At 40.1% G+C, this 126818-nt stretch overlaps 3 protein-coding genes across 4 annotated transcripts; 2 read left to right on the forward strand and 1 right to left on the reverse strand.

Annotated features, from left to right (window-relative positions):
- Positions 1-701: 701 nt before the first annotated feature.
- LOC116740478 (cytochrome b-c1 complex subunit 2, mitochondrial) lies at positions 702-33590 on the forward strand. Its single transcript, XM_032606123.1, is given in 17 exon segments — positions 702-813; positions 3575-3658; positions 3756-3905; positions 4851-4915; positions 6275-6331; positions 6551-6675; positions 8855-8937; positions 18651-18708; positions 23570-23665; positions 23968-24167; positions 26943-27023; positions 29634-29679; positions 29682-29709; positions 31991-32144; positions 33323-33340; positions 33342-33372; positions 33375-33590. Coding segments are annotated over 17 exon segments (1341 nt in total). The 5' UTR covers positions 702-780; the 3' UTR covers positions 33407-33590.
- A 1288-nt stretch (positions 33591-34878) lies between these two features.
- On the reverse strand, positions 34879-48757 carry PDZD9 (PDZ domain containing 9). Of its 2 annotated transcripts, XM_032606934.1 has the most exons (4): positions 48658-48757; positions 46613-46792; positions 39926-40115; positions 34879-35275 (listed from the first exon to the last, which is right to left on the reverse strand). In XM_032606934.1, the coding sequence occupies exons 1-4, from the start codon at positions 48686-48688 to the stop codon at positions 34879-34881; spliced, it is 798 nt and encodes a 265-aa protein (XP_032462825.1). In that variant the 5' UTR covers positions 48689-48757. The 2 variants fall into 2 exon arrangements, with proteins under 2 accessions (XP_032462825.1, XP_032462826.1); XM_032606935.1 differs by lacking the exon at positions 46613-46792 and having other exon boundaries at positions 48658-48688.
- Positions 48758-54621: 5864 nt separating this feature from the next.
- Positions 54622-112504, forward strand: MOSMO (modulator of smoothened). The gene is made up of 3 exons (XM_032606634.1): positions 54622-54728; positions 106889-107101; positions 111687-112504. The coding sequence occupies exons 1-3, from the start codon at positions 54623-54625 to the stop codon at positions 111869-111871; spliced, it is 504 nt and encodes a 167-aa protein (XP_032462525.1). The 5' UTR covers position 54622; the 3' UTR covers positions 111872-112504.
- Positions 112505-126818: the final 14314 nt, after the last annotated feature.

Raw genomic sequence — 126818 nt, forward strand, 5'->3', positions numbered from 1 at the left:
ACTACTATTCAAAACATTTTAATTTTTCTAAGATAAAACTATATTTCAGTTTTTATTTTATACGTAATCTCAGCCTAGAATATAAACTCCATGAGACCAGAGACCTCAGTCGTAAGCATTTCCTAAGTTTCGGTCTCACCTATGTGTGTCCCAAGCCTGGTCTGCCAGTTAGAGCGGCGAATTCATTGGACAAGGGCTCTGCTCCTATGGAGCTAATGAGCTAGTGAGGACCTCACCAAGCAAGAGGCGATCACACCCGGCTTCAATGCCTATGTCTCTGTAGAGGGACAGATATGGAATAGTATCCTAAAGCCGCCGGCTTCCACAGTGCAGGAAGTCCTGAAGTTCAGAAGACTGGAGCCCAGAGGCCGTGGGTGGGATCCGGCGAACCGGGGCTCTTTCATTGGACAGCCCGGATCGGAAGAATCCAAAGTGGGGGGGGGTTGCGATGGGCTGTCGCAGGCGTAGTCAGAAGAGGATTAAAAAGCGGATATCCGGGCCAGGAAGAGAAATCAAAAAGCGGTAACTTAAATCATCTAAATTATCTTCTGAAAACTGCGTTACGAAATTATGCGTCTCCCTATCCTGCGTCTTGGAGGAGTTGGACTGTTCCAACCTCCACCAAGGAGCAGTAGAGTGCGGAGGGTCGTATAGAGAGTCCCCTCACGTAGGAGGCGTGGGAAAGAGTGCCGCGGGGCAGTCTGGGCCGCCCCCGCCGTCCGCCGCCATCTTGCTTTACTCTAAGGCGGCTGTGACCGCGGCTCGGAGCAATCTTGAGCCATGAGGCTAATAGCCAGAGCTGGGTCCCTCTCGGTGAGTACAGTTGGCGGGCTTGGGGGAGGGTGGGGGAGCAGATTGTCAGCAAGGTCATACGGACCGGAGGTGCCTGGTTTGGGCTCCCGGGGCCTTGGGTTTTGTTCTGCCCTTCAGGTGAATCCTGCCGGCCAAGTGGGCTGCAGGCTGGGTGGATTGGGCGTTGGATGGCCAGCTCTTTCTTTGAGCAAAGAAGACTTAATGCTGGAAAACCTGAAGGGAGGGGGAGGGCTTAAGAGCGGAGGTGAAGCGACTCGGGTGGAGACACCTTTGAAGGTCACTGCTGCACTTGGTGTGCAGAAGAGACCGCGAGATCTGGGCCGCAGGAGGCCGGCGTAGACCTAGTCCCCCATCCCTAACCTATCAATTGCGGCCTCTTCTTCTTGGCGTATCACGGAGCATCAGCTTCCCCAACGGTTAAGTGGGCTTATGAGTAAAATCAGAAAGAAAAAATGAGTTAATGCCTTTATAGCATTTTTCACTGTGCCTGGAACTTGATAGTTACTGTGGTGTCCTGGCTGTATAAAGTGTGCTTTTCTTGATCTCTTGTTAGAGTTTATCCAGGAGGGTTTCTTGGCGTGCCCTCTAGAGCTTCTTAAGACTCCTCCTTCAAGCCCGAGTGAAACACAGCTGTCGCTTGGGGAAAACTCCTCTGGGGTCAGTGTTATATCAGTGTGAACCGGTGGTTGTCAAGGAGGGACAGTCTCAGTCTCTGAGATTTAAAGTTCAGCGAAGGGCTTACCTGGTGGCGCAGTGGTTGGGAGTCCGCCTGCCGATGCAGGGAACACGGGTTCGTGCCCCGGTCCGGGAGGATCCCACATGCCGTGGAGCGGCTGGGCCCTTGAGCCATGGCCGCTGAGCCTGCGCGTCCGGAGCCTGTGCTCCGCAGCGGGAGAGGCCACAGCAGTGAGAGGCCCGCGTACCGCAAAAAAAAAAAAAGTTAAGGGAGGCCAATTTTGCCCCCCAGGGGACAGTTGGCAATGTATCTAGAGACATTTTTGGCGGTAACAGCCTGGGGGGAAGTGCTACTGCTGAACATCCTACGGTGCACAAAGCCACCCACTATAAAGAATTTTCCAGCCCAAAGTGTCAAGAGTACCTGGGTTACTGAGTAACCTAGTAACCTTCTAGAAGGAGGTGCAGAAGACCAGGGAATGGTGTTTCCCTGTGCTTAATGTTTAAATAGATAAAATATGAATTATACAAATAGCTGTAATTTAGGCTGTAATTCTCTTACCCTTCTTAGCACCCCTAGACTAACCAGTGATTAATAACCCTTAGAGAGAAGCCCGGTTAGACTGGCAAAAGGCCCCAAAAGCTCTTCCTCCATTGCATCCATCCCCACCTTCCAGTAGAAAAAAGAAGAAGATAACAGAGTTGAAGAGGACCAATGTAAACAAATTGCAATAAGCTTGAAAGCAATTGTTTCTACTTATAACACTTATTTTACATAAGAATAAATGTATACATCTTTTGTTATTTAAACAAAATAGTAGTTGTATGGACAATTACTAGGATAATATTTTGCAACAGATTTGAATGGGACAAATTATAGGAAGTACCTAACCAACAAAGTATCACTGTTCAGGCACATTTGAGAGGAGAGCACCTAAATGTACCTTAGCAATAGAACTATGGATTATTTGAACTGCTGTGCCCACAGCAGTTTTTTTACTTTCTGGAAAATCAAAAGCTAGAATCAATAGTAGGGTTAACTATACCACACCCAGGAAATGAAATTGATGATGATAAAGCAAAGCTAATTGGAATTTATAATTTAAAAGCACTAACAGCAAATGAAAACTAGGAACCAGCTTATCGATAGTATAGCACTGATGCTGAATGCACAACAAAAAACCGTCCTGGACAACACGGAGTAGAGGCATTGCAGCCTCTGAGGGGGGTCCTTGGGAAACTCTAGCAGCATGTTCATTTGATCCTGGGAGTACCAAGGATTAACTCTCAACATCTCCACTAGTAACCTTAAGATCCTTAGACATAATCAAAATGAATTATGTGGCATTATATATCATTTGCCAAAAAAAACTGAATAAAGTTATGCATTTTGGATCCATTATCTGACATTTAAGAGGACCCCTTTACCTTTCCAGTGGCTGCATATTATATATACTGAGAATCTACTATGGATGAAGCTATTGTTAGTCTCAGGGTATGTTAGTCAAAGAAGATAAAACCTTTGGTTGTGTAGTCTTAATGTAGCACACAAGAGAGTGAAGATACTATGGGAAATATCGGGGGCTAGAGGAAGTTTTCTTTGATATACTTTGTCTTTTTTAAAGATTACTAAACTGATTAAGGAAATGAAGTCATATTGGGAAATAGACTAAAAAGATGAGACTAAGGGCAGATAAGGGAAACAATAATGCTGAAATCTATAAAAGGGTATGAATGTGGCTATTCCACACTTTTTCAAAAAAATTCCAAAGCATTAGAGCTAGAAAGGACTACTTGAAGTTTTAATAAGGTAGTTAAAAGGTAAAAGAAAATACAGTAATTCTTTACACAGTACAAAATGAACATGTTCAACTCAGTATTCCTTCAGGCTCTACAAATCACAAATAACTAGAGATTTAAGAGTGGCATGGGTAAACTGGTGGGTAGTAATTTCATAGTAAAGTTAATCAGCTAAATCCCCCCATGGAGTTCTTTTACCACTGAACACCCTCTATTGCTTGGGCCCACTTGGATACAATGCACTGTTCTTTTGAAAAATGTGGTAACCTGTATTTTTTGTGTTTAGAGATTTTATTCCCTCAAAGTTGCTCCCAAAGCTAAAGCCACAACTGCCCCTGCAGGAGTGCCTCCACATCCTCAGGACCTTGAGGTTAGTCCCACTGAGTTGCTCACTGGACACATATGTGCCTTACTGTCCTTGGTAATATAAAGACATTAATCACATCCCTACTTTATTTTAAATACAGTTTACCAAATTACCAAATGGTTTAGTGATTGCTTCTCTCGAAAACTATGCTCCTGCATCAAGAATTGGTTTGTTCATTAAAGCAGGCAGCAGATATGAGGACTCCAGCAATTTAGGAACCTCTCATTTGCTTCGTCTTGCATCCAGTTTGGTAAGCATCTTTACTACCTCAATATGTTTAGAAATCTGTGGCACCTGGTCCTACAGAAAAGAAAAACTAAAAGCAACATCCCTATATTAGTTTCCTGGAGCTGCCATAACAAATTACTGCAAACAGGGTGGCTTAAACAACAAGAATTTATCCTCTCACAGTTCTAGAGGCTAGAAGTCAAAGTCAAGGTGTCAGTAGAGCCGTGCTCCCTCTAAAGGCTCTAGGAAGAATCTTGCCTTGTCTCTCCTAGCTTCTGGTGGTTGCTAGCAATCCTTGGCATTCCTTGGCTTGCAGCTGCATCATTCCAATATCTGCCCTTGTTCTCACATGGCCCCCTCTGTGTCCAAATATCCCTCTTATTGAATTTTCACAGTCATATTAGATTTAGGGCCCACTCTAATCCAGCATGACCTCATTTTAAATATTTATATCTGCAAAGGCTATTTCCAAATAAGGTCACATTTGTGGGTTCTGGGTGGACATGAATTTGGGGACACTTTCAACCCAGTATAGTCCCCTAATACATCATGAAAAACCACAGGATATTTACCATAGAGAAGCATTAAATTAGTGTCCATCCGAATGTTAGTGCTAGAGCATAAGAAATCAGTAAAAAACAGAATTTTTAATTTTAAAAAAGAAGTGCCAGAAACGAAAAGAAAATTACTCTTTCTCATATGCAAATCTGTTTCAGAATAAATGGATGAATCCAGTAAGCTTTTTTTGATAATGGAATTTTTACCTAAATGTACTTTGTATAAAAATCTATACTTGTGCTTTTTGGTCAACTTTGTTTTATAATTCTTAAACTAAAAAGGATTCACTATTCGGTTAGCGTTCCTTTTGAATTTAATGACAATTAGACTTTAGATTTTGACATAAAGTGATGTTTGGCAAGCTTAGCATTAAAAAACTACTAAAAACAATTGTTTTTTCATTTCTAAGACTACAAAAGGAGCTTCATCTTTCAAGATAACCCGTGGAATTGAAGCAGTTGGTGGAGAATTAAGGTTTGTTAAAAATAAGTAATCAGAAATAGTGAAAACACCAGAAGATAATCAATTGTAAAGGAACTTTTCTCTGTTATCAAGGTGGTTAACAATTTCTTAAGGCACAAGAAGGAAAAGACTGATGAATTTGACTGCATAAAATGTAAAATATCTTTATGCCTTACAGTAAAAATTTAAGTAACTAGGAATAGATATTTGCAACATATGTAACATGGAGAGGATTATTTGGAAAAATAAAGAACTACAAACTAGGAAAAAACAACCAAAGAGTAAATGGACAGACATAGGAGAGGAACAGGCTGTTCCCAGAAGAGGAAGCCAGAAACAATGATATTTACTTATAATCAACAGTGTGATACCATTTTATACTGCTGGTGGGAGAATAAATTGATACATCTACATAGGAAAGAATCAAGGACTATCTATTAATGTTGAAAATGAGCATATTCTACAACTTAACAGTTTTTAATCCACATGCACAAAGGGATTCTTTATCGTTATTGAGACTGGAAACAATCTAAATGCCTATCTTTAAAGACATGCATAAGTGAAGTATGATATAGTAATATGCTGGGACTACTACACAGCAGTTAAGAATGAACTCAATCTGTTTCAACATAGCAGGCTTTAAAACAAAATGTTTTGTGGAAAAACAAGTTTCAAGATTTTTTTAAGGTATGAGGTTTTTAACAAAATAATATGTAATGCCTATGATTATGTTTGTCTCTAGAGTGGGAGAAAGTGTGAGAGTTAGCCTGGGAATGGTACAAAGAGACCTTCAACTTTAAAATTGCCCTTTTTTTTTTAAGTAGTGGTAAAATATACTTAACGTAAAATTTACCATCTTCTATTGTATAAGTTCTATGGCAATAAGTGTCATTAAGCAACCATCACCACCACCCATGTCCAGAATGTTTTCATCTTCCCCAACTGAAACTCTGTAGCTATTAAACACTAACTCCCCATCCCCCTCTTCCCCTGGCCCCAGGCAACCGCCATTCTGTGTTCTCTTTCTATGATTTTGACTACTCTAGGTACCTCGTATTAGTGGAATCATACAGTATTTGTTGTCCTTTCATGACTGACTGACTTTACTTAGCAAAATGTCTTCAAGGTTTATCCATGTGTAACATGTCAGGATTTTCTTCTTTTTTTTAAGGTTGAAATATTTGCAGTTTTCTTAAGATTTTTTAAAATATTTTTTAAAATTTAGTTGAGTGTATTTTTGTTATACTATTATTTATACTTTATGTACTTCAAAATAATTTTTTCCAAAAGAATTGGTTGACTTAACAAAGATATAAGGGAAAGCTTGTTCTTCTGATTTAGATAATTCACTGTAATTTATTTTTGACTCAGTGTGATTTCAACAAGGGAAAACATGGCTTATACTGTGGAATGCCTGCGGGATGATGTGTAAGTACCTTTGTGTGTTTAGAACATCTGCTTTTAAAGAAATACTAAGTTGCTCAGTTGTAGTCTTTTTTTTAACGTGGCATTATGACCTCTGATGTTGGTTTTGGATTATTATTCACAAATTGCCTAAAGTTTAATAATGAGAGCAATACAGTTATGTAGAATGGATGTTGGTTTTAAATTTTTGACTGGTAACCCTTATCTTCATGTCTTCTGTAGTGATATTCTAATGGAGTTCCTGCTCAATGTCACCACAGCACCAGAATTTCATCGCTGGGAGGTAGCTGCCCTTCAGTCTCAGCTAAGGATTGACAAAGCTGTGGCTTTTCAGAATCCACAGGCTCGTAAGTACACTTTCATATTATATTCTGTTGTTTCTAAGATACTGGGTTTTTGAGAAGATCAATTTGTAGAAGAATAAAATTGCTATCGACATTCTTTTTCTCCTTGGGTTTGAAAATACCCTCTCCAAAAATTTGTCCACTTTTTAAAACATATTGTTCATTTCTAAACATTTGTATTGTTATTTTTCATCTTTGATAGCAAGTAAATTGACTATAGAATCCTAGGCCTTTTGCCTGTGTCGTCCGCCTCCCCCATCTCCCCACCCCTGGTGTTTTTTCAGTGGTTGTTTTGCTTACACTAAATCTGGCAGCAGTTTATTGTTGCTGCTGCTGCTATTATTGTTTAGCCAACTCACTTTTATTGTGTCTTTCCAAAGTAATCAACTTAATTTTTTTTTAAAAAAAACTTTTTTGTATTCATACTTGTGTTTATATAACGTTTAGTTATCTAATCTTGACAAGCACATCTGGCAAAACAAATCTTTAAAAAAAAGCACCACTGATTCTCAGAAGTCATAGCGCTTCTGGTAGGAGCGGAAGTGTGCAGGTAGACCACTGAGGTGTAAGCAGGTGACCAGCTGCAGGGGCTCAGAATGGGATGGACTTCTCAGATGCAGGCCTGTCGAGAGGGTCTCCTGTCAAGTGTCTGGAACATAATGAGTGCTTGGTTCCTGTTAGCTCATATTATTTCACGGAGATAACTTTGTTTCTCCACACCTCTACCAAAGAAATAGATAGAATGGTAAAATTGTACAAAAGATGATTTCAGTGTCCAGAGTAGCTTTCGTCCCCACTGGTAGCAGTGAGGCTCCAGCCCTTATCGTTTCTGCCTGGACAGTTATTGTAGTCTCCTGGCTTGTGTCTCTGCCCCCAGGTGTACATCTTCCACCAATGGCAATGTACATTTTACATTGCCATTACAGTGATCCTTCTGACATGAAAATCCAGTGAAAATCCTTTAAAGGCAAGCTCTTTAACTTAGCATATATGGTAACTCTAATGATCTGTCCCCTGCCTCCCTCCCTTGTTTCTTGCTCTCTTTCCCTCCTAGCTGCAATTCCCCTTTGAATCAGACTGTTGTCATACTTTATGCCTTTGTCTGTGTCCTCTGCCTCAAATGCTGTTCCCAGATTATTCACCTGGGAAACACCTACTCATTCTGTAAGACTCATCCCAGATTTTACTTTTATTACTCCTTTCCAATTCCCACTGCCCTTCCCTAGTGCTCCCGCTGCACTTTTGATATACTACTAACATCACACCCATAATACTTTATTTTACAGTTTTTCCCCCTCAACATTTTGAGGGCACACATGTGTCTTACTGTTCTCTGTGTTTCCAACACAATGCCTGGCATGGAGGGACACCCAAATAATAAGCAAATAAAAGAGACATACCGGGCTTCCCTGGTGGCGCAGTGGTTGAGAGTCCGCCTGCCGATGCAGGGGACACGGGTTCGTGCCCCGGTCTGGGAGGATCCCACATGCCGCGGAGCGGCTGGGCCCGTGAGCCATGGCCGCTGAGCCTGCGCGTCCGGAGCCTGTCCTCCGCAACGGGAGAGGCCACAACAGTGAGAGGCCCGCGTAACGCATTAAAAAAAAAAAAAAAAAAAAAAAAAAAAAAAAGAGACATACCTCAAGCAAAGGCACTGAACCAGGAAAGTAGGAACAGTGCCAGGGAGGTGTACAATTCGGCAGTAGCATTTGACCCCTGTAAGCTAGTAATATGACCTAACACTGATACTTTCATATCTCCTCTACCCTGACGACTCCCTTGTTACTTGAGAGGGAACCTAGAAGTAAGCAAAATTCAGATTAGATGACTTAATCAAGGTCACATGGCAAATCAGTGGCAGAACTGTAATTAGATTCAGACTTCTGAATCTAAAACCCATATATGGTTTCCAGATGATACCAGGTCGATTAAAGTTAGCGAAGAGTTTAGGTGGATTCTGACATTTAGAAACTGCTATCATAGAAAACTCTTATTTTTCCTCAGCACATTCGAGTGGCAGAATTTTAACAGTTGTTAGAGGTTAAATGAAATTATATTTTCAGTCCTCTTAATACTTGAATTTGATGACCAAAGTTGTGTAGTTTAGTTGCTTTCTAGGCTCTAAACGTCGTGTTGTCTTTATTTAAATCACACTTCTGTAACTGCTTCTTTACTTATTTTACAGACGTCATTGAAAATTGCATGCTGCAGCGTTACCGAAATGCCTTGGCGAATTCCTTATATTGTCCTGATTATAGGATTGGAAAGTGACACAGATGATGTACTGATAAAACACATTACATTTTTTTTTAATTTAATTTATTTATTTTTTATGCAGCAGGTTCTTATTAGTCATCAGTTTTATACACATCAGTGTATACATGTCAATCACAATCGCCCAATTCAGCTCACCACCACCACCACCACCACCGTGGCTTTCCCCCTTGGTGTCCATACGTTGTTCTCTACATCTGTGTCTCAATTTCTGCCCTGCAAAACTGGTTCATCTGTACCATTTTTTCTGGGTTCCACATATATGCATTAATATGTGATATTTGTTTTTCTCTTTCTGACTTACTGCACTCTGTATGACAGTCTCTAGATCCATCCGCATCTCAACAAATGACCCAGTTTCGTTCCTTTTTATGGCTGAGTGATATTCCATTGTATATATGTACCACAACTTCTTTATCCATTCTTCTGTTGATGGGCATTTAGGTTGCTTCCATGACCTGGCTATTGTAAATAGTGCTGCAGTGAACATTGGGGTGCATGTTTCTTTTAGAATTGTGGTTTTATCTGGGTATATGCCCAGTAGTGGGATTGCTGGATCATATGGTAATTCTGTTTTTAGTTTTTTAAGGAACCTTCATACTGTTCTCCATAGTGGCTGTATCAGTTTACATTCCCACCAACAGTGCAAGAGGGTTCCCTTTTCTCCACACCCTCTCCAGCATTTGTTGTTTGTAGATTTTCTGATGATGACCATTCTAACTGGTGTGAGGTGATAACCTCATTGTAGTTTTGATTTGCATTTCTCTAATAATTAGTGATGTTGAGCATCTTTTCATGTGCTTCTTGGCCATCTACATGTCTTCTTTGGAGAAATGTCTGTTTAGGTCTTCTGCCCATTTCTGGATTGGGTTGTTGTTTTTAATATTGAGCTGCATGAGCTGTTTGTATATTTTGGAGATTAATCCTTTGTCCGTTGATTCATTTGCAAATATTTTCTCCCATTCTGATGGTTGTCGTCTTGTTTATGGTTTCCTCTGCTGTGCAAGAGCTTTTAAGTTTCATTCGGTCCCACTTGTTTATTTTCGTTTTTATTCCCATTACTCTAGGAGGTAGATCAAAAAAAATCTTGCTGTGATTTATGTCAGAGTGTTCTGCCTATGTTTTCCCCTAAGAGTTTTATAGTGTCCGGTCTTACATTAGGTCTCTAATACATTTTGAGTTTCTTTTTGTGTATGGTGTTAGGGAGTGTTCTAATTTCATTCTTTTACATGTAGCTGTCCAGTTTTCCCAGGACCACTTATTGAAGAGACTGTCTTTTCTCCATTGTATATCCTTGCCTTTGTCATAGATTGGTTGACCATAGGTGTGTGAGTTTATCTCTGGGCTTTCTATCCTGTTCCATTGATCTATATTTCTGTTTTTTGTCAGGACCATATTGTCTTGATTGCTGTAGCTTTGTAGTATAGTCTGAAGTCAGGGAGTCTGATTCCTCCAGCTCCGTTTTTTTCCCTCAAGATTGCCTTTGCTATTCAGGGTCTTTTGTGTCTCCATTCAAATTTAAGATTTTTTGTTCTAGTGCTGTAAAAAATGCCATTGGTGGGCTTCCCTGGTGGTGCACTGGTTGAGAGTCCGCCTGCCGATGCAGGGGACACGGGTTCGTGCCCTGGTCCAGGAAGATCCCACATGCTGCGGAGTGGCTGGGCCCGTGAGCCATGGCCACTGAGCCTGTGCGTCCGGAGCCTGTGCTCTGCAACGGGAGAGGCCACAGCAGTGAGAGACCCGCATACCACAAAAAAAAAAAAAAAAAAAAAAATGCCATTGGTAATTTGATAAGGATTGCGTTGAATCTGTAGATTGCTTTGGGTAGTATCGTCATTTTCACAATGTTGATTCTTCCAATCCGAAGACATAGTATATCTCTCCGTCTGTTTGTGTTATCTTTGATTTCTTTCATCAGTGTTTTATAGTTTTCTGAGTAGAGGTCTTTCACCTCCTTAGGTAGGTTTATTCCTAGGTATTTTATTCTTTTTGTTGCAATGGTAAATGGGAGTGTTTCCTTAATTTCACTTTCAGATTTTTCATCATTAGTGTATAGGAATGCAAGAGATTTCTGTGCATTAATTTTGTATCCTGCAACTTTACTAAATTCATTGATTAGCTCTAGCAGTTTTCTGGTGAAATCTTCAGGATTCTCTATGTATAGTATCATATCATCTACAAAAAGTGACAGTTGTACTTTTCTTTACCAATTTGTATTCCTTTTATTTCTTTTTCTTCTCTGATTGCCTTGGCTAGGACTTCCAAAACTGTTGAATAATAGTGGCGAGAGTGGACATCCTTGCCTTGTTCCCGATCTTAGAGGAAATGCTTTCAGTTTTTCACCATTGAGAATGATGTTTGCTGTGGGTTTGTCATATATGGCCTTTATTATGTTGAGTTAGGTTCCCTCTATGCCCACTTTCTGGAGAGTTTTTATCATAACTGGGTGTTGAATTTAGTCAAAAGCTTTTATTGCGTCTATTGAGATGATACATGGTTTTTATTATTCAGTTTGTTAACATGGTGTATCACATTGATTGATTTGCGTATATTAAAGAATCCTTGCATCCCTAGGGTAAATCCCACTTGATCATGATGTATGATCCTTTTAATGTGTTGTTGGATTCTGTTTGCTAGTATTTTGCTGAGGATTTTTGCATCTATATTCATCAGTGATATTGGTCTGTAATTTTCTTTTTTTGTAGTGTCTTTGCCTGGTTTTGGTATCAGGGTGATGGTGGCCTCATAGAATGAGTTTGGGAGTGTTCCTTACTCTGCAATTTTTTGGAAGAGTTTGAGAAGGATGGGTGTTAGCTCTTCTCTAAATGTTTGATAGAATTCACCTGTGAAGCCATCTCGTCTTGGACTTCTGTTTGTTGGAAGATTTTTAATCACAGTTTCAATTTCATTACTTGTGATTGGTCTGTTCATATTTTCTGTTTCTTCCTAGTTCAGTGTTGGAAGGTTATACCTTTCTAAGAATTTGCCCATTTCTTCCAGGTTGTCCATTTTAATGGCATAGAGCTGGCTGTAGTAGTCTGTTAGGATGCTTTGTGTTTCTGTGGTGTCTGTTGTAACTTCTCCTTTTTCATTTCTAATTTTATTGATTTGAGTCCTCTCCCTCTTTTTCTCGATGAGTCTGGCTAATGGTTTATCAATTTTGTTTATCTTCTCGAAGAACCAGCTTTTAATCTTATTGATCTTTGCTATTGTTTTCTTTGTTTCTATTTCATTTATTTCTGCTCTGGTCTTTATGATTTGTTTCCTTCTGGTTACTTTGGATTTTCTTTGTTCTTCTTTCTCTAGTTCTTTTAGGTGTAAGGTTAGATTGTTTATTTGAGATTTTTCTTGTTTCTTGAGATAGGCTTGTATAGTATAAACTTCCCTCTTAGAACTGCTTTTGCTGCATCCCATAGGTTTTGGATTGTCATGTTTTCATTGTCATTTGTCTCTAGGTATTTTTTGATTTCCTCTTTGATTTCTTCATTGATCTCTTGGTTATTTAGTAACGTAGTGTTTAACCTCCATGTGTTTCTGTTTTTTACATTTTTTTCCCCAGTAATTCATTTCTGAACTCATAGCATTGTGGTCAAAAAAGACGCTTGATGTGATTTCAATTTTCTTAAGTTTACTGAAGCTTGATTTGTGACCCAAGATGTGATCTATCCTGGAGAGTGTTACGTGTGCACTTGAGAAGAAAGTGTAATCTGCTGTTTTTGGTTGGAATGTTCTATAAATATCGATTAAATCTATCTGGTCTACTGTGTCATTTAAAGCTTCTGTTTCCTTATTTATTTTCATTTTAAATGATTTGTCCATTGGTGTAAGTGAGGTGTTAAAGTCCTACACTATTATTGTGTTACTGTCGATTTCCTCTTTTACAGCTGTTAGCAGTTGCCTTATGTATTGAGGTGCTCCTCTGTTGGGTGCATATATATTTATAATTGTTTTATCTTCTTTTTGGATTGATCCCTTTATCATGTAGTGTCCTTCCTTGTGTCTTGTAACATTCTTTATTTTAAAGCCTATTTTATCTGATATGAATATTGCTACTCCAGCTTTCTTTTGATTTCCATTGGCATGAAATATCTTTTTCTATCCCCTCACTTTCAGTCTGTATGTGTCCTTAGGTCTGAAGTGGGTCTCTTGTAGACAGTGTATATATGGGTCTTGTTTTTGTATCCATTCTGCAAGCCTGTGTCTTTTGCTTGGAGCATTTAATCCATTCACATTTAAAGTAATTATCAATATGTATGTTCCTATGACCATTTTCTTAAATGTTTTGGGTTTGTTTTTGTAGGTCCTTTTCTTCTCTTGTGTTTCCCAGTTAGAGAAGTTCCTTTAGCATTTGTTTTAGAGCTGGTTTGGTGGTTCTGAATTCTCTTAGCTTTTGCTTCTCTGTAAAGCTTTTGATTTCTTCATCAAATCTGAATGAGATCCTTGCCGGGTAGAGTAATCTTCGTTGTAGGTTCTTCCCTTTCATCACTTTAAGTATATCATGCCACTCCCTTCTGGCTTGTAGAGTTTCTGCTGAGAAATCAGCTGTTAACCTTATGGGAGTTCCCTTGTATGTTATTTGTCGTTTTTCCCTTGCTGCTTTCAATAATTTGTCTTTAATTTTTGCCAACTTGATTACTATGTGTCTTGGTGTGTTTCTGCTTGGGTTTATCCTGTATGGTACTCTCTGCACTTCCTGGACTTGGGTGACTATTTCCTTTCCCATGTTAGGGTAGTTTTCAACTATAATCTCTGCAAATATTTTCTCTGGTCCTTTCTCTCTCTCTTCTCCTTCTGGGACCCCTATAATGCGAATGTTGTTGCGTTTAATGTTGTCCCAGAGGTCTCTTAGGCTGTCTTCATTGCTTTTCATTCTTTTTTCTGTATTCTGTTCTGCAGCAGTGAATTCCACCATTCTGTCTTCCAGGCCACTTATCCGTTCTTCTGCCTCAGTTATTCTGCTATTGTTTCCTTCTAGTGTATTTTTCTTTTCAGTTATTGTATTGTTCATCTCTGTTTGTTTGTTCTTTAAGTCTTCTAGGTCTTTGTTAAACATTTCTCGTATCTTCTCGATTTTTGCCTCCATTCTTTTTCCGAGGTCCTGTATCATCTTCACTATCATATTCTGAATTCTTTTTCTGGAAGATTGCCTATCTGCACTTCATTTAGTTGTTTTTCTTGGGTTTTATCTTGTTCCTTCATCTGGTACATAGCCCTCTGCCTTTTCATCTTGTCTTTCTTTCTGTGAATGTGGTTTTTGTTCCACAGGTTGCAGGATTGTAGTTCTTGCTTCTGCTGTCTGCCCTCTGGTGGATGAGGCTATCTAAGAGGCTTGTGCAGGTTTCCTGATGGGAGGGACTGGTGATAGGTAGAGCTGACTGTTGCTCTGGTGGGCAGAGCTCAGTAAAACTTTAATCCACTTGACTGCTGATGGGTGGGGCTGGGTTCCCTCCCTGTTGGTTGCTTGGCCTGAGGGAACCCAACAGTGGAGCCTACCTGGGCTCTTTGGTGGGGCTAATGGCAGACTCTGAGAGGGCTCACACCAAGGTGTACTTCCCAGAACTTCTGCTGCCAGTGTCCTTGTCCTCACTGTGAGCCACAGCTACACCCCACCTCTGCAGGAGACCCTCCAACACTACCATGCAGGTCTGGTTCAGTCTCCCCTGGTGTCACTGCTCCTTCCCCTGGGTCCCAATGCACACACTACTTTGTGTATGCCCTCCAAGAGTGGAGTCTCTGTTTCCCCCAGTCTTGTTCAAGTCCTGCAATCAAATCTCACTAGGCTTCAAAGTCTGATTCTCTAGGAATTCCTCCTCCTGTTGCCGGACCTCTAGTTTGGGAAGCCTGACGTGGGGCTCAGAACCTTTACTCCAGTGGGTGGACTTCTGTGGTATAAGTGTCCTCCAGTCTGAGTAACCCACCCAGCAGTTATGGGATTAGATTTTGCTGTGATTGCACCCCTCCTATCATCTCATTGTGGCTTCTCCTTTGTCTTTGGATGTGGGGTATATTTTTTGGTGAGTTCCAGTGTCTTCCTGTCGATGCTTGTCCAGCAGCTAGTTGTGATTCTGGTGTTTTCACAAGAGGGAGTGAGAGCACGTCCTTCTACTCTGCCATCTTGGTTTAGGCTCCAACACATTACCTTTTAAAATGTGCTTATTTTCACATTAAATTGAATGTTCATCTACCACTTCAGTTTCGTTTGCTAGTTTTTTGTATCTTCTAATTTTTTTTTTTTTTTTTTTTTTTTTTCTGGTATGCGGGCCTCTCACTGCTCTGGCCCCTCCCGTTGCGGAGCACAGGCTCCGGACGCGCAGGCCCAGCAGCCATGGCTCACGGGCCCAGCTGCTCTGCAGCATGTGGGACTGGGGCACGAACCCATGTCCCCTGCATTGGCAGGCAGACTCTCAACCACTGTACCACCAGGGAAGCCTGTATCTTCTAATTTAAGAAATTTTCTAGCTTGCTTTTTTTCCATCAGCTTGCTTTTTTTTTTTGTCCACGCCATGCAGCTTGTGGGGTCCTAGTTCCCCTACCAGTGACTAAACTGGTGCCCCCTGCAGTGGAAGAGCAGAGTTCTAAACACTGGACAGCCAGGGAATTTCCTATCCAGCAGCTTGCTTTTTTTTTTTTTTTTTTTTTTTTATTTAGTCTGCAATTAAAGATCGCAGCGATTTACTTATTTATTTTGTGGTACGCGGGCCTCTCACTGCTGTGGCCTCTCCCGTTGCGGAGCACAGGCTCCGGACGCGCAGGCCCAGCGGCCATGGCTCACGGGCCCAGCCGCTCCGCGGCACGTGGGATCCTCCCGGACCGGGGCACGAACCCGTGTCCCCTGCATCGGCAGGCGGACTCTCAACCACTGCGCCACCAGGGAAGTCCAGCAGCTTGCTTTTTAACTAAAATTCCATCTGAACAATTTTTGTGTATCTTTCAACTAAAAAAGTTTTTATTGCAAAATGGACATGTTCCTTACAGAAATTTTGGAAAATAAAGGGGGACAAAAGATATCTCACACACCTAAAGGCACTCATTGTTAGCACCTAGGTGTATTTTTCTTCTAGACCCTTGTCTATGTATATCTATCTTTTAAACAGTATGTAAGTGTTTAAATACCATAATCTTGTGACTAAAAGTGTTCCTTTAACCACTCTGAATACACAGGTAGGAATGAACCCCACTTTCTTGCCTCCCGTTCTGTCATCAGCCTGCTCACCAGCTCATTTACCTTCTCCAGCACACCTGCCTCACTTTGCTGGCAGTGCACATTTGTCATATGTCACAGCCATGTATATATCATAGAACTTTGTTTCCAAAATGTGAAACATTGAGCATTAAATTTGCAAGTGTAGGTATGTGTATACAATCTTAATTTCCTACTCCTACCCCTCACCCACCTCCAAAAAAACTTTTTACCAAGAGACATTAAGAGAAAAACTGAGAATTATCAACACTTTCAAAGTATATATGACTCAGAAATTAGGCTTTTATTCTCATTTCTGGTTATCCACTACAGAAAACTGAATTTTGTATCCCTTTCCTCTTTTGACTTATCTCCTGGTTAAGAAAACTCTCCAGTTATCAATTTAATGCCTACCATTCATATGGTACTGTTAAACAAAGTTATAACTGATATCATCCAACTTGGAACAGCCAACATGTTTCATAAGACTGGCCTCTAGTAAGTTTTTGAAGTTTTTCAGAAATCAGATTCACTCTTGTGAAGATATATTATTGAGGTAGCTAAAAGGATGCACATAACAAAACATTTACCTACAAGGATGTCTATTGTGGCATTGTTTGTAATTGTGAAAAATTAGAAGAAACAAATCAAATATCCAACATTAGAGAACTAGTTAAATAATATATTAAATATCTGTAGAATGGAATACTATTGAATCATTCAAAAATATTAATTGATAATGAAGTTTTCATAGCTTATTGTCAAGTAAAGGAAAGGTAATTTATGAATAGGATGTACCAAGGGGTCCCATTTTTAAAAAAATAAGGTGTGTGCATCATAGACAAATACCAAGATGTTAACCATGGTTATCTCAAAGTTATTAGCATTTTAAAAATGTATCCCTAGGCTAAAGGAAATTCTAAAGAAATGGTTGCTAGAATAATTTGAGCAAAGGCAGCATTCAATAGATAAACATCAACATTTAAAAAAAAAGAATATGACTTTCCAAGGTGGCTCCATAGATGGAGACACCATTGATTTTAGGGCACAAATTCTGATAAATTGAATAAAAGTTTAGTTTTATTACCTTAGCTTCACAGTTCTCAACATTAGCCAAGGAGCCTTTTCAGCCAATACCCACCCCTCGTGAATTTTTTTTTTTAACATCTTTATTGGAGTATAATTGCTTTACAATTGTGCGTTAGTTTCTGCTGTATAACAAAGTGAATCAGCTTTATGTATACATATATCCCCATATCTCCTCCCTCTTGCGTCTCCCTCCCACCCTCCCTATCCCACACCTCTAGGTGGTCACAAAGTACCGAGCTTATCTCCCTGTGCTATGCGGCTGCTTCCCACTAGCTATCTATTTTACGTTTGATAGTGTATATATGTCCAGTCCACTCTCTCAATTTGTCCCAGCTTACCCTTCCCCCTCCCCATATCTTCAAGTCCATTCTCTAGTAGGTCTGTGTCTTTATTCCCATCTTATCCCTAGGTTCTTCATGACCTTTTTTTTTTTTCTTAGATTCCGTATATGTGTGTTAGCATATGGTATTTGTTTTTCTTTTTCTGACTTACTTCTTACTTAATGCCATGGATATACTGTATATCTGTTTATGTACTGTATGTATATTTGTAGTTCATATATAAAGGAATAAGGTTTTTTCTTACCCCAAAGAACTAATTTTCAATCCTGTGGGAGCAATAGTGTGCCTGTTTAAAATGCATGTTTTAGCCCTACTTTTGAATATTAGGTCTAAAGTGATAGTATAAACCAGTGATTGTCAAATCTCGCTGATCCTCAGATCACCTGGGTGGTTGATTAGATGGGTGGGTGGTTTGTTTTAAATAAAGATTCCAAGATCTCACATTGAATCTACTATATCAGTCTATACAGTGGGCACAGGAATAGGATGGGGTGGGGAGACATTGTTTTTGTTTTTTAAGCTCCCCATATAATTCTGTAATCATCCAGGTTGGAAACCCTGGTGTAGACAGTAACCTCAGAGCAAAAAAACCTTCAAAGATGCGCAGTAGGGTTATAGTGATATAACTCTATTAGCCCTGCTATAGAATGTTAATAGCAGTGCTTTATTACTACCTGTATAAAGACAAAAGAAACCTGATGTACTACTTAAATCACATTATAATAAAAATCATACTTAGTCCCATATCTTCAAGTTCAAGCCAATGTGTGCTCTAATTTTTAATTCTATTTTTTTTCCATTAACAGCTTCATTGAGATGTAATTCACATACCATACAGTTCACGCATTTAAAATGCACAATTCAGTGGTTTTTATTATATTCATTGAGTTACATAACCATCAACACATTAAGTTCTAGTTCTTTTTAAGCAATGGTTTTTGAAAGCTCAGTTTAATTCAGTACTAAGTAGTCCTTTATAGTTCATTATAGCAGCTTTTAAGCCTGAGTATTTATCTTCTGCTGAACTGTGGTTTCACGTTTTTATAGCTTTTTATATTTATACCAATATAACCTAATAAATGTTTTTACTTCCTCAGTTACATGACTATGTACAGAATCATTTTACAAGTGCAAGAATGGCTTTGATTGGACTTGGTAAGTTGGGAATTGCCTGCATGTCAGTTTGCTTCTTTTAAGAGTAGTTTTTTAAGTCACAGACATAGAAAACAGACTTTTGGTTGCCAACAGGGAGGGCGACAGGGGAGGGTTGGATTGGGAGTTTGGGAATAGCAGATATAAACTGTTATATATAGAATGGATAAACAACAAGATCCTATTGTACAGGAAACTATATTCAATATCCTGTAATAAACCATAATGGAAAAGAATATTTATAACTGAATCACTTTGCTGTATACCAGAAACTAACACAACATTGTAAATCTTCAGTTAAAAAAAAAGAAGTATGAAAAAAAAAAAAGAAGTATGACTTGGCAGATAGTGAAACATGTGACTGACTTATTCAATGAGGAGGTAGAACTATCCTTGAAACTCTGAAAAATCAGGTACTATCATATGTAACTATGTATATATACATCTTTTATAGTTATATATAGAGCGATATTTAGATAATTTACAGTTCCATGGTTCTTGGCTCCCAGAGAAAGTGGTAGATAGTCAGAAAATTCACTGAGGCTGCTGACTTTTCCTTTATAATTTGGTGTGGTAGGGGATGGGACACCTTTCCAGTACATTGTAATTCTGTCACTATATAGGTAACCAGCCTCAATTTATAATATACTCACTTGGGTATTTTCTTAAATTTTGATTATACAATTCTCCATTATGTTGTTCTGTCTCATTCTAGAAAGTGGTTAATTGAAAAAAGAGAAACTCTAAGATGTGCTACTGTTAAATGTTGCACTTATAGTTATGAATAAAAGTATTTTTTCACTGTCTCAATGTGAGTCATTAAAAAAAAAAAGTAGTTCTTTAAGCTATAATTATGTGAACACAAAATTTCAGAACTCATCCTCTGTTTATGTCAGAAAGTCAGTATGTGGGGCTTTTCTGGTGGCGCAGTGGTTGAGAGTCCGCCTGCCGATGCAAGGGATGTGGGTTCGTGCCCCGGTCTGGGAAGATCCCACATGCCGCGGAGCGGCTGGGCCCGTGAGCCATGGCCACTGAGCCTGCACGTCCAGAGCCTGTGCTCCGCAATGGGAGAGGCCACAACAGTGAGAGGCCTGCGTACTGCAAAAGAAAAAGAAAAAAAAAAAAAGAAAGTCAGTATGTGGTAGGATTTTAATAGCTAGTCTTTCATGGAAACAACCTAAATGTCTATTGACAGATGAATGGATAAAGAAGGTGTGGTACATATATACAATAGACTATTACTCAGCCATTAAAAAGAATGCAATAATGCCATTTGCAGCAACATGGATGGACATAGAGATTATCATACTAAGCGAAGTAAGTCAGAAAGAGAAAGACAAATACCATATATCACTTATACATAGAATCTGAAATATGACACAAATGAACTTATCTAGAAAATAGAAACAGACTCACGCAGAGAACAGACTTGTGGTTGCCAAGGGGGAGGGGGCTGGGGGAGGGAAGTATTGGGAGTTTGGGATTAGTAGGTGCAAACTATTATATGTAGAATGGGTAAACAACAAGGTCCCACTGTATAGCACAGAGAACTATATTCAATATCCTGTGATAAACCATAATGGAAAAGAATATGAAAAAGAATATATATATGTATAACTGAGTCACTATAGCAGAAATTAACACAACACTGTAAATCAATTATACGTCAATAAAAAATAAAAAAAATACAACTTCCCCAACACAGTTTTATAGCATATAAATAAATCCTCCACAACTCTAAAAAAAAAAAATAGCTAGTCTATTTTATTTTTGAGCAGAATCCAGCATTTAACTTTTTAAAGCACTGGCTTTCAAATTCATTACAGTATTTGCAAAACCTATGACAAAGGGCAGATTTCTCTAAGCAAAGAGCTTTTACAAAGAGCTTTTGTTTTTGTTTTGCTTTGTTTTAAGTACAGTTTAGTAGAAAAATAGACAAAGGGCATGAACCAATTCGTGGGGAAAGTGTGTGTGTGTGTGTGTGTGTTGTGTGTGTGTGTGGCCAATTATTGTAAAAGATGTAATAGCTAAAAAAATTTTTAATCTGTGAAATTGACAAAAATTAAAAGATTGGCACTGCCCAGTATTAACCATGGTATGGAGAAATAGGCACTCAAAAATTATTGGTGGCAGTGTAAAATGGTACTTTTTTTTTGCGGTACGCAGGCCTCTCACTGTTGTGGCCTCTCCCGTTGCGGAGCACAGGCTCTGGACGCACAGGCCCAGTGGCCATGGCTCACGGGCCCAGCCGCTCCGCGGCATGTGGGATCCTCCCGGACTGGGGCACAAACCTGTGTCCCCCACATCGGCAGGTGGACTCCCAACCACTGCGCCACCAGGGAAGCCCCAAAATGGTACATTTTTGGAGGACTTTTTTTTTTTTTGGCTGCATTGAGTCTTTGTTGCTGCACGCGGGCTTTCTCTAGTTGTGGCGAGTGGGGGCTACTCTTCGTTGTGGTGCGCGGGCTTCTCATTGCGGTGGCTTCTCTCATTGTGGAGCACAGGCTCTAGGCGTGCGGGCTTCAGTAGTTGAAGCACGTGGCCTCAGTAGTTGTGGCTCACGGCCTCTAGAGTGCAGGCTCTTTTGTGGCGCACGGGCTTAGTAGTTGTTGCCCTGCATCATGTGGGATCTTCCCGGACCAGGGATTGAACCCGTGTCTCCTGCATCAGCAGGTGGATTCTTTTTGTCTGTTTGTTTTTGCGGTACGCGGGCCTCTCACTGTTGTGGCCTCTCCCGTTGCGGAGCACAGGCTCCGGACACACAGGCTCAACGGCAATGGCTCACGGTCCCAGCCACTCCGTGGCATGTGGGATCTTCCCGGACGGGGACACGAACCCACATCCCCTGCATTGGCAGGTGGACTGTCAACTTCTGTGCCACCAGGGAAGCCCAGCAGGTGGATTCTTAACCACTGTGCTACCAGGGAAGTTCCTGGAGGTTTATTTTAATATATTAAAATTGTAATTGTTTATACTCTTAGGCCCAGCATTTACTTTTAAGAATTTACCCTGCCAAAACATTTGGTCAAGTTTACAAAATAGTCGCATGAGAATATTATTTGCAATATTGGGTTTTTGTTCATTTGTTTTATAAATAACAGCCTAATTGAGGTATAATTCACATGCCATAAAATTCACCCTTTTAAAGTGTACAGTTTGTGGGTTTTAGTATACTCACAGAGTTGTGCAACTATTGCTACTATCTAATTCCAGAACATTTTCACCATCCCCAAAAGAAACCCCATACTCATTAGCAGTCACTCCTCGTTCCACCTCCTCCTTGCCTCTGGCAACCATTAATCTCCTTTCTGTCTGTATAGAGCTGACTATTCTGGACGTTTCATATAAAGGGAATTATACAACAATAGCCTTTGTAACTGGCTTCTTTCACTTAGTTACTTAGCATAATGTTTTCAAAGTCCATCCATATTGTAACATGTACCAATGTTCCATTCCCTTTTCTGGCTGAAAAATATATTTCATTACCACATTTTGTTATTCATTCATTAGCTGGACATTTGGGTTGTTCCTGAATGTTTTGGCTTTTATGAATATAAACATTCATATATAAGTTTTTTAACAAAACATCTTTTTCATTGTTTTGGGTGTATACCTAGGAGTAGAATTGCCAGGATAGGGTATCTCTCTGTTTATCCATTTGAAGAACTGCCAGACTGTTTTCCAAAGCAGTTGAACCATTTTACATTCCATCAGCAGTGCACAAGGGTTCCAATTTCTCCACATCCTTATCAACACTTATTATCTGTCTTTGATTATGGCCATCCTAATGGGTGTGAAGTAGTGTCTCATTGTGGTTTTGTTATGCATTTCCGTAGTGACTGATAACATTGAACATATTTTTTGTGCTTTTTGGCCATCTATATATCTTATTTGGAGAAATGCTTATTCAAGTTCCTTGCCCATTTTTTAATTGGGTTATTTGTTTTTTTTAATTGTTGAGTTATAAGAGTTCTTTATATATTCTGGATACTAATCCTTACCAGATTTTTTCCCATTTTGTGGATTATCTTTTCACTCTTTTGAAAATGTCTTTTGATGCACATTGCCATATTGTTTTTTTTTTTTGTTTTTTTTTTTTTAATTTATTTATTTTATTTATTTATTTTTGGCTGTGTTGGGTCCTCGCTGCTGTGCGCGGGCTCTCTCTAGTTGTGGCGAGCAGGGGCCACTCTTCATTGCGGTGCATGGGCCTCCCACTGCGGCAGCTTCTCCCGTTGTGGAGCACGGGCTCCAGGCACGCGGGCCTCAGCAGTCGCGGCACGCGGGCTCAGCAGTTGTGGCTCACGGGCACCAGAGCACAGGCTCAGTAGTTGTGGCACACGGGCCCAGCCGCTCCGCGGCACGTGGGATCTTCCCAGACCAGGGCTCGAACCCGCATCCTCTACACTGGTAGGCGGATCCGTAACCACTGCGCCACCAGGGAAGCCCCTGCCATATTGTTTTAATAGCCAACTATTAGAAGCATACTAATGTCCCTCAAGAAGAGATTGATTAAATAAATGATGGTATATCCATATAATAAAATTCTTTATAACCATTAAATGTTTGGTGTAGTCCATTCACTTAGATGTAAATTACAAAAAACAAGTTAGAAACAATATCAATAGAATGACACCATTTTAAAAATAAAAAGGATAATATTTGCATAGAAAAAGTTCTAGATGAATATATAGTAAAGCTGTAAATGCATATGTCTGGAAGAGTGGCATTATGGGAGGCTTATTTTCTTTACTGTTTATTTCTGTAATATTTGAATTGTATAATGATGTATTTTTAAAATAGTGTTTTACAATTGTGTTCTAGAAATTCTGGTTCTAGTTTGTTTTTGTTTCTTTTGAAATAGGTGTGAGTCATCCTGTTCTAAAGCAAGTTGCTGAACAGTTTCTCAACATGAGGGGTGGGCTTGGTTTATCTGGTGCAAAGACCAAGTACCGTGGAGGTAAGCGTTTTGTTCCATTAAGGTTAATTTACCAGGATGCCGCCTCTCCCCCCAGTAGCATATTGGAGTATAATAGGCCTGATTATTTACTACCAAATAGTATCAATGTGGAAAGAAAGAATTAGATTGCTTGAGTGTTATGTATTAAACATGTTTGTGTATGTGTTGGGGGAAGGGCAGGATAGCAAGGAGAGCCAGACTAGGGAAAAGCTTAATCTTAATGGGTTAATACTGTGTTGTAGAGAATATTGAAGAATAAAACCAAAAGCCACTTTCTTCGCTCTTGCCTTACCTGGCCCCAGGTGAAATTCGAGAACAGAATGGAGACAGTCTCGTCCATGCTGCTCTTGTAGCAGAAAGTGCTGCTGCAGGAAGTGCAGAAGCAAATGCGTTTAGTGTTCTCCAGCATGTCCTCGGTGCTGGACCACATGTTAAGAGGGGCAGCAATGCCACCAGCTCTCTATACCAAGCTGTTGCCAAGGGAATTCACCAGCCATTTGATGTGAGTCTGAACAGTCGATATCTCTCCTTTTGTTTTCACAGGCTCAGTGTTTACGATGTAGTCCTGATAACTTGCTCTTAATGTTAATCTGCTTTTAAAATTTAAGATGAGGGACTTCTCTGGTGGTCCAGTGGTTAAGACTCAGCACGCTTCCACTGCAGGTGGCACAGGTTCTATCCCTGGCCAGGGAACTAAGATCCCACATGCCACGCGGTGTGGCCAAAAAAAAAAAAAATTAAGATGAACACAAAGAAAATCTTTGTAAAATTGAAGAGACAGCCAGGCTTAATTTTAGTACCTTAGTGGGTCTATCAAAAACTTGCTGTTATTCTAATATAAAAGGAAGAATTGAATGCTTAAAGAGTCAGAAATTCACACTCCGTTCCCTTTAGAATAAAGTTTTAGATATTAAACATTCCCCTAGATTCTAATTAGTCGTTTTTTCTGATTTCTTCTGTCCCCTTCTATTCTTGTGGCTACTTCCTGAATTTCACTGCCCTTCATGTTTTCCAACCAGTGTACAAGATACACAGCAAGAAATTACTTACAGACCTGCTCCTCCAGGTTGAGATTAAGTTAAAAGAGAAAAATGACATTTAACCATAACTAAAAGTTATGTTGCCTTAGAAGACACCTTTTTATGACAGTGAGGAAAGTGCTAAAGCTTTCAAAATAACGATACTCAAATCAAGAATGTAAAATGTCAACTGACAAAATATTTGATGAGTGACGGTAGTTTGCCCAATGTAATGCCCCATGTGACCTTCAATTATATCTTTATAAAGTAACAAATGTGCTAAATTGTAGGATTAAGTATCGTTCATAATTTCAGCAATAGTACATGGCGCAGGTAGGTTTATGCCTCTGAGTCTTCGGCCATTTGACACTTAATGGTGAAAATTAAAATCAGTCATCTTCTCTTTTTGTTCCTCTGTTTAATACTTTAGTGGTAGTGTCAGACTTTTTTTTTTTTAGCAGAGGAGCCTTTTTCATCAGTGCCATTCCCCAACTGCAATGCCCAACACAAAAGTTCTTGCTTTTAAAGAAGTTTAGAAGGCTTACTTGACAGTGAAACCCTTGGAATCTTCTGTACATAACCTTAGAGTTCCCTGGAGCACAGTTTGAAAACCATTATCTTATATATTTTTTTAAGTTTATTTATTTTGGCTGCACTGGCTCTTAGTTGTGGCACGTGGGATCTTCATTGCAGCATGTTTAGTTGTAGCATGCGGGATCTTTTAGTTGCAGCATGTGGGCTTCTTAGTTGCAGCATGTGGGCTTCTTAGTTGCGGCATGCACATGGGGTCTAGTTCCCCGACCAGGGATCGAACCCAGGCTCCCTGCAGCTCAGAGTCTTACCCACTGGACCACCAGGGAACTCCCAAAACCATTATCTTAAATTAGTCCTAGTCCTTGATTAGATATCCTCCAGATTTTCTTTCTCCTCGTTCATGGTCTGCTCTGTTTTCTTTTCTTCATGCTTTACTCTTCACCATTGAATGTTAATGATGCTTTGGGTAGTTGGAGTTTAATCTAATCCAGTGACATAATATAATAGAAATTCCTGGGAATTCCCTGGTGGCGCAGTGGTTAACGATCCGCCTGCCAATGCAGGGGACATGGGTTCAAGCCCTGGTCCGGGAAGATCCCACATGCTGCGGAGCAACTAGGCCCATGCACCACAACTACTGAGCCTGCACACCACAGCTACTGAAGCCCATGCACCTAGAGCCCATGCTCCACAACAAGAGAAGCCACCGCTATTAGAAGCCCAGGCACTGCAACGAAGAGCAGCCCCTGCTCTCCGCAACTAGAGGAAACCCGTGTGCAGCAATGAAGACCCATTGCAGCCATAAATAAATAAATAAATAAATTTAAAAGATAAATCCACCAAAAAAAAAAATTAATATAAATTCCTACTTCAGAATTTGGCCAGAAATTTGGAGGATGACTAGTTAGTCTCAGAATTGTAATTAAACTTCAGGTGATTGAAGTGCATATCTTTGTATGCTTCGTATGGGCCAAACAAATGGTTTTCAAACTTCATCTGGAACACTAGTTTAAAATTCGGAATCCCAGACTGCATCTTTAGTGATCTGAGTGAGTAGATCTGTTGTAGGAACCTGAAAGTACATTTTTAATAACAACTCAAGTGATCCTTATGTAAACGGTCCACATAAACACTGAAAAGCACTTTACTAGGGTGTCATGTCCACCTTAAGGAACTTAACACTCTACTCAGACTACAGACAGAAATACCCATTTTTCAGAGGCTAAACTTCTTGCTCCCTTGGACATCTGAATAATAGATACTAAGCAGAAATTTTTTTCCTAACCCTTTAATTTTAGTCTATAGGAGAAGTGAAAGCGAATTGGTGAAAAGGAAGTCACCACCAACAGCAGAGGGAAGAAAGCAGGTTTATCTAATGCCAAAGCCCATGATTTATACCACTCAGCTGTACTGAATCTACAGTAGTAATGTTCACAAGTTAATGTTTGCATTAACTTTTAATCATCAAAAGGTTAAAAATACCAAGGAAAGTGAGCCGTCATTTAGAAAGAGTTAAATGAGAAAAGCTAAAACATTACAGTTGTGAAAGAGGTAACCTGTATATAGAACACTTCAGTCCTTAATAGAACCATTTAAGTGAAATATTAATCCATGTCTTTGCTTATACTGTGAAGGTATACGTTTTTGTGTAGACAGCCTTAGGGAAATTGTGCCCTGTTTTACCTGGTAGAATGACATACAGTAAAGTTTCATTATATTTTCAGGTTTCCGCTTTTAATGCCAGTTACTCAGATTCTGGACTCTTTGGGATTTACACTATCTCACAGGCTGCAGCTGCTGGAGATGTAAGTTACAAACTCATCAATTCTCACAAGATTTTTTCCCCCATTAACATATTTTTAGTAAGAACATGGATGTTTGAATGCCATGATTTATCAGAGTTCTGTATAAGTGTAATATCATTAAAAGTGTTATCTGCTGTGGAGGAAAGTTAGAAATGAAAAACGCATATACTGATGCTTCCAGAAAAGAGGGAGGAAATGTTTCCTTGGTATTTTCGTTCTGTGTGGGCATGTGGCATTGAGTTGTCTCTGGGATATCTAAATGAAGAACTCAGTTGAGGTCAAGGCCAAGATGTATACTGGGAGTCATCATTATAAAGAGTGTGTTGAAGTCAGGGTTACATGTGAAAGGTTGGAGGAGAAGAAAACTGAAGGTCAAGCTAAGGAAAATGGCCAAAAAGAAACAGAAAGAAAAAGAAGAGAAACTGGCACGTTTGGAGGCCAGAAAAGAGAGAATGGTTAACACTGTTTCGATATACTCTGGATTAACATCCGTTTAGTTACCACAGAGAGGTCTGGTAGTTTTAGCAAACTAGGATAATATTGGTGATACTATCAGTTTTTATCAGAGCATTGGAAGTGAACTAAAATTTGTAATATTAAGGAATGAATGGGAAGAAAGAAATACAAAGTTGGTGCAGGCAGGTGGAGCTTAGACTTGTAAGGAGGTGGGTGGTAGTTTTAGGAGAGTTTCCACTGAGAGATTAAGTAGGAAGAGACATTCACACTGAAAGGAAAGAAAATTGGAGCGAATATAGGAGATAAATTATAGGTGGATGAAGTCTGAAAAAGCAACAGTAAGCAGGATCCAAAGTACAATCGGACATTTTAGCCTTGGACACAAAGGCTGATGGGAGAAGAGGATGTCGGGAAGATGAGGAAGTACATCCCTGGTAAGGTAGGAGGCTAAGTCATGTTTTGAGAATAAGAGAAGGGAGGAGGGCCTTCCCTGGTGGCGCAGTGATTGAGAATCTGCCTTCTAATGCAGGGAACACGGGTTCGAGCCCTGGTCTGGGAGGATCCCACATGCCGCGGAGCAACTAGGCCCGTGAGCCACAACTACTGAGCCTGTGCATCTGGAGCCTGTGCTCCGCAACAGGAGAGGCCGTGACAGTGAGAGGCCCACGCACCGCGATGAAGAGTGGCCTCCGCTTGCCACAACTAGAGAAAGCCCTCGCACGGAAACGAAGACCCAACACAGCAAAAATTAATTCATTAATTAATAAACTCCTACCCGCAACATCCAAAAAAAAAAAGTCTTAAAAAAAAAAAAAAGAGAGAAGGGAGGAGAGTTTAAAGAAGGTAATGAGGTTTGGGACAGATGAGTGGCTAGATGCACACAGAATGAACATAACAGCAGTACAGATGTCTCCTTGAGATAAGTGACCACAAGTTCATAGTACAGCCAGACGTCTAGCCTAATGCAGAAATGGAGGAGGCAGGCAGTAGGGTTGATCCCAGGCTGGAATCCTGCAAAGTAGGCAGGTCAGAAGTATGAGCAGATGGCAGGAAGTTGGAAACACTGGCAAGAGTGATTGAAGAGATGATTCATGGATTTAGGCTAAAGAAGTGAAGCCAGGGGGACCTGATAGATTGAAAGTGGACAAATCAAGGACCTAGAGATGTTGATAAAATGGAAGATAAGGATAGCGTGATTAAAGACTTAGGCGGAGGTCTTGGAATTGAGGATTTCAGAGGTAGGTCAGATCTAGGTTATGTGCAGGTCTGGGGTATGGCTATGGAAATGGTGTAGCTCACCTGGAGGGGAAATGAAGGTCCTAGAGTTTAGGTGATTAGAAAGAACAGTAAGTAGCAGACCCAGAATGGTGCCAGGGTTGGGAGGGAGAAAATCATGGGCCAGGTTTATTATTAATTTATTTATTCAACATATATTTACAAGTACCCACCCATATCACTAGAAACTTGATTCCTTCATGACTCTAGCACTCCAGGTATGGACAGGCTTTACAGATTTGGCTGTGTATGGATTACTACTTTTTTCTTAGTGAATAGTAAGAGATAGCAGTATTAATTATATACTTTGAGAGTCTTGGGGAAATTTTGAGGTGCTTATTCTTTGTAGGCAATTATAAATCCCTGAGATTTCTTTTCCTAAACCCTACTGCCATCCTCTGCCCTCTGCCACTTAACGTTTTTTAAGAAACTTGGCCACTTGGATATTGTACAAACAGCTGCTTTATGGAACCTTGGAAAAGTAAACAGCACATAGTGACTTAAGAATTCCAAATGGACACTATACTGTTTCTCTGGAACTAACCTTCCATCTTTGTTTTTGCCTCAGTAGAGGAGCATTTGAATGCTGCAGCAGACTTTGTTTTTTGTTTGTTTGTTTTGTTTGTTTTTTTTTGCGGTACGCAGGCCTCTCACTGTTGTGCCCCTCCCGCTGTGGAGCACAGGCTCCGGACGCGCAGGCTCAGCGGCCACGGCTCACGGGCCCAGCCACTCCGCGGCATGTGGATCTTCCCGGACCAGGGCACGAACCCGTGTCCCCTGCATCGGCAGGCAGAGTCTCAACCACTGCGCCACCAGAGAAGCCCCTGCGGCAGACTTCGGCACTGATCAAAGATGACCAGCTTTACTTGTCTATCCTAGGTTATCAAGGCTGCCTATAACCAAGTAAAAACAGTTGCTCAAGGAAACCTTCTAATACAGATGTCCAAGTTGCCAAGTAAGTTTCAATATTAATGTTTCAATTATTTGAAAGTTGTATTTTTTCTAGTTACAACACTATTGTAATAAATACACAAAAAGGATTGAAAGGCACAGAAAAGTATTTAAAACGAAAGGGAAATATACTCCTACCCCTAAAGATATAATTGTTAACATTTTGATTATTTTCTTGACCATTTTTTTTTTTTTTTTTTTGTACACGGGCCTCTCACTGTTGTGGCCCCCCCCAACCGCGGAGCACAGGCTCCGGATGCGCAGGCCCAGCGGCCATGGCCCACGGGCCCAGCCGCTCCGCGGCATGTGGGATCCTCCCGGACCGGGGCACGAACCCGCGTCCCCTGCATCGGCAGGCGGACTCCCAACCACTGCGCCACCAGGGAAGCCCCCTTGACCATTTTTAAACATAATTGTTGATATTGTATATATACTTGTTAATAAATAATACTTATTACTGTTTATTGTAGAAATTGAAAGTTACAAAGACAAAAATTATTTTTCATTCCCTACCAATGATTCTTCTCTTTTTTTAACATTATAATGCTGTTTGCATTTATTCCATTTATTTTTATTACTAAAAATTTGTCATAAACAGTTTTAATTGGTGTATCAAAATGTACTTATTGGACATTTTCAACAAGTTGGCAGTTTGAAATTATAAACTATAAAGGCTATCTTCGGGTTTTAAAACATTTTTGTATTTCATATTACTTTCTTGGTATAGATTCTCAACTGGGCCAGGAGTTATAAACATTATAATGAAAAGGCTGTGCATTAAAATATACGTTTGTGTTTATGTATTATTTTTATATTTTGGAGTCACAATGTTGAAAGGTTTTACCAGTTGATAAGCACGTTGTCAGTATATATGAGAGTGCCTGTTGTACCATAACCATTGGCAACTTTTTCCTCTTTACTGATTTGATAGACCAAAAAATATATCTGATTAAAAGATTGCAATATCTGTCTCCTATTTGGTGATTTTTAAATTCGCACATTGAAAGTGCTAACAACTCCTCTTAACTCAGTAGCTCTGGGAGTTTCTCTAAAAGAGACAGATTTTGGACAGAGTTGGAAATCAGCTTGCATTTTCATACAGGAGTTCAAAACATTTAAATTTGACCCCATCCATTTAGGACAATTCAGAATGTGTGAATCCTAAAACTCCGGAGGCCTCTATGATCATTTAGTATTGCCCACAAAGGAAATATGACAGGGTGAATTACAACCCAGGAGGGAACAGTCTTTTACCATTTCTGTTCTCATTAGTATTATTACTTTTGTTATACTGAACACACTAAGAAGTGCATCTCTCAAATAAGTACAACACAATTTATTAAATATTGTATACATGGAACCAAGGATCGATAGGATGCAGCTCTGCATGATTGCATCAGAAACAAACCTTATAATAAATTGAAACAATGGATAAGCTTCGGAGAAATCTGTTTCAAATCTAATTTATTTAAGAAAATGTATTTTCTTAATAAGTGTGGCACAGTTCTTATCAGGTATAGCAACATTTAGAAAATGGAATTTTAGTTGTTAATGTCAAGATATATTTATTTTCTGCCATTTTGATGGAGTTGATACTTTTTTTGTAAGGTTCTTAATCCTCCTATAGTGAAAAAGAGAAGGTGAGGTGTCATTGCTGAAGGGACAAACTAATAATCACTTGGTAAAGTTTATTGCAGGTAAAATCTTTTTTCAATTAAGTGGACAGTGTGGTAAAATTGCTACATTAAATTGTAATTATGTTTAAATGGAAGTCTTGCTACAGAGTGCCAAGGAGATTAGTTTGAGTTAAATAACTCAAGTGCCTTATTGAACATAATTTCTTTCTGGGATAAGTATGAATTGGATTTTGTTTTATTTCAAATTGATGTTTTTCTGCCCATATTTAAGCTACAGGGACTTATAAGACCTATACTGTTCTTCCCCACTTGCCCTACCCTCAGTGAGACAAATCGCAGCACACAAATGGGCTAGGGGTGGGGTTAAGGGAAGTTATATTATCAGCACACAGCATTCTGCTAAAGAGACAGTGAGAAGAGCCCACATAGGGATGTTCTTTAATAGAGATACCTAAAACCATCACCAAAAATGTATCTAAAATAGTTGGTGAATTGAAGAAATAGAATGGAGACCTTTAGCACTGTAAGATTTCAAAGCTGTTAGTTAGTTTGTATATTTACCCAAACATGTTTAAGGGTGTGGGAACATACTTTGCCTTGCTCTGTAAAACTGGCGTCTGCCTTAGTTACACACCTTTTATTGGACAGGAACAAGCTGAAAGCTGGGTACCTAATGTCAGTGGAGTCTTCTGAGGGTTTCCTGGATGAAGTTGGGTCCCAGGCTCTAGTTGCTGGTTCATATGTGCCGCCATCCACAGTCCTTCAGCAGATTGACTCGGTAGCTGATGCTGATGTCATAAATGTAAGCAAATGAAAATTTATTTAACATCAAATAACTTGTCCTTAATGATCCAGTTTCAGAAGGAATGCATAACCTTCCTTGGGCTGTTTATGCTGTTCTCGTGGTGTTTGGTGCCTATGTACCTGGTGTGGAGGGAGAAGGGCTCATCCCCATATCTGCAGATAGCTTCCTTGTCAACTCAGGGTGATGTATCTTCCTCATGCAACTAAATTACCATTAGGTTAAACCATTTTAAATTCTTAAAGGTCAAGAAGAGTCAAATATTGGCAGTTTCATACGATTCAACCTAATTGTCAAGTTTGGTATTTTCCTCCTCACTCCTAAGAAATAAACTCTATCCTGCCAATCTTTCGCAATCTACCATCTCAAGATTTTCTTTAGTCTTCTCAACATAAGACCTTCTCCTGCCCCTGCTCTATTTTTTTTTCACATATATTGTTTCCTATAAAATTGAGTTGTTTTGAGGGCAAGGACTATGTCTTATACCTCTTTGTATTCCCTGCTATGCCTAACAAGTACATGAACTACAGAATGAACACAAAATCAGTCCTTTCTGTATTAAAAATGCCCAACTTCCCTTCCATGGTCGAGGTCTTAACCATCTTCTCACCAAGGGTCTCCCCGTGGGGATAGAAAAAAAGAAGCAGGCTATTTTAAGATAGTAGCCCTGACTTGATTTCACTTGAACCATAAGTTCATCATTACATACTCTTCCAAATGGCTGTGCTCATCTTATATACCATACTATCATGTGAGTCCAACCCAGCTGCCTGCAACACTGTCTCTTTATTAAAAAGCTGACCTGAGATAATGTGGGGACTGCTCCTCGTGGTATTGCACGTAACCTAAACAACCAGCTTTGGACTCAAAGTAGCGGCATAAGGAATACTAGGATATAAAGTGTAACTTTTAAGTTAACAATCAGTTTATTTTTATTGACTCAGACTATTTGCCATTGCAATACCAAAGCAGGGAAGTACAGCTCTGCTCAAGGAGACTCTGCCCCTGTTTTGCAAACGTCAGAAGGGTTTTTCTTTTCCCTCTTTAACAGCTACGCTCATATTTAGAGCACCACACTTGCTCAGTCACACGTAGGATGAAATACTCAAACGAACAGAAGTTTATCTACTTGCTTATTTCTATTAACTTTCTGTCTTATTTTGTTTGTTTACTTAAAGGCTGCAAAGAAGTTTGTTTTCTGGCCGGAAGTCAATGGCAGCAAGTGGAAATTTGGGCATACACCTTTCGTTGATGAGTTGTAGTACTGAAACACATATTGCAGGAAAGGCTGAACATTTCTCAACTAAGAGCAGCAAGTATGTGAAAGTGAAAAGTCTCTAATGTAACATTTACCTTTTTTTCCAATGAGATGAAATATCATAAAGCATAAATGCAGGTAATTGTTCCCAACTGACCTAAAGTCAATAAAACTTCTGTTTAAATGTTTTTCTTGCATTTTTCCTAATCAGTTAATCAACACGTATTTGATACATGCTGAGTTTTTGTTTTAGATGTTTTAAAGGAGAACAGGAATATAATAATAAAGTACAGAAGCATGAGAAACTATTAAAAATTAAGGCTAAGTGGCTATCAGAGTAACTATTTCCAGATTATTATTGGTGGCTTTTTAAGATAAACACAGTTAAAAGTCTGTCTTCTTGGGTAAGAATAATTAAATGGTCTGGGTTTTACCCCCTTTTTTGCCGTTTTTGCGAAAGAGTTATTTGTGAAAAATATAAATTCCCTGCCAGTCATATCCTGTATTCACACTGCTTCATTTTATGTTTATCTTCACTGTGGCAGAATTTTATGGGGTTTTTTCTTGCCTTCTCCCTCATCTGTTCTATCCTGTCTCTTTCAAGTAATTAACTATCAACCCAACATTCAAAGTAACAGTAGGGGGACTTCCCTGGTGGTCCAGTGGTTAAGAATCCACCTTCCAGTGCAGGGGACACGGGTTGGATCCCTGGTCGGGGAACTAAGATCCCACATGCTGTGCGGCAACTAAGCCCGAGCGCTCAAGGGCCCATGTGCCACAACTAGAGAGCCCTTGTGCCACAACTGCTGAGCCTGCACGCCACAATGAAAGATCCCACATGCCACAACTAAGACCCGGTGCAGCCAAATAAATAAATATTTTTTAAAAAAGGTAAAAGTGGGGCTGAAAAGGGGGGAAAAAACTAGTGTGAACAACTAGGCAAAATCTCATTTTAAGTAGGGCACTTGAAGTTTACAAACGAGAACTAAAGTAAAATGTGATACTTGAAGAGTAAAATTCTCTACTGTGTTTACACATTCTGATATTGGGTTCCTCTGCTGCATTTTCTAAATGATGAGACATTCTTCTCAGAAAGGAGGGTCCTAAGGATCTGAATAATTGTGAGGCCTGTGAAACCCCAAGGAAATCTTTGGATATCACACTGAAGAAGGTCTCTAATGGCTTTACAACACACTCGTGAAAGAGAAATGTTAAGTCTGTACATATTCCTGTAAGTATAGCAAACGTATACATGGCAGTGCACAAAAAATGGGTGTTTTCAAGACAAATGAAATGTGGCCATTTCAAGACACATGTTTTCAAGACAAATCTGTGGTCACAGATTTGCAAACTGCTGCCCAACCAATTTTTTTTTTTTTTTTTTTTTTTTTTTTTTTTGAACTTAAGCAAGCTTTATTGGGAACGCTCCCGGCAAGGTTCATTGGTCCGAGAGAAAGGGGCCAGGGAAGTCGCCTCCTAACCAACTTTTGATACAGGTTCACTCTTGCCCTTTTCAGCATGGGCATAGTCTTCGAGCCAAAATGCATCTGAGGTAGAGGAGGCCGAGGAGGAGGAGGAGCTTTTGTCGTCTTGCTTCACCATTGTCCAGTATGGAGAAGGGGCACTCACTTCTTTCTTGTGGTCTCTGTGAATCATCACATCACAGTTACTGTCTTTTCCTACACTAAAAGTACAGTTCTTCTTTTTATATCCATGCCATTCTCTGGAGATAGACATCGGTCTCCTGGCAGGGTAATGCCCAGTGGACCGTGGGTATTTATAGTACTTAAGTCTTTTATCTAAAACTGCATCTTCATCGTCATCACTGCTTGTGAAAGAGTCATCTTTTGCCTCCTCAGTTTTCTTTGTGGTGCTGAAATGAGAAGAATAGTGAATGAAATGGATTCTTAATGTCTACACATTCATTATCACCTAAGAGATTCTTACAACCTGCTTTGGTTCGTAAAAGAAAGAATACAATTTAGCTTTAAACACTACCTTTCTGTGTTATTGAAAATTTTCTCTTTTTAAAATTACCTGTAGGGAAATTCCCTGGCAGTCCAGTGGTTAGGGCTTGAGCTTTCACTGCCGAGGACACAGGTTCAATCCCTGGTAGGGGAACTAAGATCCCACAAGCCACGAGATGTGGCCAAAAAAAAAATTACCTTTAAATTTTCCATTCCTAAATGGAAATCAAATTCTGCCCTAAATTATATCACATTACTTTAAAAAGCTTTGCACAGACTTAAGCCAGACTATTGACCAGAATATTAGCAGGCCTTAACGGTGGGTTAATTTCACTTCACACAGAATGACAGGTCAATGTGGCCATCTCCTCCACAGAACTCAGTTTTCATGGGTCACGTGGGGTCAGCAATAACAGAATATTACTGATTTCCAAGGGGGCATCCAGAAATAATGGCCCTCAAAGATCTTCAACATGCTAATCTGAGTCTTTTTCTTTCCTCCCCTGAGCATCATTCTTTGCTTCTCATTTGGGTTTACATATGTGGATCTGTAGAATACCCTTCTATCCAGATGTCTCATCATTCACTATTCCACCTCGCTGTTGCCATCCAAAAACTTATAAAGACTTTTTTTTTGTAATTTGCCAACAGCAGGTTTCTTGAACTTTTCTAATGGCAGCACGTGTGCCTGCTATTATTTTTCTGAGCAAATGCTGTCTGTTACCTGCTACCTCTCATTCTGGTGTTGGATTTGCCAGCAGATCCAAAACCAGACCTTTGTAATTATGAACCTCGGTTACTTTCTCTGTTACTTTCTGTGCTGCTAATAGGAAATAGATTTCTTCCCTACACCAGTCCCTCCAAGCTATCAGACTTACTGGTGTTTTCACTAACATCCTTGGAGGCCTGCCTGTTTTATTTGCTCCTAAGCTTTTGAAGCTTTTCCTAAAGTTTATCTCTTCTGGAAGTGACAGTTGGTATGGAGTCAATTTTACAAAGGGCCCACTAGTTTTAATTGTACTATTTTCTTTTAATCCTTGATTTAGTGCTGTGCAAGGAGATTCAGATCTCAGGACTAGAACAGTTTGCCTTCAGAGTGCAAAGGACATCCTTTGTAACTGTGTTAGATAACCATCAAGGACAGGCGGCAGAGCCCGGTTCTTATTGAACTGCATTAGATAGTGACGCCACAAGCCAGCAGAGGTCAGGGTTAGCTGGAAGCAGTTTCTATACGACTAGGCCTGCCCAGAGCATCATATGGAGTATTCTCTCTGTTGTGCACACAGTGCTGTTTGCTCCTGAAGGAAGTCATACCAAATAAGCCTTTTCCTTCCACTTCTGCCCCTTCCCCGCCCTCTTCCACAGAAGATGCTAAAATGCCTTAGCTATAAGCACTTTGCTTAATTAAGAAAGGGATTCAGAACATGATTGATATTGTTCCTAAGTTTGTGGATTTTAGCCTCATACTTAAGTTGTGCTGTTCTGTGTTTGCTTTTGAATGGTCAATCTGCCATCCTTAGATTTTTAGTATTCTGAATCTCAAACTCTGCTTAGAATGTAGCTGTTCTATAAGCAAATGGTTAAGAGCTCAGGTTCGGGAGCTGAACTCCCCAATACAAGGTCTACCAGCTACGTGTGGCTGCTAAATTTAAACTGGTTAAACTTGAATAAAATTTAAAATTCCTCAGTTACAAATCTTCACATTTCAGGGGTTAGTAGCCACCTGTGGCTAGTGGCTACCACATGGGATAACGCAGATACAGAACATTTCCACTATCACAGAAAGTTCTTATTGGACATTGCTGCTCTGGAGACAGTCATATACCACTTAGCCCTGTGGCCTCTGGCAAGTTTATACACTCTATTGCCTTCAGTTTTCTTATCTATAAAATGAGGATAAATAAAAAGAATTGGCATGAGGATTAAATGGTATAATGCTTGTAAAGCAGTGCCCACCACATAGTAAGCAGTTATCACTATTATCATTAATGATTTTTAATCAAATCAGGATTGGCTTAGTTATTGCGAATTTTTTCCCCAATCTGTACCTCATCTGAAGGGGACAACTGCCCAGCTCTAGTCCACTGTCACCGTGTGGGAATGCAAGCCCATCTTCTAGTTTTTTCAGGAGAAACCAGAGATAAAGACTCTTTGCACGAAATCTTAGATTTGTAAATTTACCGATTCAAATATTTTTTCATTAAAAACTTTTTTGAGGGCTTCCCTGGTGGCGCAGTGGTTGAGAGTCCACCTGCCAATGCAGAGGACACGGGTTCATGCCCCGGTCCGGGAAGATCCCACATGCCACGGAGCGGCTGGGCCCGTGAGCCATGGCCGCTGAGCCTGCGCGTCCGGGGCCTGTGCTCCACAACGGGAGAGGCCACGGCAGTAAGAGGCCCGCGTACCACAAAAAAAAAAAAAAATTTTTTTGAAATACACAGAAAAATGCAAAAAAGTTGAATGAAAAAAATTATAAATACCTTGGTAGCTACTGCCCAGGTCAAGAAATAGCGTATTACTGCCCCCTGGAAAAGCACCCCCTATGTATCCTCCTTTCTCTCTACAGTGTTTAAAACACTGAGGAAGACAAGCAAAGCACATCTGCTGGCCATATCAGTTCCTAGGGCCACAAGTTGGACTCTAAAGTAATGTCTATGGAATATGGGCCATTTTTTAGTCTTAGTAAAGTCCCTAGCCATATTTCTTTGAGCCCATCCCAATAAGCAAAGGTGCACAGCTGTAGCAACTAGTGGTCAGTAATCTGGTCAGAATTAATAAGGACCACTCTTGCATCAGAGCACTGAATTTGTCACTTAAAGAAAAGGAGAGATGGAGAAATCAAGCACAACCCATAAATTTCTGACTTGTTTGACTATGGGAGTGTTCTTCCACTAGGACAGTGGCAAGCTGGCTTTTGATTTTAGGCATAATGAGTTTGAGGGGTTTATGATACATACAAATGCAGATATCAAGTGGATATTTATACAAGTTTGGAGACAATACAATTTGAAAATTATTAATTTATGGATACTAATAGAAACCACAGAAATCAAGTTTTTTTTAAACATCTTTATTGGAGTATAATTGCTTTACAATGTTGTGTTAGTTTCTGCTTTATAACAAAGTGAATCAGCTATACATATACATATATCCCCAGATCTCCTCCCTCTTGCATCTCCCTCCCACCCTCCCTATCCCACCCCTCTAGGTGGTCACAAAGCACCGAGATGATCTCCCTATGCCATGCGGCTGCTTCCCACTAGCTATCTGTTTTACATTTGGTAGTGTATATATGTCCATGCCACTCTCTCACTTCATTCCAGCTTACCCTTCCCCCTCCCCGTGTCCTCAAGTCCATTCTCTACATCTGCATCTTTATTCCTGTCCTGCCCCTAGGTTCTTCAGAACCAATTTTTTTTTAGATTCCATATATATGTGTTAGCATACGGTATTTGTTTTTCTCTTTCTGACTTATTCACTCTGTATGACAGTCTCTAGGTCCAGCCACCTCACTACAAATAACTCAATTTCGTTTCTTTTTATGGCTGAGTAATATTCCATTGTATACATGTGCCACATCTTCTCTATCCATTCATCTGTCGATGGACACTTAGGTTGCTGCAGTGAACATTGTGGTACATGTCTCGTTTTGAATTATGGTTTTTCAGGGTATATGCCCAGTAGTGGGATTGCTGGGTCATATGGTAGTTCTATTTTTAGAGAAATCAAGGAGTTTGCTTAGGAGATTGAGAGAAGAAAGCCAAAGATTAAACCTTGAGGAACTCCAAGGTTGGGTAAAAGGAGATCAAGAGGAAGTGACTAGAGGAAATAGGAACATCATGGGAGTATGGTATCCCAGAAGTCTGGGGAAAATGATGTTTCAACCAGAGTTGAGTGTACAGTGTCTAATGCTGTTCAGAAGCCAAGCAAAATAAAGACTGAGAAGAGCCCACTGAAATCAGCAGCATGAAGGTTGTAGGTGACCCTGGGAAAAAGGACTCAGCCAAGGCCTGCACTGAGGGGGGAAATGGTGTCTCCTGAGGAAATGGCAAAGTCTAATACAGCTCTTTCAATGGGTTTGGAGTCAAGGGACAGGGCAGTGGCTGGAAGGGAAAGGAGAGGAGAGTGGAATTAGGTGGGGTTTGCTAAGATGGTAGAGGTTTTAAAAGGGCTTAAATGTTATTGGGAAGGATCCAGAGAGAGAAGTTGAATATGCTGGAGACAAATGAGGAAATGGGATTCACAGCACATGTTTAAGGGCTAACTTTGGAAAAGGCAGAGTCACGTATGTAGGTTTGGAGGTGGAGTTGCCATTGGATAGTTTGGTCTTTTTTTAAACTCCATGTCCAAGGCTCTTGCCTTTATCATTCTGCCTCATATTAGGTCCTACAGATTGTACTTTGCAAAAGGACTTAGAAACCCACTAAATTGTGGCAGTGTCATCAATCCCTCCTACATGGTCCAACTGATAGTTCTCACATTAAACTAAGACTCTACTTCATAGACCCTGGGGAATTCTGTAGTATAACAAAGATTTCCTAAACTTAACTACTTACCGTGTAATTGGGAATTTGGTCTCAGGGATTAAATCATATATTTCTTGCCATTCTTGGGGTATGTCAATAAAATTTCGGTAAACCTTGATTTGTAGCACTGTTCCTACGGTGATATGTTGCAAAAGCTTTAAAAATTCTCGAAGAGTATATCCTAACACATTGGCATTGCCAACAGTAATCAAAACATCACCTGGAAAGGGAAAAAAAAATCAGTAAAATTAAGATAATGGTTTAAAAGGACATACCATTTCTGGCTTTATTGTGCGATGTTTTTCTTTTTTTTTTTTTTGGGGGTGAGGTATTTCATTTTATGGGTTCGTATTGTTGGTTCATTTTGAACCAAAGCCAGGCTTCAGCCTTTATTTAATAAAAATGACCCTCTTAGTGACATAAGTATCCTCTGAATAATGAAGAATACATGCAAGATGTTTTTTAATAGTGTGGTGGTAGATACTGTAGCACATTTTTACATTTCTAAAGTCCTTGGTGTGACAGAGGCTAAAAACCATTTATAATCTGAATCATCCTTTAAGATTCTAAAAATGTGTTTCAAGTAAAATAAACTGGCTGTTACTATTAAAGAAAAAACCACTTAACACTAAGTGAATAAATGACCTTTCTATTATACCTGCCTGGCCATTTCCAATGCCCTCCACGGTAAGCAGGTCATATTAAACATCAAGCCTTTCAGTTTAATGTTTGCCCTTACATAGTATTCGTTGAGCAAGTAATTCTACATGAAACACTGGACAATTAGCATGCTTTAATTAAGTTTAAGCTATGTATACAGAGAGTATGTCAGCTCAAAGGGATTTGACAGCTAGGTCCCCTACCATAGCACAGTGCTGAACAGACAGGGGAGGGTGATGGCCAACCATGGAGCTCCTGAGCCCCCAGCAGATAGGAAGAGAACCACATCTTGACAGCAAGCTCCTGGATCTCCAAACTGGATGTTTAAAAGACCAGTTATTCACTTGTACGCAGCAGCTAGGGCATGAACATGTAAACTAGGTCCAGTTATTTGTCAGTCTCCCTGGGTCACTGAACCTGGAGCAGGAGATGCAGAGATGTGACAGGAGCACCCAGTTTCCATGGCCCTTTGTTCTCTCACCATTTTCCAAACCTGGTTCTCCAGGCTTTCTGGCAATTCTGTCAGACTCAGTGTTCTAAATCCAATGCCTTAACAGAACTTTTCTATTACTTGCATTGAAGACCTCTGACTACTACAAGGGCATTCAGCAAGAGAGGAAGGAACAGGGAAATTGCTTTTTAAGGACAGACAGACTCACATTGGGTAAAATCTTAGTCATCAGCTCTTGCCAACATCCTGCCAAATGGTCATGGATACCTTATAGCTAACATCGGATAAAGTGACCCCAATGAGTCCCAAAGGATATGTTCACCTCTCTGTGCATGGGAAGCTAGAGACCCCTCAATCAACCTCAAAGACAGCTGAAGCCTAACCTCAGAGGAGAAAAGTCAAGATGAAGTACATTCTCTGATACTACTCCCCACTGTGCTATAATTGGGAATTATGCTGATCCCAAAGGAAGCCTCCAAGGAATGCCAAGGACAAATTTCCATAGTGCTAGATCCTATCAGAAACGAAAGTTCACAGTATTAAAGAATACTTAGAAGGGTGAAGAAAACCTTCTACTTTGGTCTTTAAAAATAGCTGGGGCTAACTTCAGAATGCAACAGGGCTTCTGCCGGCAACCTGCAGATTGTGTGATCTAAAACTGTTCACCCTATGGAGGTTAATTAAAATGGTGGGGGGAGGAAGAAAACCTCACTGGATGAGCTTACTTGCCTAATCTTAAAAGGAGTGTTTATGGGGGCCTTCCCTGGTGGTCCAGGGGTAAAGAATCTGCCTTACGATGGATGCGGGGGACGTGGGTTTGAGCCCTGGTCGGGGAACTAAGATCCCACATGTCGCAGGCAAATATAAATAATAAATCTTAAAAAAAAAAAAAAGAAAAAAAAAAAAGGAGTGTTTATGGCTTGTCATTCTGCTTATGTTGTTAAAGGGTGACTTTTATCATGAGGGCAGAAAATAAACAGCTTAATTCCCTGACCGTCCTGGCTGTAAACCAGACATATCTTTGTGTGAATGTGAGTACTCTGGCAATAGACATTAATGTTGCCTTTCATAAAGAAACACCAATTTAGTATTTATGAATATCAACATTATACATTTTCTTTCTGATTTAATGGGCTATAGGAGCTACATTATATAAACTGTCTTGATTACCTATATTTAATCAACTTTGCAGCAGCCAAGCCACTACCATCTCTACAAACTAGGCTGTAAATTCCATAAGCTCTGTGTGGTTAGAGACCATGTATGTCTGGCTCATCATTATACCACAGCGCCTAGCAGGATGCCTACACAGAGCAGGCATTCAGGAAAGGCTTATTGAATGAATGTGGCCTAGTAAGGGTGGTGACCAGTGCATGACTTGTATTTACCTTCAAAGCTATATTAATTTCTCCGAGAAAAGGGAGAAAAAGCTATATTAATTTCTTAAGACTCTGGATATCAGAGTTTGCTAAAGCTATACTAGCCAAAAGGATTTTAAAGTTTAGCCAGAATAAACTAATTAGGAAATCAAGATGAAGCCCTATTATTAAACACCAAAAAGAGAGAAATTCAAAGCACATGAATGAGAAATAATGGGGCTGGGAGGTAATGGGGTCAAAAAAACATCAGGTTCATCACCTCTCAGAATCTCATAATCATTGTCAAAAGGACTGAGTTACAGAGTCTTTGAAACCTAGACCTTGAAGAGAAGTGGCTGACTTGTCATGAAGAGATTTGGGGCCCTGGACTTATTCTCTATTGAAATCTCTTTTCTAGTCAAAGGTATGGACTTTCTAAGCAGATATGGTTTCAAGTCTCAGCTCTGACCACCCACTTAGCTCTGTATTGAACAAATTACTTCATCTCTCTAAGGCTCTATGTTTTGTTATCTACCTTCCAGGAGTGTTGCAAAGATTAAATGAGATAATAGATGTGGAAACACCTTGCAAAATGCCTAGGACAAATACTTACTTGCTATTCACTTATCAAACACAGACATAATTAATGTGCCAGTGCTGTAGGTAAGTTGTGGATTTAAAAGGTGATTTCAAGACTGCCTCTGACCTCCAGGAGCCCACTAACTGTAGCCCCACCAGGAGATCCTGTTTCATGTGCATGAAAGCATACTCCTGTCCCACTCTAGTGAGTGTGCACTCTGGTTATCAACCAGCATCTGTCCCCTGACCCCAGAGAAGCTAAGGAGAACAAGCAGAAAAGGCCCATGGGACCTGGCCTAGAGCTCTTTTGGTCTGGAGCGTCCAGAACTCTCTTTCTGTCAGTTTGTTCCCCAGCACCATTTTCTATGTGGAGAAAGTGCTTTGGATTTTAAGATGAGGTAAACTTTTGTAATAGCATCATTGATCTACTTAATTCTTTAATCCACTGCTTCTAACCCTAGCTGCAATTAGAATCACCTGAGGAGCTTTTAAACCATGAACTGCCCTATCCCCAAAGCCAAACCAATTGAATCAGAACCTCTGGGGACATGGGGCCAAGGCATTTTTGCTTTAAAAAGGTCTCCAGGCGATTCTAATAGGTAACCAGAGTTGCAAACCAGTGGTTTAATCCACTGGGGGCTCCTGTACCACAATCATTTGTGGTTAAAAACAACAACGAAAAAGATACCAATCTAAAGAATCTCTAAGTAAGAACAGCCTAAGAGAAATGACTGCCAGTATTTCCATAGCACTGTAGTCCTCAAAGCACTTTCATAAAGATTATCTCATCAAATCCTAGCAACTTCTGACAAAGGTGGTATTATCCCAATTTAGAGATGAGGTGACTAAGGCCAGAAAAGTTAATGGATTTTGTCCAAGGTCACAGAACTAGAAAGTGGCAGAGCCTGGGCCTGAATTCAGGCCAGCTCCCACTGAATGGTCTTTCCTTCCCACCACCTTACCATCCCATTGTGCATCCCTGACTCCTGAGCACAGCACCAGGCCCAGAGTAGGCACTGGGAAAATGTCTTGAATTGGATGGAAAATTCATTCACCCAAAGCCAAGAGAAGCAGGGCAGTACTGACAAAGAGTGTAACAGAGAGGGTTCAAATCCCCACTCCTTGGTGTGACAAGGTACAAGTTACTAAATATCTGATTCCTTCTCTGTAAGGTGGTTTAATGTAGAATCTAATCAAGGAATTTGGTAAGGTCGCAGGATACAAAATTAATGCACAGAAATCTCTGGCATTCCTATACACCAACAACGAAAAATCAGAAAGAGAAATTAAGGAAACACTCCCATTTACCACTGCAACAAAAAGAATAAAATACCTAAGAATAAACCTACCTAAGGAGGCAAAAGACCTGTACTCAGAAAACTATAAGACAATCATGAAACAAATCAAAGATGACATAGACAGATGGAGAAATATACCATGTTCTTGGATTGGACGAATCAATATTGTGAAAATGACTATACTACCCAAAGCAATCTACAGATTCCATGCAATCCCTATCAAACTATCAATGGCATTCTTCACAGAATTAGGACAAAAAATTCATATGGAATTTTACAATTCGTGTGGAAACACAAACGACCCCAAACAGCCAAAGCAATCTTGAAAAAGAAAAACAGAGTTGGAGGAATCGGGCTCCCTGACTTCAAACTATACGACAAAGCTACAGTAATCAAGACAGTATGGTACTGGCACAAAAACAGAAATCTAGATCAATGGTACAAGATAGAATGCCCAGAGATAAACCCATGCACATATGGGCACCTAATTTATGACAAAGGAGGCAAGAATATACAATGGAGAAAAGCCTCTTCAATAAGTGGTGCTGGGAAAACCGGACAGCTACATGTAAAAGAATAAAATTAGAACACTACCTAACACCATACATAAAAATAAACTCCAAATGGATTAAAGACTTAAATGTAAGACCAGACACGATAAAACTCTTAGAGGAAAACATAGGAAAAACACTCTCTGACATAAACCACAGCAAGATCTTTTTTGACCCACCTCCTAGAGTAATGGAAATAAAAACAAAAATAAACAAATGGGACTTAATTAAACTTAAAAGCTTTTGCACAGCAAAGGAAACCATAAGCAAGGCAAAAAGACAACCCTCAGAATGGGAGAAAATATTTGCAACTGAAACAACCGACAAAGGATTAATCTCCAAAATATACAAACAGCTCATGGAGCTCAATAGCAAAAAAACAAACAATCCAGTTAAAAAATGGTCAGAAGACCTAAATAGACATTTCACCAAGGAAGACATACAGATGGCCAAGAGGCACATGAAAAGATGGTCAACATCACTAATTATTAGAGAAATGCAAATCAAAACTATGATGAGGTATCACCTCATGCCGGTCAGAATGGCCATTATCAAAAAATCTAGAAACAATAAATGCTGGAAAGGGTGTGGTGAAAGGGGAACCCTCTTGCACTGTTGGTGGGAATGTAAATTGATACAACCACTATGGAGAACAGTATGGAGATTCCTTAGAAAACTAAAAAGAGAACTAATTACCATATGACCCAGCAATCCCAGTACGGGGCATATACCCTGAGAAAACCATAATTCAAAAAGAGACATATACCACAATGTTCATTGCAGCACTGTTTACAATAGCCAGGACATGGAACAGCCTAAATGTCCATCGACAGATGAATGCATAAGGAAGATGTGGCACATATATGCGGTGGAGTATCACTCAGCCATAAAAAGAAACAAAACTGAGTTATTTGCGGTGAGGTGGATGGACCTAGAGTCTGTCATACAGAGTGAAGTAAATCAGAAAGAGAAAAACAAATACCACATGCTAATGCGTATATATGAAATCTAAAAAAAAAAAAAAAAATGGTACTCATGAACCTAGTTGCAGGGCAGGAATAAAGAGATAGACATAGAAAATGGACTTGAGGACATGGGGTGGGAGGGCGAAGCTGGGGTGAAGTGAGAGTAGCATTGACATATAGGCACTACTGAATGTAAAATAGTTGGCTGGTGGGAAGCAGCAGCATAGCACAGGGAGACCGGCTCAGTGCTTTGCAATGACCTAGAGGGGTGGGAAATGGAGGATGGGAGGGAGACTCAAGAGGGAGTGGATATGGGGATATATGTATGCATATGGCTGATTCAACAGAAACTAACACAGTACTGTGAAGCAATTATACTCTAATAAAGGTCTATTAAAAAAAATTTTTTTTAATGTAGAATCTACCTCAGGGATTGCCAGAAAGGTGAAATAAGATCATGCTTCTAAATGTTAATGATGATTAATACTGCCTACAAGAGAAGAAAGCTTTATCCACAGAGAGCCATAAACGCTGGAGTGACGCTGTGCCTGTATATGAATCCCACCTGCTAGATGGGGGTGAACCTCGACAAGGAACTCGGTCTCACTGAGCCTCAGTTTCCTCACCTGTAAAAGGGCGATGATAATAGCTCCTACCTAGAGGGTTATTGTAAGAATTCAATGAATAAAAATGCCCAACGGCGAAGGTTATACAAGTAATACCAACTGGCCTGCCCATTGAAAGCTCTCAAACAATGTCATCATCATTGTTACAGTGAAACCTGAGTCTCCCTGAAGGCAGATGGGAGAGAGAAAGCGGTGGAGTGTTTGGGAGGCATGGGGAAAGCACAGTCACCTGGCTGGAGTTTTCCATCCCTGGCTGCAGACCCCTTCTTAATGAGGTGGGTGATCTGAAGGTAGGGCCCATGCTGGATGATGATCAGGCCTAATCCCAGGCTGCCCACAGTGAGTCTGGTCTGCTGAGTTTTGCTCAAGTTGTGTACAGATGGCTTGACCTTGAGGCCGATTTGTCTTTCTAAAAAAGGAGAGATTTGTTTTAGTCCTTCACCTAGACATCAGCATGACAGTAGAAAGCCAGACCCTTGGGGCAGTTACTCAACCTCTCTCTTCCTTAGTTTCCTCATCAGTAAAGTGATGATAATAAAAATGCCCACTCAGAGGGTTGTTATGAAAATTAAAGGAGAAGGTTAAAGGGCTTTTGCACAGTGCCTAGCACACTGAATATTTAATTAATGTTAGTTATTATTATCCATTCACTTAACAAATAGTTATTGATACGGGCAGTGTGCTAGGAAACGTTAAGTGTTTCTTGCCCTCATGGATCTTCTAGCCTAGTGGCTGAGACAAATATCAATGAATCATGTAAACATATTTAGAACAACAAACTGTGACACATGCTATGAAGGAAAAGTTCAGAGAGCTCTGAGGGTGACCAACAGGCTAACGTCTCCCGTGAGGAAGGCGGGTCAAGGCTTCACAGAGGAGGTAAAATCTGAATTGAGGTCGAAAAGACCAACAGGAAAGCTTTAAGCAAAGTAGGATGGGAGAGAGCAAATTAGATCAAGATTCTGAGACAGGAAAGAACATAAAGGAGACCAGTAGGGGGCAGGCAGGAGGGGCAAAGGCAGAGCAGACAGGCTGCTTGGCAGGTTTACCTCACTGGAAAAGCTTAGAAGCAATTTCAGCAGGACAAGCTAAGGTCTGCCTTCAAAGAAACACACAAACAAAAACCTCTGGCTCTTACATGGATTGTGGAGTCCAGAGTGGAAGTGAGAAATGAAAGAGTTACTGCATTCACCCAGAGCGTGTCACCCAAGCAATGTCAGTGGAAATGGACAGTAGAACAAAAGCATTTGGGAGGAAAATCCAGGAAAAATGGGTAGGGAGGTGTTGAAGTATGTTTTCTACAAAACTAAATCTCACAAGAAAAGTTTCGAAGATGGAGGAGTGATTTAAAACAACAAGTTATTTTCCCCCAAGAGGAAGCTTCTGAGGAGACTCATTTTCAGTCTACAGGAAGCTTCTGGGGAAACTTGTTTTCAGCACACTCTTCCAGCATTTCACACACACAACACTTTCCCTTAAGGAGAAGTGACAAACTGCTACCTTGCCAAATCCATGTGACTGTGGTGTTTGGGGGGCCCAGGAGTCCTCCCCACTCCTGGGGGAGGGGCTTCCCATGCTCCCACATCTCCAGCTGCAGGGAGCTGGGAGGTTTCATGGCCCTTTCGACTCCAAGCAAGTGTCCTTGCCTATCTCCAACCTCACCCTCCCCCAAACCACAGATGCTCTCTGTCTGGAAAATAAAGTAACCTAGTATAAAGAAGTTACCATCTTCAAGACTTTCCAGGATTACAGGTCATCCCCTCCTTGAGCCTCTGGCTCCTGAGCAAACAGAGAACTGGCATCATAGACAGGGTCTGAGTTCCAACCTCAGCTTGCAAATTAAAGTGCTCATGATATAATCTACTATGAAGCCCAGTCTCAAAAGACAGCAGTGTTAAGTGAAAGAAGCCAGATTCAGAAGACTCCATACTATATGATTCCATTTTTGTGACATTCTCCATGGAAAGGGCAAAACTGTAGAAAACAATCAGGAGTGTCAGGAACTGGGGTGGCGAAAGGCACTGGCAGCAAAGGGGCTTCGTCACAAGGTAATTTTGGGGGTGGTGAGACCTCCACACCTTGATTGTGGTGGTGGTTAAACGTGGGTATATGATTATCAAAACTCACAAAGCTGTACACTAAAAGGGGGGGGGCTCTTCCTGTATGTAAATTATAGTTTGGTAAACAAATGATGGTGAGAGGCCCAAGAGTGTCTTTCCCATTTTACAGAGGAGGAAAAGTGAAGTCTTGGTCCCTAGGACATCACCCAGTTACCCTTAACGCTTTTGTGGACGGCCTTCTTCATGGCCCCGGGACGGCAGGCCGATCAGGAGGGTCTCCCGGAACCGAAGCTGGAGTCAGTCCAACTCCCAACTGTTTGGAACCCTCCGGGAGCCGGCGCACTGCGGGCCGACCGCGGGCGGCGAGGAGATCTCGGGCTGGCCCCCAGGGGACGCTGCGACAACGCTGCCCAGACGTTGCGCTGCAGTGCGGTCACCACAGGGTCCCCAGTGGACCCTGGAAAACGCAGTATGTGAAAATTTTGGTGCAGAAAAACAAAACTTTTACGGACTAGCACAGTGCCTGGCTCAGTGGGTTCCTCACCCATTCTTGGGAAACGGAAATGGAGACGGTGGAGGAAGCCCAGAGGAGGGTGTCTCAAAGATGTGAATGGTCTACGGAGGAAGATCATAGCTAGTTCATACAAGAGCACAGATGCCCTGCTGCGCTCCCGATAATGGTGTTTTCAAATACTGTTATATCAACCGCGCCAACTGCTTTGGAACTGCGCTTTTTTCACGGATGTTTTGAATAAGAAAAGGCCAAGGGTGACCTGAAAAAAATGAGTCACGATTAGGAGAGGAATTAATTCTTCCTTCTTTTTTTTTCCAAAATAATTCTTCCTCCCCCAGACACGTTTACTCATACAGCAAATATTTACTGGAAGCCCGCTCTGTGGTTTTTGCTGATGCTGGGGACACAACAGTAGACAAAACAAGCAAGGGCTCTATCCTCTTGGAACTTAGATTTAAAAAGCAGATGGAGTGGACAATTTTAGGAAAGTATGAAGTATCAAAAATAAATTCTAGAAGAAATAGAAAACAATGTAATGTAGTAGGTCCTATTGTCATCCCCACTCTGATGAAATGGAAAGGCAAAGCCTCTTGCGTTCATGCCTTCAGCAAATAGTAATCAAGCACCTATTAGTGTGCAAAGATTTCCATGGTGTAAACTGGGAGGTCCCAGCTTATTCAGCTGTTTCTGTGGCTCTACCCAGACAATAAACCAGGGCAGATTTCTGGTTGGATAAATCTTGTGTTGTAGTGGCTGCGACAGAGGAAATGCAAAGAGTCATCCCATTCCCTGTTACTCTCAACATCAAGGCATCTCCTGCAGGTAGCGCCTTGTGATAGATCGCCTGTTTCCTCCTCCAGTCTGGCAAGGCTTCGGTCCAGACACGAAATTAATTCTATTATGAAATGCATCCTTTTCCTCCATTTTCCTATCGGTAGAGAACAGTGAGAGTTTGAAGGAATAAAGCACATCAGCATTTAAGGTTCTGTGAGGGGAGCATATCAGTGCCTGGCACACAGGGTCCATCCACCTTCCCTCCATCCCAGACTGAAAGCTCTTTATCGTGAATGCCAAGATCACACTGATTGGTGGAGCTGAAGGATACAGACTGTTATGGATGCTGTGCTGCCCAGATTCCCCCTTCAAGACTGAAGGACCTATTCCTTTCCCTCCACCCCAAACCTACCACTAGCTGAAGAGAACCCCTTGCCCAACATCACACCTACCCGGGGCAGCTAGCATCCAGTGACTGATGAATGCAAGGCAAAAAACCTGGCTCTCTCAGCCCAACTCTAGAGGGACATCCCAGCTTCAGAGCTCCCTAAAGGGTCTGCTGAGGTCCTCCTATGGCTGCACTGCAACCCGACTTCTCCCTCTGCCAGATCCTGCTTCCTTCTCTCCCTCCACAGATGTGGGTCCCAAGAGCACTCCTCAATAAATGTTCTGCAACTCAAGAGTATTTCCTAGAGAACCCAACCTGCAACAGCTTGTGCCAGGGACAACAGGAAAGAGTAGATGCTAAGATGGGATTTTGGAGCTGGATCTGCTGCCCAGGTAATAATGAGGACCCCATCCCCAGTAGAAGAGAAGCATACGTAGCCTCCAGCACAGGGAGGCACTAAGATTGTTCAGTTTTTCACGAGTAGTAAAATGGAAAGATGTGGCACCCACACGATCCACCTGGTGTCTCTTAGTTCTCCTTTGGCCTATTTTACAGTAAATGGACAAAAACAGTAGCCACAGCCTGAGAAGTATAGAGGTGCTAGCAGAGGGTGAGAGGAATCTAGGATGGATAGGAGAGGAGGGAAATGAGGAGTATGTCAGTTACACCTTAAGGTGAGCTACAGCAGCAGCAGCAACAGCAAGAGCTATACTTTGTCCCACTAACTTTCCTCTTATGTTTCCCACAGGAAAAGACGTCCACCAGGGTCCTAAAGGTGCTGCTTTCAGAATAGAAAAAGAAGCGAGTGGGTCTGTGCAGCACAATGGGTGCACTGTTGCAAGTGCCTCACTGTCATGCATAGTCCCCTTTCAGGACAGGAGAACCTAGGCCCCAGCTCTTGGGGAGGTTGTAGGTTGACTGCTGTCAGCTGTCAGCTCTCTCAAGGAATTGTCCTTGGCTGGAGAGCCGCCTTACCCAAGGTCATGCCCCATGACTAACATCCAATGACTGGTCCATGCAGAGATACAAAGGCTTGGTTGGCCCCTTTACTCCAACTCAGAACAACTCAGAACAGCCATCCCAGCTTCAGAGCTCCCCCGGGGCTCTGCCAAAGCCTCCTGTGACTGCACCACAGTCAAACTGCTCCCTCTGTCCAATCCTGCTTCCTTCCCTTCCCCCACAGGAGTTGATCCTAAGAGCACACCCTAATAAACTTCCTGCACAGTAGACAATAATCTCTTGTCTCCAAGTCAGCTCCAGAAGAACCCAATCCATGAGACTAAATGAGACTTGAGCTCAAGGCACAAACTATTAACCTCTGGATTTAGCTCTTTTGTTTTGTCTAGTCCCAGAAACACCAGGTGAACACATGTGGTGCATCCACCACATTCTTGGCCTGGATGGTAAACTTAACCTCCAGGGAGGTAGTGTGTTCTCTATCCTGTCAGGTCAAAGATCCTCCTTAAAGAGAAGAGTGATTGCACACTCCCCTCCACAGCTTTCCCTGAGGTCCCATTTGGATTCAGCCTCTGCTGGGCTGAAGCCTACCATCCATCACCATAAAGCATGCTGTGTTCACAGCCCTTTAACAACCACGGAATGACTATTTATGACTTCAGGCTGCCAGCATAGCTCCCTCCTGGGGGCCTTCTATGTTCTTCCGGGTCCTCAAGGCTTTTCTGCCTTAAGTAGCCTCATGGCTCATCCTCTCTCTGAATAGAAAAGGCCTAGCTGGTTTGCTTAGGGGTGAGAGGATGGGGAAGTTCTATCACTGAAGCCTGACTCTGGGAGTCTGTTGGTCAGATAGGGGAAAGAGGCCCAGAGAGGTGACATGACTTTCCCAAGTTCAAGTCAGTAGCACAGGCGGGACTAAAATATGGTTCTGTATTCTTTTTACTCCATCACGCCACCTGTCCCTAACTCCTAGGGTTTGTCTCTACTAAAATCTAGATTGAGATATAGAGGAGAAAAGAATTGATCTGTCCTGTCCTGAGAGACTTGAGACTTTGAAACACTAGGTACATTGGCAAGCAAGAATGAGACTTGGGGCTAAAAACAGCCCCAAATTAATGGGATTAATGGGAAATCTGTAAACAGAGTATTTGGTCCTACCCATGCCACCCACCCCACATCCTGGTTGGTAAGGAATGGGATAGGTGACTATTGTCTGTAGTGATATGCAGCTATTAACCTGGTTAAAAAAATGTTTTAAATCCTTTTAACCGTGTACTGGTTGTTTTTATGCTTTAATCTTAGATCCAGAACATTTCGTGGAGGGGCAAAGGCTGGAGGGACCAGGAAGGGATGCCTGGGTAGAAGGAGGGATTTATACTTGTATTGTTTAAACACAAGAATCAAGTCATAGTTCCACTTAGCTGGAGTTAGAATAGGTAAATGTTCCAACATTTCACCCTAGGATTCTCATCAACTGCCCAGTAGTGAACATCAGTGGACATTATTTGAGAATTCAGGACTGTATAGTTGGAGTTTCTTCTATTACTTGGCAACAGAAACACCAGAAAGAAGCCAAGAATATGACTCCACCAAACTTCTCCAGTGTTTAAACAACAATAAACAGTGAAACCTCCTGCAGTAATGTGATACTCATTATGTCTAAATCCCTGGAACATATAAATCAGCTTGTATCAGTTTCTGTGGCAGAGGAAAAATTAATGGTTTAATAATAATAATAAAAAACTACCCCCCCACCCCCAAGAGACCAATGTTTGGACAGGAAAGTCTGCAGGCTAGCAATCAAACTTCTTTGCCCAATCTATGTGGTGATACTGATAACTCTGTGCACTTCTGCAAGGCTGTTGGATTGGTGGAATTTGAAACTTGCTGAGTTCTGTGGACATGTAGGCATTCCAAAAATAGAGACAGATGTCAATCTTTTGGTCTTTCTAGAGATGACCTAGGTGGCGTTTATGGAGAAAATGAGCGTCTCATGGGGAACTAACTGGGAAAGAAAGAGCTGGACTCAAAGTCAGGGTTAATGGTGGTTTAGTCCATGAGCCATGGAAGAAAAGGAAATCTCCACTAGATAGCAAAACTGTATATGGTAGACCATCTGTATTGCTAATAAATTATGCCAATGTCTTGTTTATTTTCTGATTCTCCATCCAAGCTAAGCCCCTCCCCACATCCCACCTCAATAAATAGTATCATCAAACACCCCATTACTCAGGCCAAAAATTTAGGAGTCATGCTCTGAGTCCTCTCTTTCTTTCAACCCCTCCCCCGTTTATCAGCAAGTCCTTCCCTCTGCCTACAAAACATCCAATCTGCCCATCATCCCCTATCTTCACTACTCTCGTCCTAGCTAAAGCTACATTTCTCTCTCTCCTGGACTACTGTGCTTCTTAACTGGTATCCCTGCTTTCATTCTTGCCCCTCCCCACCTACAGTCGACACTCTCTTTACAGATTAAATAAGCCCTTGTCACTCTCCGGTTCTAAACCCTCCGGTGCCTTCCCGTTGCATTTAGAACAAAATCCAAACTCTTTATCATGGCTCTTAAAGTCCTACATCTGGACTCTGCCCACCTCTGTCTTTTCTTACCACTCTCCAGCCACACAGGATATATTGCGGTTCCTTGAACAGGCCAACCTCTTCCTTGCCCGCTCCCCGAATGTCCTTTGCACTTCCTTTTCCCTCTGTCTGGAAGTCTTGCCCAGATCTTCATAGATGAGGTTTTTATGAACCTGGCGTTCTCCGTGTAACCTTCCTTCCCTGACCATCCTATGTACCATCGCCGCCCCCTAAACCCCCCATCAGACCGACCCCCAACTTAATTAATAGATCAACACCTAACATTATCTTTATTCTCAAGATCAGTTTTTAACAGTTTCCGTTTCTTCCCCACCAGGAGGTAAGCTTCCTGAGAACGAAAACTTTCTCAGGTCCACTCCAGCAGCCCCAGCACCTACACCAACAGTGCCTGACGCACAGCAGGTGCCCATAGCCATTTCCTAAAAGGCGCAGTCCCGGGGCTGACAGATAGGGCAGAGGCAATGGTAACACAAGGTGACAAGGCGTTGTCACCGACTCCCTCCGCGGGCTCGGGGCCGCCTCCTGCTGAAGACAGGCGGCTCCTGCCCTGTCCAGGACAGCGAGGCGGGCGGCCGAGGAGAAGTCGGGCGGAGCGGGGCCCCAGGCGGGAGGGCCGGAGGGTCCGGGTCGCGTGCCAGGGCAGGACCGAGAGGTCGGAACAGGGTCGTCGCCGGCCGGGACCCGGAGTCGGCCTCGCCAGCGCCGCGGCTTTGCTTCCGGGTGAGGGGCGGGCGGGCCGAGCAGTTCCGGGGCGGGCGGCGGTTCCGGCTGTGCGGGCCGCGCCGCGGCTGCTGGTCCCGGGCGCGCGGAGGGCGCGAGCGGCGCGCGGGGGCCGAGAGGGCACGAGGCGGCGGCGCGGGGTCTCCTGGCCCCGGCGGCGGCCCATGGGGCGGGAGGCGTGAGGCCGCGGCCTGCCCGGGGCTCGGGGGGTGGGGGGAGTGGGGCGGGGAGATGGATAAACTGACCATCATCTCAGGATGTCTCTTTCTGGCCGCCGATATCTTCGCCATCGCCAGCATCGCCAACCCGGACTGGATCAACACCGGGGAGTCCGCCGGTGAGCGGCGGGCGCGCGGGGCCGGATGGAGGACTGGCTGAGGGCGAAGGGAGGGGAAGGGAGACCCGGCTGAGGAGAAGACCGGGCTGGAGGGTGCGAGGCGGAGGCCGGCCTGAGGAGAAGGGGGCGGAGAGGCGATCCGGGCTGCCGGGCCTGGTGGCCGAGGGGCAGAGGGGATGGCGAAGGGGACGCGCGGGTCGCTAGCGGGACCCCCGGGCGGAGGGGAGCTGCGCCCCAGGCTGAGTGCTAAGTGGCGGAAGGGCGAGGAGACCTGGGCAGGGCTGGCGGTCCTGGACCGGGGAGGGAGAGTGAGGGGAGACAGCCGGCGACCTGAGGGACCGTGGAGGAACGAGCTTAGTCCTGGATTTAAACAAACAAACAAAAGTCATGGTGGGAGACGGGAGGAAACTGAGGCACACTGTGAAGGAATTAGAAACCCGCCGGGGAGGCTGGGGCCGGGAGCGAGGCAGCCTATGGAGTGTGAGAGACACCCGAGAGCTGATGGTCGATGAGAGACCAAGAGGAGTCGGGTCCGACCGCTGACGTCCCCCCACCTCTCCCCAGGAAGCGGCGTCCGGGGGAGAGGTCCGGGCGGGGCCGGGTTCTTGGTGCCGGGAGCAGTGGTGCCGGTGGAGGGCGCCGGATGAGAGCCCCCTGCCCGCGCCCCCGCCCAGCCCCTGCTCACTTGGCAGTGTTTGAGATGCATGTGGCTTCCGAGTTTCCCTTTGACGTCTGTGTGGTTATAATTTTGCTTTATTTTAGGCCCCGGAGCTGTAATAACCTTAATAATAAACTTCATTTTATGGAGCATCACAAAACGCTTTAGCGATTCTAATAGTAGTTTCAAAATTAAATAACACATTAGAGTTGCAGGCAGCCCAGTAGCAGTGCCTGCTGTAACACCACGGAGCTGTGGGCAGCAGAGACAAGGTGGTGCCCTCAGGAAAGAGGCAGGCATCTTTCTGAAGGGTATCCTAGGTGAATGCCCTTGCACGATTTTTCTCAGCTCGGGCCACCCTCCACCCTCCCACACACACACTCACTCACTCACACTCACCCAGACCTGTGAGACCAAACCTTTAATTAATGTAACAGCTGCAGGGAGAGCTGATGGGAATAAAGGAATGAGCTTGTTTTCTAACTGCTTGTTCAGTGCAGATGAAGGGAATAATGGGGGGTGGGAATGTCAGACTCCCTCCATGAATAATTTGTTGTAAGAATGTATCACTATGCTGTCAAACTTACTTCTTAAGTATTACTTATGGTTCTGTATTTATCCTGCAATATTTTTAGCCCTTAAAAAAAGCTGTGGCTGGGACATTTGTTGCTTCCTCCTCCGTTCTCTCCCCCATCTAGACCTAGTAACACAAAATCATGCCGTCAGATTTACTGGTTATTAAAATAACACTAAAAATTTCTGCTCGGGCTTCCCTGGTGGCACAGTGGTTGAGAGTCCGCCTGCCGATGCAGGGGACACGGGTTCGTGTCCCGGTCCGGGAAGATCCCACATGCCGCGGAGCAGCTGGGCCCGTGAGCCATGGCTGCTGAGCCTGCGCGTCCGGAGCCTGTGCCCCGCAATGGGAGAGGCCACAACAGTGAGAGGCCCGCGTACCGCAAAAAAAAAAAAAAAAAAAAAAAAAAATTTCTGCTCCTTTTCTTGCCTATATAGTCTTAGCAGAGTTCTTAATTGTAAAGCATATATGATTGTTATGTGACCCTATAGAGGTGACCCTATAGAGGTATTACAGTGGTAATATTGCAATATATAAATGTATCAAACACTTTGTGCACCTTAAACATACACAATGTTATATGTTAATTATATCTCAATTTTTTAAACTGTAAAGCATATAAAGAAAATATCAATGATTTAGAATTTGGTGAAACTATGGGCTTTGTTTCTGAAAATACTGGTGATGTCAGTGTTAGTACTAGTTTGTAGTTATATGTGTGATGTCCAGTTCATGACCTGTTGTTGTTTTTATCCTGATTATGTGTGCAATGACTCCTTTTATGAGACTTTCTTTGAGACTTAACATACTTAGGGCAAACATACTTAGGGGCAAAGAGGTTCACTGTTCTAGCAGATCTTTTTTTGTAAAGAAGTGTCAAGTGGAATCCCAATGTATAAAATAGACTAAATGTCCATGGGAAAGATAGAGTTGAGAGAGGGAAGAGAGAGATAAGTAATAGCATAACATTCCTGAGATGTTATGCTCTATTATATTTGAAAGAAAGCAAGAATAGGATGAATACAACTCCTTCAAAGTAGGCAAAGTCATCTGCTGTGAGTTGCCTTGGAGATGGGAGGGACAGAAGTCCAAGGTTTGAAAGAAGTAGAAGATGTTTGAAATAAATAAATAGTTGTGAGAGAAAGCATGCCAACCAGAGACAGTAGGATTATCTAGCAGTGTGGACACTTCATTGAAGTCAGTGGTCGTGAACATACAGTGTGATAATGGATCTGCTTTGTTGACTGTCTCTGGTAGTGCTCAACTACTTTGTCACCAGTGTGTGGTGAAAGCCAATAGAAGGCTTCATTCAGGGTTGGGATTTGCCAGATATATGCAACAGAATGACAGAGGAGCAAAGGTGTTTAGGGTGTTAGTCAAAATATTGTAATGATGGCTCATGAAATCTTAGCTGGATAAACAGTGAAAGTGAAAAGGGAAAAAGCTGGTATATTTGTCATTGAATAGCAGTTGGTATATGGTCAGTGGAATAGTTGACCTGGGCCCAGTGGAGCTGAAGACTTGACTGGGAGTGATTGATACAGCAGAATGGAAGGGCAGGGCATTGTGGGCACCAGGTCCAGAGTGTGACAGTGGTGATGTGTGGCTGAAGTGGCGTGGAGGCAGTGATTTTTTTTTTTCTAACAGTTTCCCTTGCCATCTCAAGATATCTTCAGTTAAATATTCTGTGGCTAGAAAGAGGAATAGGAGGAGATAGTAAGAACAGGGGGAAATTGTTCAAAATCATATCTAACCCGTTTTTTTTTTTTTTTTTGGCCTAACCACTGTACTGGCAGGGAATCCCCTAACCCGTATTTCTTACGGCTAAATATGTCAGACAATAAGCCCCCCCAAATGTAAAATGAATGAGATGGTATGGTATGTTCCTTTGTTCACTCTTGGGCTTTTGCATTGTGATAAGATGCACCTGAACTTTGCCTAGTGTTTGAGCTTGTATGCTCACTGTACTCTTTTACCTGGACAGATCCAGTCTTGAGTTTAAAAAAAAAAAAATCAGTGCAAAGTTATACTTTCCAAATCAATGAAACATTTACAGGAAGTTCAGTTAAGATCTCAGAGGTGACAGGACTAGCTTTATGCTAAGATCTGCATAAAAGTGACTTCACCTGGTAGCAAAAAGTTAATGTGTTGATTCCCTTTGGTGCATTATACATTGTACAAAAGTCTTGATTGTGATGTTTTTACTGCAGTTTTTTAAATGAACAAAATATGTTTTGAAAATAGAACTCCTGGAGCCTGAAAGTTTCTGTAGAATGTAGTTTGAAAACCACTTCAGTAAACTAGTAAGGGAAAGTTTAGGATTCAGATCCAGACCTTATCACTTACTAACTCTGTTACTTTGGAAAAGTTACCTAGCCTCTCTCCTTATAGTTCCCCTTCTGTAAAATAAGGGTAATAATAGTATCCATCTCAATGGATTGTTGTGATGATTGAGTTAATCCATGTAAAACATTTAGAACAGTGCCTGACACATAGGAAGTGCTCAGTAAAATTTAGATATTGTTATATTGCTGTTCTAGTTTATAACAGGTGTCGGAATCCCAATTTTGAAACTAAAGCTCAGAACTTATTACTGTGAGAACCGACACAGTTTCTTTATTAGATGTTCTTGGAAATGAAGAAACATCAAGAATAATATAGCCAGGCTTAGTGTAAGTCAAATAAATTTGTCTTCCCTCTTGGCTTTGGACTTCTCCATCGCTGTTTCTCCTCTTTCAGTCTCTCATCTCCATATTCTAGTGTCTCTACTCCTCAGCTTCTACTTGAACTACCACAAAAGGAAATGAAATATCCTAAAACAAAAAGCTGAGTAGAAGAACTTCCTAAAATCCCAACTAATAAACTATATTACCATAATATTATGGACCGTGCTTCATACCAGCAGTTTTTATAGTATTGGCCCCAATACAGAGAAAGCATGTTTCTTTAATTTTCATCTGTGTGTGATAGCATTTCCTGAGTTTGTTCTAATAGCTTGCGGATTATGCACACAAACTTTTAAAGATATGATGACTGCCACCTTATTTATTTATTTTTTTACTCATTCTTTTTCTTTTTAAAATTGTTTAGATTGGATGTTAGGGTGTCTAAGGAGTCTCAATAACACCCTCTTCCCTACTTATATCCTGAACTAATTGAGAAAAAAAAAAGAATAAGATAATTAGGAGCCAAAATATTATTTATTATTGATAAAGAGGATATTGGAGAATGTGGCTTATATCCTTGGACAAGTCGCTTCCTCTTACTGGGCCTCAAAATTGAACAGACTTAACTGTCCAATCCCAGGCAGGACTTGGGACCTGCCCTATAAGACTTCCAGCATGAAAGAACAGAAGAGATGAATGCTCCCTTTAGGCAACTTGCTCCCAAGGGCAAAAAGTTGGACCACTTATGCCCAGTTTTTTCTTCTGAACTGTCAGTCAGATGAAGTCATTCCTCCTGATCTGAGAAGGATTGAGTGAGGGGACACAGATAAGCTAAGATATTCTAACAGCCACACCTCTACCCCGCCCCTCATGGATAGAAACATCAGAAATGGGAAAAAAGCATTACCTGGTTGAAACCCAGGATATGGCTGTCATTTTGCAATGAAGAATTTTCTTTTTCCTCAAGTACAAAGACTGGCAGATGCTTGGGGAAATAAAAGACTTTGTGGGGAGGGTTTCATTTCCCATTCTGTTACTCACTACGCTCTCCACAGGAAATGCTGGTAAACCTCAGATAGGGGACTGTGGGCTTGACATCTATCACATAAGAGTTCAAGATCTTTAGGTAGATCCTAGCCTACAAGTTGGGAGTCTTTGGTTTAAAGCATTAAAATTACAAGCTTCCCAAGCAGACCCGTTTATTAAATACTAGAAAATTGTTAAATAATAAGCCTTCTCCTGAACTGTGACAACTTCAGTAATCACAAAGTTGGTTTGGTGTGAAGGAGCTCTGTAACATCAGTTGTTAAACAAACCTATCTATAACTTTGTCTTGTTAATCATCTTGGACATGACTTACAGAGAAGGACATAATTGGGTTACCTAAGAGGGCAAAAATCTTGAGATTGTGCTTTTCTTTAATTTAAAAAGCATTAACAAAACTTTTTCAATGGCCTTTTGAGTCTTTTTCCAGTAAATTTCTTTTTTAAAAGCAGCTTTATTGAGATATAATTCACATAACCATAAAATTCACCTATTTAAAGTGTACAATGCAGTGGCTTTTAGTATATTCATAAAGTTGTGCCACCATCACCACAGTCAATTTTAGAATAGTCTCAGTACTCCAAAAAGAAACCCCAGATGCCTTAGCTATCACCCTCCACCTTCCTGGTTCTTAGTCAGTCTGCTTTCTGTCTTGGTAGATTTGCCTATTCTAGACATTTCATATAAATGGAGTCATACAATATGTGGTCTTTTGTGATTGGCTTCTTTCACTTAGCATAACATTTTCAAGGTTTATCCATATTATAGCAAGTATCAGCAGTTCATTTCTTCTTATTGCCAACTAGTGTGGTATATCCCCGTTTATTTATCCATTCATCAGTTGATGGAAATTTGGGCCAGTAAATTTCTTTGCCTTCCAAGAATAACATTTCTTCATAATGGTAAGGGGGTATAAAATTTTCTCCTTGTTTTTTTTTTTTTTTAATGGAAGATTGTTTTTTTTTGGCTGCGTTGGGTCTTTGTTGCTGTGCGGGGCTACTCTTCATTGCGGTGTGCGGGCTTCTCATTGCGGTGGCTTCTCTTGTTGCAGAGCACGGGCTCTAGGAGCATGGGCTTCAGTAGTTGTGGCACACAGGCTCAATAGTTGTGGCTTACAGGCTCAGTAGTTGGGGCACACGGGCTTAGTTGCTCTGCGGCATGTGGGATCTTCCCCGACCAGGGCTCAGTCCTGTGTCCCCTGCATTGGCAGGTAGATTCTTAACCACTGTGCCACTAGGGAAGTCCTCCTTGGTTTTTTAAAAAGTAACATTATCAGTATTATTTACTTCAACATATCAAATAAGAACTTTGAATAAAAATTCAAAGACCTCACAGCTAGAGAGAGAAAACCCGCACGCCACAACTAGAGAGAAGCCCTTGCACTGCAACGAACATACCACGCACCACAATGAAAGATCCTGCATGCCTCAAGGAAGGTCCCACGTGCCACAACTAAGATCCAGTACAGCCAAAAAGAACCCCCAAAATCAAAGGCCAGTCTTTTTACAGTGTTCACAGGTCGTACTTGAAACTTGAAATCACTTATAATACTGTGAATTTCACAGCATAGGCCAGATTTTCCAATATGAGATTATATTTCCTGAACAAAGCATTTATTCCCTTTACAACCTTAGTTCCAGAAAGCCTCTGTTTTTACCATTATCAACAGAGATGTAGCCACTTCAGGATGAAGGGTGTAAGCTAGTTGGCCTAAAAGTTTGGAGAAGGGGAATTTGGGACCAAGAACATGGACAGAAGCCATGAGAGAATGGAAAAATCTAAGAGGAAGGAAATTCCGAAAAAGATATTACAGAGTGATGACTACTGTTGCATTTATTAGACGCAACCAGACTTGTTGAATTTTTCCTCACTCGACTGCCTGAGCCCCTTTCAAAGCTGGCATAGTAGGAGTCGTATACGTCAGTCCTCCACTGTTCAGCTTAGTGTGTCCTAAAATAGTGTTGTTGTTTAACCCCTTTCCTCATAAATATTGAGTTTGTATTGGAGTTGCAGTGTAGTAAAATGGTCCTATGGGATTTGAGTCAGACATACCTAGATTTGATTCTTGGATTCCCTTTTTATGAGTTTTATGATTTGGGGCATGTAATTTGATTTCTCAGCTGTAAAATGGGGATGATATATTTATCTCAAAGGATGCTTGTGAGAAAATAAAATGTGGCATATGAAGAATTGGCACATGGTCTAATACATAGCAAATGCTCAAATGTTAGTATTATTATATGAAAGATCAAAACATCTGAATTTAAAAATATTTCCCTTTTGTATTATTTGTGTTATTTATTTACTTATATCTTGCCTTGTTCTAAAAAAGTTTTAAGGCAACACGATGTGTCTGTATTGAATATTTCTGAAGTCCTACTTGGTGAGGGGAGGTCTCTGGGAAGACAGACTTTGAGGTCAGTTGTAGTGGTGATATAAGCTTAATGGGATACACGTAAGTACCAAAACCAAGGAATGCATTGGGTTTATATGTTTCTGGAACAGACTAAAGAGGTTTTCTAAGTGAAAGGCAGCCTGGCATAGTGGAAAGGGCTCACAGCTTTGGGGGCTAAACCAACATGTAGTCAAATCCCAGTCCCACTATTTGCTAGCCATGTAATTGATCTTAGACAAGTTGTCGTTGAGGGTTTTTTATTAATAAAAACTATATCATTCAGATGTACTTAATACCTCTTGCAGTACTTCCAATTGTTATGCAGGTTCAGACCCCAACTTTCTGTTCTTCTGTAGATTAGAGTAATATCTGCAGCGCACTGTGAAAATCATTTATTTTGTAAGTTTTTATTTTTTGGCTGTGCTGGGTCTTCATTGCTGCGTGCGGGCTTTCTCTAGTTGTGGTGAGTGGCAGGCTACTCTTCGTTGCGGTGTACGGGCTTCTCATTGCGGTGGCTTCTCTTGTTGCAGAGTACAGGCTCTAGGCGCATGGGCTCAGTAGTTGTGGCACATGGCCTTAGTTGCCCCGTGGCATGTGGGATCTTCCCGGACCAGGGATGGAACCTGTGTCCCCTGCATTGACAGTCGGATTCTTAACCACTGGACCACCAGGGAAGTCCCGGAAGTTATTTTTAAAGGGATATAGTGGTCTGTAAAGCTTTACAGTTGGAGTATAGAGAGTCAATTAGTCTCACCTCAAAGGCTGAAAATAAGTTTGAAATATATGAGATAGTTGTTTCTTAATAGAATAGTACAACTGAATAGCAAATAGTACAACTGTATAATAGCAAATAGTACAACTGAAAATTTAGTTTTTGGCATAAAATTTCTTCTAGTTGTCATTAGCTTCCTCAGTGCAACTGTGAATCTTTGAATTTTTTCATACCCCATTTCAATGCATACTTAAGCAGTGGGCCATATTACATAATCTTATAGGGGAAATTTAGACGTGTAGTAAAGTATTACTGTTTATGAAATTGTTATTATTGAATTATAAATAAGAGCTTGGGCTTCCCTGGTGGCGCAGTGGTTGAGAGTCCGCCTGCCGATGCAGGGGACGCGGGTTCGTGCCCCGGTCCGGGAGGATCCCACGTGCCGCGGAGTGGCTGGGCCCGTTAGCCGTGGCCGCTGGGCCTGCGCGTCCGGAGCCTGTGCTCCGTCCGTAGCGGAAGAGGCCACAGCAGTGAGAGGCCCGCGTACCGCAAAAAAACCAAAAAACAAAAAAAAACAAAACAAAATAAATAAATAAATAAATAAATAAGAGCTTAATCGTGCAACCTAAATGGATAATTGTTTACATAGTGACCTTGTTTTATGTCTTCTAAGTAACCCAAGAAATTAGGTTGTACAGTGACAGCAATGACAATGTATAGGTATAAACTTCATATTTACAACTTTATGATGATTTATGTAAACATGACATTCATATCTTTTTGGTTGTCAGAATGTTTTATTTTCTAGCACTGAAATTACACATTTTTTCCAAGTACTTTTTGGAATTCTTTGCCCAACTAGCAGCTAGCTGCTGAAAAGTTTGATACTTATAAAACCTGGTCCACTGGTAACAACAGGTTGGGGGTAGTAGTAGTAACATTATTTTATTCTTTATTGACTGTAGACTGATGAAAAAGTAATATTTAGCAAAGCTATTGTTGAAATACTAGAGAGGTTAGATAAGAGCATGAGGAAGGATCCTTAAAAATCAAGGTACCTAAAAGTAAATATCTGGATCAAAATCACTTTTCAATAGTATACCTCTGTAAACTTTACTATGTATTCTCTCATTAGCTGTAAATTACAGCTAAATTACATATCCTTACTGAATATGACATGGGCAAGTAGGACGCAGTAGTCCTTTGGGATTTATTGCTTTAGAGTTGACAAAATAAAGATTTGGGTATTGCTATCAATGATACTTACATGTATTTATGAGTATATATAAACCAGCAAGTATAATTTGCTTACATGAAGTTTCAGTATATGACTTCAGTTTTGAAGCAAACATTTCTTTGAATTGCTGAATTTTTTTTTTAATTGGGAGGAAAAGACTGTACTTTTTATGTCTTTATACTAGCTTTGCTATAAATAAAAGGTCACATTTGGTATTTTGACACTTGCTGTTGTGTATATTGAGCAAAAAGGCAGCTGCTGACTTTTAATATAGATCTGTTCAACCAGAGACCATATACTGCTATCGTTAGAGATGTAAAAAGAGTAAAGAAAATGCAGTTGGTTGGGTCAAGTAAGAAAATGGGAGAGGAGAATTTCACTAGGTCTCCCCACTTGTGGTCTATTCACAGTAAGTTATTCACATGGAACATTATTGGGTCTACTTTCAGCTATAATAATAGAAATTTTTTTCAAAAATAGATAGGACATGTTCAAATTAAGGCAGAGATTTCCAAAGCCATTTCATTTATATGACCATTTCATTTATAAAGTACCATCCATTTTAATAAAATAAATCTTTAATTTACTATGAGTATTCTGTAAATCTTCCCGTAGATATTTCGTATACCACTATACTTTATTCCAGACAGTCTCACAACAGATGTTTATTAAGGTATGTGTGGTCTGTAAGGAACTGTATTAAATATCCTGAGGGATTGCATTTAAGCAAATGAAAAAGTATTTTATCCTTGAGGAACCTGTACTGTGTTTGGGAAGATAAAGTTATATACATAAGAAATAAGTGTCATAGGTGATGAAACTACTTTCTGCCCAGGTGGTTGAGGAGGAGGTAGAATTTGAGCTTAATAGATTATACATTTAATGATGAGTATTTATGAAACTCAATTCTTTCTTTTTTTTTTTTTTGGCCGCGTCCTGCGGCATGTGGGATCTAAGTGCCCCGAGCAGGGATCGAACACATGCCCACTGCACTGGGAGTATGGAGTCTTAACCACTGGACCGTCAGGGAAGTACCAATGATGGTATTTAAATAATTAGGAAGACTTGGGCAGTGCTTGAAAGTGGAATGGCAATGAGTAAACATATATAGAAGACAGGGAAATTTCCATTTCAGTTCATTTCTATACATCGCTGCTAAATTTATCTTTCTAAAGGATAAGGATAGTAATAATTGCAAATACTTATATAGCATTTACTTTATGACAGATACTTTTCTAGGCACTTTACATGTATGAACTAATTTAATCCTCACAGCATCCCTAAGTGCTGTTAGCCCCACAGAGATACAGAGAAATTAAGTAACTTGCCCAAGGTCACATAACTGGTAAGTGGAAGAGCTGAGGTTTGAATCCAGGAACTGTAGCTCCAGCGTCCTGGCTCTTAACCACTGCATATGCTTGAAACAGAAACCTTCAGTGACTCTTCATCTGCCATAGCACAGAAGGCACTCACTCAAGGATCTTCACAATATGGCTCTTGCTTACCTTTCCAACCTTAGATCCTACATTTTCCCTATGTGGATCTACATTCCAGCCCCTCTGTATTACTTTGTTTCCTAAATGCGATATATAGTCTCATCTCTAAATCTTTGCTTATGTTGTTTATTCTCAGTCTGAAATGCCCTCTCACTCTTCACAGTTCCTGTTGTATCAGCATCCTACCCATCTTCCAAGCGTGTGTCAACTGCTGTCTTCATAAAAACCTTTTTTGATCCCCTACCTAAAGTGATTTTTCCCTCTTGCATGTTTTTCATGGTAGCATATCCATATCATGGTTATATGTGTGTTACTTGCCCTGTTTTCTAGTGTAGATTTTTTAAAAATAAATTTATTTATTTTCGGCCACATTGGGTCTTTGTTGCTGCGCACAGGCTTTCTCTAGTTGCAGCGAGTGGAGGCTTCTTATTGTGGTGGCTTCTCTTGTTGTGGAGTACAGGCTTTAGGCACGGGCTTCAGTAGTTGCGGCGCACGGGCTTAGTTGCTCCATGGTATGTGGGATCTTCCTTGACCAGGGCTCAAACCCGTGTTCCCTGCATTGGCAGGCAGATTCCTAACCACTGTACCACCAGGGAAGTCCCTCTAATATAGATTTTTAAAGTTCCTTAAGAACAGGGCATAAAATTTATTGGTCTCTGTACCTTAGGTAGCACTCACACCAAGCTTGCACATGGCAGGAAAGAGGAAGTGTTATGGTTGACACTAAGATTTTGAACCTGGAGTAGGGAATAGAACTGGGAACTTTGGAGAGTGAGCTGCTTTAAGGACAAAAGTGATGATTTTGGTTTAGACGTTATGTTTGAAGTGAGAGTAGAATTCAAATATCAAAGCAGAAAGGAGCTAGTCAGGAAAGAGGACTATTTGGCATTCCTAGTTGTCTTATCTCATTTTCACAAACACGATACTTACATTGTTACATATGCCAAATTTTTGTTCAATAACTGCATGTCCACAAAATTCATTCTTAATTTTTTTGACAGATTATCAGTTGGTTTTTATTTTGGAAAGTAAGGTCCAGCAACCATCTAGTTATTCCCAACTTTGAAAAGATATTATAAGATGAAAGTTAATTTGTAGGTTGATTAGTTGATTCTCTGGGTCAATACAGAAATTAGATTCCTAAGCAAGTCTGTAAGGCCATGTTATAACTGAAACATTTACTTCTGCATCAAAAAAAATAGTAGAAAGCAATACAGTTGTATTACTAATAAATAGCTTTTAAAACGTTAAAAAGGAATAAGAAATGGTGGCTTATTTCTCTGATCCTTTAATTTGTCAATTTGACTTTAAAACTTACGACATTTCTTTTGTGTGATATAGGTGCTTCACTGAGATTCTTCTTACATTTGTCAACAATATTTTGGGTCATTTTTTTACTTACAAATTGCCCTGTCAAAGGCAGAAAAAGGACTTGCAGAAAATGTATGTTTAAGAGATTTCCTGAAGTGGAATAACCTGAGATATAATTAACTCAGTGGAGATGAGGAAGATTGGTATGAGTGCATGAATGTGCATGTGATATGTATGGTGCATGATGGTGGTGAGTGGACATGGGGAAGATAAGGAACTTGTAATGGGTAAAACAAAGTGATACAGAATAGGCTAGATCCAACGCTCCTCATTCAACCCCCATGGGAGGGGCCGTGAGTCCTGGCTAGTATGGTTACTGTTTGTTGAGGGGCCCTGTGAATGGATGGAAGGAGGAGGAAAACAGTATTTTATATGCCAATTGGGGTACAAAATGGTACAAATTAAGTATTTTTAACTTGAGGAGTACCTCTATTGAAACTTGGCTTCTAGTTTAGGCTTTGCTGTAGATGTTTTGTTTGTGCTTGAAAAATTACCTAAATGTTTATTCTTTATTTTCCCCAACCAAAAAATAGTTCTGTGTTCCTCCTTCACCCTCATGAATCCCATCTCTTGATTTAAAATAAAAGTGGGTATATATGATACATTGAATTCTTAGAAAATTATTTTATTAAGAAAGTTATAGTGAAAGGAGTATGGGGGTGAAGCCAGAAATCAGTTCAAATTCTGGCTCTGCCATTTCCCAACTATGTGGCTTTGGACTTGTTGTTCGGCCTCTGAGCTTTAGTTTCCTCATCTATAAATGGGGATAATACCTCTTATCTTGCAAAGTGGCTGTACGAATCAAAGTTAATATACCTGAAACACCTACCACAGTACAGTCACCTATGATAGATAGCTGTTGTTAAGCAACTAAATGGATTAATCTGTTATCACATGTGATACATAAAATAAAATGTTGCAATTGGCCCATCATATAGTCACCAAAAGCAATCTGATTTTTTAAAAAAATATTTATTTATTTATTTTTGGCTGCATTGGGTCTTCGTTGCTGCACATGGGCTTTCTCTAGTTGTGGTGGGTGGGGGCTACTCTTCGTTGCGGTGCGCAGGCTTCTCATTGTGGTGGCCTCTCTTGTTGTGGAGTGCGGGCTCTGGGTGTGCAGGCTTCAGTAGTTGTGGCACGTGGGCTCAGTAGTTGTGGCTCGCGGGCTCTAGTGCACAGGCTCAGTAGTTGTAGCAAATGAGCTTAGTTGCTCGGCGGCACGTGGGATCTTCCCGGACCAGGGCTCGAACCGGTGTCCCCTGCATTGGCAGGTGGATTCTTAACCACTGTGCCACCACGGAAGTCCTGATTTTCTTTTAAACTAGGGTGTATCACTGTGTTAGACCTGGTTGACCCTATCATTTTTACCATACATGCTGTACGATGCCCCTGATGCTTAACCTGGATTGCTGCCTTCTTCCTTCCACCTTAGTGCACTAAGAGAAAAAAGTACCAGGAAGCCTATTTAAATGTTTTTATACAAGTTCTGTTCTGCATATCAAAGGTAACATGTATTTGGGGATTTTCCAGTAATGATGACATATTATACTAAACCATTAATATTTTGTCAACCTTCTTACTCTAGCTAACATTTGCTAAGTGGGTTATGGATGTAGTCTGCCGTCCTAAAGTAGATTTCTCCCTAACCAGCTAAGTATATAAGTCATGACGCTGACCTCATTAGTTGAAGTCAGTAACCAAGTATAAAGAGTTCTAAAAGTAAAGGGTGATTGATAATCACGGGTAGCCTGTAAGATAATTTGTTACAGTTCTATTCATTTGCTTATTATGAGCATAAAATGAGAAACTCTTTATATTTTCTTATCCTGTAGATAAAATAATTACTTTGAGAGTTTAAAGTTTTAAAATCATTAATTGAATCACTTAAAAAACCATAGCAATCGGAGGGCTTCCCTGGTGGCGCAGTGGTTGAGAGTCCGCCTGCTGATGCAGGGGACACGGGTTCGTGCCCCGGTCCAGGAAGATCCCACATGCCGCGGAGCGGCTGGGCCCGTGAGCCATGGCCGCTGAGCCTGCGCGTCCGGAGCCGCAAAAAAAAAAAAAAAAAAAAAAAAAAAAAAAAAAAAAAACCATAGCAATGAATCTTATTTAAAACAGATGTAGACAGTCATGTTAGATCACCTTTAGGACTCCTGCTCTCAGTAACATTTAATGTGTTAGGATCAGAAGACAAACTCATGTATGTTGAAGTGTGGCTGATATAGGACTAACCCCCAGAGCTTTGGAGGACTATTTCTAGTATCTGCCTACTAACCATCCAGTAGGTAGCTATCATCCATCAACCATTTACAATCACACCAGTAGCTGGTAAGATGTCTGCTTTAAGTGGACCACCCTGTATTTAAGATTTCATTTTATTTTATTGTTTTGACTTACAAGTTTTATTTTATTTTAAAATTTTTATTGGAGTATAGTTGATTTACAGTGTTGTGTTAGTTTCTGCTGTACAGAAAAGTGAATCAGTTATACATACACATATATCTACTCTTTGTTTAGATTCTTTTCCCATATAGGTCATTACAGAGTATTGAGTAGAGTTCCCTGTGCTATACAGTAGGTCCTTATTAGTTATCTATTTTATATATAGTAGTGTATATATGTCAATCCCAATCTCCCAATTTATCCCTCCCCCTTTAAGATTTTAATTAATGTTATTGTGAATGTCTTCAGAGTTATCGGGGGGTTGGGTGCATTATTGGTTTTCCCTACTGTGCTATTTCTTTTATTTTTTTTTATTTTTAATTTTTACCTCTATAAATTGTTGGCCGGTGCTTTTGTTCTCTTTGTTAGCCTAGAGTTAACAAAAATACTTTATCCCTCATATATCACCTCCTACTGCCCTCTGCCCTCCCTCTTTAGGAACTTGATGTGGCAAATCCCCACCTTGACTTCAAGCAGTTCACACCCAGGTGAAAAAGTCTGGCTGGCAAATGTCATCAGCCATCCCAAATGGTCAGGACACTGGTGCAGTTCCCACTGACTTCTTGTATCCACTTAGATATCACCCAAAGCCCTCTACTATGGTTGAGGGCTCCAATCTTCTGAGCTTGGGGTTTTTCTGAGTTAAAAAACTAAAAAGGAAACTCCATCCACTTCTCTGAGGAAGAGGACTGTCTTTTAACTGTATTATTATAAGCAACATAGACACTTACTCCTTTTCTGTGAACTTATTCTTTTCTACATTCCAGAAATTCTTTAGTGATTCTGCTTTGTTGTTGACATTTTCCCATGCTGTTATAGAATTTTTCTACATATATATTGCTTGGGTCATTTCAGTGGGATTTGGAGAAGGAAGGAGAGCAAATTGATTCACTTTATCTCCCAAAGGTGTTTAATAAATGTTAATTGAATGAGAGAAATCAAAAGAGATTTAGTCCATATTTGCTTATCTTTTAAATTTTTATTAATAATGGGAAAAGTTGTGATACAGTAATTTTCCTAAGTCACACTTCTTTTTTTTTTTTTTTTGCGGTATGTGGGCCTCTCACTGTTGTGGCCTCTCCCGTTGCGGAGCACAGGCTCCGGACGCACAGGCCCAGCGGCCATGGCTCACGGGCCCAGCCGCTCCGCGGCGTGTGGGATCTTCCCGGACCCGGGCACGAACCCGTGTCCCCTGCATCGGCAGGTGGACTCTCAACCACTGTGCCACCAGGGAAGCCCAGTCACACTTTTTTTTTTAAGGTAAGCCAGAAAAGGTTTAAATTCTGTAGTCCCCATATGGCAAGAACATCTGTGTGACTGGTTAGGATGCAGGAGACATTATAGTTAAGTGGCTAATAACACAGACTCTGGAGTCTGGATTCAAATTCTACCTGTACCACTTGCTAGCAGCATGATCTTGGCCGACATACTTCAGAGGTCTCTTTGAAGGTTAAAAAGTTCATGTATATAAAACAGTGCTTGGCACATAGCACTGTGTGTCAACTAAAATTAATGGGACTAACTTTTGAAGATTCTTTGCTATAATCTTTTCAGTAGCCGTAGGCAGTTATTTTAAAATTGATCATAAATGCTATGTAGTTTTAGGTTATAGATATAAATGTCACCATACTAGAATATAGATTCTAGCCCGTGGACAAATGGTCAAATTTTTACCCTATATAAAGAATAGTACCACTACTGTAATGAAGGGCAAAGAGGACGCTTTGCTTGAACCACATATGTGTGTCACATATTCAAAAAAATAAATTAAAAATGATAGCAAGAAAGTAAATCCTAGTATTGAATACAAATTGAAACCAGTGAGCCTGACTATATGTCAAATTGATAATGTAACTATCAAGGAAAAAAGAATTAAGTAACTTTTGAACATAGTGCTTTCTTAATAGTATATAGCCTAAGGGCAAAGAGACCAGCAAAGAAATATTGAACTTAGCAAACCCCCTATAGTAGCTCTTCACAAGAAATGTTATTCCCATTTTGCTGAAAAAGAAGCATATTTAGAGAAGGATTTGCTTGGCATCATTTAATTAGGTGGTAGACTGGATTTAAAAGCCCGTGCTCTGTTCTTTATGCAGCACTACTTTTTTTATTTTTATAGCGTGCTGTTCAGGTGAGTCCCTGGTTTCTTTAGTACCTCCCTTTTCTTGGCATCATCTATAATATTAGTCAGAACCCCATTTTCAAGAGCTTCCTTAACCTCTCGCATCTCTTTTCCTTCAAGAATTTCATTCCGTGCAATCATGCCTACCTTTTTGAAATCTGCCTTCCTAAATTAAAGGGTATGTGACACTTCCCACCCTTTTCTTTACGAATTAAGGTGGCCTGACAGATCTTTCTCTTGATTCTCATTCCTCCTACTTCACCAGTAATTAGTTTCCTGCTGAATTATAGCTAGTGTCAAAGTCATGATTACTTACGGGCATAGTCTATTGATAACTGAGCCTGAAAGTTGTAAATGAGAGACCTGCCTTCTTAAAGACATATATCTACTTGTAATTTAACATATCTTTTGAGGATTTGGTGGTGAGACATGTAGCGGGGAGAGTGATAAAGAATGCAATTGTTGGACCTGCATTTTTTCCATGAGAGATAGTAGAAACAAGTATCACTTTATAAACTGTGATTTTGAAATGATTCATTCATTAAAGAAGGCAAACAAAAATAGCAACGAAACAAAGACATAATAACTGGTTGTTAAATGAACTCTGTCCTTTGAAAAGCGAATGATTAAGGGAGAAAATATGTAAATAACTTGAGTACACAAGCTGCTATTTGAGATTTTGCAGAGTAAAAATGATAGGAAGAATTAAACTGTACAAGAATTTAGTTGGATCTTGCTTAAAGTACTTCGTGTTGTAAATCTCCAAACTTACTTTTTTTTTTTTTTTTTTTTTTTTTTTTTTGCGATACGCGGGCCTCTCACTGTTGTGGCCTCTCCCGTTGCGGAGCACAGCCTCCGGATGCGCAGGCTCAGCGGCCATGGCTCACGGGGCCAGCTGCTCTGCGGCATGTGGGATCTTCCCGGACCGGGGCACGAACCCGTGTCCCCTGCATCGGCAGGCAGACTCTCAACCACTGCGCCACCAGGGAAGCCCCAAACTTACTTTTAAAATAAATTACAGAATTTAAAGAACTTCTTGAATTAGCAGAATCAAAATGGAATTCAGTCTATTTTTTAATCACTCATGAATTACTGTCTTTAAAGTGCATGGCTTTAAAATGTAATTTTAAATAATATACCAGAGAAATTGTCCAGAAAATCTAGGCCCAGAATTTCAATATAATTTTAAAAGGAAGTAAGGTTGGCAATCAGATTAATTTTTAAAAATTGCTTTTTAAGCAATTTAATTTAAGAATTTAATTTAAGAATTTAGAAAGAATTTTCTAAAAGAATTGCTTTTTAAGCAATTTAATTTAAGAATTTAATTTAATTTAAGAATTAAGAAAGTAAAATAGTGTTATAGTCTTTTATTGGATTAACTGAGTTTCTAAACACCTGGAGAAAATTAATTTAGTATTTCCTGTGCAAAGTTGTTTGTGGAGAATGTGCCATTGTCTGTGGAAACGGGGTCTATGAGACCTCTTTGTTGATGTTTCTAAGGTTTTAACTCTCTGGACAAACATACAAAAAAATTAAACTGTTCTACCAAAATATTACTAAATAGTAAACTTTGAGCACAGTGTCGAATCAGACCTTTTTCATGCTGGTACCTATTCATTTAGCCTGTTATTCAGTTCCTTCATTTGTATTGTTTTGAGAATTAAATGAGCATATGTAAAGCACTTAATAATACCATGAATGGCACTAAAAAAGTGCCCAGCATATAGTGACAGCTATTATTATTTATCCTTTTTCCTCCTCCAGATTTATGAGTGATAGGGAAACAAAATTTATTTTGAGCACCCTTTATTCTAATGTCAAGGTTTTAAAGGAGAGTTTAGGACAAAACCAGATTTTTCTGAACCCAAACACTTGAGATTTTGTTTGGGAAATGAGAAAGACAGATGCCAAATATCTACTCTACTTGTGCAGTGACAAGAAGATTGAATTTCTAATTTGTTTCCTGCCTCAAGCCCTTGCCTTCAGTTCCTTTGTCTCAATATGAAAATTTCTGTATTCGTTTGGAGATTCTTGTCTGACTGAAACAACAAAGAACAGTCTCCAGGAGTTTTAGTATGGCTAGCTAACCATAACTTTCTGGAAGAATATCTGGATGCAGTTTCAGCTTTTAAAGTCTATCATGTTTTATGTCATTAAATTTCTGTAGTTCTAAATTATTGATTTCAGTTCTTTTCCTAGGTTGTGCCCATCCATTTTAAGAGCTGTATATCTTTTATGCAGAAAATACAAAGAATGTAGTTGACTATCAATAAAAATTATTATTATCAATTAAGCTACTGGAGTTTTCCCTTCTTAGTTTCAGGATGTAAGCATTACACCAAACACATACATGCATATACGTATATACCCATACATACAAATGTAATTTTCCTTTATTGTGATTACTCAATTGCTTAGGTAGTAGAAGTTATGATATTTGTTTGATTATAATCATTTCAGCAATGTCATGGATAAGCTGCTGGTCCCTGGACTTTAAAGAGAGAGGCTCCGGGACTTCCCTGGAGTTCCAGTGGTTAAGACTCCATGCTTCCAATGCAGGGGGTGCGGATCGGATCCCTGCTCAGGGAACTAAGATCCCACATGCCGCACAGCATGGCCAAAAAAAAGAGAGGATCCTAACATCAGAAGCACATAATAATTAATACTTTGTAAATATCAGAAGGGTGTCTTAAACTTATTTCTAAAACAACTTGTTTTTATTTATTTATTTATTTATTTTTTTTTTTTTGCGGTATGCGGGCCTCTCACTGTTGTGGCCTCTCCCGTTGTGGAGCACAGGCTCCGGACGTGCAGGCTCAGCAGCCATGGCTCACGGGCCCAGCCGCTCCGCGGCATGTGGGATCTTCCCGGACCGGGGCACGAACCCGTGTCCCCTGCATCGGCAGGCGGACTCTCAACCACTGCGCCACCAGGGAAGCCCAACAACTTGTTTTTAAATTGAAGTATAGTTGATTATATTAGTCTCAGGTGTGCAGCATATTGATTCAGTATTTTACAGATTATATTCCATTAAAATTTATTATAAGATAATGGCTGTAATTCCCTGTGCTATATAATATATCCTTGTTGTTTATCTATTTCATACATAGCAGCTTATATTTCTTAATCCCATACCCTTCATTTGCCCCTCTCCCCTTTGGTAACCACTAGTTTTTCTATATCTGTGACTCTTTCCTTTTTTTTTTTTTTTTTTTTTTTTTAAATGGTACGCGAGCCTCTCACCGTTGTGGCCTCTCCCGCTGCGGAGCACAGGCTCCCGACGCATAGGCTCAGTGGCTGTGGCTCACGGGCCCAGCCGCTGTGCGGCATGCGGGATCCTCCCAGACCAGGGCACGAACCCATGTCCCCTGCATCGGCAGGTGGACCCTCAACCACTGCGCCGCCAGGGAAGCCCACTCTTTCCGTTTTTAATTACCTTTTACTATACTGAACCTCTTTCTTTTAGGAATTGTTATATATAACCTTCTCAGTCATATTTCCTTTAATTTTTCCTTTTCTAAAACCTTATTTTCCCAAAGGCGATAAATTATATATTTCCTGTTCTACATTTACGTTCTGCTTAGCATTCCCTCACTATCGTATATGTGGATGAGTGTATATGATCAGAGCATTGTTTCCTTTACACTTTCTGCAATGTTCATGTTTTTAAAAGTTATAAAAGGTAGATTGTTTAATGTACATTCCTAGCATTTTAAATACTTCCAAGTTCAAAAGTACTCTTTCTCAAGGCTGTTAGATACATGTATGATTCATAACATGAAACAGGGTTGCCTGTTTTTCTTTCTTAATTGAGTTGACATTTATAGTCTTCTAGCCTTATCATCTGTCTATGGAAAAAAAAAATCTAACATACTTTAATGTCATTATCATAGATCTTATGGTTTGAGAAAATTCTCCTTTCTTCAATCTCCTTTCCAGTTTTAAAGCTTTTATCTCCTTTCATTGTGTCACCAAAATGTAGTTTGGCAATCAATTGACTTGGAACTTCAGACAATTAAATCTTCTGGACAGAAAATGCTGTTATGTTCTTAAAGGCTTTTCAGCAGTTATTTGGACCTCTCATAGAAATTTCTAAATTACAGGATTGCTAAACAACTTCACACAAAACAATGTTTGGCTAAAAAGACCATTTTCTCAGATTCCTTCCCCATAAACCCATGTTTCTCTACCCAACCCCCCAGATTCAGAACGTTTCCTAGCAAAATTTCTTCTGAAGTCCGTTCTTAAGTTAGAAGAAATCTATACAAAGGACAACACCACATTGTTTTAGACATATTATATATATATATTTTTTTTTTTTTTTTTTTTTTTTTTTTTTTTTTGCTGTACGCGGGCCTCTCACTGTTGTGGCCTCTCCCGTTGCGGAGCACAGGCTCCGGACGCGCAGGCTCAGCAGCCATGGCTCACGGGCCCAGCCGCTCCGCGGCATGTGGGATCTTCCTTCCGGGCCAGGGCACGAACCCGCGTCCCCTGCATCGGCAGGCGGACTCTCAACCACTGTGCCACCAGGGAAGCCCTAGACTTATATTTCTTAATCCCATACCCTTCATTTGCCCCTCTCCCCTTTGGTAACCACTAGTTTTTCTATATCCGTGACTCTCCTTTTTAACTTACCTTTTACTCTACTGAACCTCTTTCTTTTAGGAACTGTTATAATCTTCCATATATATGGAATCTATACTGTCTATTCAAACTTGACCCAGACTCAGAACTGATAAATGCTCTGAGCCTTAGTATTCTCTTGGGTCTTTTATTTTGCAGACTTACCTGTGGATAGATACTCATTGGGATTCAGAACCTATCATGCATCATCACAGGAAAAGATTCAAATACAGTCAAAGTATGTGAAAATCAAAACTGTATTTTCCAAACAGTCATGTTAAACGTGTATGTCTGTATAAAGCTTAACCAGCTAAGGCAGGTCAGTATTTCTCCATTTGAAAACTTAGAGTGTCGAAACATTAAGTGTTTCATGCATATTTCTAGGCAAATTGTGTGCCAGTGCTTTTTTTTTTTTTTTTTGTGGTACGCGGGCGTCTCATTGTTGTGGCCTCTCCCTTTGCGGAGCACAGGCTCCGGACACGCAGGCCCAGCGACCATGGCTCACGGGCCCAGCTGCTCCACGGCAAGTGGGATCTTCCCGGACCGGGGCACGAACCCGTGTCCCCTGCATCGGCAGGCGGACTCTCAAACACTGCACCACCAGGGAAGCCCGCGCCCGTGCTTTTCTCTTTACAATTAAATATTTCCAGTAGTTCAGGTCTTTTTTTTTAAGTATTCTATTGAGCTGACTAATGATCACAAAAGTGATTCTGGCTTATGGTTAGTTTATTCCATTCTTTGCAAAGTATTTTTTACCTACTCTAGAGCACAATGCAATAAATAAGACCCAGTTTTAGTGAGAACTACAAACAATTTAACAGTTAATTGGAATTCAGTAAGAAGAGTGCTGAAATAGTAGTAAATGCATATTGCTGTGGGAGTGCATTGGGGTGCATCTAATTCAGGCTTGGAATGTTAGAAATGGCTAGCTACATGGAATAATGACATCCACCGTGAGATCTAAGGAATAAATTGGCCAAAGAAGGGAAGAATGTAAGAATGTTTCATGTAGAAGGAAAAGCAAGTTTAAAGCCTCAGAGGTTTAAAAAAAAAAAGTTATATGTAGGGAACCTGAAAGCTCAGTGTGCCTGGTAACAATAGTTTGAAGGGAGGAGTGGTATCAGATGATGGTGGGGAAATGGGGACTAGATCATGAAGAGCTTATATTTTCCATCTCTCTTCCTCCTTTTTTTATAAAAACAGATTTATTGAGGTATATAATTTACATGCCACATAGTGCATCCCTTTAAAGTGTACGGTTTTTAGTATATTAACAGGGTTGTACAACCATCACCACAGTCAATTTTAGAACATTTCATCACCTCAGAAAGAAACCCTATACCCTGAAGCTATTAACCCCCCCACCAACTATCCCAGCCCTAAGCAACTACTAATCTACCTTCTATCTCTATATATTTACCTATTCTGCAGATTTTATATAAATGGAATCATATAATATGTAGTCTTTTGTGACTGGCTTCTTTCAGTATAACGTTTTCAAGGTTTATCCATGTCATAGCATGTATCAGTACTTCACTTCTTTTTATGGCCAAATAATGTTCCATTGTATCGATAAGCTAAATATTGTTCAGCATTTCATCAGTTGGTGAACACTTGGGTTGTTTCTACCTTTTGTAGCTATTATGAGTGATGCTACTGTGAACATTCATGTACACATTTTTATGTGGACATACCTTTTCATTTCTCTTGCTTTCCTAGGAGTGAAGTTGCTGGATCGTATCTTTAACTTTATGTGGAGCTGACAGACTGTTTTCCAAAGTGGTTGCACCATTTTACATTCCCACCAACAATGTATGAGGATTCCAGTTTCTCCATATCTCACCAATACTTGTTATTTGTGTTTTTGATTATAGCCATCCTAGTGGATATGAAGTAGTTCTCATTGTGGTTTTGATTTGCATTTCCCTGATGACTAATAATGGTAAGCATTTTTCATATGCTTTTGGCCATTTCTCTTCTGTCTTTGGAAAAATGTCTGTTTGATCCTCTGCCCATTTTTATGTTGAATTATCTTTTTATTATTGAGTTATAAAAGATAACTCATTGTTAGACCTATGACTTGCAAATATTTTCTCCTGTCCTGTAGGTTATCTGTTCTCTTTCTTTATGGTATTCTTTGATGCACAGACGCTTTTAATTTAGAAGTCCATTTTATCTATTGTTTCTTTTATTGCTTGTGCTTTTGGTGTCATATCTAAGAAACTATTGCCTAATCCACTGTCATGAAGGGCTTTTCCTAAGTTTTCTTCTAGAAGGTTTAGCTCTTACATTTAGATTTCTCTTCAGTTTTGAGTTAATTTTTGTATATGGTGTGAAGCAGGGGTCTACATTTATTCTTTCACATGTGTCCCATCACCACTTGTTGAAAAGACTATTCTTTCTTCATTGAATAGTCTTGGCACCCTTGTTAAAAATCAATTGGCCATGAATATGAGGGTTTATTTTGGGACTCTCAGTTCTACTCCATTGATCTGTATGTCTGTCCTTATGCCATTGCTACACCATTTTGATTACTTGTAGTTTTATAGTAGGTTTGAACTCAATAAGTGTGTCTTCCAGCTTTGTTCTTTTTCAAGATTTTTGTAGCTATTCCAAGTCCCTTGCATTTCCATATAAATTTTAGGGTCAACTTGTCGATTGCTGCAACAGTAACAAAACAAAACAAAACAACCCAGCAGGGATTTTGATAAGGATCACACTGAATCTATAAATCAATTTGAGGAGTATTATCTAAGTCTTCCAATCCATGGGTATGGAATATCTTACCATTTATTTAAAACTTCATTAATTTCAGCAACATTTTGTAGTGTTCAGTGTAAAAGAGTTATACTTTAAAAAAAATTTTTTTTTAGTGACTGACCTTAAGTTTGCAGTATGTATTTATAGCTAATCCAAGTCCTCTTTCACATAACACTACACCACTTCAGAGGTAGTGCAGCTACCTTATTATAAAGTATTATTCAATTCCCAGTTCCTCCTTGTAACATTGCTGTCATTCACTTCACTGAATACATCGTTGCTATTATTACTTTGAGCAAACTGTTTTCTGTTAGATCAATCATGAATAAGAAAAATAAAAGATTTTATTTTACCTTCATTTATTCCTTTATGCTCTTCCTTTCTTTTTGTAGATTCAAATTTCTGATCTATGTAATTTTCCTTCTTTCTGAAGAATTTTTTAATATTTCTTACAAGCAGGTCTACTGGTGGAAAATCTTTCAATTTTGTTTGTATGAGACAGTCTTTATTTCTCCTTTACTTTTTTTTTTAAGACTACCTTTATTTACTTTTTTTTTGGCTGCATTGGATCTTCGTTGCTGCACACGGGCTTTCTCTGGTTGCAGCGAGTGGAGCTACTCTTTGTTGCAGCGCGTGGGCTTCTCATTGTGGTGGCTTCTCTTGTTGTGGAGCACAGGCTCTAAGCGAGTGGGCTTCAGTAGTTGCAGCACACGGGCTCAGTAGCTGTGGCACACAGGCCCTAGAGTGCATGGGCGTCAGTAGTTGTGGCGCGCAGGCTCAGTAGTTGTGGTTCAGGGGCTTAGTTGCTCCGCAGCATGTGGGATCTTCCAGACCAGGGCTCGAACCTGTGTCCCCTGCACTGGCAGGTGGATTCTTAACCACTGCGCCACCAGGGAATTCCCTCTCTCCTTTACTTTTGAAGGATAATTTCACTGGATGCAGAATTCTAGATTGATGGGGCTTTTTCTTTCAGACTTTAAATATTTCACCCCACTGTCTTCTTGCATGGTGCCTGATATAACTCTTACCCTTGCTCCTCTATAGGTAAGGTGTTTTTTGCTGTGGCTTCTTTCAAGATTTTCTCTTTGATTTTCTTCAGTTTGAATATAATATATATACTTGTGTGTTTTTTGGTATTTATCCTGCTTGATGTTCTGTGTTTCCTGGATCTGTGGTTGGTACCTGTCACTAATTTTGGAAAATTCTTGGTCATTGCTTCAAATATTTCTTTTGTTCCTGTTTCTCTTTCTTCTCCTTCTGGTATTCCCGCAACACTATGTTATACCTTTTGTAATTGTCCCACAGTTCTTGGATATTCTGTTTTGTCTTTTCCTTTCTATTTTCTCCTTGCATTTCAGTTTCGGAAGTTTCTAGACATTTCTTCAAGCTTGCTGATTCTTTTTTCAGCTGTGTCTAGTGTATTGATGAGCCCATCAAAGACAGTCTTCATTTCTGTTACAGGGTTTTTGATTTCTAGCATTTTCTTTCTTAGAGTTTCTGTCTCTCTGCTTACATTGCCCATCTATTTCTGCATGATGTCCACTTTTTCCGTTAGATATGCCTTTAGCATATTAATCATAGTTATTTAAAATTTCCAGTCTGACAATTCCAATGTCTTTCTTATCTGAGTCTACTTCTGATGCCTGTTCACTCTTTCTCTTCAAACTGTTTATCTTTTTAGTATGTCTTGTAATATTTTGTTGACAGCTGCACATGATATATTGGGTAAAAGGAAACTAAGATAAATAGGCCTTTTAGTGTGAGGTTTTATGTTTATCCGGCTAGGGGCTTGGCTGTATTTACTGTAGCTGTTGTATCAGTGGCTAAAATTTCCTTTAGTGTCTTGTCTTTTTTTTTTGTCTTTTGTCTTCAGTGTTGTCTGGAGGTTCTCTAGAGACTTCTTAAATAAGATCTGATACATGCAGTTATTTGAGTTGTATTCCTCTGCTATTTTACAGGAACCCTATTTAGGTGATGTCAAGGTATGTAGGGAGGGAGAGCATTTTACAGTTCTGTGGTCAGGTCTTTTAGTGAGTCTTCTAGTGAGCCTGTGCCCCTGGGCTGTGACCTTTGCAAGTATTTCTCAGTCCCCCTACCCTCCTTAGGTGAGACATTAAGGCTAAAAAGGGCTGGAGTTGGCTCTTTCTCTTTCTCCAGCTCCATTAGGCTCTGGTAAAAACCCCAGTCTGTTAGGCTCTGGTGAAATGGTTTCTTTTGAGGCCAAGCCTCGTTAAGAATAGAATGTTCTGGGTTTATTTTAAAATAGCTGTTTTCTCCTTTTACATGCTGGATGCAAAGGGAAATTTTTCTCTTATCTCCACTGTGAGAACCTTGTAGAGCTCCCAGAGGTAAAACTCACAAAAGTGTGGGAGACCTTCTAAAACTAGACACTCCTGGAGTTTTTAACTCTTAAACTTGATCACACTGAGCCTCCAAGAATTCATAAGTTACAGTTTAGATTTTCCTACCCTGGTATCAGTCCCCATGGAAGTTTTAAGGTTTCTGCTCCAGTAGGTTGTAATTCTCTATATCTGCCTGTTTGTTTCTCTAATTTTAGAGGTAGTGGTTTGCCCTGTGTCCTCAGTTCTCAGATGGATCTAAGAAGAGTTGTTGATATTCAGTTTGTTCGTCACTTTTCTTGTTCTGTGGGCAAGAATGACAGCTTCAAAGCTCCTCACATACTGGTCTAGAAACCAGAAGTTACCACTTTTTTTTTTTTTTTCGGTACGCAGGCCTCTCACTGCTGTGGCCTCTCCCGTTGCAGAGCACAGGCTCCAGATGCGCAGGCTCAGCGGCCATGGCTCATGGGCCCAGCCGCTCCACGGCATGTGGGATCTTCCCGGACTGGGGCACAAACCCGCGTCCCCTGCATCGGCAGGCGGACTCTCAACCGCTGCGCCACCAGGGAAGCCCACCACTTATTTTGTTAAATTTATTCCTGAGTATTTTGTTCTTTTTGCTGTTATTGTAAATGCAGTCATTACCTTCTTTTTTTTTAATTTTTAATTAATTTATTTAGTTGCATGGAGTCTTAGTTGCGGCAGACAGGCTCCTTAGCTGTGGCTCGTGGGCTTCTTAGTTGCAGCTCCAGAGCTCCTTAGTTGTGGCATGCGAACTCTTAGTTGTGGCATGCATGTGGGATCTAGTTCCCTGACCAGGAATCAAACCCAGGCCCCCTGCATTAGGAGCATGGAGTCTTATACACTGCACCACCAGAGGAGTCCCTCATTACCTCTTAATTATCAGATTGCTCATTATTAGTATATGGAAACACAATTAATTTTTATGTATTGATCTTATATCCTGCAATCTTTTTAAAGTCATTTATTCTAATAGTGTTTCCATGAATTTATTTTTCTTGCCCAGTTGCCTTAGCTAGAACCTTTAGAACAGTGTTGAATAGAGGCGGCAAGAGTAGATATCCTTGCTTTATTCCTGATCTTAGGGGGAAAGCATTCAGTCTTTCTCCATTAAGTATGTTAACGGTGGGATATATACATCCCACTGTTATAATGTGTTATATATATATATGATATTTATCAGGTTAAGGAAGTTCATTTCTATTCCTAGCCTATTCCTATTCTATACCTACATTTTTGCAAACCTATAGTATAATATCACAACTAGGTTATTGACATCGATGTATTTCACAGATCTTATCCAGATTTACTTACTTTTACTTGTACTCACTTGTGTTTATGTATTAATAAGTGCTACCCAGTTTTATCACTTGGGTAGTTTCATGTGTCCACCACCACAGTCAGGATCAGACATCCCAAGTTGTGTGTGTCAATAGTTAATTTGTTTTTATAGTTTGTTTAATCATTTACCTGCTGAAGTGCATCTGGGCTAATTCCAGTTTGGGGCTATTACAAATAAAGCTGCTATGAACATTCACGTACAGGTTTTTATATGAACCTAAGTTTTCATTTCTCTGAGACAAATGCCCAGGAGTGCAATTGCTGGGTCATATAGTAGTTGCATGATTAGTTTTTTTAAGAAACTGCCAACATGTTTTCTAAAGAAACTTTTAAGCTATGTGAAGAACTTGGACTTGATTGTTAGGGCATTAGGGGGCCATTTTAATATTAATCCCAATTTTTTTTTTTTTTTTTTTTTTGCGGTACGCGGGCCTCTCACTGTTGTGGCCTCTCCCGCTGTGGAGCACAGGCTCCGGACGTGCAGGCTCAGCGGCCATGGCTCATGGGCCCAGCCACTCCGCGGCATGTGGGATCTTCCTGGACCGGGGCCCGAACACGTGTCCCCTGCATCGGCAGGCGGACTCTCAACCACTGCGCCACCAGGGAAGCCCCTAATTCCAATTTTAATATTTTGAATTTGAAGAGCTTGTCAAAGTGGAGAATATGCCTGCTGGGCATGTATATAGGTGAACCTGAAACTGATAAATCAGACTTGGAGTGAAGATAAAGAATAGTCATTAGTATATGATTTATTTTAGAAGCTCTGTGTAGGGATGGTATTTCCCAGGGAGAGTACAAGGAGTGAGGGGGGAAAAAAAGAGAACAGAACCTGGGACAAACCTCTGAAGATTACCAACATTTTTAGGAGGCTGAGAAAGAGCTAGACTTAAGAGGAAAACCAAAAGAAAATTTGATATTGTGGAAACCATGGGGAGAAAGTGCCTTCAAGAAGAAAGAAATGGTCAGCAGTGTTACCAAAGTAAAAAGATTTTTAATAACCTTGATGAAAGAAGTTTCAGTGGAGTGGTAGAGTAGGAGCCTCATTCACAGTGGGTTGAGAAGTGACTAGGTGAAGTAAGATAGCAATGGAGATGGAATTTTGCCAGTGGAAGGGAGAGGGAGGTTAGTTAAATAGAAAAGAATGTGGGGTCCAGGGTGTGTCAGTTTTAGCTTGAGAGGAGTTGGGCTTATCTTGATGGTAATAAGGAGTAGAAAGGGAGGGGTTGATAATGCACCAAAGAGAAGGAATTCTTGATTGAGTAAGGATCCTAATGATACAAAGCAAAGTGGAAGACAGAGCATAGCAGAGAGATAGACTTCAGGAGACAAGGTAAGTTTTCCTTTGTGACAAGAGGAAAGGAAGTAAGGGGCAAGTAGATTAAGTTAGTTTCTAGATCTGATGGTAGAAAGTTGAGGGAGTTTACTTCTGATGGCTTATATTTTCTCTGTGGTATAACAGAAGGGGTCATTTGTTAGGAGTGAAAAAGGAATGATAAGGTTGGAAGTTTGAGGAGAGTGGAAAAGGTTGAGACAGCTGCTGTAGAGAATGGGAGAGAGAGAGCTGGCTAGAAAAGTAGGAAGATTTCTAGGTCATGATGAGGGCCTAGCTGGGCCTATGGGGCATAAATTTTTTTTAATGATCCCAGTCTTCTGGTAATATATTTTTTTCCAGTAGAGTTCAGCAGACTAAGTGGAGATATGGGAAAAGATCATTGTGTTGATCCAGGGTTGGAGTTTGTTCCACATAACATTGAGTTGATTAAGCATAGTTGTCTAATAGACTTTTAAATCAGACGGGTCTCAGTTTTAATCCTATTTTGACCACTTAGTGATTTAGGAAGATTACTTAAGCTTCTCTAAGCTTCAGTTTCCTAATAATCAAACCACACCTAACCCTATCAGTTTCCTAGTCATAATAATACCTATCTCTTTCAGTGATGAGGAATAAATGAGACAAACAAGTAAGTCCCTTAACACATAGTTTGGCACATAAACGTTAATAAATAGCAGCTTTTATTGTTATTTGTGGCCCAGGCCTGTCTGTTATTAGCTGAATGATTTTAGGCAAGTTTCTTTTCTTTTTATTTGTAAAAAAGACATTATAATACTTGTTGGGAGTATGTATTCATTTGGATATCTTGAAGGGAAAAAAGCACTATGCCAAGGCTTCCCTGGTGGTGCAGTGGTTAAGAATACGCCTGCCAATGCAGGGGACAGGGGTTCAAGCCCTGGTCCGGGAAGATCCCACATTCCTCGGAGCACCTAAGCCTGTGTGCCCTAGAGCCCATGAGCCACAACTGCTGAAGTCCACACACCCTAGAGCCCATGCTCTGCAACAAGAGAAGCCACCACAATGAGAAGCCTGCGCACCACAATGAAGAGTAGCCCCCTCTCACCGCAACTGGAGAAAGCCTGCGTGCAGCAATGAAGACCCAACGCAGCCAAAAATAAATAAAATAAATAAATTTTAAAAAAAAGAGAGCACTATGCCAGGCATATCCTTTTCACTACTTAGTAACTTTGAGTTGAAGCAGAATCTGTAGGAGATTTTTTAGAAAATTAAATTGGAAATTAGGTGGGAATTTTGGCCTTTGTTTTATAATCAATAGGTAGCCTTTAAAAGTTCATTAGCAGAGAGATAACATGAAAGTGGTGTTTTGAGAATATTAACTTAGTAGTGTGATAGAATTTATAATCTAAGCCAGATACCACCTTTTCAGAGATGCCTTCCATAACCACCCTGAGAATCTAAGATTTGCTTCCTCCTCCTCTTTAACCCCTTACCCTATATCATTTTCCAGTGTCATAGTAACATTTGTAAATGTCATAGTAACATTTGTAACTATCTACAATTACCTTGTTTATTTGTTTATTTTTTTCCTGTCTCCCTCTGCTGAGATATATGCTTCATGAGAAAAGGGATGCTGTTTGCCTTACTGCTGTATCCCATTACCCAGAAGAGTGCCTAGCACATAGAAGCCATTCAGTAAATATGTGTTGAATGAATGAAATATAAGAAGGAACTAGAAGGAGAGAGACTAGTTAAGAAATTATTAGAGGGCTTCTCTGGTGGCTCAGTGGTTAAGAATCTGCCTGCCAATGCAAGGGACATGGGTTTGAGCCCTGGTCTAGGAAGATCCCACATGCCGTGGAGCAACTAAGCCTGTGTGCCACAACTACTGAGCCTGCGCCCTAGAGCATGTGAGCCACAACTACTGAGCCTGCGTGCTACAACTACTGAAGCCTGTGTACCTGGAGCCCGTGCTTCACAACAAGAGAAGCCACCACAATGAGAAGTCGGCACACCACAACTAGAGAAAGCCCGTGTGCAGCAATGAAGACCCAACGTAGCCAAACATAAATAAAAAATAAATAAATAAAATTTTTTTTAAAAGGTTACATTAAAAAAATTATTAGAATAATTTCAACATTAGGGTATGAAGATCTAGATAGGGATGATAGCAGTGGAAATGGAAGGAACAAATAAAAATGACAAAGAAAGAGTGATTTTTAATATATTAGAAGGGACAGAATGAGGCAAGCAACAAGATGGTTCCATGATTTCCAAACTGGGTGATTGGAGCAGTGAGTTTCATTATTGAAAGTGTCTGCCTCCATCTCCTTTTACAACTTTTTATGTCCAATACTTAGAACAGTGCCTAGCATATAGTGATGGGCAGTAAATATTTGAATGAAGGAAGGAAAATGGGAAATCAGAAGGTTCCATCTTATATGCATTGTGTGATTGAAGTAACAATAGGACACCCAAGCAGGTAGAAGATGAGGCTAAAATTCTGTAAAGGATTACGAGCCTTGGGATTTACAGCATTTAAGGGGAAAGAACCAACCAAACAGAAGAGGCAGCCCCAGAGATGGGTAAACAACAGGAGTATGGTTTCAAGATAACAAAGACAGAGCCAGGAAGAAGGAGCTATCCATGTTGCATGCTTCGGAAAAGCTGAAGAAAATGAGGACTGGAGAAGACAAGAATGACCTTGGGAAGAGCAACCTACATAGAGCAACGAAGTGAAAATCATATTACAAAGGGTGTGAGGAATGAGTGGATAATGAGATAAATTTCCCCCACAGAGCTAAAGGAAGAGAGGCAGTGTGGCAATCTGAGATAATCATTTTAAGGAAGTATAGTTTGCTTCGTTTTGTTTTTTATATAAAGACATGAACATCTTGTAGACAGAAGGAAGGTCGATAGTCTAAGACAGTTGTCAAATTTTAGTGTGCACAAGAATAACAAGAAGCTTTTGCCTGGACTTCCCTGGCGGTCCAGTGGTTAAGACTGTGCTTCCACTGCAGGGGGTGTGGGTTCAATCCCTGGTCGGGGAACCAAGATCCCACATGCCATGCAGCCAAAAAAAAAAGAGAGAAGGTTTTGTTTGAAATGCAAGTTGTTGGCACCGTATAAGGAGAACCCGATTCAATAGGTCTGGGTACCAGATATCAGCATTTTAAAACAAGTAACTCCCACGCCCAACCCACCCCCCCAAGACACACACAGGCACACATACCCATTTAAGAGATTCTGATATGTTTAAATACTAAGACCACACTCTGACCAACACTGGCCCAGGGAGTAATTGAAGTCAAAGGAAAGGGTAGGAAGGGAATTAGTTAAGAGTTAAGCTTTGGGAAGGAGAAGGAGTTCATCTCCTTTAAAAGAAACAGGAAATACATCAACTATACGTCAATTAAAAAAAAAAAAGAATCACTGTGAAAGTTACTATTAAGCTCTCAAAAACCAAAAAACCGGAAGAGGTGGTACAGAGAAATTCTGAGATTGTACACTGAGCTTCAAAGATGTTTTCAGGTGGAAAGATAGACAAATAAGTTTGCTTCATTTACATGACCTTGATTTTTCCTTTAATTGGGAAGAAAGGTTATCTACTCTGGGCAGGCAAGAGAGAATTTGAGGAGAGTGGAAAGGTCCAAAACAGCTGCTGTGGGAGATGCAACAGAGTCACCAAGGAGGAACTTAAGCCCTGCTGAGCAGCATTAGGCTTCTGTTAAGTTAGGTGGCATGACTGGCGGACCCAGTCAGCAGTTACCTGACAGTTTTCAAAGTAAGGAATAGTCCTAAAAACATGTTTCTTCTCTTGGTAATTCGTCATGACTCTGTCATCTGTAGATTTACGTACACCTTTTTTGACGATTTTACCCTGTCTCACACTTCATGGAATAATGAACTACATATACAGGGTATTTTACTTTATAAGTATTTAAAATTTACCTGACTTTCAACTCAAAAGGTAGTTCCTGTGATTTGCTAAAACATAATTACATTCATTTTCTCCATACTCTTCAAGTTTTTATGGACTTTGATTACAATTCATGTGATGCTTGCTGTCATTTTACAGATGGGTGTTTCTAAGGCCAGCTCTGTGGAAGGTGTATGTTTTCACCGGAGCACCAGAAATTACCAAGTGAATGTAGGGCCCTGGCTCAGGGCAAAGGAAACCAACCTGCTTTCTGTAGATTTGGATAAATAGGAATCAGTTGGAACTAAGTGGGGAGGAACACCTAGGCACTATACTGTTTATACTATACTTATCTTACTAAATGCTTTCAACAATCTGTATAATAGATAATAGAAGATCTCTATTTACAAATAAGGAAACAAGCTAAGATGCCTAGATTGCCTCAAATATATGATCAGTTGAGGTAGGTCTGATAAATTCTGAAATATCAGTTGTCTGAAAATAGTATAGAAAATAGTTGTAAAGAATGCAACCCATGATTGTTTAGTTACCTGTTCCCCAAGTTAGGTAGCCAGAAGTGTTTTGTTTGTATTGTTGAAACACCTTCTTAATATTAGTAATAGTAACTAATTTATTAAGCCCTTCTGTGTGCCAGGTATTGTTCTAAGCTTTTTGCAAGATTAAACTCATTTAATCTTCAGTAACCCTATAAGGTAGGTACTATTTATCATCCTCATTTTACAGATGAAGAAAGTGAGAGGATAAATAACTTGCCCAAAGCTACAGAGCTAGTAAGCGACAGAGCCCCAGACAGACATGCTCTCCAGCTTACTATGCAGTGTTCTGTGCTACCTTTCACTGGCCCTCATGTTAAATAAGGGTAACTTTTCAAACAGCTTAGCAAGTTATTCTGCATCATCTGATGACCTTATGTTTAATAGCAATAATATAACTAAGTGAAAAGAAGGAATCAGGTCTTTGCTATAATCTCTTATGCACAGTCAAGATTCTAACGTCTGTATTTAATTCATAGTGTGAAGTTTGGGTATTTGAGAAGAATGCAACATGTTTTCTCGTGACACTTTGCCAGAGTGGGAAAGGCATAAGAAGAGCAGTGTTCGTTTTGTTTTTTTCGGCCGCGCTGCGCAGCTTGCAGGATTTTAGTTCCCCGACCAGGGATTGAACCCTGGCCACGGCAGTGAAAGTGCTGAGTCCTAACCACTGGACCACCAGGGAATTCCCAGAAGAGCAGTATTTGGAATAGATCTCCATGATCTTTGTAAATAAAATGTATTGAATTCTCTAATGTTGGCTGTGGGCATTGGTGGGTAGTAAAATAATTGGAAACTGATAAAAATTAGTGGTTATTGGATCCTGAAAATAAAAATTTGTCTGCTCGTTGCATTTCTTAAAAGGACTTTAATTAGTGTTTTTTAAAAAATTTTATGATACATATATTTCAAGTTCTTAATAGTCACATGTGGTTAGTGGGTATCATATTAGTTTAGGTCCAAGCTGACCAAGGGGTCATTTATGTAGTAAGATCTTAAGTCTCTTTGGATGAACCCCGGGTGTCAATAGTAATTTTTTCTGATTTCTTTAATTCTTTTGTGGGGCCTTGTGAAGAAAAATTTGAGTTAATAAAAGTCCAAACAGCTGTATCATCACCGTGTAAAAAGCAGGCAGCTCAGGGGTGTGGAACTTGAGTGCACAGGAGAGCTAAAAGGACACTTGACCCCTATTGATGACTTTATTGCTCTGTTTTTAAAGGACTCTGGTTAACATAACTCTTGTGCTTTTTTTTTTAACTTTAATAACACACTTGATTCTTATGTGGTAGTTATGTTCTATAAAATCACTGTGAACACCGGATTAGTAAATAGTGGATTATTGTCCCCAGGGGTTAGGTTGTTGCGAGCCTATGGTCACATTTCATCAACTAGTCAATACGTAACCTAGTTTTGTGAGTGTTTCTGTTTAAAGACACCTTAAGGCTTCAATGAATCAACTATATATTAATATATAATATTATATATTATATACTACTACTAATATATAATAACATCGTGCCAACAGCACCATAACTCATGTCTGAATGAAGCATATCGAATACATATATTTTCTCTGAAAGGCACGTCACAGCCTTCCTGCGCTTAGGAACACTAGGCAGCACTTCAACATTACACTTGGGGCCCATTTTAAACAGCAAAATCACCAAGAAAAAGCACAAAAATGTAAAAAAGACAGTATAAAGAGACCATGGAAAGAACCCTTGTTTTCTGTATGAGAGCTGAAACAAGGCAGAGCATCACCTGGTTTGACTTCAAATGAAAGTGTGTGTGTCAGCTGACTGTTTTTTGCCATACCGCACATGTGCTGTGTCTTTGGATGACCACTACTATCGATTAGTGCCACAACTATCGATTTCAGGGTTACAAATAAAATTTTTTTTTTTTTTTTTTGGTGGTACGCGGGCCTCTCACTGCTGCAGCCTCTCCCGTCGCGGAGCACAGGCTCCGGATGCGCAGGCCCAGCGGATATGGCCCACAGGCCCAGCCGCTCTGCGGAACGTGGGATCCTCCCGGACCGGGACATGAAGCCACGTCCCCTGCGTCGGCAGGCGGACTCCCAACCACTGCGCCACCAGGGAAGCCCACAAATAAATTTTAATGAGTGGACGTATTTGCAAGTATGGAATCTGTAAATAATGAGGATCAACTGTATATGAATGCATTCTAAATTTTGAAATGAAGAATGGGGGAATTCCCTCATGGTCCAGTAGTTGGGACTCGGCACTTTCACTGCGGGGCCTAGGTTCAATCCGTGGTTCAGGAACTAAGATCCCACAAACCGTGAGGTGCAGCCAAAAAAAAAAGGGAAAATACAGGGTTTTCTCGCCCAGCTCTAACTTTCCTACCCCCAGCTCCATCTTTCCTTTCCAGAAGTAACAGTGGTTACTCAGTTTCCTATGCATCTACATATATGTGTACTTACAGAAATAAATATTTTTAAACAAGTGGATCTCATGATACATACTGTTCTCTGGTTTATTTTTTTCTCATGATGTCTTAAATCTTTTCATATCAGTATGCACAGAATTATCTCATTCTTTTCAGTATTCTGTGGTGTGTATGTACTACAATTTAATTAACCATTCCTCTATTGATCCGTGTTTAGTTTTTTTCATTATTATAAGTAATACTGCAGTGAACATCTTTTTTTTTAATTTTTCAAACAGAAAGTCACAAAAATTATAATCATCCTCATCAGTTCTGCAGTGAATATCATTGTACCTGTTTCTTTATCCATATGTGCAGGGTTTTCTCTGGATTACATATGTAAGAATGAAATTGCTGGATAGAAGGGTATATGCACTTAAAATTTTGTTAGGAAGGCAGTTGAATCAGTTGGATCCTCTGGGAAGCTGACACTGAGATGGAGTTAGAACTGCAAATAATATTCAAGGGTTAGTGCCTGTGAATGACAAGGGGCAGAAGCTGAAGGAGAGGGAAAGTGGTCAGATCATGGTACAGATCTATCAGAGTCTCAGCCAACTCAGCAGGATACTCTGAAGTAAAGATTACTTCTTAGAGGAGTAGTACTGTGTTGGAAAGAAATGGCTAGGCCCTAGAACTCCTTCATGCTCAGTTATTGACCAGAGGCTGTCTAGGGAAAAAGTGGCTCCATCTTGAAAAATCAGGTGAATCTTAAAGGCACAAACAGCTGTAGGCTAATTGCACTTTGGAGTTAAACTCGGAGGTGTCTTCAAGGGAGATCTGAGCAGTGTATTTCCAAGGCTGCCACTGCAGGATAATATAGCATAGTGGATAATAGCAGAGTCTAGAGCCAAACTTCCTAGGTTCAACATCTTTGTGTATGATTTACTCAACATCTCTATGGCTCAGCTTTTTCATCTATAAACTGGAGAAATAATAGTACCTACCTCATAGTATTGTAAAGAGATGAAATGAGGTAATTTATCTTAAGCAATTAGAATAGTACCTGGGACATGTACTACATAAGCATTAACTGATATTGTTGCTATTATTATTATTTCAAATTGCTCTCCCAAAAGACTGTACCAGTTTTCTTCCCACCATCCCAACAGTGTGTAAAATAGTATTTATTTCTCTATACCTCTTCTGGTACTGGCTAATATAAATCTTAGTTTTTGCCAATTTAATGACCAAAACATGGTATTTTGTCTTAATTTCTATTTCTTTATTATGAAGTTGAACTTTTTTTTTTTGGCTGCGTCCCACAGCACGTGGGATCTTAGTTCCCTGACCAGGGATCAAACCCAGGCCCCTGGCAGTGAAAGCACAGAGTTCCAACCACTGAACCGCCAGGGGATTCCCTGAACATCTTTTCATCTTACTGGCCACTCTTCTGTTTGTATACTTGAAGTTTTTAATTTTTCCTCATTGATTTCTAGTACCTATTCATATATTCCAGATATTAAACTGTTACATAGTTGTAATACTTTCTCCTAGCCTCACATTGGTTTTCAGATTTATTTTTCAATATTGTTTATGGTTTCTTTTGTCGTAAAGAAGTTTAAAGTTTTAATTTCTTTTTTTTCTTCGTGGGTTTAGGGTTTTGTGTCTTTTTTTTTTCTTTTCTTTCGAAAGTCCTTTCAAGTTTATCATTTTCTGTTTTGTTTTGTTTTACATTTAGCTGTATATAGCATTTTATTTTTATCCATAATTTTAAATAATTAGCTTTTATTTTTTCCCCCAACTATAGGCAATTGCCCCAGTGCTATTCATTGACTAGCACATTTTTTCCCGGATGTTTTGAAATGCCACCTTTACCGTATTCTAAATTCCTATATGTATTAGATTGGAAGATACGGATATTTTTAAACGTTTGTTGTTTTGGTCTGCATTTCTTTGATTACTGGAAAGCATGAACTTTAAAAAATATATATCCTTTTGATATCGTGTGTGCCATCTTCATATCCTTTGTCCATTTTTCAATTTTAGTGTTTGACTTCACATTGATTTGAAAGGACTCACTATATATAAAGAATATTACCCCTTCATGTGTATTGCACGATGGTTATTATTTACTTTTAAATTACAGTCATGGTCTTTTTCTTTATAGAATCTGACTGTATATATAGGTGAAAGGTCTTCCCCATTCTTAAGACCACACAACTAGACTATTTTCCTTTTTATTTTATGATTTTCATTTTTATATTTCTGCCATCTTATTTTGATGCATGGTATTAAGTAGGAATCTATCTTAATTCTTTTCTAAATGGTAAACCAATTATCCAAAACAGTTTACTAAATAATCCATTATTTCCATTGATTTCTAATGCCATCATATATATATTTGGCCTGTTGAGGTGTATTTGATTCTGTTTTATTGATTGATGCATCTATTTTGTGGCTAGATAGTTTACCTTGGAAAGAAAGCACTCTGTGGAAGTATTTTCAAACAGTTTAATTTTGGAAGTTAAAAGGAAAACCCCTCTTAAGCTACAGTAAGTGAAGTGAATTGACTTGGGTTCTGCTTGTGTTCCTCTATCAACATTCTGCCTTGTGATCTTTAACGAGCATAATTCATTATATCTCTAGCACCAGAAAATTTACTTGGTGATTTAAAATATTAAACTCCAAAAAAAATAATTCCATTGTTTAAGAAACACCTTTCTTGCCAAATGTAATTGGATGTTACTCTTTAGGTCTGATCATCTCTATGACTAGAAGCAAGTATTGAAGGTAAACCTATCTCTAGAGCAGGAGTTCTCAAAATATCTGGGATAAAATATCAGTAGCTCAAATCACAGACAAGTAGTTAATTTCTTTAATATTTAAGGAGCTCTTTTACTTCAATAAGGGAAATGCAGTTGTGCCTGCCTTACCGCCCCCGCCCCCCCGCAAGGGGATATGTTCCAAGACCCCCAGTGGGGGTCTGCCTATCTGCCTAAAACTGCAGATAGGACCCAACCCTATATACTATGTTTTTTCCTGTACATACATACCTGTGATAAAGTTTAATTTACAAATTAGGCACAGTAAGAGCTTAAAAACAATAGCTAAAATAAAGAAAACAATTATAACAATAGACTGAATAAAAGTTATGTGAATGTGATCTCTCTCTCTAGCTTCAACTCTGCCAGAAATGTGGCAGCAGCTTCTTCACTGGCAGATACAGTTTCTTTAATAGTTTTTATATTTTTCGTCCAAACCTATTCCTGAAGCCGTGTAATCATACTTTACTTGCAGTAAATGGCTTGGTATCACTTGTTTCAGGGGATCCTTTGCTGAAGTTTTCTTATAGGCTCAGTGCTTTCTGGCTTAACACATTACCATCAATCAGCATGTCTTCCACCCACAGATTTAATGCCTTTTCCACCTTAGCTAAGCACTTATCACACACTGTGGCCGTAACTTTTGCAGTTTGAGGTACAACAGCAAAACTGGCATGAATTACTTTTTCCATCTTCACAATTTCACCGAAAGAAGATTCATTTTTACTGTAGAACTTAGCAATCTGAGCATACAAATTTTTTTTCTTATTAAGTTGAGAACTCTCACCTTTCACATAAAAGAAGCACTTTATGGTTTTGCTTTGGCATATCCTAACTGCCAGCATCACTAGTCTTGTACTTTGGGGCCATTATTAAGTAAAGTAAGGGTTCCTTGAACACAAGCACTGCAATGCTGCAACAGTCCATTGGATAACTTAGATGACCAATAAGTGATTAACAGGTGGTAGGTAGCCCATACAGTGTGGATGCACTGGACAATAGAATGATTCACGTCCCAGGTGGGCTGGAGCCAGATGGTACAAGATTTCATCATGCTACTCAAAACAGCTTGCAATTTAAAACTAGTGGATTGTTCACTTCTGGAATTTTCCATTTAATATTTTTGGACTGCGGTTGACTGCAGGTACAAACTGCATAAAGCAAAACTGTGGATAAGAGGGGAATACTGTATTCCAGCCTACGCATAATGGGAGTCTCAGAAGGGGAAGAGAGAAGAGACATAAAGAATATGTGAATAAATAATAGCCAAAGTCTCTCCAGGTTTAATGAAAAGCTTTAATCTGCACATTGAAGAATCTCAACAAATTCCAAGTAGAATAGACTCAAAGTAATTCACACCTAGACACGTCATAGTCAAACAGTCAAAAGCCAAAGACATAAAGAGAATCTTGAAAACAGCAGGAAAAAAGTGAATCCTCATGTACAAGGGGTCCTCAATACCATTAACAATTGACTTCTCATCAGAAACCAAGAGACCAGAGAGCAGTGGGACGACATATTCAAAATGCTGCAAGAAACAGACTGTCAACTAAAAATTCTGCAAAACTATCCCTTAGAAACAAAGGAGAAATCAAGATATTCTAAGATAAACAAAAACTGAGAAAATCCATCACTAACAGACCTGTCCTATAAGAAATACTGAAAGGAGTCTTCAAACTGAAAGAAAAGGGCACTAGGCAGTGTTTTGAATCCACACAAAGAAATAGGGCACAATAAAGGTAACTACAAAGGTGGATATAAAAGTCAATATGTAGATCATCCAAAATGAAAATAAATAAGGAAACACAAACTTTAAATGATACATTAAACAAGATGGACTTAGTTGATATTTCATCCAAAAACAGATTACACTTTCTTCTCAAGTGCTAATGAAACATTCTCCAGGATAGATCATATCTTGGGTCACAAATCAAGCCTTGGTAAATTTAAGAAAATTGAAATTGTATCAAGTATCTTTTCCAACCAAAATGCTATGAGACTAGATATCAATTACAGGAAAAAAATGTGTAAAAAATACAAACACATGGAGGCTAAACAATACACTACTAAATAACCATGAGATCACTGAAGAATTCAAAGAGGAAATAAAAAAATACCTAGAAACAAATGACAGTGAAAACATGATGACCCAAAACCTATGGGACGCAGCAAAAGCAGTTCTAAGAGTTTATAGCAATACAGTTTATAGCAATACAGTCCTACCTCAAGAAACAAGAAACATCTCAAATAAACAACCTAACCTTGCACCTAAAGCAATTAGAGAAAGAAGAACAAAAAAACCCCCAAAGTTAGCAGAAGGAAAGAAATCATAAAGATCAGATCAGAAATAAATGAAAAAGAAATGAGGGAAACAATAGCAAAGATCAATAAAACTAAAAGCTGGTTCTTTGAGGAGATAAACAAAATTGACAAACCATTAGGCAGACTTATCAAGAAAAATGGGAGAAGACTCAAATCAATAGAATTATAAATGAAAAAGGAGAAGGAACAAATGACACTGCAGAAATACAAAGGATCATGAGAGATTATTACAAGCAACTATATGCCAATAAAATGGACAACCTGGAAGAAATGGACAAATTCTTAGAAAAGCACAACCTTCCAAGACTGAACCAGGAAGAAATAGAAAATATAAACAGACCAGTCACAAACACTGAAATTGAAACTGTGATTAAAAATCTTCCAACAAACAAAAGCCCAGGACCAGATGGCTTCACAGGCAAATTCTATCAAACATTTAGAGAAGAGCTAACACCAATCCTTCTCAAACTCTTCCAAAATATAGCAGAGGGAGGAACACTCCCAAACTCATTCTATGAGGCCACCATCACCCTGATACCAAAACCAGACAAAGATGCCACAAAAAGAGAAAACTACAGGCCAATATCACTGATGAACATAGATGCAAAAATCCTCAACAAAATACTAGCAAACAGAATCCAACAGCACATTAAAAGGATCATACACCATGATCAAGTGGGGTTTATCCCAGGAATGTGAGGATTCTTCAGTATGCGCACATCAGTCAATGTGATACACCACATTAACAAACTGAAGGAGAAAACCCATATGATAATCTCAATAGATTCAGAGAAAACTTTCAACAAAATTCAACACCCATTTATGATAAAAACCTTCCAGAAAGTAGGCCTAGAGGGAACTTACCTCAACATAAGAAAGGCCATACATGACAAACCCACAGCCAATATCGTTCTCTATGGTGAAAAAACTGAAATCATTTCCACTAAGGTCAGGAGCAAGACAAGGTTGCCCACTCTCACCACTCTTATTTGACATAGTTTTGGAAGTTTTAGCCACAGCAGTCAGAGAAGAAAAAGAAATAAAAGGAATCCATATCAGAAAACAAGACGTAAAAGTGTCACTGTTTGCAGATGACATGATACTATACATAGAGAATCCTAAAGATGCTACCAGAAAACTACTAGAGCTAATCAATGAATTTGGTAAAGTAGCAGGATACAAAATGCACAGAAATCTCTTGCATTCCTATACACTAATGATGAAAAATCTGAAAGAGAAATTAAAGAAACACTCCCATTTACCATGGCAACAAAAAGAATAAAATACCTAGGAATAAACCTACCTAAGGAGATAAAAGACCTGTATGCAGAAAACTATAAGACACTGATGAAAGAAATTAAAGATGATACAAACAGATGGAAAGATATACCATGTTCTTGGATTGGAAGAATCAACATTGTGAAAATGACTATACTACCCAAAGCAATCTACAGATTCAATGCAATCCCTATCAAACTACCAATGGCATTTTTCACAGAACTAGAACAAAAAACTTCACAATTTGTATGGAAACACAAAAGACCCCAAATAGCCAAAGCAATCCTGAGAAAGAAAAACAGAGCTGGAGGAATCAGGTTCCCTGACCTCAGGCTATACTACAAAGCAAGTAATCAAGACAGTATGGTACTGGCACAAAAACAGAAATATAGATCAATGGAACAGGATAGAAAGCCCAGAGATAGACCCCTGCACATATGGTCACCTTATCTTTGATAAAGGAGGTAAGAATATACAATGGAGAAAAGACAGCCTCTTCAATAAGTGGTGCTGGGAAAACTGGACAGCTACATGTAAAAGAATGAAATTAGAACACTCCCTAACACCATACACAAAAATGAACTCAAAATGGGTTAAAGACCAAAATGTAAGGTCAGACACTATAAAACTCTTAGAGGAAAACGTACTATAAAACTCTCAGAGGAAAACGTAGGCAGAACACTCTGTGACATAAATCACAGCAAGATCCTTTTTGACCCACCTCCTAGAGAAATGGAAATAAAAACAAAAACAAATGGGGCCTAATGAAACTTAAAAGCTTTCGCACAGCAAAGGAAACCATAAACAAGATGAAAAGACAACCCTCAGAATGCGAGAAAATATTTGCAAATGAAGCAAGTGACAAAGGATTAATCTCCAAAATATACAAGCAGTTCATGCAGCTCAGTATCAAAAAGCCCAATCCAAAAATGGCCAGAAGGCCTAAATAGACATTTCTCCAAAAACGATATACAGATTGTCAGCAAACACATGAAAGTATGCTCAACATCACTAATCATTAGAGAAATGCAAATCGAAACTACAATGAGGGGGCTTCCCTGGTGGTGCAGTGGTTGAGAGTCCGCCTGCTGATGCAGGGGACACAGGTTCGTGCCCCAGTCCGGGAAGATCCCACATGCCGTGGAGTGGCTGGGCCCGTGAGCTATGGCCACTGAGCCTGCGCATCTGGAGCCTGTGCTCCACAATGGGAGAGGCCACAACAGTGAGAGGCCCACGTACCGCAAAAAAAAAAAGAAAAAAAAAGACTACAATGAGGTATCACCTCACACCGGTCAGAATGGCCATCATCAAAAAATCTATAAACAATAAATCCTGGAGAGGGTGTGGAGAAAAGGGAACCCTCTTGCACTATTGGTGGGAATGTAAATTGATACAGCCACTATGGAGAACAGTATGGAGGTTCCTCAAAAAACTAAAAATAGAACTACCATATGACCCAGCAATCCCACTACTGGGCATATACCCTGAGAAAACCATAATTCAAAAAGAGTCATGTACCACAATGTTCATTGAAGCTCCATTTACAATAGCCAGGACATGGCAGCAACCTAAGTGTCCACTGACAGATGAATGCATAAAGAAGATGTGGCACATATATACAATGGAATATTACTCAGCCATAAAAAGAAAGGAAATTGAGTTATTTGTAGTGAGATAGCTGGACCTAGAGACTGTCATACAGAGTGAAGTGAGTCAGAAAGAGAAAAACAAATACTGTATGTTAACACATATATATGGAATCTAAAAAACAAAAAGGTTCTGAAGAACCTAGGGGCAGGACAGGAGTAAAGACGCAGACATAGAGAATGGACTTAAGGACACGGGGAGGGGGAAGGGTAAGCTGGGACGAAGTGAGAGAGTGTCATGGACATATATACACTACCAAAAGTAAAATAGATGGCTAGTGGGAAGCAGCCACATAGCACAGGGAGATCAGCTCGGTGCTTTGTGTCCACCTAGAGGGGTAGGATAGGGAGGGTGGGAGGGAGACGTAAGAGGGAGGAGATATAGGGATGTATGTATACGTATAGCTGATTCACTTTGTTATACAGCAGAAACTAACACACCACTGTAAAACAATTATACTCCAATAAAGATGTTTTAAAAGTCAGTATAAATATCTTTTTGCTAATAATTCTTTTCTCTTTAAAATAAAGCAGTAAGGGCTTCCCTGGTGGCGCAGTGATGGAGAGTCCGCCTGCCGATGCAGGGGATGTGGGTTCGTGCCCCGGTCTGGGAGGATCCCACATGCCGCGGAGCGGCTGGGCCTGTGAGCCATGGCTGCTGAGCCTGCGTGTCTGGAGCCTGTGCTCCCCAATGGGAGAGGCCACAACAGTGAGAGGCCCGCGTACCAAAAAAAATAAATAAATAAAAATAAAATAAAGCAGTAATTATAAAAGTGTGTTGATGGGCTTATAATGTATAAAGATGTAATTTTACAAAAGAAAGGGAGGGAATAGAGGGATATTGGGGCAAAAATTTTGATACACTGTTGAAATTAAGTTGGGAAATCTAAGCTGTTGGGTTTCGTTTGAGATAAAATTCACCATTTTAAACTGTACAGTTCAGTGATTTTTAGTATATTCACAGTGGTATGTGGCCATCGCCAATATCTAATTCCAGAGTATTTGCATCACCCCAGGAAAAAGAAACCCCAAACTTCCTAATTCCTCCTCCCGCATCCCCTGGCATCCACTAATGTCTTTGCCTCTGTGGATTTGCCTATTCTGTATATTTCATATAAATGGAATAATACAATATGTAGCCTTTTGTGTCTGGTTTTTTTCACTTAACATAGGGTTCATCCATATTGCAGCTTGTATCAGTACTTTAAAATTTTTTCTGAATAATATTCTATTGTATGGATTTTGTTTATCGGTTGATGGCCATTTGGGTTGTTTCCCCTTTTCTTGCTATTATGAATAATGCTATGAACATTCATGTACAAGTTTTTGTATAAATGTATGTATTCTAACTCCAACTGAGTACACTGTTATACACTTCAATTCTGACACTAGCCACCTAGAGTTAGCACAGATCCCACAAATTAAGGGCTCTGTCCTCCACAAGATTGCCTCTAATTCAGACACTGCCACAAGTTCGGGGGGGCGGGGCACTTCTGACCTACTGGCTACAAATTTGGGATTTCCCACGACCCCCTCTAGTTCAATAGAGAGACAGTTATGATACTTTGGACGGGGCCATGGAAGCATAGAGGAGCAGTCAGCCCAGAATGGGAATGTAAGCTTGTCGAGGAAGACTTCCCAGAAGTGACTTCTAAGCTGTGACTGGAGTTTTGAATCATAGGTAGAAACCAGGAGAAGAAGTTTGGAAGAGTAGTTTAGGCAGAGGGAACAGCATATACGAACACCTGGGGTGTGTGTTAGAGATGATTTAAGAGTTAATTTAAGAATTTGAGCATCAAATGTCAAAAAAGAAAAAAAAGCAATATCATCCAGACCTTTGTAGGACATTTGGACTTAGAGGAGAGAGAGTGTGTAGAAGGAAAACCAGATCCAACAAAGACCCCTAAAGAATGCCAAATTTTAACGCATGGCAGAGAAAAAGGTGTCTGTGAAAAAAGACAAAGAAAGAAAAACTAAAGAGGCATGAGGAAAATAAATAGAACATGGAGTCATCAAAACTAAAGGAAATGTGTTTGAAGAAGCTGTATCAGATGCTGCTAAAATATTAAGGAAAGGACTTAGAAATGCCCATTAGAGTCAGCAGTATGGAATGAGTGAGCGTGGCAAGAGCTGTGTCAGTGGGGCGGTTGGGGTAAAAGCCAAGCTGCAGTAGATTAAAGAGTGAACAAGACTCTGGGAAGTGGGGACAGGGACTCTCGACAGGGTAGGGGACAAAGGATAGTAGGCGGAGCGGACAGAAACACAAACATGTCGACACCAGAGGATGGCTTGACGTGATGGGATAGTTTTGTTTTATGATAAGGGAGACTTAGGGGACTTCCCTGTCAATCCAGTGGTTAAGACTCCACACATCTAATGCAGGGGGTGCAGGTTCTATCCCTGGTCAGGGAGCTAGGATCCCACATGCCGCGCGGTGCGGCCAAAAAATAAAATAAAATAAAAAATAAACAGTTGAAAAAAAATAGGGAAGACTTAAGCTTATTCAAACAATTTTGCAATCCAGAAGAGAAAGAAAATAATAAGTTGGGCAAGCTCCCAAAGAAAGTGAGAGGGAATGGGATCCAAAACAAAGGGAGAAAGATCAATAGGATGAAAGAACAAGTGTGTGCAGATAAATTCATAAGTTTTGATGGTGGACAGTTGAGGGGTTGCTGTCTGATGGCCTCTGTCTTTTCTGAAAGGTAACAGACACAGGCACCTACTTAAATGATAGGGGTGGTGAATGGCTCTCATATTGAGGGAGAGTGCAGCAGACTTGGAATGGTCACAGTAGAGAATGGGGAAGCGCTGAATTAGGAAAATCTAATTAGTTTCTGGGTAGTGGTGATGGTCATGAGATAGAAACTTAGGAATTTATAGTGGCACACCTCTGCTCTGAGATATGATTTTCTTCATCAGCATTCAGCATACTGGAGGTAAGTGCAGGAGGGGCAAAACCTATGTTGAATCAGGGTTATGGTTTTTGCCAGGTGGGTGCAGTGAAAGGATAGAAGTTAGGTGGTAATATGATGGATCAAGGACTCTAGGCTGGATAAGGAAAGAAGTGAAGACAATAGGAAAGTGATGGATGGAGAGAAAATAGGGGCCAGTGCCAGGAAGTGCCAGGGAGGTACAAGAACAGGTGAAAGTAATAGGAATGGACACTGTTACTATAGTGGACACTAGTGACTGGCCTAATAAACCTATTATGTTACTCGGGTTTTCAGACATTGCCTATGTATGGTTCATTAAGTTTCCTTGTTTTACGTGTTGACTCTTTTTGGCCAGTTCACTATTTATAAGCACCCGCATCTTAAGGTAGAACCCAGAAATCACAGCTGATAAAAAATAATCACCACGAGCAGTGCTTCTGGAGGAAAAAAATTAAATATGTGAAGTCTTTAAGTTACCTATAGACTATTATTTTCTGTGCTTGTGCTTCTAGTCATTTAAAGTATGAGCTGCCAGGGTATGACTTACACCGGAAGGTATGTGTCACTGCCTACATTGGGGCCCCGTACCAGGCCCCTTCTCACCTGCCTCCAGGTTCTCCTAAATTTCTTCAGCCAACCTGTCACTGAAACATGAAACTCTATAATTTCAGTTAAGTTGGAATATTGTCCCTTACTTAACTACAGGTGCTCTTGGAAAGGGCAATATGTTAAGCCTTTATCAGTCACTAAGACTTTTGTGGTAACGTGTTTGGTTTGTGTTACCAGTAGGATAGCTTGCCAAGATTAGATTTTTATATCCCCAGGGAGAAAGTAGAGTAAGAAATCCACATCAGTTGTAGGGATTGGGTGGGCCAGTTCACAATACCTACAGCTAACGGAAGAGGGCCCCCTGAGAGGAAGAGAACATGAGTAGGAAGAAAACTCAAGGGAGAGATGGGAGAGGGCAATAGCAAATGTTAACTTCACAATTTTGTTCAAATTCAGCCCTATCTTGGAAAACCCTCTCCGTAGTCAGTTTAGCGAGCAGTTACTGCATATGATTTGCTCTGACAGTTTGGTGGGAATGTGTGCTTTTCTGATGTACAATTACCGTGTTTCAAATTTTCTGTGACACAGCTTTTACATGTAGTGATGACATGCCTTGTAATCATCCTCATTGTGGCAATAGACATGCTCAGATTGTGTTAAATCATTTCAGCAGTGTCTGGATCTATAGATGATGGGTGTCAAAAGCCTCTTTAGTTAAGATTCCCCACTTAACAGGGTAAGATTCGTTATGACTTCCTTTTCTGTGTTTTGATAACACAGGTGAGATACTAAGAGGCATGTGGGATGCTATAGTTCCTAGTTGGTTTTCCTTTTTCCTATTGTGTGCAAGTTTTTATTTGGCTAGACTGATTACCTAGGAAACAGCTGCAGGGTAAAGATGGATTGGCTATTTGGAAAATGGAATTACAGGCCCCTTCAGGAGGCAAAAGACCTGTTGGATAAAACAAAAATTAGTGAATGGCTGAATTTATGCTTAATTTAGTGTGCTTCAACAAATCAAACTGAGACAGTTCCATAGGAGAACCTCGTTAATGCAGCATGATTTTTAAATTTAGCTTGTTTTTAATTTATTAAGTTCACCAGATGTTTATTAATTCCTGCTTTGTGCCCACTGCTGCAGGCCATTCTGAGGGTTTCCAATGAAGCAGAAGGTTCAGTTCCCTCCTGGAAAGCTCATTTTCTGTTTGGGGTTAAAATAAGTTACCTTAAAATCAAGTGCACGATTATGTGATACAGTCTAAATGTGTTCAGAGAATTTGGAGGATGTAAAAGATCTTGGCTAGTCAATGTAAGTGATGGATTTGAATCTACAGGCAGGAGATAATTCTTTGAGGTAAAAGATGAAATTTAAAGACCTGGTGAAAGTTTGGGTACTAACAGTTACCTGAATGTACAAGATTCAATGGTAGCAGCACAGTTACCCTTGCAGATCCCTACACCCAGACAGCTTATGGAAAATATGTAATTGTGATATAAATTATATTGGCGTACAATCTTAAGAAAATGAATTTTAGAGACAATGTTGACCAACCACTGTTTGCACTAGCCTTTGCATAATTTAAGAAAACTCTATTTTCACTGAAAGTGTGACAGTATTAGTTTTGTAATCTCAGACCACTACAAAAATGTGAGCATATAAGAGACACTCAATAAAATATTTATGAATTGATTTGCTTATATACAGTACACCTTCTTGTTAGTTAGCATTAGCTTTCTTTTCTTCCAGAATGTAGCTGTTGAATATTTGGTCTTGATTTGTGGTGATAAGGACTTTCGTAAATACAGACGCATAACTCTTCTTTTACAGCGGAACATCTGTCAGGTTATTTCCATTGATTTGTAGAAAGTATAGGTATAATTTTCATTTTCTTACTTGTTCTCTTTGTATTCACTTGGTGTGCTGTGCCAGCCAGGAGAGGAGGAAAAAGCAATCCTACTCAGAAAGCTTTACAACCTATAGGCACAGGAAGTTAAATTTGAGCCCTCCTTGCCATGTCCATAAATGGAAAGTAAACGAGGCAACATAAGGATACTCAAAATATTTTGAAAGAGAAATGTTTTAGTTATGGTTTATTGAACCTACAACTTCAAATATTTGCCAGCAAAAAATAATTCTCAAATGTAAATCTCAGGACTTCCCTGGTGGCGCAGTAGTTAAGAATCCACCTGCCAGTACAGGGGACACGGGTTCGAGCCCCGGTCCTGGAAGATCCCACATGCCACGGAGCAACTAAGCCCATGCGCCACAACTACTGAGCCTGTGCTCTAGAGCCCGCGAGCCACAACTACTGAGCCCATGCTCCTAGAGCCCGTGCTCCACAACAAGAGGAGCCACCTCAATGAGAAGCCCGCACACCGCAACAAAGAGTAGCCCCGGCTCTCCGCAACTAGAGAAAGCCTGTGTGCAGCAACGAAGACCCAACGCAGCCAAAAATAAATAAATAAATTTATTTAAAAAAAAAAAAAAAGTAAATCTCAGTCCACTAGCTATTTATAGAGTTACCAATGAAAGTTTCTTTGTATTTTAAATTTGTGAAGAGAATTGTTACTATAATCAGAATCCATAATATTGAATTTTGCCAGAGGGTCTTTCATTGCCTGTTGTCTATTCTCACTGTACTGATAGCTTTTATAAATGAGATAGTGACTACAGAGGGTAATTTGTTAGAAGATTTTTGCTGAATGATCAGGAGTGGTTTCCTGTTAGAAGAGCTTGAGCACTGCTGTGAATGCCTTCTTTATTTCCAAAATTACCATAAAATGCCTTATCATAATAAGACACGCCCTCTCCCTCAAGTTTTCTTTTCAAGGAAACTTTTTAATGTTTCATTTTAAGAACAATTATGCAACTCCCTGGTACCTACTCACCCCTATTGTTGTCCCTTTTCTGGTTTCAAGCAATCACCATGAAACTAAAAATGTTAGTAACTGTCAAAAACTTTGAACTGATTTACTTCTCTGGCCTGTGGAATCACTCCACTCCAAACAGCAGCTCGGAGGAGGGATAGGGTGGCATTACTTACTGTGACAGTTTGCTCACTTTCTATCCCTCTCCCGCCCCTCATCTGCCTCCATCTTGCTGGCGATGATCCTGTAATTATAATGCTGTTTGCACCTATGCAGAGATCACAAGAAGGACCTAATTATTAGATTATTTGAGAGAAAAAGGTACAACTTGTTTGCGTTATCGTCTTCCACTCTTTTGAAAAATTATAGTCAGAGTTAGCATTAGAGGAAAAAAGACCACAACTCAATTCTGAGAGCAGAACTGATTTTTCTCTTCATTTTCTTTGAATACATTGCTTATTTCTACAAATGTACGAATGGCAAAGGCATGTTGCAGGAAAAACCCCTCCCTCCAACAGCCCCACCTACCCACATATACATCTGTATGTACAGGTTCAGCCCTGGTCTGTCTTCTCCCACCAAGGGCAGCTTCCCAAAATGCCTCTGGGAATTTTACTTACTGTCCTCAAAAAAGGCACTTGTTCATGGCAGGTGCTATGATTTTGAGGTTAATGTCTTTTTGTTGTAGTTGTTCATAATGAGAAAATAAGACCAATAAAAGATGCAGAAATCTGTTGTTTTCAGTGGCTCCAGAAATTTCTTTTCTTGTATTTTTGGCAGCTGTTTTCCCATTTGCAGTTGCCCTTAAAGGGGGAAGCAAGCAACTTTTACTCAAAACAACAGATTTCTGCATCTCAAAACAACATTTTAGTTGTTCTTCTTACTGGGGAAAAGGATAAAATAATAATTCTTTCATCTTCCTTATCTAGGTTTCTGTAAATTAATTCACCCCAAATTTGCTAGAGAGGTTCCCTGGGTTTGACATGAGAACATGTTTGTTTAAAAATAGCAGTTGATGTTTTACAAAAACCACTTTCATGTATTTAAATGGAAGAGGGGGCACTTTAAAAATTAGCACCGATGCCTTTATGCTTTTCTGCTGAAGCATACTAGTAATGATTTGGCACTGTGAGTACTTGTACATTGTACAAAAATTGTTGACTTACCAAATGGGGTGAACCTACTAGTTTTTCCAGCATTTTCTTGGATTTAGTGGAAAAGTACTTATATTGAACTTTTCTTAGACCTTGTAAGTTTAATAAAATAATATTAGTTCCAGTATTTAATCCATTATTTAATTTTATTTATGTATTACACTTAGACATATTTCAAGTTTGCCTTCAAATTTTTAAAACGTGTGTTTCTCCTCAGCCAAAATAAAATCATATACATTTGAGTCTTGGATCTGGAATAGAAAAGTTCCAATTCTTTTTGCTAGTATGGTAATCTCAGCAAGAGCGGGAACCTCATCTCTTGTTCACTGTTATTTTCCTGGAGCCTAGAACAGTGCCAGACACAAGTACTGAGAAAAGTATTTAATAAATGACTGAATGAATTGCCTTCTATGACTTGTGAGATTGTTTTTGTTTTTTTTTTAAGTTCACTTTGTACCTTAAACAAAGTATTACTACATAGTGGACTACTGCAGGATACTGAAGAATAGGACTCAGTGGAATTCAGTGCTTGAATGACCCACTCAGAGAGAAAAGGACTAAAGGGGTTTTGGTAGGGACAATTCCCTGGGTGTGCCAAACCCACTAAAATACTCCCACGTTTTGCATCTCTCCAGGAGCACTCACTGTGGGCCTTGTGCGACAGTGTCAAACAATCCATGGACGAGACCGGACATGCATCCCACCTCGGCTTCCCCCAGAGTGGGTCACCACACTGTTTTTTATCATCATGGGAATCATTTCATTGACTGTCACATGTGGTTTGCTGGTGGCTTCCCACTGGCGAAGAGAAGCCACAAAATATGCTCGATGGATAGCATTCACTGGAAGTAAGTAACCTGTGCTAACTAAATTTGTCTAGAAGGCACTCACCCTGGAATCAAGACTCAGTAATAAGGACTCTCTAATCATCAAAGGGCACCACTTGCATACGGCCATCAGATAGACTCTACGCGGTCCCATCAGCTCTTCCGAATTCTCACCATAAGACCAGGACATCCAAACCTTAATTGCTTTGTATAACGTGCTATTTTAATGAATTTTATTTTTGCTCACATTGTGACCTAAGTGTTCCAGGTCTGTGACTCAGAGCTACCACTAACCTGAGTCTTCCTCTTCTTAAAGGTATTGGTATCATCTGTCAAATAAAGATAAATCTAGAAGAAAATATACAGAAATACAAATTAGTTTAAGGTGGTGATTTGCTTTTTAATATCATTGATTTGAGTTTCTACCATAAGCTGTGGTGTGACCATTGAAAAATCAACACATTTGGTTATTTAATAATCGTTTCTCAACATCTCTGATGCCATTTAAGCTATGCCCAAGGGTGTGATAATACTTATATATTACACATTCTCTTGTACTTTGCAAAACTGGTTTAATTTCAGAGCACAACGCAGGCTTTTCCCAAGCCAAAAGCAACAAAAATGCTCAAAGGGAAGATTTCTGTAGTTCTGCTTTCTTCTTTCTAAAGCAGGTTTGTCCCCCAGGGAACATTTGTCAAAGTCTGGAAACATTTTTGATTGTCCCAACTAAGGGGATGCTCCCGGCATGTAGTGAGTAGGGTCCAGGGGTGCTGCTGAACAGTGTACAAATGCACAGAACAGCCCTCCACAACAAAGACTAATCTGGCCCCAAATGGCAATAGGGCCCTGTTGAGAAACCCTGCTCTAAAGAACAGGATAACTATCCCTATGCCAAATACTATGGGATTTAATTTCTAATTCAGTGTCTTATAATCATCTCAGGTTTTCTTAAGTTTTTAAAAAATGAATATTACAACACAGCTTACTTTCACCTGATATTGTCATGTAGAACTTGTATTACAGGGCTAAGGCATAATCCCTATTAATGTTAAAACTCAATTTATTCTTAAAGATCATAGGATAGGGATATTAGTTCGTGAGTCTCTGTTTCTCCCTATCTCTCTATGAAACTCTCTTTAGAGAATGTATATGTTTCTGGATCTGTTGTTTTATTTTTGTATCTGTTTCTCCCTTAATTTTGAAATTTAGATCAAGTTGCAGTTGACATAAAAAGGCTTCTCCATCCTTGTTAAGAAATGTGAAACAAGTTGATCTTTTTTGAGGTCAAACAGACCTCCTGAGACAGTTCTTTTCTAAATAGTAGGGTCTAGAGGCAGTTATAGAGACAGAGCTACTAAATTAAAGGGTATTGATGGGGAATTTAAAGAGAATCTTCACTCACAGATACAGTTACTTATCCACTCTTTAGAATTCACTCTTTAGGAGTAAAATAAAATCAAAGAAGAAGGATTTAGTTTCTGGATTTAGTTGAAATTTGGGAGTGCATGTGCTCTGAATACCAAAAATCTGAAATATTATTTAGCAAAGTAATATCAGTCAGAGAAAAGCATTAAGGTGCTCACATGAGCCATTGGTTCTTATAACCCAATAAAGGGAAAGAACTTTGATTATCTTGTTTTTCGTTCCTCTTCAAGAGAAATATTTAAGTACATATTTAATATATAGCTACCTTGAAATGCAGAATGTTTTTCCTTTATTTTCCATTTTAAATAATTTAACTTTTTAAAATAATATGTGCATGATACATAATTCAAAGCCTATGAAAGGGTCACCAAGTGAAAAGTAAATCTCATTTGTGGCCCTGTCACCCAGTCGTCTGATACTCCTTTCCTGGAAGCAACCATTCTCACCAGTTTCTGGGGTTTCCTACCAGTGGTGTTCTATGCATAGAAACATATATGTATATGTGTGAGTGTTCTATAAATACATATTTATTCTATTTATACTATTCTGTATCTTGTTTTTTTCGTTCAGCAATATATCTTGGTGTTGATGTCATCTAAGGAAGCATAGAGCTACATTCCCAGAGCTAGTTTACTGGGGTGGTAGTCATAAGAGGGATTGGGCTCCCCCTAGTGTTTCCATTCAGTCTTTGAAAATGTACTTCATCTCTATTTTATGCACTTCTATTCCAGTTAAGCTATAGTTTGGTAAGAATATAAGCTAACATTTTCTGATGGATTTACACAGTGGAAATGTTCAAAGGAGAGCCACACATGAGGGGGCTCACCTGTGGGGGCAAGGCTGTGCCTTTTTCTTCAAGTCTGACCCTTGTCCTTGCTTTTGCCACCCTAATTTACTTGTCTACCAGTACACCTGATTGACTTTCACCACCAAGAAATCTATGCTATACAGGATATGAAGTTATGTCTTTACAGACTTATTTAGGACCCAGAACTTAATTGTCAAAAGTTGATATGTATTTTCAACATTAACAGTATTTTAAGATCTAAAGTAACTTCACAGGTCTCAATACCTAAAAAAACAGGAAAACAAAGACAAAAAAACCTCACCCACCAACATTACATCTCCCCAGGATAGAGAACTCGATTCCTTGGATTAAAAACAAATATTGGATAGAATTAGGAGTTCATTGCTTCCTTAAAATTTGATTAAGCTTTTCCTCACCAATTTGGAAAATGTTTAACACTTGTAAAATATTAAACCCTGCTTTAAATATAGTCATTAAATGATTACTCCTTTATAAAAGATAGATTTTTATTTTACAGTAGAAAATAGGAAAGGACAGGAATTAAGTTGGCACATCAATTAACAGAATGAACAACAGTAATATCTGCATATCTTTTAAGGACTTCTAAATTATTTTAGTGTTTCTTGAGGTTAGAGATTAATCCACATTAAAGAACAAATTGTTTTTAAGGCAATAATGTTTTCCCATTGTTTTTATTAGATTGTCTATAGCTATTTAGATTGTGGTTTCATTTTACTTACCAAACCATATTAAGGCATAAGCACCGTTAGAGATTGGTGACAGATACCACAGATCAGCGGGCACTGGCAGCAGTAATAAAGTTATTTATTGCTAACTATGCAACAGAAAGGCCGAAAGATCTAATACTGAATACCTGAATTTTTCATTTGTTCTGTAGTAGGTATCCAAAAGAATTTAAATCCGCTTATGTAACATTATTTGGTGTGGTCATATGCCCAAAATGAAACAGATTCTATGTCTGCTTAATATAAAATAATCCACCCAAATGGTGCGAAGCAAACGAGAGTGCTGGTGTGTTTCTTAAGCTAGTGTACTACTTAAGAAAATGTTACGTTTTACAGCATTTCTGGAGCTTCCTTCCAGGAAATATTCCTAATTGGCTTTTTCAGGACTCTCCTATTAAATTTTGTAGACTGAGTAACACAAAAACAATTTAGGACAAGTGTCAGCTGGTATATTTATCCAGGACTCTGTCAGTATTGCTAGGGATGGGTTTAACTGAGAAAAGTTTTCTCATTCAGTTAATATTGGGAATGACTATAGAATGACATTACACTGAAGACATGTTTCTGCCTTCAAAGAAATTTGAAAGACTATGAACATTTGACCAACATGCTTTCAAAAAGCATAAAATAATAATAAAAAGCATAAAATATTTTCTTGGAAACGCCAGCCTATCTATAGGTAATTTGTGTTCCCTAAGAAGAGTGTTTCTTTGTTAGCACAGGGGGGCACGTGGTTTCCTAAAACAGCCAACTGTGGAATTACTTCTGCCCAGATACTGGGTTTTCTGATATCTTTCTAGAAGCATTTTAGCAAATAATATATTTCATTCTGTTTGCATACAAAATTCAAAAGATTTCCCCACTCTCCCCCACTTTAAACTCTGTAGTCAGAAACCTGGGAGATTTTTTTTTTTGGAACGTTGTCCGTGATGAGAGATAACCAGTCTGACAATTTGCTCCTCATCACAGAAGCCTGTGGTTCTTTCCACTAGCTGGTTTTAAATCAGAGTAAGATAAATAGTATTTATATTTGTATGCACCTTTTCTCAATTCCTCATAGCTAATACCAACTGAGAGAGCAGAGAATTGGCAAAATAATGCTAGGACAATAATAATATACAGCATTTATTCAGCACTTACTATCAACCTGTCACTCACTGTGCGAAGGACTTGACATTGTTTTGTTTATCCTTGTACTATATACTTACCCATTTTCAGAATTTCAGAAGCCTAAGATTACACCATTAGTAAGTAGTAGAGCTGGAACTTAGCCCCTGTCTGACACTAGCTAGAGCCCTTAGTCACTACTTTTTTTTTTTTTTTTTTTAGTCACTACTTTAAATGGTCAAGAATCGTATATACGAGTACTTAGTAGGCTTGGAGGCCTTCCTTAATGCTGATATTCAAAACTATGTAAAAGGCTAAGCTAGCTTTTACTGTATTTAATTGTTAGGCTTTGGGGATCTGTAGTATACACAAATCTTTTGATAAGTGATCCATATTGTAACAGATTTGACCATGTCATCAATCCACAACCCTTCTTATAAACTTCCTTTGTGCCAAATTTTCATTGTTTTCTTAATCACCAAACCATGTTACTAATGTTGTGTTCTGGTTTGTTTTACAGTGATCCTTTTCTGTATGGCTGCCCTAATATTTCCAATAGGATTTTACATCAATGAAGTCGGAGGTCAACCATATAAATTACCCAACAACACAGTAGTTGGGTCATCATACGTACTTTTTGTCTTATCAATTTTCTTTACAATAGTAGGACTTCTATTTGCCGGCAAAGTTTGTTTACCAGGCTGATGAATGTCTGAATTGCTTGACTCTTATTATTTTTAATTTTATTTTATTTTTTTATTTTTGGAGGGTGGGGAGGACAAAGGCAAGGCATCTGAGTAGTCCTCACATAGGAAGATGCTTAGATGAAACTGATGCTGAAAAGAAAAAAAAATGCTTTGATTTGTTCTCACTATGCACTTTGGATTTAAAAACAAAAAATAAGGAGAGCCTTTTCCATAACCAAATACAGACAATATTGACTAAATCTCCTGAGCATATTCAGGCAGTCAGGTCTGCACTGTGATAGCAACCTAGTGAAGGAGAATGCTTTATACTGAAAAGCACGTGGCCCTTTGTGACTCTGTGGTTCCATTTTTAACGTCTAATGATTCATTTGAGGGAGGAAAAAATAAGTCTAAGTATTTATGAATCATGGCGGACCAGAGGGATGCAAGAGAAGTTCGTGTGGGGCTGGCCTCACCTCCTAAGAAATTAGAGTTCACAGCTTCCTTGTAATGGTATGAGCCTTTGGCACCAGAATGGATTGCCATTGCATTACCGCACCAAGAAGCCAATAGATCAAAACTCGTTTGCTAAAATGTATGTAAAAATTCTGAAATTCCCTATTCTCTGTGTACAAAAAAAAAAAAAAAAAAATCAAACACTAAGAAACATGTCGTTGGGGGGCGGGGGGTTGGGTGGGGGAAATTTTCCTTATATTTATATAAATATATATATAATATATATATTTTGCTGATGCAGTATACAGTGTGTATATATGTGTGTGTGCGTATGTGTGTGTGTAAATTTATATACACACACATGCAAACAGTTCCTGGAAGAGAACTCTGAATGCTTTGCTAGCAAAACACTGTGGTGTGCAAACCTAGAACTCAATAGAAAAAAAGCCATTTATCTGAAGGCTGCATAGTGGAGAGAGTCTTCAGTTTACCTCATTCTTTGTAGCAGCCCTTGATTTTAACAGGTTTTTGTAATAGGTACAAATAATCCTATACCCTTCTAGGTGCAATTTTAAGTTAAGCTAAAATTCTTTGTAGGGTTAATTTATTTGTTTATGATAGTAGAAGGTAAGATCATGTCAAACCTTATAATTTGGGGAATCTGACACTATTTAAATTATTGGCAACTGTTGTCTGTTGTACAGAGGTTCTCTTTTTCTACTGGCTCGTTCTGTTACATTAATAAAGCATTTTATATGTTTAAGCACACAACTTTACATAAATACAAAATTCACTAGTAATATCAATTTACAATATTTTGGCTATTTATAACACTAACTTCACTCTGCCATAAAAATTAAATTTATGTTTCTTTTCATCTAAGCATTATTAATAATCTCCTTTACCAAAAACCTGAGCAATACAGTATTTTCTTTAAATGCTATATGCCTTTGTTTGCTAAAAGCTAACATTTTTGCATTTACTTTAAAGGGCTGTACTAGACCCACAGCTTTACATTTCTTCCAGAAAGAAGCATTGCAGCTAACCCTTGAGCCCACAGATAGTTTAAAAATATAGTATTTCTCTTCTCCACATCTCCATGTCTTTATGTCAATGCTTAGTTGTTTTTCCAGGTGAACACAATAGATAATCTCCTGTTTGAAATGTGGGGCAGGAGGGTTTTTTCATGGCAATGGAGTCTTTCATGGCAACGGCAACCGAAATGTCCCTATCAGAAGAGTTAGGGTACCTTGTTAAACACAAACTGAAATGAATGCACTGTTTTATTGTTTTTTTAAATGATTGCTTCAGAGATGGGGCTGCCTCCTCAGATATTCAAGGTATGAAATGGAGGAACCTGATGTATTTCACACTGGCTTGTTTGACATTCATATATCTTACTGTTAATTCAGCAGTATTTTATTGTGGAAGAAAACCCCAGTGTTTCAGCTCACTCAGGAGTCAGGTAAGAGGTAGACCACCACTGGGGTGAGTTCCTTGAGTGTGCTGGGGGCGTGTCACCCATTTCCTTCCCAGAGTCCAAAGAAACCTCTAGGAAATGCCTGAGGGAGACTAATTTTCCCCAAGTATTACGATGTCTAGTCAGTTCTAAGAATACCACTGGACATGTGCTGTGGACATTTGGGATGGCAGTTCCCATTGCGATTTGATTGGACCTCAGTCAAATGGATCACTTTGAAGGAAAGCTTTGGTTGTCACCATTATACCACTGAAATAAAGGGTTAGCAAAGTATGGTTCAAATTAACTTATGATATGACCAAGAGCTTTTCTCTTCCAAAAGTTGAATTTTATTGTAAATAGTTTCTCAAAATATTTTTAACTGGATCATGAGCATTGGGGAGAGAAAGTTTCTCAGCTGCTAAGAATTTCCCCACTGTTTACGTCTTTCACTTACAGTGGTATTGCATATAAGATTGCAGAATTTAAGGTTTTATTTGTATCTATTACACAAACCATTAAATTGTCTTTAATTTCATCATTGTCTTGGAGGTCCAGTGCACTAAGGGCTGATAGGGGAAAACTCCCTCTAACCAGTCAGCACTCTAACCCAGGCTTAAAACCATCCCATCAAGTAGTATGTGAAGTCAAATCTTTGTACTCTTCCAGACCAAACATTGAAATGGACTCATTCATATAAAATTCTATAAATCCTGTAAGTGAACAGATAGACAACTTCAGCAGTTGCATTTAAAAAGGTCACTATAATAAGTACTATATAGTACAGTATTAATTTATAGCAGGAAATCATATCTTGTAAACTGTATATAAAACACTGTTTAATGGTGCAATCATTTGTCAAATTTTTGTCTGTTACATTGTTTTTAGAGTGTGTGCATTCTTCTCATACCTAAGAATATCATTGTAAAATCTGCTGAAAAATATTTATAGGTTTTATTTGCACAAGACAATTAGTTTGAAAGTTTTGGAAGCTCCTATTGAACATGCCTAAACATCTGTAAACATGAAAAATCTTCAATTCATTAAAAGCAAACATTTCAGTATGATTCTTTCCAAAGGTAATCCATGTTCTGTGTTGTTAATGTGTGTATGTAATTTTTCTGACTCTTCTTATAAGCCTATTTTCCGTTTCATTTGTTTTGTTTTTGAAGGACGGCTCTTTTTTTTTTTTTTCTTTTTAATGTTCTAGATGACCAAAACACTTCATTGGTTTTTACCCTTTTGCCTAAATCTTTGATATCCCCACTTGATGCTCTGTGAATTCACTGTTTAATCTCTTAAGTAAAACAATGAACAGTCCTGGTGACATACAACCTATTGATTTAGAGGAATGACCCTAAAAAAGTATTGGAAACTAACTTTGAATATACTACTCCTAGCTATTATTTTGCATCGTGGGCTTCATGGGAGGAACATGTTGCATTTATTTTGTCTTTATTAAAAGACTACTAGCCACAGTTACTCTGATTGTAGTAACTGTTTTAGCAACCCACTTTGATCTTCTTTAAAATATTGAATTTACATTCACAATTCAAAACAGTAAGCTGTCTTTCAGAACTAATTTTTGAAGGATAAAAATATATGAAGGAAAAAAGTGACCTGTGTAGGTTGGATTCCCTACATAGGACTTATTAGTTATATCACCTCAAGAGATTTTAAAGTTTGTCATCAAGGCCTGTATATTACCCCAACTTTATTAAGAATTGTTTTCTAATTGGTTATAACATTTTTCGATTAATAGTTTCAAAACAAATTGTTAATACAAACTGTATAAAATGAACATAATTTTCTTCACTTGTATTTTTGTTATTGAGCAAGTTTATCAAAATAAATTGTCTACTAAAGAAACTAAAAAGGCTTCTATTACTTTGAAATAAGCTTTGAATTTAAAAATTTATTTCAGAAATGAATTTCTTATAGAGGTTTCACATATTCACACAGTGACACTTCCATGCCTCTTGGTTTAATTTTGTTGTTAGCATTTTGCCAGGGGAATGTCTCCCCTCTCTTCTTCCACTCTCACGCCTAGCTCCCCCTTCGGGAGGAGATGCTATTAATGTCACAGAACATGGATTAGGCTATGTTTACCAATAAGAAGAGGCACTCAGCAATAAGAGACCACACACATGTGGCACTCTCTTCTACATCATGTTTCCATGGACCAGGAGAGAGGTACTGAGCCGAGGCTCTCATTTTTCTTTCCTTTTTTCCTTGCACATCGACCTAAGCCCTTTCATCTTTGCTTCATTCTTCTGATATTACTTTATTTCAGGTCAAAGTCCTTTTGGCTTGTAAGATTTTAAAATTCGGGTTGAAGGAGCAATAGAGAACCCTTTGGTCTCTAGACTTATCCGTGTGCTCCATCACAGCTTTACTGTAACTCTCTCTAGGAGTATCAGGAGTGACCTAGCCTAATAATAACCAGTAATCAAATGAAACACTATATTTACCCGTTGCTGCTGTTTCTCCTTTATGTGGCCTCTGCAGGAGCCTCATGTGGAGTTGGGAGTTTAAGACAAGGTAGGATTTGGGTGTTCTTGGCTTCTGGACCTTAACGTCATCTTCTTAGGGTGACCAACCATCCTGGTTTGCCTGAGACAGGGCTCTTCTGGGACATGAGACTTTCAGTGCTGTAACTGAGAAAGTTCCAGGCACACTGGGATTAGTTGGCCACCCTACCTTTCCACCATTCAAATCTTGCCCTGATTTATAACACAGATTAGAGGTATTTGAAGAGTTCTTTTCTATAAACATTAATGAATAGGCCCACTGGAAATTGTAATGGTTGACTAAATACTGAACTTCTAAGAGAGGAGAAGGAAACACTTTTCTTCTTTTTGGTAATACTGTAGGAAAAGGCAACAGACTATCTTTAAATACAATAACATGGGTGAAAAAATTATTTTGAGTTACTCTTCCATCAACTCCCTTCTAACCACTGTATGAGAAGATTATAGGAAAAACACCAAGACTAGTGGACTGTGGGTTCCTTTTATGCAAAGTCAACTCTTCTGGGTCACAGTTACCCGGCAACAAAATAAAAGTAGTTATTTATAAATTGTATTAAAGATAGAAAGCATAATGCTGTATTATTTTTTTAGAATTTTGGTTCTTTTCCCAGCAGGAAAAAAAAAAAAAATGCTGGGATGATATTTTGAAGCACATTTAAGGTTTCTACAAAGAAGCCCCAGTTCCAAAGACTAAGACCACCCAAGGTTAAATTTCAAGAAGAAATTTTTCATGAGACTTGTAAAATTTCAGAGCTGGATGAAATCTAAAAGCATGTTCAGTGTTTCCATTTTCCAGATGAAGAAATCAAGGACTCAAAGGCTTATGGACTTTCCCAGAGTCACATAACTAGGTCTCAGGACACTCAATGTAGAAAAGAATGTCTTTGACAAATAGGCCTTGGAGAGTTTTTGGCCTAGGACAGTTGTTCAAATTCTATAGCCACTTAAACGAATCTTTCTTCAACTAATCTCCATCTACTTCAATTCATCCAGATCATTTCTGCCAAAGTAATCTTGACACAAAAGAAACTTTTCACTTCGTTATTCGAGTTCCTGTCACGCCAGCAGTCTACAGAATGAAATCCAAACTTCTTTAGCATAATACTGAAAACCCTTAACGAGCTGGCTTCAGGCTGTCTCCTCAGCCTTACTTCCCATCATTCTCCCTTTTCGCTTTTTACTGATAAATCAGCCTATTCTCCATTCTTTTACTACCCTCGCTCTCTGTCTTAGCTGTGCCTGTATGACCTCCCCCTTGCAGTTTCTTTAATCCCTCCTCTATTTGAAATAATCTAATTTTTTGTGCTTTGTTTCTCTTTTGCTTGTTCCTCTGTAACAGAACTTACTAGAGGGGAATCGACTGCCTGGCTTCAAGTCTCAGTTCCACAATAAAGCACTTAATAAATCACTTAACCTCTGTGCACCTTGGTTTTCTCATCTGTAGACCAGGCCTGATAGTACCTACCTTATAGGGTTATTGTTGGTTTAAATGAGATAAAGTGTGGAAAGTTCTTGGTACAAAGTAAGCCTCCGAGTGTTAGCTGCTGATGTTATTAAACACTTCTCTATAACTAGATCATAAACTCTTGAACTCAAGGAACGTGGCTTTCTCATAGTCCAGAGACCTGACACAGTGCTTTACACATGAATTATCATGATTAAATTTGGGGCTAGGTTATAAAGGAAAATTATGAAACTACATTTCCTGGAGATGTGAAAGGCCCAGTCACCTGTCTTCCAGGATTGTTTCAGTGAAATTTTTCCTGAAAGCAGAAGCTTGTATAGATCATCAGCCTTTATAAGTAAGTGTGGTTATTTTACTGGTAAGTATTTGACTGTATAATATGCCAGTCTTGCTGACCTCCTTAGGATTTCTCTGGACTCAAGACCCTTTACTACTAAACTCACAGCGCTCTAATATTGATACTTATACAAAGGACCAGGATGATGCAAGTACCCTGTGGATCCTGAAGAGAACCCTCTGGAGGCTCCTTCAAGCTTGTGGGTTCTCCGTTCTCTTGAAGCCATCCATACATTTGGTATGTTTTGCAGAGACTTGGTTCTGCCAAGATGGTTTTAATTATTTCTGCTAAAAGGAACGGACTCAAGGATTTGATCTCATTTTAGATGTGGTTATCCCCTACTGGCCATCTTATGGCGCATTTTAGATACTTTCAATGTGTTTGGTCACCATTAAATCAATCTCTATTTATTATCTCTTGGGGCAAGTCAGTAAAATAAATACCGTGTCCTGGCTCTGGTACTCTTTTCATGTTGTTTAAATACTTAATTTAGTTGTATAAGACAATTCAAGTATTTTCTTTAATAATAATAAAAAAAAACCTTTCTTTTACATTGCTTTGTTTTCTATGGCTAAATACAAATGCAGTTGAAGAACCACCCAAAAAAACCCCTTCCACTATCCACTCTAGGGGAAAAAAAATAATCCACATATCTAAGAAAGTTTTTTGCTACCTCATCTTCTACATATTTTGCTAATTAATTAGTGAGAGCAAAATGGACTTGTGTGTTGCAGTCACACACACCACTCAAATACTTTACCTCATTTCTGCTTTCTGGGTCATTAGTAACTTTTTTTGGGGGGGGCTGTGTTGGGGGCCTTCTCTAGTTGCGGCGAGTGGGGGCTACTCTTCGTTGAGGTGCACCGGCTTCTCATTGCGGTGGCTTCTCTTGTTGCGGAGCACGGGCTCTAGGCATGCGGGCTTCAGTAGTTGCGGCGCGCAAGCTCTAGAGCGCAGGCTCAGTAGTTGTGGCGCATGGGCTTAGTTGCTCCGTGGCACATGGGCTCTTCCCAGCCCAGGGATCAAACCTGTGTCCCCTGAATTGGCAGGCGGATTCTTAGCCACAGTGCCACCAGGGAAGTCTCAGTAACTTTTTCTCTTGTCCTAAGTGCTACTATGGAGAAGGAAGTTAACATGACCCTAAACTGGGACAAAAGAATTTTTTTTTTACAGTAACACCTGTCTGTAACTGTTTTCTAGTGAATATAGGAAATTAAAAGTTCCCTCCCACACAATCCACCTTCCAGAGAGTACCACTGTTGACAGTTTATTAGGTATTCTTCCAGACATTTTGGTTTCTTTACGGTGTGTATGTGTGTGTATGGTGTGTTTATGTGTGTGTGTGTGTGTGTGTGTGTGTGTGTGAGATGGGTGTGTCCTGTTCAGTTGTTTTAACAAAAGCAAGATCATATTATACATAACTACCACTACTTTCTTTTTTAACTTATGATGAATATCTTTCAGTGTCAGTAAATATAGATCTTCCTCATTTTTAATGGCTGTATAGTATAGATAGATACCTCTATTACACACTGTAGAGATATAGATGTATTTCTCTTCCCCTGTTGTTGTACATTTAAGTTGTTTCCAAGTCTTTGCTCTTACAAATAATGCTGCTCTGAACTTAGCCCTTAGATGACAGAAACCTCCGAAATATCATAATAAAACTGAAGCATATCAAGAACTCTATTAAGGCAATTCATATTTTTTGAAAAACTGTGGTTAACAAATAGTGGCATTCGTAAGAGTCTAGAGAAAGAAACTAACATTAAATTCATGTTGTGTTTTTCCATCTGTCATCTTAATTAATACTCCTCCTATGAAGTAGGAGATGGTGTTGTATAGATTAGAAAACACTAAGGATCACAAGGGTGAGCTATTTACCCAAAGTTCTGTTGGGGAATCTGGGTTTCAAACCTAGGTTCGCTGACTTCAAATCTAGGACTGCTTCTGCTGTCCCACATTGCCAGTTTGGCTAGTCTAAACGAAATAAAAATAGCTTGTCCCGGTTGCATGATTCCTTGGCTCAGACATGAGCAGCTAAATCTATGGTTTGCTGCTTCTGGATGTGAATGCAAACAACCATAAAAAGTAGTCTCTACTTGTGAATATTACATATTTTGTTGAAAGAAAAAAATTATGTAAGTTATTAAGTTGTGTTTAATCTGCCATCATTCCCTGCTCATTGTCAAGATTTCTGCAGTCATTGCTCAGTGGTATTTTATAGCACTTACTTCCTTGACTGGTGAATTATACCATGTTATCTATTGGTTTTATCAGAACCCTTTTGAGAATTGAGCACCCAGGGAAATTTTTCCAAAGAAGCTATCTCCTATCCTCCCTGTAGCACTTTAAAAAATCAACTAGATCCCTTCTTCCTTGTTGGTAGGAAATCTGTTGGCCATTGGGGATACCCTAGGGTTGTGCGCAGATCCATGGCTGAAACTTTAGAAAGTCCCCTCTGGTCGTTTGTCATTTGCCTATACCCATTGCTGCTGAAACATCAACTGTTCCGGGCCGAATGGTGCAGTAGTTCTACAGTACCCAATCCCACGCTTGGGGCATGGTAACCTTTGGTGAGCTGTGAGCCCCTATGCCTCTGGACTTTCTTCCTGTATGTACCGAGGACCCATTTCCTTTCAGGTCTTGCCATCTCACCACTGTTGCTACCAAACACGGGGCAGGTCCCTCCTCCCTCTGATTTTTCAGATCTGATTTCTTGACCTCTGTTTATCTGGGGACTGTTCTCTCCCCTTTGGCTTTCCTCAGTCTTGTTTGCCTAGTGTCCCCTTCTTTGTTTGGTTAAACAAAACAAAACAAATAAAACAACAAAAACAGCTCTTTTCATGGGGCTGGTTTCACCCTCTGGCTCCAGGACTAGGTGCAGAAACCAGGTCTGGCCAATTAGAGTCACAGTGATTGGTTCAAGAATGAGCATGTCCTGTGACTAAGCCAAGCCTGGGACTTTGCTGGAACTCCTGGAAAAGAGTTGTTCTCTTTCCTTTACGGTGCTAAAAGCTATGGAGGGGAAAGCTTAGTGCTGATGTCCCAAGTTTACCAACCACTCCTAAAGAGCCTGCCTAAGAATAAAGCCATCACAGAAGAAAAGAAGCTGAGAAGTGGAGACAGATTTCTGTTAACATTTTAGCCTTTGGATCAAGCCATGCCTGAAGCCAGAACTATCCCTGGATTTTTCTTTTATCTGATCACATAAATTCCCTTTTTCCCTTAAGCCAGTTTGAACTGGGTTTCTGTCTCTTTTAACTGAAAGAATCTTTATATACCTTCCCACTTTCCTCTTGACATTAAACACATCCCTCACATCCCGTGCTTTGGCACGTCACTTTATAATCTTTCAGGTAGCTTAGGCTTTTACAAAAGACAGAAAAAAACTGTTGACTTCAAGCCACTTCTTTTTTTTTTTTTGCTGTACGTGGGCCTCACTGTTGTGGCCTCTCCCGTTGCGGAGCACAGGCTCCGGACGCGCAGGCTCAGCAGCCATGGCTCACAGGTCCAGCCGCTCCGCGGCATGTGGGATCTTCCCAGACCGGGGTACGAACCCATGTCCCCTGCATCGGCAGGCGGACTCTCAACCACCGCGCCACCAGGGAAGCCCCAAGCTGCTTCTTAAAAAGCACCTGCAACTGCTTGAAATGGAGGAAAGAAATAGAGCAAAATACAAAATAATACCTAAAGAAATATATCACACAATAATATTGTCTTAGCCTGTTTGGACTACTATAACACCACAGACTTAAGTGGCTTATAAAAAACAAATTTAACTAGATGTTAACTAGAATTATTGTGGTGATCATTTCCCAATATATACATATTATGTTGTACACCTGAAACTAATGTAATGTTATATGTCAATTATACCTCAATTTTAAAAAAAAGGGAAAGAGGATTTTTTTTTTTTTTTTTTTTTTTTTTGGCCATGGCGCGAGCAGCTTATGGGATCTTAGTTCCACAACCAGGGGTCGAACCTGGGCCCTTGGCAATGAGAGTGCAGAGTCCTAACCACTGGACCACCAAGCAATTCCCGAAAAGAGGAATTTTAGATGCTGAAAACAAAACCATCAGTCACCATTATCTGCTCATTTTAACACATGAAGATAATAGGGACTAAATATAACACATCACTACAGTATTTATCAAAAAGCTAAAAGATCTTTGGAATTCAATTTTTTCAGACAAAAAAATCAATGAGGTGCCTACACTATATATTATGTAACATTCCCATCAGAGAATGAAGCAGTATTCCGTAATCACAAAACATCTAAATATTCACATTAAAGGGAACAAATAAAGACTGTAACTAGCCTCATGCCAGTTCAAGTCAGGCTTTGCCATGAAATGAGCGTGCTGTGAACCTAAGATACAAAACAATATTCACTGCAACATCACGTTTTAAACATTTATTTCTCACAGTTCTGGAGGCTGGAAGTTTGAGATCAGGGTGCCAGCACAGTCAGGCAAGGGCCCTCTTCTGGGTTGCAGACTTCTCATATCCTCACATGTTGGAAGGGGGCTAGGGAGCTCTGTCAGCTCTCTTGTATAAAGGTGCTAATCCCATTCATGAGGGCTCTGCCCTTATGACCTAATCACCTCCTGAAGACCCCAACTCCTAATACCATCACATTAGGGGTTAGGTTTTTAACACATGAATTGCGGGGTGGGGACACAAACATTCAGATCACAGCAAATATATTTTGAGTAATGGGAACAGTTTAGAGCTCCTAAATAAAGACCAGAGGTAAGGTGACCCATCACGTCCCAAGAACCTAAGGTAAGAGGAAAAGAAATTCCTACTGTGCTCTGATTCCTTACGTGGGGCCAATCGTGAGCTATATACAGCCTGAGGAGAACTGAGAAAGATGGTACCAGCACGAGCTTTCTCCTTGGCTGGTCATACAGCCTGAAAATCATACTCTGCTTTATCCATCTGGCACAAATACGTCCAGAACATGTGTCATGTAAACTCAAGTAGAAAAAAGAGCTTTTCAATGTTAGGTTTTACTTCTTGTAAAATGTTGAAAACCCATGTATCCAGGAGCAAAGGACGTTGTGAAGGTGATAAGCCATGTATCTTGAGCCCCTGTGTCTACAAAAATGGTGTCTCAAAGTTAGCCAGCCCTTCTATCCAGGATTTCCAGTAAGGTGGGCACGAGGACACTTACCTCTTGCTCACAGAGTAGCCTTTGGTTGGTTGCTTCCCTCTTCTGACTTCCTTACCTCTTTCTGAGCTCCCTCCTCTTCTGCCTTGTTGGTGCTGACCAAATGCCATGATTTACACCCCGTGACTCTTCTGCCCAGAGCGACTGGTGGTAGGTAAGCTGTCTCTATTTTGAAGGGTTTTGTTGTTTCTGATCTGGCCTATAGGAGGCACTGGGGTCAACATCTGAAGGGCTTCTCTACCAGACAGTGACTACCACAAGTAGCACATGTTCTAAATTATAAATTAAGGATTCAGAAGTGAAGGTTGTGGTTTGAGAAATGACCTGGATAAGAAAAACTAAGTGCAGTTCCCTTAGCCACTACAAGCTAGCTGACATTGAGCACATCACTTCATCTCTCCTGATTTCCATAGAAGGAGTTGGAAAGGTCCCCAGCTGTGGACTAAGGGCTGGTTACATCATAATCACCTGGGGCCATTGTTAAATATTCATGTTCCTACACTTTGCTACAGTTCTGTATCAATCTCCCAGATGGGAATGTACGTACGTTTTCTTAGCAAACAACCCAGATCATTCTGATGGGCACCTGGGTTTGGGAACCACAGCAGTAGATGATCACTTGTTATGCTAAGAGGTCACTGAGTCTGCTGCTGTGTTAGCCTGGTTTGGGTGGAGATGGACCTGGCAGGGGTGAGGGACTGCCAGACCTCTCCCAAGGAGTGTGTCTGGGGGGCTCTGCGGAGGAAGAGAAGGTTACCACCTTTCACGTGTGTCGCAGGTTCTCTGCTGTCTTTCTTCAGTTCCTACCACGGGAAGGCAGCACGCACCAGGGCTCCACTGGTCTAAACCACAGTTTTCTGCTGACCCAAAGGTTCTAAAAATAGAAAAGACGTGCAAATCCTGCTCCCCAGCCTTTGCGGGGGCAGAGAAAAGCAGAGTGCCCAGGGAGAGGTTGTTATGAACGACAAAGTGGTAATTTCTTCCCAGGGGTGAGGAAGGTTCTTCCCTGTCCCTGCCTCAAGCTGCAATGGTGCAGTCTGTTACCTTGGAGACCAGCAAACACTTCCCGACAGGGCAAGCTTCCCTGTTGAGATGCTTGGAGGAGCTTGGAGGAACTAGAAGTGGGAACCAGCGAAAACAGTCCTGGGATGACCAGGGGCCCTTCTCCCAAAGATGGAGAAATAAATGGAGAAATGCAGGTGAAGTTGAGAGTCACAAGCGTTGACAGGGTGATAAAAGAGTGGGCGGGGGGAGGCCCAGACTCTAAGCTCTGGACTAAGTGAGAAAGATTTAGGGAGCCTGGGTCTGAAGCACCCGCTCCCTACCTGCCAGACATTGTGCTACGTGCTGGGGGTGCAACAGCAGACAAGGAAGTAATGGGGCTGCTCCAGAGAAGGTCTGTGACAACTTGGTAAGAGACGGCCAGGAGGCAGCAATAGGAGGGAATGATTTCCTCCTTGGGGGTTGGGGGGCAGCAAATGGGGTTCAGGAAAGACTTCCTGGGTTTTCTTGTCAAACAAAAAGGGCAAAGGGCAATTCTAGAAGTAGGTCCAACTTGAACAAAGAAGAGTATGAATTAGCAAGGTGTGTGTAGGTAGGGGTTACCAGGGTGTGTAGAAGGATGCAGGATGAGGTAGAGAGGTAAGCAAAGAATAGATCCAAATGGAATGAAAAGCCTTGTGAAGAAGGTTTGACTTGCTTGTCCACGGTACTGAGAAGCCATGGCAGGGTTCTAAACAAGTAGTAACATGAACAATTCTGCATATCAGAAAAATCGTTCTGGCAGCAGGCTGTAAAATGGATTGGATGGGGGAAAGACTGGAGGTTATTAGGCAGTTAAAAATACAAACGCTGGGGGTGGCTTTATCCTGGATATTTAGGAGAATCCTAGATCTAGCTGTTAGCAAATCAGGAAGTTAGCTGAAGATTTTCTTTTATCCACTAATCAGGGCTACCTCTCTCCCTTTGACAAGATGCCATCTCCTAAGGACCGGCTTGCATATTCTCTTCCCCTCCTGTGACCAGTCTCCCAAGGTAATGTGGCCCACCTTTCTCTAAACTCTGGACCTGCCCTGAGTACATTTATTCAACAAATGTTTTTTTAGCAACTACTATGTTCTAGGCAACGTTTACATAAAACTGTTCTAACAGTGAACATAACTAAGTCCCTGCCCTCATGGATCTTACTTCTAGTGGATTGATGGATGAGGGAGAGTGGGCCAGAGACAGATAATAAGTACATATATAGAACATCAGATGATGAAACGTGCTACAGAGAAAACAAAACAGGGGCAGGGAGGTACTGTCTGAGATGGGGTAATCAAAGAAGACCTCTCTGATAAGGTTTCATTTGAGCAAAGGCCTGAGGGTAAGGGCTGTCCAGCTCTGCCTACGAGCTCTCTCTGGCACCTAGCATGCACTCTATAAACGTGCGTGGAATGAACGAGTGCTTGTGTCATATGCAGAAGTTCTTGAGGATGCAGCAGATTTCGAAATGGTATCCTGCACTCCTATAGCCCTTTGTATTTTACAAAGCTCTTGTACGTTCTCCATTTCATTTGATCCTCCTGACGGTGGAGTTGAAGTAGGCAGGGCAGTTACTATTATCCCCATGCCATTCTGTAGATGAAGAAACCAATGGTTCTGTGCTCCTTCTAGCACACCACATTGTTTTGCTAGTTTTATGCAACCCAAACACCCCTCTATTGGCCAACACAAGTCATCCCAGAATCCAGTCGTGCAAGCCTCTGAATTCATTAGGTTGTTTTGTTAATCACTCACTGAAAAGAGGGAACTAAGACTGCGGGATGTCCAGTGTTGATGAGGTATTTCTATTCCAGCAGTCTCTGCCACAAGAGTCTCCCAGCAAAGCATACTGAAGTGAAACCGCTTTTTCTTTTTTTGATACATTGTCACATTATCTTGGTGCTTCTCAAGAGAAAATTCCTCTGAATAAGAGATTAAAGACCCCAAAGAGAAAAGCAAGTTGCCGAGCCATCATTAGGCTATTTAATTTAATGGTTTCATAAGAACACACACTCCATGTTGAAGCCGCCACTCCATCTGGCGTTTCTCACTTGTGGTGTTTTAGACAATATTTTTTTTGTTGCAAGTAACAAGAAATATAAATGAGGTCACTTGGGCTTCCCTGGTGGCGCAGCGGTTAAGAATCCGCCTGCCAATGCAGGGGACGCAGATTTGAGCCCTGGTCGTGGAAGATCCCACATGCCGTGGAGGAACTAAGCCCGTGCGCCACAACTACTGAGCCTGCGCTCTAGAGCCCACGAGCCACAACTACTGAGCCCATGTGCCACAACTACTGAAGCCCGTGTGCCTAAGAGCCTGTGCTCTGCAACAACAGAAGCCACTGCAGTGAGAAACCCACACACCACAACGAAGAGTAGACCCCGCTCGCCGCAACTAGAGAAAGCCCGTGCAGCAACGAAGACCCAATGCAGCCAAAAATAAATACATTTATAATAAATAAATAAATGAGATCGCTTAAGCAAAAAGGAAGGGAATTAGAAGGAACAAGTATCTC

The sequence above is a fragment of the Phocoena sinus genome, chromosome 15 (assembly GCF_008692025.1).
Source record: "Phocoena sinus isolate mPhoSin1 chromosome 15, mPhoSin1.pri, whole genome shotgun sequence".
Taxonomy (NCBI): domain Eukaryota; kingdom Metazoa; phylum Chordata; class Mammalia; order Artiodactyla; family Phocoenidae; genus Phocoena; species Phocoena sinus.

Bases quoted from the DNA above. Each gene is read 5' to 3' on its own strand.
- PDZD9 (XM_032606934.1), bottom strand. From the start codon at position 48,688: ATGAAGAAGGCCGTCCACAAAAGCGTTAAGG. The intron at 40,116-46,612 runs GTGACTGTGCTT...TTCCCTTTCCAG, and splicing joins GGATGGAAAACTCCAGCCAG to GTGATGTTTTGATTACTGTT. The intron at 35,276-39,925 runs GTAAGTAGTTAA...TTCTCATTTCAG, and splicing joins ACCAAATTCCCAATTACACG to CACCACAAAGAAAACTGAGG.
- MOSMO (XM_032606634.1), top strand. From the start codon at position 54,623: ATGGATAAACTGACCATCATCTCAGGATGTCTCTTTCTGGCCGCCGAT. The intron at 54,729-106,888 runs GTGAGCGGCGGG...GCATCTCTCCAG, and splicing joins CAACACCGGGGAGTCCGCCG to GAGCACTCACTGTGGGCCTT. The intron at 107,102-111,686 runs GTAAGTAACCTG...TTTGTTTTACAG, and splicing joins ATGGATAGCATTCACTGGAA to TGATCCTTTTCTGTATGGCT.